General features: G+C 45.0%; 2 protein-coding genes across 5 annotated transcripts in view; both read right to left on the reverse strand.

Moving 5' to 3' along the window:
• The window catches only part of opa1 (OPA1 mitochondrial dynamin like GTPase), a 96,867-nt gene extending 59,708 nt beyond the window's left edge, over positions 1–37,159 (reverse strand). For 2 of the 4 annotated variants that reach the window (XM_083647760.1, XM_083647759.1), the window contains exons 1-17: positions 36,846–37,159; positions 32,274–32,370; positions 30,404–30,511; positions 28,665–28,718; positions 24,934–25,016; positions 16,655–16,708; positions 14,127–14,231; positions 13,908–13,994; positions 13,242–13,355; positions 11,200–11,280; positions 10,996–11,070; positions 10,795–10,866; positions 9,895–9,994; positions 9,344–9,474; positions 5,538–5,610; positions 1,481–1,553; positions 1,271–1,386 (exon numbers count right to left, since the gene is read on the reverse strand). In XM_083647760.1, the coding sequence (XP_083503886.1) occupies positions 1,271–1,386; positions 1,481–1,553; positions 5,538–5,610; positions 9,344–9,474; positions 9,895–9,994; positions 10,795–10,866; positions 10,996–11,070; positions 11,200–11,280; positions 13,242–13,355; positions 13,908–13,994; positions 14,127–14,231; positions 16,655–16,708; positions 24,934–25,016; positions 28,665–28,718; positions 30,404–30,511; positions 32,274–32,370; positions 36,846–37,139 (1,717 nt within the window). In that variant the 5' untranslated portion in view covers positions 37,140–37,159. Of the gene's footprint in view, positions 1–1,270; positions 1,387–1,480; positions 1,554–5,537; positions 5,611–9,343; positions 9,475–9,894; positions 9,995–10,794; positions 10,867–10,995; positions 11,071–11,199; positions 11,281–13,241; positions 13,356–13,907; positions 13,995–14,126; positions 14,232–16,654; positions 16,709–20,478; positions 20,662–24,933; positions 25,017–28,664; positions 28,719–30,403; positions 30,512–32,273; positions 32,371–36,845 lie in introns of all 4 variants that reach the window. The other 2 variants (XM_083647762.1, XM_083647761.1) reach the window with 2 other exon arrangements.
• A 16,347-nt stretch (positions 37,160–53,506) lies between these two features.
• On the reverse strand, positions 53,507–116,377 carry atp13a3 (ATPase 13A3). Its single transcript, XM_083647796.1, has 33 exons — positions 116,315–116,377; positions 108,577–108,663; positions 108,261–108,434; positions 102,909–103,109; positions 102,270–102,340; positions 99,979–100,062; positions 98,995–99,064; positions 98,462–98,596; positions 96,774–96,846; positions 94,667–94,798; positions 90,465–90,647; positions 89,253–89,410; positions 88,033–88,221; positions 86,383–86,444; positions 85,973–86,123; positions 78,601–78,720; positions 77,322–77,339; positions 76,086–76,239; positions 75,006–75,126; positions 74,130–74,254; positions 70,337–70,497; positions 68,684–68,812; positions 67,751–67,830; positions 67,487–67,529; positions 67,279–67,388; positions 65,839–65,935; positions 64,438–64,510; positions 62,800–62,977; positions 61,364–61,542; positions 60,299–60,387; positions 59,186–59,266; positions 57,465–57,557; positions 53,507–53,842 (listed from the first exon to the last, which is right to left on the reverse strand). Exons 2-33 carry the CDS (start codon positions 108,625–108,627, stop codon positions 53,645–53,647), a joined length of 3,783 nt encoding a protein of 1,260 aa, XP_083503922.1. The 5' UTR covers positions 108,628–108,663; positions 116,315–116,377; the 3' UTR covers positions 53,507–53,644.
• Positions 116,378–138,752: the final 22,375 nt, after the last annotated feature.

Raw genomic sequence — 138,752 nt, forward strand, 5'->3', positions numbered from 1 at the left:
GGGAGCGGCCCGTCGCAGGGCCATAAATCTCTGGTGGTGTCTGGTTGTCTGGGCTAATTGTGGATGGGAGGCAGCGTGGAGCGAGGGGAGAAGTGTGGCAGGGTGGGCTGCTGCTGACTGCAGCCGGAGGAGGAGGAGGAGGAGGAGGAGGAGGAGGAGGAGGAGGAGGAGGAGGGACAGTCGATCCTGTGTCGCACAAAGATGCTCACAAGTCCATTTTTTGCAAGTCCAAGTCAAGTCTCAAGTCTTTGAGGGGCAAGTCCAAGTCAAGTCTTAAGTCTTTGGTCACAAGTGCAAGTCAAGTCTTAAGTCCCTATCGATTGAGCGTTCTATCATCTGCTGTATGCCATCCGGTCTGCTTAGAACACTGCAGAGCTAAAACGACTAGCTACGGTATTATCCTCACTCCTGATCTATTAGAATACGGTAGCAGCAATGATTAGAGATGACATTAGTAGCCATTTCCTTCATGTTAATGCACCAAAACAATTTATAAAAAAATAAAGAAAAATAAAGATTGTTCCCAAAGTCCCAAACCTTCAAGTCCAAGTCAAGTCTCAAGTCTTTGAGGATGAGTCTCAAGTCAAGTCTCAAGTCACTGTGTGTGTGACTTAAGTGCGACTCAAGTCCAAGTCTCACGTCCAAGTCTCCATGTCCATTTCCTGTGTAGTCAAATGATCTCTAACACTGCCGGGAATAAAGGTTGAATTGCCAACCGGCCAGGAAGTGAAAATCGTCTGCGCTCATGGCCCAGGAAGCAGCACTAAACAGCACATGGAAAATGGCATGTGAGGCAGTCAAGCCTCCCTGGAGGCTTGTTGCAGGTGCAGAGTGGTACCTCCCTGGGTTTGTAAAAGCCCTGGAGGCTTGTTGCAGGTGCAGAGTGGTACCTCCCTGGGTTTGTAAAAGCCCTGGAGGCTTGTTGCAGGTGCAGAGTGGTAGCCTGGGTAAACCCATCCCCCACGTGACCTGCTCTCAGACCTGTTCTCAGTCGCTAGTGACTGGGAACTGAGAGAGCAGGTCACGTGGTGGCTGGGTTTACCTAGGCTAGCAGAGTGGTACCTCCCTGGGTTTGTAAAAGCCCTGGAGGCTTGTTGCAGGTGCAGAGTGGTACCTCCCTGGGTTTGTAAAAGCCCTGGAGGCTTGTTGCAGGTGCAGAGTGGTACCTCCCTGGGTTTGTAAAAGCCCTGGAGGCTTGTTGCAGGTGCAGAGTGGTACCTCCCTGGGTTTGAAAAAGCCCTGGAGGCTTGTTGCAGGTGCAGAGTGGTACCTTTGAAGACGTCAGCCTGCTGCTCAACAGACTCCCGAACCATCTTCCAGAAGCAGTCGGAGACGGCCAGGCTCAGGTTCTTTGTGGTCACTTGGTGGGCCTTCAACATGCCGTCCCTGATGAGATGCAGCACATACAGTGATTAGCTGCTTCCAAACATTAGCCTCACATTGAACAAAGGCATGTTTTGAGGAGTTTAGTGAAACCTGCCTCAGTAATCTGGAGTTCTGGAAGAAGTCCTCCTCGTAGTCTTTGATGGAGTCTATGCTTTCACTGCTGCTGCCTGGACAAGAGTGGACAACACAACAAACATCGTTTCAGGATTCAATGAACTGTAGGATTTAATGCTCATTTCATTCAATGATAACAACGTCAATAACGTAAATATACAAGAGTAACAAGAGACACTTGAGCTGGCGAATGCCTGTCATAATCACCATGACATATTAAGCATAATCAGTTATGCTAATGAGATCATTATTTAATCTAATTAATATGTTATATACTAATAAATATTAGCTTGTCTTCACACAACACATGGGTGGTAATATTATGAACTTCCTGCCTTCAAACATTACTCTTAATTAGGGGTGCCGCAAAATAATCGATTAATCGATTAGTCGTCGACACACTCACTAGTCGGAGTGAAAATTACTAATCGACAATTATTTTACTATTTTATTTTTATTTTTTGCGTCTTTCACCGTCAGTCATCCATGCGCTAGTAGAATTCCCAGGGTCACTGAAGGCAACTGCCCCTCCGCCCCCCTCCCCGCACACGGAGGACAGGAGTTGAGAAGTACACAAAGGAGGAGCAACAATGGCCACGCGACAGAAAACTAGCAAAGTTTGGCAATACTTTGATGAAGAAAGAGACAACAAGGTTGTGTGTCGGCTATGTTCTCTCAAGCTTGCATATAACCACTCTACCACTGCAATGAGGACCCACCTTCAGAACAAGCATCTCGACGTAAACTTGCGTGGAGGAGATGATGCGGATACTAGCAGGCAGACCAGTATCACAGCTTTTACTGCAGAACCCCGCAGACGATGTGACCCTCGCCGGTCCGAAACGATCACACAACTCCTCGCTGAGATGACTGCCCGCGATATGCTACCACTGTGCTTTGTCGAGGGCGAAGGCTTTCGCAAGTTGATGAACTTTGTCGAGCCCGCATACACCGTGCCGGGGCGCACCTTGATAACATCCAGAGTGGAGGTGAGCCATGGCAAAATGACTGAGTACATTAAACAGCAGTTAGAGGAGGCACAGTGTGTGGCAATAACGTCAGACATCTGGACGTCCATTGCAACAGAAGCATACGTGACAATAACCTGTCATTTCATCAACGAACGTGGACAGCTCTGTAGCTGTGTTCTACAAACCCGCCCCATGGAGGACAGGCATAGCGGTGAAAATCTGGCAGCACACCTGCGAGAAGCAGTCAGTGACTGGAAACTGGAAGAGAAAGTCGTTGCCTGTGTGCACGATAATGCAACGAACATGGTGAAGGCGAACGAGACCCTGCTGCAATGGGAATCAGTACCGTGTTTTGCTCACACGCTACAATTAGGGTTAGGGTTAGTCTGACCCTGTATTTTCTTTTTATATGTGTAGCAATGTTCATAATGCACAAGGCAGGGAAACATATTTTGTTTTAAATTGTGTTTTATTTTGTTTTAAATATTTTCTAAAACATGCTGTTCAATAAAACAGAGAGCCTCTGGGAAACCAAACACTGACTCCTGTCTCTCCTCATTTAACTGTTTAAAACACATCTGGTGGTGTGTTGGATTACAACAGCAGCATTTAAAGGAGGACTTACCCCCTAGATATGTATTAGAACAGTGATTTGAAAATACCTATTGAAAAAACCAAGAAATGACATATACTCTTGTCTATACTAGACTCTTTGGCTGTGTTAAGTCAAGATTTTTTTTCGGAAATCGACGCCATTACAGTTTGCATACTGCCTCAAAAATAATTTATTTGAGAGGGGCGATATCTTTATAAATATCATCAACTAGCCAACGCTGGTGGCCTGTATGGAAACAGAAAATCCTGAAATGGTTGATAGTTATATCAATTTGGCCATTCAGTGGCGAACTAGAAATTTAATTATTTTTGTCCCATTTTGTCCCATGTGTGTGTGCGTGGCTTGCATGTGGCTTGTCTAAACTTACGTTAAGAGCCTCGCTGCTCGCAGCACACAGTGAGGACAAACCTCTCGCTCTGGGGTAACACAATGCGAGATTTCTCCACGTAATTCCCTCGTCTAACTAGAGATAAACCGCGCAATGAAATCCGTTTTTAATTTGCGTTTTGGGGCTTTTTACCACCTTTTCGTTTTGGGGCACCTCTGATTTTTCCTCTCAGGACGCAGGAGGCAGCGCAGAGCTCTTCTCCTCCTCACACTGTTCCCATGCGAATCCCCCCGAGCAGCACACACACACAGACAGAGCCAGTCGCTCTGCTCTGCTGACTTGATTTCCATAAAAGTTGGCGTTGCTTGTACACAGTGATGATATTATATTAGCCGATATGTTTAGAGAAGCTTTGTCACATTGTCACGTCGTAGTATAGCGTTATATTTTACATGTCCGCTAAACTGCGACGAGATTTGTTTGCGGAAATATCAGACTGCTCTCTCTGCTGCTCTGAGCACAGAGAGCCCAGCTGCTGCTGGCCTGCTGCGCGCGCCCGTGGAGCTTGGGGCTCGTCCATGTAACAGTACGACTCTCGCCTGCCTGGGCTGGAAACAGTGCTTGCAACTCGGACTGATAATATAAACATCATCATTCGAGCTTATCCAGGTAAGATATCAATAAAGTAGTGACACATTCAGCGGGAAACTAACTATAATTAAGACATGTGCCAACTTTGACAACGTTTGGTTCAGTATTTTAAGAGCAAACTTCAATAAGAATAGGCTTGGAGTTCTGAGGAGCCGAAAGGGTACAGAGGGGGTAGGGGAGTAATTATCTTGAAATCCCATAGTCTTTGGGGGCACTGTGACGTCAGTGTGCCCCTAATCTCCCATTCATTTGAGAAAAAAAAAAAAAGCAGTCTTTGACCCTAAGAGGGCGCTTATGCCAGATATGCTGCTGAAAAATGATACAAATGGTAAAATGGCAACAGTTTGGTGTCAAATGTGGAAATTCTGACCAGAATTCTTCACACATCACCCCCAAAGTCATATATATTGGTTAAAAGCTGAAAAAAAGTGTTTTGGAGGTAAGTACTCCTTTAAGTTAATGGCTTGGGAATTGTCTTCAACTTTTGGCTAAATGGCTCCTAAATACATGTAATAATTGCATGTTGAATGTTTTGACATAGATTAAATTATGGTCAATTTAGATGGCGTCCTGATTATTATTATTATTAATTAATTTTTTTTTTTTTTGCTTATAGACTAATCGACTAATCGTCTTCAGAATTTAAGGGTAATCGACAGGAAAACTAATCGATAAAGGCATCCCTACTCTTAATACAGCAGTAGTTTTTCCTCATTAACATGCTAATTTACAATAGCAAGGTCCTCCAACATCTGGTCAGATCATCTACTCTATGGGTGGAACCTGTGATGATCAGATCATCTATTGTAGGTTTTTGGGGTGTCAGCCAGAGTTTAGTCTGACAGTGTTGTGCACGCAGCACACCGGATAGTTAGTTAAGTTAGTTAGGTTAAGTACATACATAAGTGCCTGGGTAGCGAGCAGACGGCAGTATTTGACAATTTAGCAGCTAAATCATAGATTATTGAAAGATATTCCCTATTCCAGACTGAAATGCTATAACAGAAGTGGAGTATTGGCAAGAATGGCATGAACATTTGGACACTTATTCAGCGGGTATCTTGCATGTTGCGTTCAGGTGCAATTCCATCGCGGCCACATGTTGGCCTGCGGCGCAAGTTGAGTATCACTGATCTACTCTATAGGTGGAACCTGTGATGTAACAATGACATTTCCATCATCTATTGTTCTTGAGTTATTGTGTTCACAATAATGTGTCTACACACAGACAGTGATGCCAAGTTACATTAATGACCTACATATCATTTGCAATAGAAAGCATGACAGAGCATGACATCCAACTGGCTCCCTGGTCAGCACAAAAGCTGGCATAACAACCAATACATCACAGCTAAGCTTTGTGGGACTTCTCAGTCCAGCTGACATGTGTTTGATCAGATTGGCTAAAAGGACTCTTTATATAAGGTAGGATTAGAAGCACGACGGTTGATGACACAGTGGGATGTGTTACCTTTCCCTGTCACCACTGCAAAGTAACCCAGGGCCTTCATGGGAAACAGCTTGCCTTCAACGATCTGCTGGATCTGAAAGAGAAGACAGGGGAGGAAAGTGTTTATTCCACTCTATGGTGCAAAACTGAGCTTCCTAAAGGCTGGCCCACTGAGGTATGAGCAGGTCAAAATAAAGATTTGAGCGCCCTCTTGTGGAGGAGCCACATATTGCTGTCTCTCACACCATAAGTTGGTATTTCCTCCACTGGTGTAAGGAAATATATGTAGACACAGCAGTTACTGAAGTGCAGCTTTTGACTCATTATATTCTAAAGCTGTGTTCACACAGAGATATTTATTTTTCTCTCTGTCGCTCGATTTAACCCTTTGGAATCGCTCTGTCGCTCTGTTTAAATCGCTCGTCAACAGGCACAATAATTGACGGACATCTGGGGGCTATAACGTTACGCAATGTCATGATATTTGTCCACTACGAGCCACCGTAGTTGTTTACAAGCTAAGCTTATCAGCGTGCTCCTAACGCGAGCTCCATACCGGTAGTACAGACTTCACTTCATGTCAGCTGTCGGCCCGTCAATGAGCTGTCAATGCGGTTTGTTGCCACACAATAAACCAGCGGTTTGTTCCGAGCCAGTGTGATCCTTGACTCGCTCTCACACGGCAGCCAATCAGCGTTGAACAGCGAGCGACTGATGCCAGCGTAATTCCGCTCGAGTTGGGATATTTCATCTCCGGCGACGAGCGTATTTTCTCCCTATCGCTCTGTCTCTGTCGCTCGGACGCCCAGCGATTTTTCTCCCGGGCGAATATACGCTCAATCGCTCATTTGCATTGACTTTGTATGTAAACGTCGATGCCAGCGAAAAACTTGAATAGTTCGGCGTGAACGCAGCTTAACACGTTCAGTGCCAGCGACGCCATATGGCGTCATTAGAAATTTACCGTACAGTGCCAGCGACGCCAAATGGCGTCATAACTCCAAATTGTTTTTTTGACGGGGGGGTGTCGATCTAAGCTTCTTACGTCGCCTCTAACAATATTGTAGCTATTGGAGGTCGATAACCTATTTTACAAACCCATTAGGTGGCGACAGCACTCTCCTGATCAGAGAAAAAGGAGCCAAACACACAGAAATAGTCACTGGGAAAAAGGAGGAAATCGCATCGCATCCGTCCGTATGCATCGACGTGCAGAAGCACAACGAGCACAACGCCAGCTGTGCCCAGAGCAGCAGCATCCGCTGTCACAACTGAGCACCTTCATGTACGCTGCAACAGCACATTCACATAATCAGCATTATTATTCCGAACTGGAAGCATGCCAGCCCGTGACAAACACACGCGGAACCAAAAAGCTGAATATCGCGCACCATTCACTGTGTGTGCGCAGCAAACTCAGCAGAGACTGAGAGCCACCAGACACATAAGACACACCCAGGAGGCGTGTGCAGTTGAGGGGGGGGGGGGGGGGAGCACGGAGAGCAGCAGAGCAGCATACACTTCACCCAGACAGACCCAGACATCAGAAAATTAGCTTCAGAGTCAGAGATGTGCTTGAAATGTTTAATTTCACAAAAGGCTCGTTATCTCAGCTCGTAGAAAAAAAGGTATGTTTTTCGTTCAATCAGGCTATCTTCTCCGGCTCATAACTAAAGAACGGAAAATGGGATCAATAAACTTTTTTTTGCAGGTGATAGAAGAGAGTCTCATCGTTATTTGTGCGTGTTCAGTGTTTACATAGTAATTATTAAAAAAATTATATGACTGTTTTAAAATGCATTGCGGCCTATGTGGCACAGCAAGCAACCTTTTGCCCAAGGGCCGTGGCACTGAAAGTGTTAAGGAACATGAAGTGGCAAGTTGGCAACACATTTTAAGCAGGACTTTGTATCATCACAATGTGGCTAGTATGTGCAAATGAACCATGTTGACCTTCCCTCCATCTAGCTCCATCTTGTATTGTGTCATATTTTATTTAGTACTTTGCACTCATCTGTTTATTTGTACCTGCCTATACCTGTGAAGCACTTTGGTTCCAGCTGCCGCTGTATGGAAATGTGCTATATAAATAAAGTTGACTTGACTTGACTTGACTAGCTTCTAGCACAGGGGTGGGCAACTGTTTTTCATGGGGGGCCACATGAGAAACCCAGATTGTTGCCGGGGGCCGAACAAATATTGTCACGCCGTAACCCATGGATGGGCAACTTTGATGATAGAGAGGGCCACAAAAAAATGTCCTCGCTACCAGTTTTTGCTGAGGGCTGAACGGGGCCAGCGCGAAACATTTTGGGCATTTGAAGCCAGGTTTAGAGGAATAACTCATTTTAAATTAACAGTTGTGATGTCATTATTCAGTCTTAACCACCAATATTTGATCCTTTTCTCACTCACTCCTATGTCACCACCCGCTCTCCCTCTTCAGTGCTTGAAATTAACTTTTTTGACCACCTGCCAATATGGCTGCTAGATTTTAAAGTTACCAGCCAATTCGAATTTCCACTAGCCGAAATGTTTTTCTTGAAATAAACCAGAATATGAGTGGGTTATTTTAAGCTTAAGTATCAGTAAGTGGCCCGGGATTCTCAAAGCCTGTGTTGAGGGTCACACAAGAACAAAAATGCACTCTTGAAGCTAAATAAATCCAAAACCAACAAGTTAATTATTAAAATTTCTACTTCAATGTAGAACAGTCATTTCTTACACATGAGATTACTTTTAGCCTTTTAGTCATAAATATTATTGAAATATATGCCATATTCCAGACTGAAATGCTATAACAGAAGAGTATTGGCCAGAATGACATGAACATTTGGACACTTATTCAGCGGGTATCTTGCATGTTGCGTTCAGGTGCACTGTAAAAAAAAAAAAAAAAAAAAAATTTTTTTTTTTTTTTTTTTTTTTTTTTGCAATTCCATCGCGGGCCACACAGGGGGCGCCCGCGGGCCGCATACGGCCCGCGGGCCGTATGTTGCCCATGTATGTTCTAGCAGCACCGAGAAGATCTCAGTTCATTCACAGGCACTTCCATCTCCAAATGACCTTAAAAACAACGTCATTGGGAGACAGAAGTGCACAGATGGCTGTTGGAACTACAGATTCTTGATTTTGTTGTTTTGGTTCTGTATGCACACATCCATGTTGTTGTTTTGGTACTGTACTGTATGCACACATCCATGGAGAATCACATCGAGAGCCTTAACAAGCGTTGATGACCCGTGCCAGCTGGCAGGGCGGAGTTTCTGCAAGCAGACGAACGGGGATTTCTCGGTGTAGGAAACATGGAAGGAAAGTAAACATTGTTCATCTGCATATATACTGTACTACCTGCATTATAATGATACAAAGCTGGCTGAAAAGTGCCAAAGTCCTCGTTTAACAACCAGTCAGACACCTAGAGACACGCCCCCCCAGACAGTTTCATACAGCCCTGAGATGTTTTGGGTGGAGGGGGGGAAATCCCTCAGTAGATTTGTAGGTTATTTGTTCTGCAGCCGGACATGCACTTTCTCATTCTCTCATCACCAGACACAATATGAATTATTGTTAATAGGTGTATGAATAGGAAACATGCTTTCTGTGGCACTTATGATCGGCTACTTCAAATAATAAATATATATGTGTTGACGAGTCAAATTGATTTTAGCCGACAATAATCCAGGCCCCAATGAGGTCTCGTTTTGACAAAATCCGGCCCACTACCTAATATGAGTTTGACACCCGTGAAAAAGAACATTGTGACTAAAGCAGGTACAAGTCTTTGGCTCTGCAGGTGAAACAAGTGGCCAGTTAAGGCGTCTTACTCGGTTGGGACTGGCCAGGTTCTTCTCAGCCAGGTCCACCTTGGTGAGGACAAAGATGGTCCTCTTGCCCAGCGGATCCATCTGGCTCACCAGATCTGTCACGATGCTTCTCTCTGCATCTACACTGCCATCTGACAGAGGAGGACACAGGAGAGGAGGTGATCAGGTCAACATGACAAGGATGAGGGGGACACAGGAGTATGAAAGCAATGAACAAGGAGGTGGGAGAGTTGGGTCTACCATCATCTCCCATCTCCCTACAACACGCGGCTGCCTGCACGCAAGACATTTGGTGGATGGATGGCGTACTGATAACTCAACAAAATTGAGAGCCTGATGAAGACCCTGTGTGGTTGAAACGCGCGTAGCGTTTTGTTTGCCCGTGTACCCCTTTGAAGATATATTCTGTTTGTAACACTGCTGTGTACACGAATATATTACTTCGGGATTAAATACTACTTTTGTAAAATTCAAGGAGCTCCCTTCTCAATTTTGTTTAGTACTTTGCCTGCTGAGCTGCCTTGGTCCACAACTCTGTACTGATAACTCACCCTGAATACAGAGGATGATTGCGTTGGGGTTCTGCATGTAGGCCTTGCTGATGCTGAAGATGGTTTCCTTAGTGTCTGCTGCCATGCCCGAAGTCACAGTCTGAGAAAAACAGACATGAACAGAAGATTTGAGAACTTGTGTGTGTGCTTGCCTTACTTTATTTGTAAAGACCGTTTTAGGTTAGGTTAGGTTAGGTTTAGTGTTTAAAGTTATGCTAAGTTTATGGTAAGGTTAGGGCATGTATTAACAATGGTTTTGGTTAGGTCCCTCATTCAATTCGATAGATCAAATCTTTATTGTCCTCTAAGGGCAACTTGGTTTTCATTTCACAAAAGTTCAAATCAGATAGAAATCCCCACATCATGTATCTTACAAACATGTATCTCTACTCACACTGATGACCCCTGAGTGTGCATGTCTCTACTCACACTGATGACCCGAGTGTGCATGTCTCTACTCACACTGATGACCCCTGAGTGTGCATGTCTCTACTCACACTGATGACCCCTGAGTGTGTGTATGTCTCTACTCACACTGATGACCCCTGAGTGTGTGTATGTCTCTACTCACACTGATGACCCCTGAGTGTGTGCATGTCTCTACTCACACTGATGACCCCTGAGTGTGCATGTCTCTACTCACACTGATGACCCCTGAGTGTGCATGTCTCTACTCACACTGATGACCCCTGAGTGTGTGTATGTCTCTACTCACACTGATGACCCCTGAGTGTGTGTATGTCTCTACTCACACTGATGACCCCTGAGTGTGTGCATGTCTCTACTCACACTGATGACCCCTGAGTGTGTGCATGTCTCTACTCACACTGATGACCCCTGAGTGTGTGCATGTCTCTACTCACACTGATGACCCCTGAGTGTGTGCATGTCTCTACTCACACTGATGACCCCTGGCAAGTCGACCAGCACCATCCTCTGGATGCCGGGCCCTTTGACACTCAGGGAGATTGTCTGTCAAAACACAGAAACCTCGTCAGTCATCATCCTACCACACACTACAGCAGGAAAACAGCAGACAGCAGTGTTAAACAAGCTGAACCTCAAAGAAAAAATTGAAAGACAAAGAAAAATGTGTCCCACCTCAGGACTGACTGTCTGCCCCTCTTTCACACTCTTCCTCATCCTCAGCTCTATCTCATACCTGAGGGCAGCCAGCTGCAGGAGGGAGGAGAGAGAGGAGAAAACTGTGTCAATAAGTAACCAGGTTTATGCTTGACTTTCATGATGGAGGGATGGTTGGATGGATGGGTGAGTGAGTGAGTGAGTGAGTGACTTGTGACTTACATCTTCCTCCTTGCCGAGATCAAACTCTCGGCCGCTGTCCTTGAACATGGCCACGTGATGGGGGCCCTCGCTCAGTGTAACCTGGGCAGAGGAGAGAGGGGAACAGTGTTGTTACACTTGACATTTTACAATTCCAACGTTCAAGAGCCGTCCATTCATTTGTGATAATGGACGCCTCAAAGGGCATTAAGCCGCTTGTACCATGGTCACTTGCCAAAGAAAAATCTAAGTTGCAAATCTCCTACAGCACCTGGCTGCACTAGATCTATGTCCACAGCTCCTCACCTAGCTATACAACAGGGAGAAGACAGAGAGTTGTGGCTATAATAGCATAATATAGCACATGGAAAGATATTACATCTGGGGTTCCACAAGGGGGCGTCATTTCACCTTACCTGTTCCTGTTATATATGTCCATCCGATCAGTCCTGTTCGATGAGACACTTGATATAGGGTATGCTGACGATATAGGGCTGTCCCGTGCCATTAGACTCTCTGACATAGGAACTGATACATCAATGGCAGGTGAAGCAAAGCGGCTTGAGGAATGGGCTGCAGCAAATAACATGCTTCTCAACGGCAACAAGTCATTGGAGCTGAGAGTATGCTTCGCTAAGGACCCTCCCCAGCCAGCCCCTCTAATCCTCAACGGCCAGGTTGTCCCTGTTGTCACAAGCACAAAATACCTGGGTTTGCATCTGGACAATCAGCTCAGTGGAGATGTTCACGTTGAGGAGGCTGTGAAAAAAGCCTCCAAGCGTCTGCATTTTCTCACTGTGATGGCAAGAAATGGGCTCCCTGTAGAACAGTGTTTCGGGCGCCCCCCTAGTGGTCCGCGAGTAGATATATATTTTTTCACCTCCCACTATCCAGTTTTCTGGGAAAGGGAATCTATAACACACTGATCAGATCATGTCTAGAATATGGGAGTACTGCTTGTGGGCTGTACGGCTAAACAACGAGCCACCATGGACAGGGTTCAGAAAAGGGCTGTCAAAATAATGATGAGGTTTAAGGACGTCTCTTTGCATCTACCTGATCTGCAGACAGGAAGAGAACAGGCCACTGTGAAGCTGATTCAGGACATGATGCACCAGTCTAACCACCCGCTCCACCACATCCTCCCTCCTAGTAAGAAAGAAAGGGCCGTGTTCTGCACAGAGGCAATCAGTTGTCTTTGCCAAAAACCAGAACAAATAAACTGAGAAACTCCACCATCTCTTGTGGCGTCAGGCTTTTTGATGGCCTGTAGTTAAGCGTTGATTGTATTTTTGATGTTGGGGTTTGTTTTAATAATGCATAATGTACGTGTATTTTTTATTGTTTTTTTCAAGTGTACATTCTGCATAATTCAATCATGTATTGCAAGTCAGAATGATTAAACTCAAACTCAAGTTATGTTTTCATACGTTTTGCAATCAAGTCATAACTAATTTCCTTGGTAACACCTGGGAAACCGACTAATACCTGGAACAACCATGATATCCTATCAGCATCTCATGCAATGGAAACGTTGTTTACTGCTCCAGTAAATAAGGAAGAACCTTAAATACAAACTGGCAACAGGAGATTAATCTAGTCCACTTAGCTCAGAGATACTAGAACCCTTCGGCTCAGAAAAGCTAAAGCTAACGTTATGCTAGCAACTCAATAACATTGCGTACGGTTGACAAACCGTAAATATAATTTACTCTCAGGCTCTGTTGGCCTGAAGTAGTGAGTTTAATAGTGAAAGGGATGTGAGATGAATAATAATAAATTCTGAGGGCTTCTCGCAGTTTGTGTGTTTGGCTACAACGCCATCCTGTGGTGCTCATGGGGCACTGAAGGACTACACTGTTGTAAATGAATTTTTTTTTATCCAGGCTGATAGTAGTAGCCAGCAGATTCATTTCGAACGGATGGAACTAGTAATTAGTTAGTAATTAATTAGTAGGTGTACATTATCAGAAAATAATGTACACCCTGCAGCCAATCAGAATCAAGTATTCACCCCCAGACCATGGTACAAGTGCACACATCAGCCAGTGTGCCCAGCCTACCTTGACAGGAGAGCGGGTCATCATCTCTCCAGAGCCCCGGGGGAAGATCCTGGCCTGGGCGATCATCTCCAGCACGCTGGTCTTCCCAGCACTCTGATCCCCGACCACAACCACCTTCACAGAGCAGGAGGGAGTGAGCAGGATGTTGGAGAGAGCAGAATGGACAGAAAAGAGGTTACAGGAGAACATGTAGCAGGACACTGAGGTAGTAAGGGGGAAGGGGGGGTAAAGAAATGATGGTCCAACTCATGAACATGCTTCAGAATTTATTCAGAAAAACAGACGGACAGAAAAACAAATGTGGTCGAAAACAACCTCCACCCAACTCTCTTAGTGATCATTTATAGTCAGCCAGACAGCACAACAGCTGAAGACCAAATAGAGGGATAAAGCCATTCTTTGATAGGACTCCATTTGCAATCAATCAGGTGTATATGCCTGCTCTTAGCCTGGGTAGGTGGTCCTGGGTGTTGTAGTTGCTTACCCTGGGTAGGTGGTCCTGGGTGTTGTAGTTAAGGTGTATATGTGCCTGCTCTTAGCCTGGGTAGGTGGTCCTGGGTGTTGTAGTTGCTTACCCTGGGTAGGTGGTCCTGGGTGTTGTAGTTAAGGTGTATATGTGCCTGCTCTTAGCCTGGGTAGGTGGTCCTGGGTGTTGTAGTTGCTTACCCTGGGTAGGTGGTCCTGGGTGTTGTAGTTGGAGTCATAGTCGGACAGGATGTCCAAGACCTCAGAGTACAGGTCAATAAGGGATTTCTACATGGGGGATACAAAAGGATTTGATTAAACAGTAACCTTTACATGAAAATGACACACATTTAGCTGCCACTCTTATCCAAATGGACTTCTGGAGTACAACAGAAAACTGTGTTTGTATGAGAGACCCACCTTGACTTTCCTCTGGTGAATCCCCTTATCGTCTTTCTGCAGCACCACTTTCCTCAACTCTTTGTTCTCCTTCTCCAGTCTCTCCAGCATGCGCTGATATTTCATCTGTGAGAGAGAGCAGCAAGCAGTCAGCAGCCAGCATAAGCCTGCACAGTGCACACCTAAGAGCATTTTGACACAAGATTGTCAATTTCAGAATCAGAATCAGAAAGACTTTAATGATCCCCGGGGGGAAATTGGGACAGGTTACAGTAGCTCGCACTCAGAACACGCATAGCATAAAATAAAAAAGTAGTAAAATGCGATAAAGTAAGCAGGTCTGCTGGCTTGGTCCAAGACGGCAACAAGGCAGTAGAAATCAGTGAATTATGGTCTGCTGCCTGATTTTGAACTATTACTACTACCGTACTAATAATATTAATAATAACATTTTTGGGGGTGGGGGGCTGCTGCTGAACCTCATTGCTTACTTTGACATTATTAATGTCAAAGGGTATTGCATCTGTTACTACAAAGTGAGAGATCAAGAAAGGAAGTGAACATCATATCAACTTCTCAGCCCCATACTACTAATCATGTAACATTATGTACCTGAAACATACAATCAAATATATAAACTCATCAAAAAAAGTTCAGAAACGTGATTTCGGTCGATTATTCACAAGAGTACCAACAGAAGAATATTGCAGGGGATTTTGGTACATCTTTTTGGGCAGCTACCCACACGTTTAGCTGTGTTGCTCATTCCACGAATGCCCGATCCTTACAAGTTGTACCTCGTTGTAAAGGTGACTAATCAGGCTTTCCAACAATATAAAATACAGGTCCCAGGTCCTTTCTGTGTGGAGTTTGCATGTTCTCCCCGTGTCCGTGTGGGTTTTCTCCGGGTGCTTCTGGTTTCCTCCCACCATCAAGAAAGACATGTATGTTAGGGTTAATACTCCTGTCACTGCCCCTGACCAAGGTACTGGCAAAAGAACTGGAGTTGGTCCCCGGGCGCTGCACAGTGGCTGCCCACTGCTCCTAGTTCTAGGAAGGTTCCTAGTAGAGGATGGGTCAAATGCAGAGGATGAATTTCCCCAAGGGGATAAATAAAGGATAACTTAACTTAACTTAATTGGTATTATTAAAGGGGGAAAATAATCGACCGAAATAACGTTTTGAGGAGTTTATGTAAAAAAAAAAAAAGTATCCTGTATCACGATGTTAGAATTTTTTATATCGCCCAAATCTACTCACCAATTCACACTTAGACCAGTATTAGATTTGAGTTGAGTCTGTGTTGATTTGGGCAACAATTCCAATATTTCTCTCGTCCATTAAGATTTAAAAAACATCCTGGCGCCAGTTAGTCTCTTAAAACAGACGTGTTGGCTCACGCAATTTTCAGAGGCTTCCGCCTACCCGTCTGTACCTCATGCAGGGGGAAGTTGGTCAAAACGGAAAAGGAAACTTCGGGAAATGAGCAATGATAGGGTGGATGTCCCGCTTAAGGCAGGTGATTGGAGAAATACGAGCGGTATTTCGTATTTCTCCAATCACCTGCATCGGTTTGTTTACATGCGGCGTGATTAGTCGAATACCACCAAACTTCCTCCGCTCTGAAGTGTCCCCCACAACTTCCTCTGACCTTTGACCAGGCTCTGTGGGCTTGAAGTACAGACTGTACAGTATATGTTGCATTCAAAGAATGTAGAAGAGACAGTCTCGCTTATGAAACTAGGCCCCAGTGATTTCAGCCAGACTCAGGATGATCTGAGGAAAATCATAGTCACAGATCTGGGTCAAAGGAGCGTCGTGGAAAATTCTAGGGCTGGGTAAAAAAAAAATCGATTATTATTTTAATCCTTTGATATCGATTCATATGTCCAAAGATAGATTTTTTTTTATAAAAAAAATATATACCGGTATATATAATAATAATAATAATAATAATAATAATAATAAACATAGGCTATAATATTATAGGCTGTGTGGTAGTTGAAACATAGTTTCAAGTTGACGTTTATTTATGTTTGTAGTTGAAACAAAAACATAAATACTGTAGGCTACATAAATGGAAATGTTTGATCATTATTACTTTTAGAAATTATATAGGCTGAAAAAAAATCACTGTGCATAATTGTGAAAGTGTCTTTATTGACAGATGAAAAGGCTGTTATTTACCCTTTTTCACCACCTGGTGGGTAAATATATGTGTAACTAAAACAGGAAACCCTGTGTTACATAACTGGACAATCATGTAATTCAAGTTACAGCTAAAGAAACATGTCTATGGTATCACTAACCAAATCGATATTGAAATTAATCGAATCGGGATTAATCGATTCAGAACCTTGTGAATCGGAATCGAATCGATTCTTGAAATTTGAACCAATACCCAGCCCTAGCGAATACCACGGCTAATTGTGTTCAAAGTAACATACACCCCACCCGGGTAACGTCTAGATAAGTCCAGGGCATGTGTGAAAGGTGCTTAATGTACTGTACCTGTGTTAATGTACTGTACCTGTGTTAATGTACTGTACCTGTGTACGGAGCAGTTCCTCTTGAAGCTGGTCTACCTTTTCTCTGTCTGACGACTGGAGGTGGAAGAACAACAGGAACAAATGGGGTTAATGCTCCCTCTCTGATGTTGAACATCAGGCCTTCCCCTCACCCTCAATGTACAACTTCACACGCATGGGATCCCACCAGCATCAGGAGCTACATGACATACATGCACATTACATTACAGAAAGCACCAGAGGTGGGAGAAGTCAAGTTAATGCATACAAGAGAGGGGATTCCAAGCAGACCATGTTCATTCTGCTCTTTTTCAGCTTCAATCAAGAGGCTATGAATCACACACAAGCACAAATCACAAAGTGAGCCCTGGAAAAGACAGCTGAATTAAGCATCGTCAAAGTCATGACAGAGTTTTGATGATTTGGCAAAAAGCCATTTGATTGTATCTTTGAGATGCTCAGAGAAGAGGAGGGACAGAGAGCAGGAGACAGAGCGTAGTCAATGGGATTGGCAGCAGATGACAAGGAATTAAACACACATGTACACAAACACACACACACACACACACACACACACAACAAGATGCTTTATCTGAAACTACTGAATATCTACTAGGGCTGTGAATCTTCACTGGCCTCACGATTCGATTACGATTCAGAGGGCTACGATTCGATTACGATTATCGATGCATCACTTTTTTTCCCAATACATGATTTATTTTTTCTCACTTTCTTTTTTCTCACTGTGTGGCCACTTTTAAAATAAAAGTGCATTTGGAATTGCATTGTATTATGATCCAAATAAACAACTGCATGTACTTCCATTATATTTTATTCGATTATAAAAAATAAAAAAATAATTACGCATGTCCGCATCGCGATGCATCTTATAATCGATTATTTTTGACGCCCCTAATATCTACACTATGGAGTAGCGCAGGGATGATGTATTTTTGTAGTCGGAAGTCCCGGACATGTTGGTGCTTCAGGGGAAAAGTGAATGGGCTTTTAGAATGTGGATTTCACTTAACACATTGACTGCCAGCCCTTTTTTCAATGCTGTAGGTAGGTTGTGCCAGTTTTTTTTTTTAGGATTCTGGCTCATTTTACAAGAGCCGAGGATTCTTTTCTGTTAAGACTTCGTGAACACCAATCATCTAAAAAGAACTAATAGAATGTGTGCTTTCTCTGTCTAAAAGAGTTAGTTTGTAGAGTTAGTAGTTATGTAAGCATTAGCAGTTGAATACAGCATGGTTTCAGCGTCAGAAAAAATATTCAGAGATAAACGGCTTTTTGTGAAATTCGATAGAACAGTCACTTTAACCATTCATTTTTGGCATCAGTAAGAGTCAGACATCTAAACAATAGTTTTGAACAGTAATTTCCTCCATAACAGCAGGAAACCCCCCTCTGCTTCCAACTCCTCCCTCCGTGTGTGTTCTCCTCCTGCCTCCCTGGCTCTCCAGCGGGCGTGTCACAACGAAGTTGCTGCTGCCTGGCTGCTGCCTGTTTGAGCGGCCGCTGTTTGAGGAAGTCTGGGTGGACTCGCTCGTTTCGTGGAGTTTTGGTTGAGAGCTTTGATGCGATTCTGGTCATATTTATGCTGCGTGTTTCAAAGTGTGCATCCAATCTATTCTTGGAACCCCCCACCGTTGCCACCGCTGTGCATCAGCGCGAAAGTGAAAGCGTTTTCGCCATCAATTTTACAGTATGAGAACGGCTTGCTCGCGCTTTTCCGTCCAGTTTTGGGTCGCCTCTTTCTACTGTGGAGAGACATGTCGACACTCAGTGGGTCGGTAAAATAGATTATACACATTCAATACCTCCAATTCTGGTGTAGGAGACGTAAAAGAGGTTGATCGATGTCCCACCGTCAAAAAAAAAAAATGTTTATGTAAGCCGAGATATCTCGTCCTTGGCACTCAACGGTTGGATTATGTAAGCCGAGATATCTCGTCCTTGGCACTCAACGTGTTAAATGCATAAAATAAGGTATGTGGTTAACACAAGTTTATGGGAGCGGTAATTTGTGTTCAGCAGGATAATCTTCACAAACGTGAATCACTTTTATGATTTTTGAAGCGTTTTCTGAAAATCAAGTACAAAAAAACACATTTATGTTTCAAAAGTCATAAAAGTGATTCACGTTTGTGAAGATTATCCTGCTGAACACAAATTACCGCTCCCATCAACTTTTGTTAACCACAGACCTTATTTTATGCATTTAAGGGTGCTTTCACACTGGCGCCCCGGTACCGTTCCAGAGCACACTTGTCCCCAAATTGACGCCAGTTTCGGAACGTTTGATGAGTGTGAACATACCGTTTCGTTCCACGCCCGGGCGCGCAACGGGGAACCATGACAGGATCCACTTGAAAAGGTGGCTTGGGGAATGCTTTGACGTATGTGAAAGCGAACCGTTCCTAACCGCATAAGACAACACACGGGCGAGGATACACTGCAGGCATAGTTGATGACGCGCAAGTGCACTCCGTTTCGTTTCCGAGCACGGAAGAAATGTTGTAATGTGAAAGCTGACCAGCGGGGGAGAGGGGAGGGGGGTAATTGTGCGTGGGCGTGGAACGAAACGAAAGCAATCGTTCCCAGTGAGAACGCGCCCTAAGTGAAATCGCCATTCTAAAACCCCATTGACTTTTCCCCGGAAGCTCCAACATGCTACTTCCGAACTCATTCCCGAGGTGCTCTATGAAGTTTCATACCATACTATATCTACACTATACAGCAGACAGGAAGTGTGCAGTAACTTACAGTACATTCTAGTGATATGCGGGAAACGGTCACGTGCTTAATGGTGTTTTGGATTTGCTTTGTTAAATATTATTGAGGCAATATGAAACCTCTCTAGCAGGGCTGACAGTAGGTCTTATTCCTTAAATATTATATATATATATATATTATTGAGGCAATATGAAACCTCTCTAGCAGGGCTGACAGTAGGTCTTATTCCTTGCTGCTGTTCATCTAGCAATCTCAAGTGCTGCTCAGTCATGGTGGTTCCAGAAAGTGCAGTTCACACCATGCAGCGAGCGGTGTGCCACTCCACTCCATGCAGTGTTTCCAATACATCAGTGGAGCGCTGTTGTTGATGATCCAGATGGAGGCGGGGCTACTGGAAATAGGCTAAGCTAACTCTCCATGCATGCCATTCCTTAGCCCACCCGTGAAACAATCTTAGCATAGCCTAACAGACTACTGAGTGATACATGGAGGGTCCATTTCCAAGCGGACGGATTGGGGTGTTTTTAGGTATCGACATAATGTGTTTGATGTTTAACCTGACGCTGCCAGACGGATGTAAGTTGGTTCACATTTGTTTCACAACCTAACATTTGTGAATTTGTGGAACAATGCCGCCCCCATCTGGCAGAGTCAGGCTATTTGATGTTAGCCAGCACTACCAAGTCTCAGATACATTGATACTGAAGCAAAGATTAAATCATGAGTTTCAAGGTGGAGGAAATGGCCTCTCCAACTCGGCTCAAAGTATATCAAGTTAAGTTAATGGCCAATAATGAAGATAACGGATAAGATAATAGACAATAACGCATTAGCAGTAACATAAAACACTATAAGCTGAATCTGAATCTTAGCTCATTTGAAAACAAGACACTTGTTGGAATAGGGATTCCATTATTCCAAGTCTATTCCTTATAGATCAAATGAGTTAATTTTGGTGGGTAGCTGGAGACCTTCGAGGGGGTCGGGGGGGTTCTGGGTGGTCCTACTATACACAGGATGTTCTGCTCATCTTCTACAGCTGTCATCTGGTGGTGGGGGGGGGGGTGATTGGGTGGGTGCGGTCTAAGTTGGGTGGGGACCGTCACCTTGCGTTTCTGCTGAGGGGGGCTGGGGTTCGGAGGCGGACTGGGGGCGGGCTTCGGAGGCGGACTGGGGGCGGGCTCTGGCGGTGGGGGACGCGCGCTATTGGCCGCCGCAGCAGCCCGCCGGACTTCCTCCTCGTGCTGCTGGATCTGCTGCTGAATGAGAATGAGCTCGCCGAGCAGACCCTGCTGGGGGACGGCACAGTGAGAGAGAGGCAGAGGCAACAACCACAAAAACAACCACCCCCCACTGGACCAGTCTGCCCACCGGGCCCGGGCAGCACCTGGACCAGTCTGCCCACCAGGCCCGGGCAGCACCTGGACACAGGTAACCAAACCTATGCCCACAGCCACTGGCATAGGCGCTCTACAGGCCGGCCGGAGTATTACCGGTCAGTCAAGGATCAAGATTCAGTGTAACCTCTGGCTTTGGGAATCTTGCCACCATCATCAGCGCTACCCAACAAAGTCAGTTCATCTCGGCCACAAGGGGGAGATGACACACTTTGCCAGACTGAAAGCAGAAGAGGCGACTGATACCGCAACCAGCGCCTCTCAGCCAGTGGCACACCGTTCTCTTTTCCCGCCATCATGCATCGTTACGGCTTAAAGGCAGGCTTTTCCGTGGGGGATATGAATATATATTAAATCTCACGCCCCTAAGGTTTTCGAATCCGTTGAAATTTTTGAAATTGGAGGTTTACTCACAGAGATATCAACCGAAATCCACTCTGTGTGGGGGGGGGGGGGGGGGGAGGTGCGGGGACTCGAAATACTACATTTCCCACAATGCACTGGGCTCGCGTGGCCTTCGTTTTCATGCCCACCCCTCAGGCATTTGGCTGATATCAAACTCCAGTAGGTGGCGGTAATGCACATATATGCTTGCCAACCGCCATAAAAGTCAAAGAAGAAGAAGAAGGCTTCGACATAAAAACATTTACCGGTAGTAGAACAAGAAAAAATAAAAAATAAAATTGCCTCCAAATTGCACCAAATTCAAACCGTAGTATATATGTCGGGAGATGTCTTCATAAAAAAAAATCATGCATTTTAAGGCATTTTCGTAGGAGTTACGCGCATCTGATGTAACTATTTTCTGTAAAAATGTGTAAAAACGGGTACATTGCTCAGCGTTGATTTCGTTACTTCAACCCACCTACTACTAGATGTAAAATTTGACGAGCTTTCCAATGCCGCCAGTCCCGTGTCTATTAGTGCTTCCGTTCCCGAGATATGGTCTCTTTGCAAGGAACTATGGGAAGCTAATATTAGCTACAGCAGGCTAGGCGTTTGAAAAAGATGGCTGCCTTTTCGTTTTTGTTGAAGACCTCTGAAGGGGCGTGGAGGACCTCTAGAGGCGGGACCATGGCTCACAACAGTTGTAGTTCATAGGTGCACGACTTCCGCAAGGCGGACTTGGGCCAGATGACGCGAAACGCGTCGGCTGGCCCAAAAAATATGTGAGAGATGCTTGATATCTCTGGGAGTGAAGCTCCAATTTCAAAAATTTCAACGGATTCGAAAACCTTAGGGGCGTGAGATTTAATATATATTCATATCCCCCACGGTAAAGCCGTCCTTTAATGGTTGTAGCCTCGCCACGAGTCGAGCGATACTATCCATCTTATTACCATGCTCCAAGACTATCCATCATATTACCATGCTCCAAGGGAAGGGGGCTAAAAATACATGAACAGAGCGGACTGATTCTGCACATGAGCACGAACAGTCAAGTTTGACTGTAAGAGATTCTCATGTATTGTGATGTTCTGTGTCAACTGCAGCCTGTCCAGACGTAGCAATAGCGAGCACACTCAATCCAATGAGCAAACGTAGGTGCAGGGCCAACAAGGACTGATTAACCCATTGATACCTGATGCAGCATTTGTGTGTGTGATACACACACAAATGAGGGATATACACGCAAATGCTGCATCAGGTATCAATGGATTAACAAAGAGAACAGGCCAGCACACTAAAATGCCCTTTCAAAAGTGTCATGAATCATCTGAGACAGACAGACGGCAGCAACGGACGTTTCAGCCAGACGGCTTCTTCAGCGTTGTAACTGTAGCAGCCTGCACATGAGGACTGATGTCTCCATGTGTTTCAACACACTGGCAGTTCCGCTCATCATAATCAGTCTGTTGATGTGGATGAAATGAGCAAAGCAAACGCTGGGATGTTGCTGTATTAGGGGGTGGAGTGCAAAGCTTACAGGAGGTGAAACAGGTCAGCTTAGCTTTAGTCCACTGGTCCCCAACCTGTCTAAATGTCATCGGAATAGATGAATTGATACTCAATTCTTAATTCATAAAGAAAAGGGTTAATAAACTTGGGGACTATGACTTTGGACTAAAGGCTGAGGAGGAAAGCATCTATATCAGTGTATGCAGCTCCCCTTATATTTTCAAACCTTTGTATCTTTTCTATTTTTAAACCTCCAACTCTGAAAACAACAGTAAAAAAAATAAAAGTAATAAAAACAGACATTTCCATAGAACGACAACAAACAAAATGAACATGAAAGAGGGCGGACACTAGGACAGCAGGGATGACAGAGATGTGCATAGAAAGTGCTTTGCCAGAAGCAGCTGTACAAAACGAGGCTAAAAGGAGGTGTGGCCTCTAAAAGGAGGCGTGGCCTCTGTGATGTTGCTCTCGAGAGGCTTCTGGAAGAACACAAGAACAGGCAGCAGAGGGGATAAAGGCAATGGGAAATAACAGCAAGCATGAACATCATCATCTCAGGTTACACTCTGTCAGAAGGACATGATCTGTTAGCAGTGCTACCTGTGTGTGCAATATTGTGCTAAAGCGTAAGTCTCACTTTAATGCGTCACTTCAACATAGACAGTATAACTCTAAACTCTCTATTGTCATAGTGCAACATTAAAGGGACACGCCAACATTTTGGGAGATACGCCTATTTGCCATATTCCCAATAGTAGGATAAAAAGATGCCCTCCTCTCCTTTGTACTGTAGTCGGAAAAAATGAGGACATTTGGTACTCATTGGTACTGGCAAGCCTAATGTAACGTAACAGGGGCAGGCAGGCGAGTACCAATTCCTACCATTCATTGTGCTAAGCTAACTAGCGGGAGGGGGCGGTTCGATATTTTTCTACTACATGCACAGAGAAAAGAAAGGGCATCGCTCTGCTCGTCTTACTATCGGGAAGATGGCAAATAGGCAAATCTCCTAAAATATTGTCAGGTTCCTTCAACAGCTTATCTTGATATGAAGCTAGCAGCCAGAGTGTAGCTCACAGTCCACATTCAGTGGAATGAATCAAAACTGATAAAAACTGAACATTGCCCTATATTACACGACACGTGCCATTTGGTGGACACGCTTATCCAAAGTGGGACTTAAATGCTTCACTCTGACAGTGTTCCAGCCATGTTTATATTTTTCCATACGTCATACCTGAGTATGAGCAGCTGCAGCATTACTCAATTTCCCCTCAGGCATCAATAAAGTATTTCTGATTCTGATGTTCCATCCTTTGAACCATAGCTGACCACACTTAGTCTTCAGATTCCGTGAGTGAATTCTGATTAATTCCACTGAAATGATGGACACTAAAGTGTAGGGCATTCACGACTAGTGAATTTTACTAGTCGTCCCTAAAGGTAGTCGACTAGTCGACTATTTTTTTTTTTTAATCTTTAAGAAAGAACATGAGGTATTTACACGACATACATGGACTATCATATCCCATATCCCCCACAAAGAACATCAAAACACAACAAAACAAAACAAGAAAACTGCATAAGATACACAATAATCCAAGAACAAACAAGACTATTGGACAAACAACCAAACAAAAACAATGCATTCAGCTCCTATCCTGATAAGCCTAATGACACTGGGGTAAAAAGTTCTTAAAGTCAAACTCTATGTGGTTGCCATATTTTGGGGATGTCAAAGAATCTGCCTTTGCTCTTGTAGTAAATGTTATCCAACGTATGGTAGCTTGAGAGTTCATTCCACCAGTGAACTACAGCTGGGGGATTGGATGCTTTCCAATTTAAAGCTATGCATTTCCTAGCTGCCAACAGGGCAAGATCTATGTATTTACTTTGAATGCATTGTTTTTGTTTGGTTGTTTGTCTTGTTTGTTCTTGGATTATTGTGTATCTTATGCAGTTTTCTTGTTTTGTTTTGTTGTGTTTTGATGTTCTTTGTGGGGGATATGGGATATGATAGTCCATGTATGTCGTGTAAATACCTCATGTTCTTTCTTAAAGATAAAAAAAAAAAAAAAAAACACTAGTCGACTACTAAGCACAGTGTCGACTAGTGGTTTTACTAGTCGACTAGTCTGTGAATGGCCTACCAAAGTGAGCGTGGGCCAAGCTGCAGAGGGGAGTGGAGTGAGACCAAGCCGAGGCTGGGGAGAGTCAAGAGGGTGTGTGTGTGTGTGTGGGGGGGGGGGGGGGCAGACTTGCCTTCTTGTACTGCTTGTCGCTGCCCTCTTGTGGGGCTGCAGCAGAAGTGTCTGTGGCGCTCAGCGGAGGCTCGCCTGGGGTTTCTACCAGAGGAGACACAACCAAACACAAACCAGGTGACTACAGATGATAATGGTGCGATGACTACTGTGTAGTACAACACCATAGACTTAGTGAGACAATTATTCCCATGGACAGGAAATCATCTAGTAGAAGCAAGAAATGTGTGATTACAAATCAAAATGTTTGGAAAATCTGATGAAAACAAGCCTGAAATGTAAAACAGGGGAAAAGGGAGGAGGGGGGGGGGGCATCTTAATTGCCTTGCTGTAGTTTTCATTGATGCAGTGTAAAACACCTGCTGTAGTTTTCATTGATGCAGTGTAAAAACACCTGATGTAGTTTTCATTGATGCAGTGTAAAACACGTGCTGTAGTTTTCATTGATGCAGTGTAAAACACCTGCTGTAGTTTTCATTGATGCAGTGTAAAAACACCTGTAGTTTTCATTGATGCAGTGTAAAACACCTGCTGTAGTTTTCATTGATGCAATGTAAAACACCTGCTGTAGTTTTCATTGATGCAGTGTAAAAACACCTGCTGTAGTTTTCATTGATGCAGTGTAAAAACACCTGCTGTAGTTTTCATTGATGCAGTGTAAAAACACCTGGAACTGCTGGTAAAAAAAGGAAAGAAAAAAGACCACATTTAGGAAGTTGAAATGTTTACTTTTCCCCAAAGTCCATGGACACCTCGTCAACATTATGCCTTACTTGGGTTTGAGATATGTGAACATGTGAAGCTATATCTTAGTATAGAGAGGCAAAGTGACCGCCTACTTCCTTCCTAAAAAAATGAGGATTTAAAGAAAATATTTTTTCAATGCTGTTTTTTAAAGTTTTGGTCTGAGTGAAATGTTCTATGGTCTCTCCCGATTCTAAATATAGCTGAACTGTTTGGTTTGACGAAGTAAAACTATTTTTATAAACGTTTTACGAAATGTCTATGGGAAAATAAATGCAGGAAGTAGGAAGTAGGCGGTCACTTGGCCTCTATAGTAGTTAAAATTGGCTACGTGTGGGCTCTGTCTGTCTGCGCTCTGTCTATCCGAGCGGTGCCAGTCACGATTTGTGATGGAAGTGATGTCATCAGTGATGTCACTTGAGCAATTGTGATGTCATCAGTGATGCCACTCTTTTCAACTGTGTTGTTCTTCTTCGAATGGCTTTCCGGCAGACTGGATGCCTTGCGGCATTGCTGCCTGTCACAGAATATTACACAAATTCCAGACTCGGGGGTGCGCTCGGACTCTGTCTCCTCGAGCAACTGCGATTGCTCAACTGTGATGTCACTCAGGAAGTTGTGATGTCATCAGTGATGTCACTCAAGCAACTGTGTTGTAGTATGAGCCGATGGCGCACAGTTGCACGATGGCTAGGTGGGTGGGCGGTGTCTGTCTGTCTGTCACGATTTTGGGAGAACGCGGAGCAGGCGATTTCCGATTTCCATAACTGCAGCCATGGCGCATCATCTCCAGAGTCTCCGCCCCAGGAATCGAGCGGGCAAGTTTGTGTCAAGTCTGCTCACCCATATACTGTAAATGTGGCAGGTGTTTGTGGAGGCATGGCATTGACATCTGCTGTACACAGCCAGCTGTCTCTTCCATAGGTACATGACCTCTACATGTATAAATAGACTCACCTTGAAAGCGTCAAGGAAAAAGCAGCTTTCATTGAGCCACTGAGCGACTTGAAGCTGACAAGTTCACAGAACGAGGAACACACCTCTTCTGTTTCCATGACTCACAGCTGAGGTGTGCTCTGCTCTGGTCTGACAAGCTGCTATGCAAATGACCTTTGAAAGCCTGAACTCTTTCACAGTATCATTCATTCAATATAATATAACCCTGGTGTGATTATGTCTGAATGGACATTGCTGATTGTTTTTCTCGATAGTCTGATCATGTTGATTAATCTTTCTTCGTTTGAGGAACAAACTGATCTACTGCACATTTGCATCTACTTGCATCTGCTGCAATGATTAGTTGATTAAACGATCGACAGGAAATGTATCACAATTCTTTTTATATAATCGATTGACTAGACTAATTTATAAGAAAAATAAAATAATATAATTCCAGCTTTAAATGTGAATATTTCCTGGTTTAGGGTTGTGGACGGTTGGTCAGGACAAAAGAAGCCATTTGAGGATGTCATCTTGGGGTTTGGGGGAAAAGTGATTCACATTTTTCACCATTTTGTAACATTTTATAGACCAAACGACTAATCGATTAGTCAAGAAATTAATTGACAGATTAATCTGTAACGAAAATAATCGTTAGTTGCAGCCCTATTTGCATCATATGTCATCATCTTGACTTCAACTACACAGTGGATGTTCTAAGTGAAATGAAACCTATTTTCTATCTATTTTCCAAACATCTGATTGGCACTTGCTACAGGCAGGTGAAAACAGCCCACAGAGTCAAAGATTAGCAAATGCAAATGTGAGTATAATTAAGGAAAGCAGCCAAAACAGGCCAGTAAGGGGGGGGGGGGGGGTGAGAGAGAGGAGAGAGAGAGAGGGGAGGGTGGAAGTCAAAGGAGGTAAAAGCCCACACACAGAACAGCCAGAGAGTCAGGTCAGAGGTCAGAGGAAGTGAAAAGGGGAGAGGACATATTAAAGGGGAACACACTGGATCTACTTTGGAGAGTACTCTGTTCAGACCAGGATTACAAAGTGAACATTGGTCTCACAAAATCACACTTCTGCACTTGTGTTGATATTAAGAAATATTATCAATCAAATTCTTTTTAACTTTCAAATGAATTCAGTAAGAAGAAGATAAAACTAAGGTAGTACTCTTTTTGTTTCCGTTCCAGTCGACCGCCACCAGGTGCAACTGGATCTCGGAAGCATACTCATCTGAAAACCCTCAGTCCAAGACGAGACCTTTTCACCATCTGAGTGACTGAATAATACAGAACAAACGTTCATACTGGACACTAGCAAACGTTGGCATCGCTGACAGCAAAGCTGGTCTGAACGCCGCCTGTTTGGGAGTACGCCTTTCTGGGAAGATCGCCTTTAGCGTGGAACCATGGCAACCACTCAGCAGGTCCACCAGCACAAAGAGACCAGTTCCGGAGGTGGGTGTGGGGGGGTGGGGGTGGTAAATGGTGAACCCACATTCTGTTTCATTCTATGGATCAGTCTGGGCTCTTGCTCGCCCTCAACAATTTCCAGAAATTAGAATGTACCCGGGCCAATCAGGGAGCTGCCTCGTAGTTGACAACGTAAACAGCCAATCAATGGCGAAACGACGACGCAACGGACACAAACGTTAACATTAGTAGAGTAAACATAGCTGAAAGTGCAGTTATTGCAGAAGACTCGATAACAACAATTAAACAAGAGCAAGAGCATGGACCTATTTCTCTGCGGAAAAGACATTTTTGACATTCTTCCGAGTGGATTTGGATTGGAGTCGGCGAAGCTGATTGGCTGAAGGAGTTGTCTGTCAGGGCAAATACTCCCACCCCCGGAAACGACTGTGGACGGCTTGGATTCCAGACTGATGCGTAGAGTGAAACAGGGTGTGATGTTATCAAGCAGTGCGAGGGTTCAAACAGCACCGGGGAGACAAGAGAGGGAGGCGGGGAAGGGAGGGAGGCAGCGCTACTGAGTGTGGTGGGGGGGTTGAAGGGGGGGGGGGGGGGGGGGGTTACACACCTAACAACAGATGCAGACCAGAAGCTCCTTTGACTTCACTACCCAAACTCAAACCTGTGAAGAGTGTGGAGGAGGGGGAGGAGGGGAGGAGGAGGGGGAGGAGAAAGGAAGAGCACAACATATCAAATGATAAAAGAACAGCAGCAGAGGGTGTGATGATCAGAGCAAGGTCACGGCTGGATGAGATGTGTGCGTCAAATAAAGCCACCATGCTGCGCTCTGCAAGTCACTTCATCAGAGACTGTTCAAACAGCTACAGCAGGCACACCCCAAACTGGACCTGGTCTTAAAGGGACAGTTCATCACAAAATGTCAAATTCTGTCGTTATAGTCTTAGACCAGTCCCTCCAGGATTTCGGGTATTATTATTTTTTTCGTCTGTGTGATTTTTGCGATCAAAAATGCAAAGTATGATTTATGTGATTTTCTTGCAGTAAAATTGCTGGCAAAAATTGGAAGTTGAGGAAAGTGTTTTCACCCTTTTTGCAGAGAAAAAAATCACAGGAATTTTGAAAAATTGCAAGCCCTCGTAAATATTGCGAGATTGGTTGAATTTGCATAAATTATCTAGGCAATTTCCTGGAGGGACTGACTGATCCTGTTTACAAATCAACAGTCAATGGAGAGCATCATATTTGGCTACACAAAACGTGGGATTATTATATATATATATTATATATGCTGCACGAGTTGTTTGGAAAACTGTGATGGTCATTTCATGCCCTTTTTGTAACTCTAGTGCTTTGGAGAAAGCTGAGATTCGCTAACTCGCTGTGTGTACGTACGGTGGTCATGCAAACTTCACTGGGGTTTCAACTGATATTCATATTTTATATTCCAGTGTTTAATCCTTTACTGTTTTGTTACTCTATAAAGCACTTTGAACTGCATTTGTACGAAAAGGTGATACAAAAATAAACGTTATGTGTCAGGAGTAAATAATGATAGACTTTTCATTTAGGGGGAAGCTGTTGCTATGAGACATATCCTGTAATTATAAAAGTGAAATATTAATGAAATTAATTATGAATTATATTTGGCTATTTTTTAGGTCTATTTGCAAAGATTATTGCAACTGAAGAGGGAGAGGAAAAATAAACATTTAGACAGGTGAGTAAAGAGAAATAATGGGCTCATTATACAGGTATCCCCCAAACTGAAGATATTCAAACTATGGTGGGAGGTGGAGTTCTGACCTAATGAGAGGCTCTTCACCATGCAGACTTGTACTGTGGCCTGCTGCAGCAAAGTGCTAGAACAGCTGAGCTGATGCCATCTGCATAAGTGCAATATCATGGGGTGAGATGGTGCTCCGAACACAACCAAAGGCAGAAAGGCTGCAGTAGAGAATTGGTAAAGCAGAGTATGTAGCTATATAGTATGTAGTATGTATGCTTCCTCTTGCCTCGTTCGCAACACTCTGAGTGTACAGTACGTTATCTCATTCAGCTAAGGTCACTTTGAGGCAGGTACAAACACAGCTGAGCCGCCATATGTTTAGCATAGGACAGGGCAACCTAAGCGTAGCGTTAGCTAGACGAGACAAGACAGTCACGGGCCCAATGTAAAACGTGACATGGATCTGCTTGGGTTAATACAATGAATGTTATCTGCACATGAGCCCCGAGATCAGAATAGACATTTTGCCGCCTGGTACGGATATGCAAATGATGCTATAACCAATGTGAAAAGGGCCTTATTAAAAAGGGCTAGTTGATGTTCCGTCAGTGCTCACTCACCAGACGAGAGGATGCTTTTGAGGAAGGTGAAGTTCTCTCCGATCTTGTTCAGGTCAGGTAGCAGTTTGGCTATTTCCTCCATCTCTGGGAGGGCTTTGGCTAGTTTCTCTGTGGCCAAAAGGCAAGAGGGGCCAGGGTGAGAAGGGGAAGGGAAGAGAAGGCAAGGCAAGTCGTCTCATCTCATGACGCACCAAACGCACGATTCACCTGCTAAGAATTTGTCTGTAAGCAGACTAACATAATTCCTGCACAATTAACACAATTTGAGAGCCACTTGTCTGGCAACCTTAAACATAATGGTCAAAGTTGATCAGGTATCAGAACATCCGTGAACCTATCCACCTTATTTTTGAATGCCCCACTGTAAAAAATAATTGTGCGTACAAGGTCCGGTTTAACGTGACTCATTGTTGCAGCTTGCCATTTCCTAATGTATTCTACTTGATTTGAAAAGATGGCCACCTACACTCAGTCTCTTGTACCCTGGCTGAATTGAACATAACTTGGTCAATAAGTATGTACGGTAACATACAAAATAAAACAACCCGTAATATCTTAATTTTATGTAGAATGCAGAGGACATGTAACTGTTTAGTTAAACTCGCATTCCAGGAATATTGTGCTCTTAAGATGACGTTAGTGGCTCGAGTCTGTTTCGTCCTGAAACCCACATAGGTTGCGCCAGGCGTATATCAACAGCAACATTAAGTGTTCTAAATGAAATGAAATGTTTAAATATTTCCAAATTCACTGATAATTGTAGGAATTAACACGTTCACTGCCGTTGACGAGTCAACTCGTCAAGCAGAAACCAACGGTTGACTGCCAATGACGAGTCAACTCGTCAAAAAAAAAAAAAAAAAAAATTGACGGTGGGACGTGGATCAAACCCTTTTACGTCTCCTATAAAAATATGGGAGCCACCGAACGTGTACAACCCATTCCACCGACCCACTAAGTGGCGACAGTGCTCTCCTGACTAGAGAAAGCGAGCCAAAACTGCAGGGAAAAGCGTGAGGAAACCATTCTCATACTGTAGAATGGTTTGGCGAAAACGCTTTTGCGCTGGCGCACAACGGTGGCGCACAACGGTGGGGGGTTCCACAAATAGACTGGGTGGAACACACTTTGAAACACGCAGCATAAAGCCCAGAATCGCAAAAGCTTCATCAAAGCTCTCAACCGAAACCCCAAGAAACGAGCGAGCCCCATCCAGGCTCGCCCGACGAGGGGCCGCCAGGCAGCAGACAGGCAGCAGAAACTCGCTTGTGACACACCCGCTGCAGAGCCAAGGAGGGAGGAGGAGAACGCCCACGGAGGGAGGAGTTTGAAGGAGAGGGGGGTGCGGGTGCTGTTATGGAGGAAAATACTGTTCAGAACAAATTGTTTACATGTCTGATGTCTTTGATGCCAAAAATAAATGGTTAAAGTGACTGTTCTATCGAATTTCACAAAAAGGCATTTTTCCTCACCTTTCATTTTCAGATGCTGAAACCATGCTGTATTCAACTGCTAATATCTACATAACTACTAACTCTACAAACTAACTCTTTTAGACAGAGAAAGCACACATTCTATTCTATTCTATTCTTTTGAGATATTTTGTGTTCACAAAATCCTAACAGAAAAGAATCCTCGGCTCTTGAAAGATGAGCCAGAATCCTAAAAAAAAAACCTTGGCAGAAGCTACCTACAGTAAAAAAAAAACTGTTGGCAGTGAATGTGTTAAAATGTTCTGATATACAAATTTACACAATTCATTGTGAAGCCCTATTTCAAGTAGGTCTATACCAGGCAGCAGAAAATTAAGTTACAGTCAAGACGTGAATTATCTTTCTTTTCATTTAAGACACTAAAGGAAAACGCTTACCAAAATCGATTTGTTCACTCAGTTCCCAGACAAAATCAGGAATGACCCAGTTGTATTCACTGAGATCAGGCAGCATGTCCTTCCACTCCTCATAGGTCTGCAGGTCAAATGACAGACATGTGTCATTCACACACATACACAACTAGATATGAATTATATTGCAGTAGAGATATGCTTGGCAGCTTGGGTATAAAGCACTATGAATTAGGGATGCACCGATCGATCGGCACGTGACCGGAAATGGCCTATTTTCACGTGATCGGCCTCGATCGGTGATCTGCGCCGGTCACTCTAAATAGCCGATTCTGTGAGCCGATTTTCACGTGACGTGCGCGCACCCCAAAGCACCGAGACAGGCACCCAGCCACCACGCCACACATGCCAGCATACCTTCCTCGTTGTGGAATTTTTTCACCGTCAGTGAAGTAGACAAAGCTCGCAGTTTGTCACACATGCAAGACGAAAATAAGCCGTGGAGACAGAGGTGCGGCCGAGTCCCGCTCGGCTGGAGTCCAGTCTGAGCGGCTCGTTTCACCTCACTGGCCCCTCTCTCTCTGCTCTCTCTCCCTGGGAAGCAGTGCTGCTGCACCCGGCCACAGCGCACAGCTGGCTTGGCGAGGTGAACGCGAGCATTGTGTCCAGTATAACCATTTCCCGACCTGCCTTCTCCATTCCACATCAGCGCTGCTGCCTCAGCCTGTCAGTCATGTTGTAACGTGGATACAGGAGAGACTATTTGTTTTGTATTGCAAATAGAACGACGGACATAATAATAAAAATGCATCGGACTCACAAGTGTGCAACGTTTTCTGTGCGTGACAATCTTTTTTCGGATGGCAGATATAAAAAAAAAACGCATACGAAATTTCGGACTGTGTGTAAACTCCGCCTGATATTCAGACTGAAGATCATTACTGTAACTCATAAACTCATTTCCCCTCTACTCAAGAGGACTGGTCTGGAGCCAGGCTATAAACTCCTTGTCGATGGATCATTTTGATGTTCTGTTGCACCTGTTTTCTTTTGGAAAAGTAAATGCATGATAGCTGTGGGATATAGGCTATTATTGGATTTTATTTAATTTTTGTATTCATTGTATTTCCACAAAAAAGCTCTGTCCAGTAACCTGGAACACTTTTATTTTGAGATGTGTTTGAGTGAGATGGTCCTACTTCATGCAAATGATAAGAATTGTTATATTAATCTTAATTTTCAAACAAAGTTACAAAAACGTTTGTGTTAGCTGTCAATTGTTGTTTTTAGAAAGAAAATCGGAAACGGCAAAAATCGGTATCGGCAAGTCAGACTATTCAAAAATCGGAAATCGGAATCGGCCAAGAAAATGGCAATCGGTGCACCTCTACTATGAATGAGTGTTTCTTATGCTGTATTCATTAATGTGTCAGCACAGAAATACAATTACCACCACTGCTACAGAAATGGGAAATTAAGCTAACAACATTGCCATTCAAAACACAAAGACATGTTGTTCTAAACAAGTGTAGAATTAATGTTGTCATTATTTGATCGCTTGATTGATTTTTATTCAATGTGTCATGCACTTGACAGTGCCCAGCCCTCGTGGGCTTACAAGACACACAAAGTATACATTATACAGTACAACATACGCCAACGCCGCAGTAATAAAACTAAATCACAGCATAACATAACTAGGGCTGGGTATCGAGTTTCGATACTTACTTGGCACCGAAATGAAAACATCGATACTAAGGGGTATCGAAGCCTCCCTTGTCAATCGATACCAATTTTCGATACCAAAACAAAACAGTGTCATTGAGCCTATAAGCATGCGACATGCTTGCACACCACGCTCTAATACGGCTGGTGATTGGCTGTCATGTAGAAGCATGCAGGGAAAGTTACGCCCACTTTAGCCGGTGTGTGTTTGTTGTGAGGCAGGCAGCGTGCGGTGCGGAGACAAGTGGAGCTGGGACTGGTTTCCACAGACAAGAGAAATAATCGAGAGGTGGGTCCGCTTACCGCAAGTTGTTGTTGATTAGCGGTTATCAGATCCCTCAGTCTGACAGTCTGGCTGTGAGTTGTATCTAGCATTAGATCGTTTAATTAATTGGCGCGGTAACGTTATGCGCAAGCGGGCATTGTGTATTTTTAGCAACTCGTTAACAAACGCTGATGTCATGATAGTTTGTTGAATGTAAATGCGATTCACTTTGTGCCATTAAGGCTATATTGATAGGCTAGTCAATGCTCAACTATTGTCTTCCATGCATGAAGTGGAGCTGTCTCATCAGTTTTGACAAGAATGACGTTCTGTTGCAGCAGTGAGCATTAAACACTGATCTGCAATGCTAGCGTTAGATGTTCAATTAATTAGTGTTAACGTTATATGCAAGCGGGCAGTTATCGCCCATTATGTATTTTTAGCAACTCGTTAACAAACGCTGATGTCATGATAGTTTGTTGAATATAAATGGGATTCACTTTGTGCCATTATTGATAGGCTAGTCAATGCTCAACTATTGTCTTCCATGCATGAAGTGGAGCCATCTCATCAGTTTGGACAAGAATAGCGTTCTGTTGCATCAGTGAATATTAAACACTCATTTGCAACTCTCCGTTTTGCACTGAAAACTATTGCACTGATTTATTTGTTTTACATTTATTTCCTTTGTAGTACTCCAATATTTTTTTGTAAGGACAGCAATAAGTTTAGACAACTTAAAGTTATGTTAAATACAGTAGTTTTTTTTTTCTGCTGTAAAACTTGAAAAAAACTAAAGATTTGTATCATAATTCTCAATGTGTAATGCAGTTTTATTTTTGTTAAAATGGATTTTTCTAAAAATTGGTATCGAAAAAAGTATCGTTCAGGAACCGGTATCGAAATCAAAGTATCGAAACGGTATCGATATCGAAAAATTTTGAACGATACCCAGCCCTAAACATAACATACACCACAGCAGCAAAAAAATCATTACATCACTTTCTGAACAGAACATTCTGCCTTAGCTCCCATGCCTGGGAAATAAAGTTTCCAATAAAGAAAGTGCCTTTCTTAAAACACAACTCAGGTTTTTCATAATCGTCCATCTAAAAAAGAATGATCATAAATAGAGGACATTGTACTGAACAGTATCTCCCTTACCTCATCATAGACAGTACAATAGAACAGAAAATGAATCTCATTCTCAATTTCACCCAGGTCACAGAGCAAACAAAGTCTGTCTTCTTCAGGGGTAGCATTAAACCTACCAGTCTCCAGTGCCAAGGGCAGCGTTCCAGATCGTAACTGTGCACACAAGGACCTTTTTCTTCTGTCCAGATAGAACTTGACATAAGGCTCTACAGAATAACTGTCTTTTATAAGACGGTAGGTTCTTAACTTAGGCTTAGACCATAAGTCAACGGACCATTTATCTTTATACAAAAGGAACATATTACTCATGGTCTCCCGGATGTCACAAACTAATCTATTATGGAAAATAAATGATAAATAATTTGCATAGAATAAAGACTTCAGTTCAGTTGTCCAGGGATGTCTATGGGCAATGTCCCAGTTAAATATCTGTTTGGTCAGTCTCTGATCAGACATCCTCACAAGTCTGTTCCATAATCGCAGCATTTGACCGTGATGTCTGATGTTTGGAGATTCCCATCCCATATCCCCAATCCCATTATCATCCAGTTTTCTTGAAATGCAACTGCACTGGATGCAAATCTGGACTTACCCAAGCACATGCAACCCTGAATCATAGGCTGTATCTTTCATTATAAGTTCATGAATAATTCATGGTAAAATGAACAATTTCTGTCTTTTTCTTTCAGGATTTCTGGTTTTTGGCTCAAACAACTCCACTGATTAAAAAAATAAATTGCATCTCTCATCACGTCCCCACACGTTTAAAACCCTGGCCAATGGATTCCCGAGATGTCCCTTTATCATCTTGGAAAGTCTAAATTAACAATAAGCTTACTACTGACATGTGTCTGGACACAGCTGCAAGCACAACTGTGGCTGCTTGCAAGCAAGGGACTATTTTGTGCAATGCCACTGTGTGGGGTGCAGCCATAAGTCAATAACACTCATGAATGCAGAGAGTAACCTGTGTGGGTGTCAGCCAATGCCAACCAGAAAATCTGGCATATTATAGGCTGGTTCACACAGCACATTTACAATGATCCTTGTGTAAACATCTTCTAGAGACAGAGAGTACATTTACAAAAGTTTATCTGTGAACTTGCCCAACTATAGTAGATAAACTCGCCACCCTCACTCTTTGTTTTGCTGACACAATATCCAGAGCAACTTTCAGTGAGTGCAACAGTAGAATTAGCTTCAATTCCTTGAAAACAACTCAGAACAGAAGCAGCCAATAGATTATGCGGGTTACAGCTACAGCTCCTAAAAAACATATTCCTGTGACCATATAAAGAATGGCAAAAAAAATCAAGCTCCAGTAAGAGCAAATGAGAGTGAGTGAGCAGCGGAGGATATGGAACAGGGGGTAGCAGGGTGGCCTAGTGCTTATTGAGAGAGCCCATTCAGGGCGTGAGGGAGAAGAATCCACACATCTACTAACTCGGACGTACCTTTTTAGCCGTGTAGCCTCCTCCCACCGCCGAGCCCAGCACAATGTACCGGAGCCTCAGCAGCCTGGCAGCGAGGCGGGCGACCCAGAAGTTGCGCTGCTGCTGGTAGCCATGGCCCCCTGATCCCGGGGGAGGCTTGGGCGGCCGCATGGGCAACCGGGACATGGAGGTGAAATGACGGGCCGCCGTGCGGTGAGGGGGCTGCTGGGGGTTGGCGTTAGCCGAGTAGCGGTGGTGGATGGCACGGGACAGAGGGTGCAGCTTCTGCAGCGGTACCCGGAACCTCACCCCCATGTTGGTGGAGACCAGGTTCCTGCAGGCCATGCTGGGAAGACAGGGGGATGATTAAGACAGTGGACAATAAAACACACCAGTGCACCTTCCTCCACCTATGAATAATTGAATAGAAGCACATAGTACAAGTAGCACCACACAAAAACAAGTCATTAAGATGTTATGCAAATTAGCAAGTTAGCCATCACGTGTGGCCATTATGTAAATACTGTTAGGATCTGTGACCAATCAGTCACTACCGTTAGCTATCAAGACAGTAACGTTAAAAACAAATGAAAGGCAAGTCATGTCTGGCCCATCTATAGACTGTATAAAAATAGATCTGACCACAACCTGGAAATGAAATATTTGCTTTCAAACGACGTGTGCCCAGACCGTTGCAAGCTAGTTTTACACCAATTTGACCACAGGGTTAGCTAGCAACAGGCTGACAGAAAACATCCACAAACACGGGCTGCTCCTCTATTGAACACGGATGCCAGTGGTAACGGGTGGAGAAAGGTGGTGCAGCTAGCCGCCATAGTGTTCCCGAACATGGCGCAATTTGACTTTAGAACGCAGGTATTTAGATAGTAGGTAACCTCGATCTAACCTGTCCTCCACTGTCAACATGACAGCTACCGTCAGCTAGACGTGCTTTCAGCCTGCAGCTACACAGCTAATAATGTTAGCATTGTAAAAACAGAACTTACCAGGCAGCTTTGCTCCCGACACGCAACATAGCGCTATTACCAACAACGGGTAAACACAAATATCTTGCTAATTGACCCTTCAGGCACAGTTTAATCCATCTTTCCAAATCGTACACATTTGCATGCCTGCTACGGCAGCTAACTAGCTCTTTAGCTACAAGGACACGGCAAGAATGAGAATTCCGAATGACAGCTCCACTTCCTCTGAACCGGTACAACCCCCAAATCAGCATGGTCAAACAAACACCAGTCAATCAGTTCCTATGCAGTAGGACTTTTCAATCTGTTGTTGGTAAATTTACTACTCGACCACTTAATTTTAAACAAAACCACACACATCATTCAGGGTGCATGAAACAATGTTTAATTTTTTAGGTGGACAGAGATCAGTTTAAAGACCCCCTAAAGTCATGTTTCAAGATGTAGCCTATATAAAATACTCTACTTTGAATAATAATTTGAGTCTGATGGTTTTTTGCACAAACAAGGTTACATTATCTTCTTAAACTCCTTAAATGACTTCCCCTCCTCCCTCATTTAAAAATCCAAAGCAACCAATCAGTTACCTAAAACATAAGTAGCAAATCACGTACAGCACAGCATACAACACAGGCTTTCAACACATTCACACTTGTGACAAGTGACGACAAGGGTTGCTGACCAATTCGCAGTATAGACAGTTTTAACTTAACAAGAAGATAACAACCGTCACAACCCACCTGAATATCCGGTTTACTTCCTGCTGAGCGCAGGCTGATATTCGGCTCATATTAAATGTTAACGTTAGGCCGTTTCTCCGACAGACACATTAACAAGGTAGCCTATTTCGGTCTTTATGTCTTGTAGTAGTTAGTAGTAGTTGTTGTTGATAGTTGCCATAACCACCCCTGTCGGAAAGACATGCACACGCTGGGTAGGAAGCGTTGTTGTCCCGGAGGCGATATTTTTTTTCGGATGATGGCGAAGGCTATGCGAAGGCATAACCCGCCCCTCTCTGCCTCTGATTGGTCTAGCGTCACACTTCCATCCAAACACATTCGCTTGGCTATCCTGCATTACATCTCTTTCTACAGTCTGTGGTCAGACCGTCAGACTCAGTGGGTCAGACAGACATACAGCAGTTACGCTTGCTAGCCTGCATGAAAGACGCCAGTGTGTTTATGTTTTTAATATAGTCATATCGGTTTATAACGCTGCCACTAATCAGAGGCAGAGAGGGCCAGGGGTGGGTTATGCCTTCGCCATCATCCGAAAAAAATATCGCTTCCGGTAAGCTAGCTAATGTTAGCTGCTGGTTGGTTGGCTAACTAGCGAATGTTAGCCGTTAGCTAACATTAACTAGACAAACACAGACATGCAGAGCTCCAAAAACAGAGCAATTCGTGATTTTGTTACTGTAGTTTCTGCAGAGTAACGTCCATGTACCTTTATAGATTGCACGGGGTTGGTATTTGCAAAGGGATCTGACGGATAGTGCAGTAACAGTCAGCAGCAGCACGAACCAGTCGGGGGGAGGAAGTCCATATATGGTCCATCCGGTCATGGGGCGCAGGACATTACGTCATCACAGGATAACGCGATTGGCTGGCTCAGATCTGTTCAAATCTGAGCCAGCCAATCACGTTGTCCTGCGCCGTTAGGGACCGTGTATAAAAGGCGACCGGGGTGGGTGGGGGGAACCAGAGGAGAGGAGAAGGGGAGAGGGAGAGGGGGAGAGAAGAGGAGAAGGGGAGAGGAGGAGAGAAGAGAGGGGGAGAGGAGAGGAGGGGAGAGGGGGAGAAGAGGAGAGGAGAGGAGGGGGAGAGGGGAGGAGAGAGGAGGGTGGGGAACCAGAGGAGAGGGGGAGAGGAGAGGAGAAGGGGAGAGGGGGAGAGGAGAGGAGAAGAGGAGGGGAGAGGGGGGAGAAGAGGAGGGGAGGGGAGGGGAGAGGGGAGGAGAGGAGAGGAGGAGAGTGCCGCCAGCGGCACCACCCCGCTGGGCACAGACACCCAGGCCAGCCACCCCAACCTCCAGGCTGCCACCACCCAGGCTAAGTGCCCCTCTGCTGCAAACTCATGTTTCCCTCGTCACCAGTCATGCTGGACATCAGTACAAGTGTGAGATCCCTCTCATTCCCGCAAATATGTAACGTAGCCTATGTAAATACAGTGTTGTGTAGTGCAGAGGTTCTCAAATGTTTTTCAGCCAAGGACCCCTTACAAGATAGAAAATATACCGGGGACCCCCTCATTCTGATTTGTGATTTTGGGCTAAGCTTAATTGTTTCCACGGTAACGTGCTTGACTTTTATTTTTGATAGGTTTGTTATTAGAATGTAATCCATGAACCATTTTAGATTTAAAGCATAAACTATTTTCGTTGAACTATGAAGATTTTGCAAAAAAAAAAATTTTTTTTTATTACATTACATTTACATTACGTCATTTAGCAGACACTTTTGTTTTGTCCAAAGCGACTTACAATATCACAATTTGTCAACAGTATAGAAAACCACTATGCAACACAATCAATGACAGCCAAGATATTTTGATAGACTAGCACCATGTAGGAAGTAGTTTGAGAAGGAATAATTAACATGTAGCATTTTATTTTTTAATTAAAAAAAAAAAAAACGTTTTTTTTTTTTTTTACTTGAAAACTTTTCGCGGACCCCCTGGCAAAGTGCCACGGACCCCTGGGGGTCCGCGGACCCCCATTTGAGAACCACTGGTGTAGTGGACAGGTCCGCCCATAAGGGGGGGGGGGGGGGGGGTAAAGGGGTAAGCTTCGAGGGGCATCGCCACTATTACACCAACATTTAAGGATGCCAACCGCCATAAAACACAGAAGAAGCTGAGAAAAAGGAAGTGCTGTGGGGTTGCAGCTGGTGAAAACCGTCTATATGACGAGTTGGGAGTGAGAATGTGGTATTGGGCAGTGGTGGTCCAACGGTTAGAGAAGCGAGCTTGTGACCGGAAGGTCGTCAGTTCAATCCCCGGAACCCGGCAGGATAAATCTCCCTGGGGAAAGCGAAAAGGTACCACCACTGAGGTGCCCTTGAGCAAGACCCTTAACCCCAACTGCGCCAGTGGAGCTGATCAGTGGCCAGCAGATCAGACTGTGGTTGTACCGGTCAGCTTCCAGGTATGAATGTATGTGTGAATGTGAACAGGGCACTCCTGAAAAAGAGAGCATTGCTCTCAGTGAGACTCCCCCTGTATAAATAAAAGGTTAAAAAAAATGTGTTGGGGCTTTAACTGCTTTAACTGGACAGGGATTGGCTCCAAGATTCGTGATGTCAAGAATCTTGCTTGTTGAAAACGGCCTTTTCAGTGAGCTCTGAGAAACTTTCCACTTTCAGCAGACGATTGTGTAAACAGTCTTCTAGTGTCGAACTCTGCACAGACATCATTCAGCACAGTGAAGCTCAAACATCCAACTGTAGGAACACGAAGAAAAACTGATTTTTGATTTTAGGGGGTCTTTAATATATAATCGGCTTGCCCACTAAGTGCCTTCTAGGTGAGGAGAAGGTGAGCATGTGCAGAGAAGCTAGTATGGGAGAAATATGATCTTTCTTGTCAGAACATGTGCAGCAGCATTCAGGATCAGCTGGAGTATTTTGGAGCAACCAGAGAATACAGAATTGCACTAATACAGCCTAGAAGTAACAAATGCATGAACTGGTTTTTCTGCGTCTTTCTGAGACAGGTTGTTTCAGATTTTTGCAATGTTACCTTGAAAGGAGGCACTGCTTGAAGTTTGTTCTATGTGGGCATAAAGGACAAATACTGATCAAACATAACTCCCAGATTCCTTATGGTGGTGGTGGAGGCCAGGATAATGCCATCCAGAATACCTATATCATTAGATAATGTTTTTCTAAAGTGCTTATGGACAAGCACAGTACCTTCAGTTTTGGCCTGAATTTAGAAACAGAAAATTGCAGGTAATCCAGGTAATTGTCTTTAAGACACATTTGAAGTTTAGTTAATTGATTAATTTAATCTGGCTTCACTGATAGTTCTAATTGGGTACCATCTGCATAACAATGGACATTTATTGTTACCTGATATCACCCAAGGAAAGCTCGGCCCAAGCACGGAACCTTGTGGAACTCCATGTCTAACTCCAACGGTAAATCTAGCATCCTGGAACCACACTTCCCTCCATTCAGTTTGTGCATTTATAGTGGTAACTCAAGAATTATAGTAGACGGCTTGGTCTCCTTGCCATTTTCTGACACATTATCTATCTCATTCTTTGAAAGTTTTCCACTATTATGTGTATCTTATTCTCATACATTATAAATGGAAACAAATGACTTGTTTACTTGCAGCAAACTTTGTTTTGAGCACATTTATTGAAAGAAAGAATTAAGAGAAACCAGAAATACAATCCTCGGGGGAGGAAAGAAAAGAGAAATAAATAAAAAAATAAATTACAAAGTACAAAAATTGGAGAGAAAATGTACATCTCTGCAAAGAAAAAAGAAAAGACAAAAAGCCCAGATCAGCCTCTTGCTGAGGTGGGAGATGTGAATTTAAAGCACGCCAAAACTCTACTCAAACAGCTGACATACATGTGCACTGTCATACAAAAAAGTTTAGCAACAGTATATTTTCATTTAGTTTAGGTATCAACTTTTATTAGATTTCTCTATTCATTACAATTTCCCTGAGGAAACAACTTCCACTGTAGGTTCCACAGACTCAGTGGCTGACCCATTTCCAAATGCCTTTCAATGCTTTGTTTCAAACTCGTGAATAAAAGACCGGACCAGCCCAGTCGGCAGATTAAAATGTCAGCTTTGTACGTTTGTAGAATCCAAAGAAATGGAAAATATGGAAAATTTCTGAACGGAAATATGAATTTCATTTCACGCGTCTAGATACGTGAATACAGTAATTAACATTGTACACGTCAGAACTGACAGAAACATACAATGCGGACATTTTATTCTGGTGATTACTGTAGCTGCATCAGAATAACAGGCAGAATTACAGTGTAGGAGGAAAAGGTCAAATGATGAAGTGAGTTTGTTAAGGTGCACCAGTATGACAGACAGCTGAGACTGAAACATTTTGGCCCCGAGCAGCAGGAGAATCCCGTCTAGAGGAAACTGACGGCATCTAAGAGTAATGCATTCTTCTTTCCAATTACATTTTGAGTTTACACGATTATAAGAATAATTTAAAAGTTCAAAACAAAAATGGTGAAATGAAATAGAATGAAGAAAAATACATACTTTGGTTGATAGGTGGTGGACAGAAAATAAAAAAAAATCAAGATTGTCAGACGTTGCTCAGAATCTGAATTTGCTAAGTTGAGGTGCCAAATAAACTAAACTAGGCTAGAATTCCCTTCTTTGTTGTGTCAGATCTTCGGTTTAACTCAGAGCACTAAGACAAAGACGAGCTCAAAACTAGATCAACTTGCAGACAGATCATCTTGCCACCCGAGAGATGCTACAACTTTAACTACACTACATTTGCTGTATTATGTTGATCAAATATTGATCCAATGCCCCAGTCACGCTTCAGCATAATTGGTTCAAATTTTGAAAGAAATGATCAGGGTTCATGCCCAAACAAGGAAGGCCCAAACTTATTGCAACTCCGTAACAAAAGTGACAGTACACAAATAAATCCAGACAGTACAAATAGCAAGATGACAGATGTGATTATGACGAACAGTACCAAAAAAGTAGAAAAAAGACACACTTCAGCCCTTTGATATAACAAAAACCATAGCTTTTCATATCTAAAATCTTTTTATGCTAAATCTTTACACAGACACTGTAAATGTACATCTCAAATATACAGATAGAATCCAACTTCTAATATTATTATCAACATTACAAGTCCACTACCATCCAGTCAGATCTTGTGCTGGGAGACAGAACTGAACGCGTAGATATGACTTTTTCTTTTTAATAACTGGAATAGTAAATGCTCTTAAATCTTTGGGAAAATATCACTTATCAATCCTTGTCTAGAATCAATAACTGAAATATTGCATTGCTTCCAAAACCAAAATTGATGACACTTGTAAAGTGGCGCACACTAGAATTAACAGCAACATTTCGCCACATTTAGCTCCAAACTGTTTAAAAAAGTGGTGTGATTTTTTTAAAGTAACTTACAGCAAAATACATGGTGTTACATGATGATGTTAAATCAAAATGTTAAATCTAAATCTAAATGTTAAATATAGATATAAAGGTTAAATTTGAAATCAAAATTTTAAAATCTAAATCTGAAATCTAAATGCTAAATGTGTGCTTCGGCTGCTTGATTATGGCAAAAATCATAATCATGATTCTTTTGACTGATATTAAGATCACAATTATTCAACGCAATTACTCATTGACTTTGGCAACATCATGCATTTATTTAACTTGAAAAAACTTGTATTTTTAATACTTGATTTCAATATATATATATATATATATATATATATATATATATATATATATATACAGTATATATATATATATATATATATGCTAAATATATATATATATATGTATATACACATATATATACTATATATATATAGTGAGGTCTCCAGACCAAATTTCAAGCAGAAGGCCACTCATGCATAATCCGATCACCCCCTGACGTCAGTCAAGTTCTAGTATGACGTGGTCAGTCAAAGTCCTAGTATGACGTCTGCAATGACGACGTCAAATATGACGTCAGTTAATTCTCATATATATAGCAAGGGTTCTGGGGTCAGCTCACCATTCCGAAGTGTCGGCATTCCGATCATTGACTTCTATGCTTTCGGAGAGGCGGCCCTTTTTATCTCCAAAAAATGTTTCGACGAGAGGTTAGGTTCTGGGGGAGGTTAGGCTTAGGCGTGGGGGGTGGGAGAGGTTAGGTTTAGGGTTAGGGTCTGGGGGAGGGTCTTTCGCAATGGCGAGACAGATCTCAATTTTGTCGGAATGCCGGTATTTCGGAGTGCCGACATTTCGGAATGCCGAGGTGTCCCCAAGGGTTCTACGTCACCTCTCTCTCTCTGGCCGATCATAGCAGCAGCTAGCTTCACGGCAGTCCATCTCCCCTGAAGCCGTCCTCTGAAGCGTTGTTTTGCACCATATCTGCAGACCGAATCAGCACCCCCAAGTCTTCTTTACCCGTGGATAATCCCCGCGGATCTCTCAACGCTCCCCACTCCACTCCCGGTATGTCGGATTCCGAGCCAGAGCAGTCCATGGACAGTGACGACAGCTTAAACAACGAGACCCTGTTCCGGATCGGCCATGGAGCGTATTCGCCTTCCGAGACGTCTGACGACACCGGCGAAGCGGCCGTGCCACAGGCTGCCAACGTAGCCACGATGAGAAGGCCCGGCGCGCGTTCCCGTGGCACGGGGCGCGCCACTGCGATGGCCCGTGGGAGGAGAGCAGAAGACGAAGCGCCGCACGCGCGTGGACGCCCAAGTACGCATGCGAGCGAGCTGGAGGGAGAGGCCGCTCGGCGCGGACGCGCGAGAGGCCGCGGACGAAGACCAGAAGAGGAAGCTGCCCCGAGAGCTGGGAGTCGCCGGGGAAATGCAGGCCGCAGGGCCGCCGCGAGATGCCATGTTCTTCCTGGTCGCACTGACCTCCAGGCTGCCGCCCCGGAAGCGGAAACGGCCCTATTCTCTTTTTCAAGAGCCATTCTGTTGTCCCTGCTAGATGCTAGGAGATCAGTGGAGGCTCGTCTGAGGGCTCTGGAAACCCCCCCCCCCCCCCCCCCCATGTTCGCCTCAGCCCAGCTGGCGCAGCAGCCGATCCTGCCACCGCCCATGCAGCAAGCTGACGTGCTCCCCACCACCACCCAACCCGCCCAGATGAATACGCTGGCGTCTGCCACGCCCGCCATCCCATTAGCTATGCCTTTTGTTTCTCCCTGTGCCAATGTTTCTCCCAGGCTGAGGTCCCAGATTTTGCAGGGCAGAGACATTAATTTAGTTAGCATACTCCTGCCATCCCCCGAGTGTAAAAGGAAGGTTACGGGTGACCCAGATGCCCCCGTCTATTTAAAGTCGTCCGACCCCCGCCTGCCCAGACTTTTCCTTAGGCGATTTCCTGAACACGTTCGGCGTCTACCGCGACGTGATTTGCGACGTGTACCCAGAGCGCCGCCATGAGCTAGACAAATATCTGGCGCTAATAGAGGACCTCCACACCAACCACGGCAGACTATTCTACCAATATCATAAAGCATTTTCCGCTAAAGCCGCCCTGATGATCACTCAGGCTAATACGCGGCTTAACTGGTCCATCATGGACATGCAGATCTTCACATCGTTGGTTAGCGGGCGGCCGGCGAACACCTGCTACCCGTGCGGCAAACCGGGCCACTCTGCACAATTCTGCCCAAAGGCGGCCTTTCAGTCCAGCGCCGCCCCAACCCCCGCCCCCTCCCGGGCGCCCGGCACCAGCAGGTCCTCCCAGGCAGGCAACCAGGTGCGTAGCTATGGCCCCAACACGGTCTGCAAATATTTCAATGAGAACGTGTGCACGTACCCTAACTGTTCCTTCCTGCACGTATGTAGCACCTGCGGGGACGCCCACGCCCGTTCCACCTGCGAAGGAACCGCCCCCCAAAGCTGCCCCCCAAGAAGGAGAGATCGGGCTTCCGGGGATACTAAAACTCCACCCCTCCACCCCCATCGACATCCCAGCTCTAACACAGGAGCTGTCCCATCACCCCAACCGCCTATTCGTCGACTACTTATTGTCCGGCCTCTCCCAGGGGTTCAGGATAGGCGTAGTCTCCCCCCCTGGCCCCCCACATATCAAAAAATTTGCAATCCGCCCTCAAGGAACCCGAAGTAGTCTCCCAACTTCTCGCAAAAGGATTATCTAAGGGATTCCTAATCGGCCCCTTCAAGCCCCCCCCCTTCCCGGTGTTCCGGACAAGCCCAATAGGCGTCGCCACGCGCAAATATTCCGGCAAGAAAAGAATGATAATCGACCTCTCGTCACCCCGGCACGGCCCCACCCCCAGCATAAATAGTCTAATGCCCCCCGAACCCTTCTCCCTCCACTACGCCACAGTAGACCACGCCATCCTCCTTATTAAGTTTGCGGGGAGAGGTGCCCAGCTCTCTAAGGCCGACATCTCGGACGCTTTCAAAGTCATGCCCATCCTCCCCTCCCAATGGCCGCTGTTCGGAATCAAATGGGAGTCGAGGTTCTACTTTGCGGTCAGGCTCACGTTCGGCTGCAGGAGCAGCCCCACCATCTTTAACTCCCTATCAGAAGCACTATGCTGGATCCTGCATAATAACGAGCGTCTCCCAGCCGTGCTACACATGCTGGACGATTTTCTGCTGGTGGACCCCCCGTCGGTCCCCTCGGTCTCCCTAATCAAACTGAAGGGGGTGTTCTGAAAGCTAGGCGTGCCTCTAGCAGAGGAGAAAACCGCCGGCGCCGAGTCATCAATTGAATTCCTGGGCATCAATCTCGACTCCGAGCTCATGCAAGCCTCTCTCCCCCTCGAGAAGCTCACCCAAATCCGCGAAATCGCCCAGGCTTATACGTCCGCTACCCAGGTCACCAAACGGGAGCTCCTGTCCCTTCTCGGCCATTTACATTTCGCCATGCGCATAATTCCCCAGGGCCGCTCATTCATTTCTAGGCTGCATTTCGGGCTCCTCGACCCGGTCACCCTCGACGGGGGCTGCCGGTCCGACCTCCGGTTCTGGTCTCACTTGCTATCGGACTGGAACGGGGTTTCCTTCTTTTACGAGGACGTCGTCTCGTCGGCTGACGACCAGAATTTTTTTTACAGACGCGGCCCCGTCCGTGGGCTTCGGGGGGCTTTTCGGAGCTCGGTGGTTCACCGGCCCATGGCCGCGGCAGTTCACCGGGCTGGACCAGTCCTCCGCACTGTACGAAATCTACCCAATAGTGGTCGCATGTCACCTGTGGGGGCGTCTATGGGCAAGGAAACGGACAGCCGTAAAATGCGACCACGCAGCGGTGGTTGCCATAGTCAATAAGGGGCGTTCAGCATCCCCGGATATCATGCCTTTCGTGCGGTGCCTGACTTGGCTCTCAGTCACCCATAATTTCATTATAGTAACCCAGCACCTCCCCGGTCACTCTAATATTCTTGCTGATCATCTCTCCCGTTTCAATTTTCAGGCGTTCCGCAGACTCTGCCCCGAGGCCGACCCATCTCCAACGTCGATCCCTCCATTCTCCGCCCTCACCCTCTCGTAAGCCAGCTCCCCCCCATCCTGCCCCCCTATCACCACAATCCCCGTCTCACCAATCTACTCCACACGCATCCAGTTCCACGCAAGGCAATATGACCCCGCGTTCCCCAGCCTGTTCTCTTTCGCCATAATCAAGTCCCTGCTAAAAGGGATCGCTAAGGCTTTCCCGTCCGCCCCAGATGCTAGGCGTCTCATCACCCTCCCCGTGCTGCGGCAGCTGCTGACCCGCTCGAGAGAGTCCAGCCCCTCACCACTGATAAATGCCCTCCTAGAATGTGTATTTTCCCTAGCCTTTTATGGGTTCCTCAGAGTCAGCGAGTTCACTTCCCCCACAACGTTCGACCCCGCACGGGACGTGACCCTGGCGACCTAAAGTTTTACCCCGACCACTATAGCATCGCCCTCAAACACGCCAAAGCAGGCGGGGCATGCTCCATAGTCATCGCCCGGACTAATTCCCCCTTCTGCCCCTTCTCGTCCATGGCTCGCTACGTCAGGCTCAGGCCTCAGACCGCCCCCTCGGCTCCCCTGTTCCTCATCGCACCTCGTCACCACATGACAAGATCCTGGTTCATCCTGCACCTCAAGCGGACGCTCCAGCAATGCAACCTACGAACTACTCCAGCCACTCCTTTAGGATCGGAGCGGCCACCTCGGCCGCCGTGCAAGGTGTGTCCTCCGCCTCCCTCCAGCAAATGGGCCGCTGGTCTTCATCAGCATTCTCCAGCTACATCCACCCGGAGCAGGCGGCCATACTGGCGGCCCAAAGAACCCTCCTCCCTTAATCGGTGAGCATGGCAACGAACAGTGTCCCGGACTTCCGTGCCAAAATGTCTCGTTGGTGGTGGCTCCCCGAAAGCACGGCACCCAGTAAGGCGCAGTGAATCCCCCGGTTCATTTTTGGGGGGGAAAGAGAGAGAGTCAGAGAGAGTCAGGGTCAGTCAGAAGGCCAAGTTGCGCCAAGTCGGGGGCCAAGAAGGCCAAGTTAAATGGTGATAAATGGTGAGACGGCCAAGCTGGGAAGCGCCAAGTTAGGTAAAGGTGAGGTGCCAAGGCGGCCAAGTAGGCCAAGCTGGGAAGCGCCAAGTTAGGTAAAGGTGAGGCGCCAAGGCGGGGCCAAGTAGGCCAAGCTGGGAAGCGCCAGGTTAAATCGCGAGGTGCCAAGGCGGCCAAGCTGGGAAGCGCCATTGTGAGGTGCCAAGACGGCCAAGTAGGCCAAGCTGGGAAGCGCCAAGTTAAACGTTAATGTATCAAGATCGAAGGCCCGACCGAGTTGGGAAGCGCCAGCCGCAAATAGCTGTAAGTCGCTAAAGGTCGAAGGCCAGAAAAGTACAATCAACTACCGGTGCCCGCAGATCTCAATTAACCTCCGGTAATCAGATCTTCCTTTTGGGGAATCTCCTAGCCTATGCAGATGCCCTCCTCTTGCCTCAAGAGCAGCGCCACTGGCCAATGGAGTCATGCGCCAAAGTATTTGCCATGCATGCCGATTGCTAAATAAAGTTTGTTAAATCCTACCAACTGGCCTCTCATGATTGAAGTGACGTCTCCAGACCAAATTTCAAGCAGAAGGCCACTCATGCATAATCCGATCACCCCCTGAAGTCAGTTTAAGTTTTTTCATATATATAATGTACATTTTTTATTTCAATTCCATATATATATATGGAATTGAAATAAAAAATGTATCTATTGCATTTAGCATTTAGATTTAAGGTTTAACATTTATATTTAAGATTTGACATTTATATTTAAGATTTAAGTTTAACATTTCATATTTAGATTTATACTTAATAAAAAAAAATTTACAAGAAAAGGAAATATGCCAAAGTTCTCAAATATTGCTGTAAATCTAGTAAAAAAAGTGACTTTAAAAATTCACACCACTTCTTTTAAATGTTATTTGGAGCAAAATGTGGTGAAATGATGATTTCAGTGTGCAGCACTTTACAATCGCCGCCCCAGTTTTTGTTCTTGACACAACATTCAACTTTAGCTTCAGCAGATAGTCTACTTTAGCTTCAGCAGATACAGTGTCTATGTCTTTAGCTTCAGCAGATACAGTGTCTATGTGTCTATGTCTTTAGCTTCAGCATAGTGTCTATGAAATAAAATGAAACGCTGAAGGGGGAAGAAACACCACCAATCTGAACATGTAGAACATCTTGAGCCCATGTTGGAACACATCAACAGGTTCTTCTCTGACAACCATTTAGTCCAAATGTTGGAGCCTTACTGCACTTAGCCACATGTTCTCATGTCCTATCAGTATTGTCCAGTATCCTTGTGGACAGCCTGGAGTATTTCATCACAGAGAACATTCCATCTAAAAAAATATAACTTTTCTTGTCAATTAAAACATGTTAATCTACGGGAAAATATGGGCAAATACAATGTTGCTTTAGTCTTCAAAATAACATGGATCTTAACTCATAACTGCAATTGTGTCATGTCTCTCAGACAATGGCTTATATCGAGGAACTTCATTTTTTGAAATCATGTTTCTGACATTTTGGAAATCAATTTTTTGGACATTTTGTATAGAGCAACTTTTCTATAAGAATACAACAATCAAAAAATCAACAGGCAAGTCAAACTAGTATGATATGTGATCCGTTGTGAAGACGAAAGAGGCCTGTTCACATGTTAGGACCGGGTTACAAGGGATACGCCCTCATGTTGGAGGAGGATTGCCTCTCCCTCATTCACCCAGAGAGGAAGAGGACAACATTACAATCATTAGTGTACTGTCACTTTTTTGACATGGAATCTCATAACTGTGGAAACATTATGGGACAGGGTCTCTATTTGAGATCATCGATACTTTATGATCAAATTGCTTGAAAGCCGACCACATTGTGCTGTTATGTGCTCTTATTATGAAAATGTGAACTTGTATATTGGAGTCTCTTTTAAATGTCACACTGGGAACAGGGAAATGAAACACAGCCCTTTGGTCTCATCTTGTCGATGCAGGTTTGTGTAATACAGGTATATGGGCAAATTCGGCACTGCACTCCATCAGGTCCCCCTACGCGGATTCCCCAAGTTTGAAGTCAATCGGGCGAACGGCTCTCGGGATAAACCGCTTTTCATGTTTGCCAGTAGGTGGCGCTATGCCGAGTCTGTGTGTGGGGGGTGGGGTGGCGTGGCGTGGTATCGGTCTGGTACACTATACGGTTAGCAGTGCCCAGCTAACGTGGCCATACTGGTACACTATATGGTTAGCAGTGGCCAGCTAACGTGGGGTCTGCTGCTGTGTGGTTGCTTTGACTGTGGAGATCCACGATGCCTACAGTAGCCTTACCCTAGCAACAATTTAAAACGGGTCTTCCATAGGAAGAAATGTATTACAGAGGATCACAAGTGTTTCAACAGAAGACAGTGCTGGCCCTCTGAAGCCAATGTGACAGGATGTTGAAAATGTTGGCTCGACACACATGGTCACTACATGCACGGGGACGACTGTCTGTGATCCCGAGCCGGATGCATGCTGCCCCTCATCCGTACATCATTATTTGTAGTTTTTCTTTTTCTTAACACAGGTAGTTGTTTGTAAATGTTCAGTAATACGACAGTAACTGAATTCATAGAAGTATTTTAACCAACATCCGACCAAAACATGGTCACATGGCGCTGGTTTCATGCAAGTCCATGCTTTCAGTGTCCTGTCTGTTAAGCTTGGAGGCTGACAGCACATGGCTCATATGAGATGGACCGGAGGGTCAACAGCAACGAGATGAACGAGATGGACCTGAGGGTCAACAGCAATAGGCAACATCATTCCTGTATGGAAACTAGATCAGTTATTTTCTTCTTCTTTTCTGCAGTAAAAAGCCCCGGCTTGTAAGCAAATGTGCCTCAGGCTGTGACAAACACACACAGTAATGAAGGGGCTGCCACAGGTCCCAGCCTGTGGTCCAGATAAGCCACTTCTAAACATCAAGTCTGGACCATGGCCGCTTTGTCAGGACAGGAGATTTGCCGGTTTTACCCTTCTAGACATGAGGGATCGGTTTCTAAACATGGGTAAATGTTCTGTTTTTTTCTGGCCGATAGTGACTCCGTGTGTGTGTGTGTGTGTGTGTGTCAGTGTCCCTACACATTCTCAATTTAAGTAAGTTCCTTACTTTTTCCAAGCCATACATTCTTCAATGGATTTGAACATTTTGGTGAGCATGTAAAAAGAAAAATCTACCCTCTGATAATCTCAGATAGTTATTTGTGATGAACTGCTGTGATTTGCTTTTTTTGGTGTACCCCCTTTCCCTCAACCTGCATACCTACATATTTAGTAAATGATTTCCTACATTTCCCAGAAGGCCTTTGGATAACCCGCAGAGAACTTGCCAGAACCTGTTGCATTTAGGTGGACAGAGCCTTAGCGATAGTAAGAGCAAATTGTGCAGCACAACCAAGTACATTGCCAATACAGTATATATAAATATATTTTGAAGGTGGATTTTCCCTGTGATTTGATGTGTGCTGATAGGACAGTTTGACTGTCAATATCACAGTATGGCTCAAGATTCTTCATCCCAACAAATATGTTGAATGACAGTGGATCCACAACTACATCAAATGTGTCATGCATGTCAGGACTGAACAATGCTTCCGCTGACGTTTTTACACATTTATTGTGTCATTTCCAAAGCTCTCGAGATCCCAAAAATAAGATCTCCAATCAAATCAAATTTAATTTCTGATACTTTTCCAGACCGGTGTAGGGCCTCAGGTGTGTGTGTGTGTGTGTGCATGTTAGATAAATGACTGTGCATTCAGACTGCGAGTAACACGATCAACAGGTCACTGGAAGTCAATTCATTTGTAATAGAGCTGAGCGACCAGGTAAACTGGCCATGAATTTACATTTTGCACTCATCGGCCGTCAACAGCCAATCAGACTTGTGTGCTTTCTTCAGGCCCGACTCTTGTGATTTTGTTCCATGAACAATAGCTCCTGCCTGGCAAGTGCAAAATGGGCAAGTTGATTACAGCCATTCAAAGCTTCCCAGTTCTCCTCCAACTTTGACTTGAAAGACGTCTCAATGATTGATGCACGATCCATCATAGGGGATGACGGTAATGCAAAGTTAACTCGTTGAAAAGACCTAACAATATGAACAGGCAAAGTCAGAGCAGTAAAAGCATGAAATGCCTGTTCAAAACGTGTAGCTGTACTGTACACCACTAGCTGTATACCTCTTGTACCGGGCTGCAATCAATCAGAATTGTGTGACCTGTTAACCGAGTCGCTTGCAGTGCGAGTCGCATTTCGAGTGCGGTGCGTTGAGGGCGAGGCGGGGCGCTGGACATGTTTGCTGGGGCCATGGGAGGAGACACTAGGAGGGGAATCTGAAATATCACAAAAACGCCATGATCAAACCATACAGCGTTGGCCTGGACAACCACCCAGCAACCCCTGGACTCCTTTCACCTTCAAACCCATCAAACCTTCCTGTGTCTGGGTCAGCAGTCTCATTCTCTCCCACCATCTTCCAAGTGGAAGCCCTCTCTTCCTTCCAGAGTCATTCTTTATCAACTGGCACGTCCCACCGGTCATTTCAGTCTGAGTGGGTCGTACTGTCGACGTGCGGGAAAGGGGGCGGGGGGTTGCTAGGAGTTGATCATGATCTGGTAGGCGGAGCAGTTGTCTGGGTGGGGCTTGGCTTCGGTGGTGGTGGTGGGCTTGGGCGGCCAGTCAGGATCCACGCTGAGCTCCTGGGCCAGGTGCATGTAGCGAGCTTTGGGGGCCGTCTTGCGCCGGCAGCACAGCCAGGACAGACACTTGCACGCCCACAGGTCGACGCCCCCCTGGAGATACCATGGTCACACACACACACACACACAGAAAATTAGCAGAAAAGGGGGGAAAAGGCCCATTAGCCTTTTTCACCTCAGCCATTTTGTGTCTAAAAGACAAGGAAGTAACACAGGTGAAGCAAAACAAAAGGGCCACGGCATTGGAACACCTAAATGGATTGGAAGTTGGAAACCCTCATTAATGGTTGCTTGCACCTGTGTTACTTCCTGCCTTTTAGGTACAAAATGGCTGCTGGTGAAATAGGCCCATGAACCACTGTTGCCTTGCTATGTTTTGTTTTCCCGAGCATTCCATGATGTTTGATTTGTTCATGCGTTTCAACTGTCAACTGCAAATCATGCTAACAGCGACATGCAGAATGCAATCCAGGGAGGAGGTATTTGTGTGATAGCATTTTGACAAGGTTGGCACTAAAAAGTTTGAACATATTCCTCAAAAACAAAGGTCATGGAGTCGAACATCAAACAAAGTAGACCTTTACCGACTTCACAGAAAATGAGACAAATGGTGGGTCGCAGGACACCACTGGGTGGGTCGCGAGAGGATTTCCAGAATGTGTGAAGTTCGCCTAAAGAATATGTTAATTACAAAATGTGTGAAATACAGTATGTATTTATCATATATTATATTGTATTAGTATGATTAAAAAGAGCACATTTTAACCATAATTGTTACATTTTGTTTGTGTTTTGTTTACAAAGTTCTCATGTGCACATAAACGTTTGCATGCTTCAACCACCTCCGGGGATAGTGGGAAGCCTTGCTCTAGAGCTACTGTAGCCTGCCTGCTCTGCAGATACATACCTGATGCTCTAGAGCTACTGTAGCCTGCCTGCTCTGCAGCTACATACCTGATGCTCTAGAGCTACTGTAGCCTGCCTGCTCTGCAGATACATACCTGATGCTCTAGAGCTACTGTAGCCTGCCTGCTCTGCAGCTACACACCTGATGCTCTAGAGCTACTGTAGCCTGCCTGCTCTGCAGCTACATACCTGATGATCTAAAGCTAATGTAGCCTGCTCTGCAGATACATACATGATGCTCTAGAGCTACTGTAGCCTGCCTGCTCTGCAGCTACATACCTGATGCTCTAGAGCTACTGTAGCCTGCCTGCTCTGCAGATACATACCTGATGCTCTAGAGCTACTGTAGCCTGCCTGCTCTGCAGATACATACAGTACCTGATGGGAAACCAGATGGTTTCCACTGACAGTTAGCTAGGGGGATAATAAGGAAGCTATGACACACATGCAGCAGGTAGAGCACTAAGCTGGGGCTGGAGGGGCAGTAGGCAGCAGGTAGAGCACTAAGCTGGGGCTGGAGGGGCAGTAGGCAGCAGGTAGAGCACTAAGCTGGGGCTGGAGGGGCAGTAGGCAGCAGGTAGAGCACTAAGCTGGGGCTGGAGGGGCAGTAGGCAGCAGGTAGATCACTAAGCTGGGGCTGGAGGGGCAGTAGGCAGCAGGTAGAGCACTAAGCTGGGGCTGGAGGGGCAGTAGACAGCAGGTAGAGCACTAAGCTGGGGCTGGAGTGGCAGTAGACAGCAGGTAGAGCACTAAGCTGGGGCTGGAGGGGCAGTAGACAGCAGGTAGAGCACTAAGCTGGGGCTGGAGGGGCAGTAGGCAGCAGGTAGAGCACTAAGCTGGGGCTGGAGGGGCAGTAGGCAGCAGGTAGAGCACTAAGCTGGGGCTGGAGGGGCAGTAGGCAGCAGGTAGAGCACTAAGCTGGGCTGGAGGGGCAGTATACAGCAGGTAGAGCACTAAGCTGGGGCTGGAGGGGCAGTATAGGCAGCAGGTAGAGCACTAAGCTGGGGCTGGAGTAGCAGTAGACAGCAGGTAGAGCACTAAGCTGGGGCTGGAGGGGCAGTAGACAGCAGGTAGAGCACTAAGCTGGGGCTGGAGGGGCAGTAGACAGCAGGTAGAGCACTAAGCTGGGGCTGGAGGGGCAGTAGACAGCAGGTAGAGCGCTAAGCTGGGGCTGGAGGGGCAGTAGACAGCAGGTAGAGCACTAAGCTGGGGCTGGAGGGGCAGTAGACAGCAGGTAGAGCACTAAGCTGGGGCTGGAGGGGCAGTAGGCAGCAGGTAGAGCACTAAGCTGGGGCTGGAGGGGCAGTAGGCAGCAGGTAGAGCACTAAGCTGGGGCTGGAGGGGCAGTAGGCAGCAGGTAGAGCACTAAGCTGGGGCTGGAGGGGCAGTGGATGGTGATCAGAAGAAAGGAGAAGGTGTGGGAAGCAATCTTGCTTCCAGAAGAATGCAATGACAGATATCCAAGGCTTGGAAACGGTTTGAGGAATGAGAACGAAAAGAACAAAATATTTACATGAACAAAAGCAAGAATGTAATAACTAGCCATGTTTACAAATGAAAATAAAGCTGGAATTACGGTTAATAATATTTCTCTGATTGGCCGAATAAACTCAGTTAAGATGGTTTCAATTGTGGTTGATGGACATGATCTCTGTTATACGGATGGAGAGGCTCAGGTTCCTGAGAACCAACTCACTTAGAACATTTCCAACGATCTGGGACCCGTTTCTAGCCTACCTCGATGAGGTTAGGGGCGACCCCTCACGCGGGATCCCATGTACATTTCTTTTAAGCACATATGCACCTTATGTGACTGGTAGCACCATGTTGTAATATTGAATGCTGCTGATGTTTGTGTGTTTGTAAAAAATCGGATTGGATCCACGCCAAAATCTAATGGCCTAAATATAGTTCCGCGTCGAATGCGCAGAGGGGTGCGCCGTGGCCGGCGAGCCTGCCTGCGCAGCCTGCGTGCAGCTCCTCGGAAATGTGACTTGACGCACAGTGAACAGCACGAGTACAATACAATGTAGATGGGATTAACAGGAGAGAGTGAAAGCTATTACCCAGTATCTGCACTACATTCTCTCCTGGGACTAACTTCTAGTCATTGAAATCCTAGAGAAATCATACAATTTTACTCATTTTGCTGGGGACTCCCCTGTAACCGCTCTCAAGCTGACATTCGAGTGTACAGGACCAGCTGCTGCCGGCAAGGCTCCAAGTCGAGGCTGGCGCAGAAGTATACCGCGGCCTTAATGTGTTCTTCCTTGGCCATGCGACACCCTTTCTTCCACCCAGATTCAGGAAATGTTTATATCCGAATACTGCTAACAGACGCCACCGAAAACAATGACACTGACAGTTGGGAGATGGCAGTTTCTGTGGGAGCGGAGAGGATTTCTCACTCACTCGCCCCACCCAAATTCTCCCCAGTCAGTTTCCGATTTCCAATTTTGTAACTGATCATCAATATCTCTGTCTGGAAATCGCGTTCAGCTTCAGCATAAGCCTTAGGAAAAGGACGTTAGTAACCTAAATTTTCCCTTCAAATGCAGTTCGGGAAGACTATCCTGGGGACGGAGCCTGAGAACAGGAACGTTTTGGAGAAACACCTGTTTTCAAGCCCTGGATAGAGTGGCCACCGGGGAGGAGAGGACAGAGCAGAGAGTCTGGCACATGCAAGGTGTTGGTAGGTGACATTAATGTAGGTGACATTAGAGACAGAAGGGGGCAGCAGAGAGAGGGAAGAGACGAGACGAGAGGAAAATGAGAAGCTAAGAAGAAGGTGGTGTCAGATTTGGCCCACCTGTGGTGCTGGGGTGGCAGGAGTGGCGCCAAAGCTTCCCTGCTTGTCTCGGCTGAACACAAGCGTCCATAAGACGATGTCAAGGACGAAGGTCTATGGAACAGCACAGCGCAGTGGGCAGGGAAAGAATTACAGAGAGGCTACGTTGATTTCACATAGCTTCTCCTCTGTTGCTTCTTGTGCAAAGGAGAGCCAACACTTTTTTGGTGATACTACAAAGTATGAAAAATTTGAGGAATTATATATGTGGTGGACCCCCCCCCCCCCCCCCGCTTTAATTTGTGTGTTAGTCATAAAAGGTGAAGGGTTAATCTAAACACACACACACACACACACACAAACAAACAAATAAACAAATAAAATGGGAGTGAACAGAGATTATTGTCTCCACAAAAGAATGGCAAATTCTACTGTAAATGTGTACAGCGTACACATTTATTTGGATTGTTTTAATTCATTGGAGAGGTGAAGGGGGAGTCGGCACTGGCAGCATTGGATATAGCGCCATCTAGAGTGTCTGGTAAGCAGTGCATGTATGCTAGTGAGACCTTCAAAGAGGAAGGTGGAGGCATAGTGAGTGGAAAGCCAGCCTTCTGAATCACAGATGAACTCTCCTCTGTCATTGGGTTGTTTTTCTGCAAAGAACCTCCAATCTGTCCCACAGGTTAGATTAGACAAACATTCAAAAGTCCCACAGACAGACTTTCTACCAGCAACACGTGTCAAAACAGTCACATGCTTGGTTAACGTCACACTCCAGTATCCACCTCATGTAGCCATGCCCATTTGACCCGGTTGTGTGGTCGTGTGACGACTTCCGGCTAAAAAATAAATAAATAAAATGGCCGGCGGCTCCAATATCATCTAACTCTGAATTAACTAATAATTTAGCCAATTGTATGTAACATACCAAATAAAAGCAAACGGCAATGTCTAAGAATGCAACGCCATGTAACTGGCTCGTTAAGTCTCCTATTCCAGGGAATTACGTTAACGTCTGCAGGTCTTATAAGACGTCAATGGCGCGAGCGCTTGGAGGAGAGAAAACTATCTGAAGCTTTCTTTGTTGGAGTCCAGGTATGTTTTACAAGAAAGTGCTCGTCATTGTCGACGATAACGTAACCTGACCTGGCTAACAGTGGATACTCGCTTGCTTGCTGTGTACCGAGCTCAAAGTAGTAGGCTACGTTCTTTGTTTTACCCCCTGCACTGTCCGCTACAAAAACAACTCTCTTCTTCATGACGTTCTTTCATATTTGACACCGTGACCGCTGGAAGTGTTAACACGACCCGGAAGAATTTGGCCCACCCCCGCGTCTGAACATAAGGTGAAGACACCATAGTCTGTTTGAGAAATAGGGACTTTGTTACTTTACAATATATTTTTTGGTTTGACTTTTGCATGTTTTTTGTGTGTTCCTATCTGGAGGAAACCCCAGGGGAGCACAGGAACAACATGCACACTCTGCACAGAAAGGCCCTTTTTGACGACCCCCACCTGGGCTGTAGGCACTGAGGACATGGGGATGGGGACACAACCTCAGTGCCCACAGGCGTCCCAGGCAGGAATCGAACCCAGGACCTTCTTGCTGTGAGGCGACAGCGCTCTACCACCACACCACCTGTTGCTTTACAACATATAATCACGTCTCACAATACAAGACTGATCCCTGTTATTCAGACTGGCTGCGTGCGTGCGTGTGTGTGTGTGTGTGTCTTACCTCCACTAAAACAGATGCAGCAGTATTGATTACGATGAGCACTAAGAGTTGAAGCCTCCATTCCATGGGGACACAAACGATCTGGACAGAGAGGGAGATGCAGTCCAATACACAGTCAGACCTCACCATCTGATCATTCACACCTTCTGACACTTCTGTGACCATTTTAAGGCTTCGTTTAGGAACCGTTGGTTCCGTGTGGACTTCCTCGAGGTGCGTTCACACCGACCTATTAAAGTTTTTCGCTGGCATCGAGTTTACATACAAAGTCAATGCAAACGAGCGATTGAGCGTCTATTCGCCCGGGAGAAAAATCGCTGGGCGTCCGAGCGACAGAGACAGAGCGATAGGGCGAAAATTCGCTCACTGTTCAACGCTGATTGGCTGCCGTGTGAGAGCGAGTCAAGGATCACACTGGCTTGGAACAAACCGCTGGTTTATTGTGTGGCAACAAACCGCATTGACAGCTGATTGACAGCCTGACAGCTGACATGAAGTGAAGTCTGTACTACTGGTATAGAGCTCGCGTTAGGAGCACGCTGATAGGCTTAGCTCGTAGTGGACAAACATCATGACATTGCGTAACGTTATAGCCCCCAGATGTCAGTCAATTATTGTGCCTGTCAGACAGAGAGAAAAATAAATATCTCGGTGGAAGGAATAATAATAAGAGGAACTTCCCTGTCTAAGCTGTCCCGGCCGTTGCTCCACCAGCTCTGCCGATTTGGGGAGAGTTGTCGACTAAGCACATGCTTCCTCTGATACATGTGCAGTCGCCAGCCGCTTCTTTTCACCCGATAGCGAGGGGTTTTCACCGGCAGGACATAGTGCATGGGAGGACCACGCTATTCCCAGTTCCCCTCCCCCCTGAAAAGGCGCCCTCGACCGACCAGACACGGCCAAGTGTGCCTGTATGGACGGACGGCCGACCAAGCCGGAGGTTTGCTGGTCGTGTTGGTAGGCAGGGAGTAGAACAGACCGCTACAGCGCGCGGTCGCCCCTCATGGACTACTAGACCTTTAACAACAATGTTAAAATGGCATCGAGAGAGCCGAGCAGTAAAGTCAACTTGTGTCTGAGGCTGAACTGAGTAGAGAGAGAGAACTGTCTTACCTCCAGAAACTCATCGATGGTTCTGACCGGGTAGAACATGATGAACAACAGGAATACATACAGGCCCAGGGTACACAGCACAAAGGGCCCTGGGGGGGAGAGAGCGCACGCGCACACACACACACACAGTCACAATGACAGACTACTACACTACTGCAAGTTTCTTGAAAGCCAAGCCCAAGCAAATATCTGCTCCCAACCATCAAATATTGACAGCAGTCACTTTTTGACTTGACCTACATGACATTATATTACATGACACTACCTACATTACAGGGTTCCCACACAGTCATTTCAATCGTTCATTGATACGATTTCAAAACTTTTCAAGGATCTGAGGGAGGGCCACCGCTCGACCCAGCCAAGTCTCGGCCAAGGTGCTGGAAAAATAACTAGAGTTACAAATATAAAAGGAATTTCCGCACACTTGAATCTGTACAGATTTCACTAACCCTAACCCTAACCCTAAAACTTTTCAAGGACCCATAATAGAATGTCCATGTAACGTGAGACGGGGAGATTATTACTACACTGGACAAATAGGACACACCTCTTTATATTGGATTTCAGTGCTTTCGAGTGACTGCATCATATTACATGGTAGCTACAGTATTGAAAAAAAAAAGAAAAAAAATCCATGAAAATGTTAATATCAAATACAAGAAGCACTCAAATCCAATAAGAGGCGTGTCCTTTTTGTCCAGTGTGGTAATATTATCTGGTATTGATTTGGAGTCACTGGCTCACATTACATGAAAGGTATTAAATAAAATAATGCATTTTCCATAAAAATATTTATTAAAAAAAATCACTAAATTCAGCGCCAGAAAATGAATTTGCAGTTACATTACATGGAAGGTTATCCACAGAAGATTACTGTAACAATGTATTTCATTACACACAATACAATTCCACAACCTTTAAAAAGCTTTCAAGGATTGTACTAATTCCATGACTTTTCAAGGCCTGGAAAAAGAAAATGTTAAATTCCATGACTTTTCCAGGTTTTCCATGACTGTGGGAACCCTGGACAATTTTCTTCCTGTCAAGCAGCAAGTGTCTTACAGTTCTTGTAGCTGGGCTGGCGGAAAGGCTTGCCCTTGGAGAAGACGATGGCAACGATGAGGTATTGGAAGCAGGAGACGTAGAAGAGGCTGGTGTTCTCATAGTTCTGGATGTTGTGGTCGTCCAGCTCAGTGCCGTTGAGGTCGGAGACGTTTTCGTGGGATGACTGGTTGCAGGCACTGGGCGAGAATTCACCAACATCGAGATGCATTTACGAATGTGGTCAATATACAGTACAAGCATAAAAAGGGTGCAGGTTAAGATCAGTTACCAGTGGATTCTAAATAATTACTTTGTCGGATAAGCAACTAATCCTGGTCCTTGGGCTCCAAATAGTAAAGTTTAAAACTTGGATGGTCCACATATTATTCTCTTAGTCTGGCTAAAATCATCTGTCACCTTGATTTTTTTGCTGTCACTTTGATTTTTGCATTGTCATTTATTTAGCGGTGAGATGTCTATAAGCCCTTTGATCTTTTTTATTTTACCTGCACAGATTTTTGATTACTTGCTTCAATAAGTATTTTATAACTTTGCTTCTAAATCTCTCTGCTATCATATTCCATGTTTTTTGTTTGGCAGCTGTGCATGACTAACCTGGTAAAAACCATCCTGATAACAGCCTCCTTCGGCCAATCAGCATTGCTAAATCCAATCCAAATCCACACGGAAGAACAACGAAAATGTATTTTCCGCAGAGAAACTCCACTGGTGCACACTCACACGCCACCAAGTACTGGTACTGCATGGTGTCCACTAAGATACCATCACCTCGGAATGAGATGTTTGGAGCGGGGGAGTCTGGTGCAGCGCACAGGTCATAGACCTGGTTAGACGAGGGAGGAACCCGGCCGGGTGGCAACCCACAGAGCCCGGTCCCTCTACGTACCAGAGCCCTCCCCCTCCCCCGGCCCCGGCAGAGTAGTTCCGGAGCAGCGGATTGAGTGGCCCTGACTGCGTGACCACCTTCGACCCTCCCTATAGGGCTGACCGTGGGTAGTTACTGGGACGTAAGTTGGGGCTTGGCCAGCCCCGGCTGGGTCACCTGGGCGAGGGTGTATGATGTTGCGAGACCCGAAACATCCTATGACCCCAGGGTACATCACTGAGGATACGTCCCAGTTATGCATCCATGCGATGTTTTTTTTTTCTTCTTCTTGTTTAATTGTTGTTATTGAGTCTATTTCTGCAATAACTGCACTTAGGGCTGTGTTTACTCTACGAACGTTAACGTTTCCGCTTGTTGCTTCGGGAGCCGCCATACTGTTTTGCCAGCGACGTCACCGATTGGCCGGTTACGTTCTCAACTATGAGGCCGGTCACTGATTGGCCCGTGAACTCACTGTGGGCAGGGCTGGAGGCCAGAGTGATCCATCCGCAGTGATCGGGATGGTTTAGCAGGCTAGTGCGTTAGTATGGGCGTGGGGGTCACTCACTCGGAGAGCGGCGTCCAGACCTGGTACCAGGGCTGCTGTCGGACCCAGAGGAAGGTCATGGTCTGGAAGCCCAGGCAGAGGAGGATCTGGGTCAGCACAGAGAACAGCAGAGGCCCTGAGATCAGACCTGAGGGGGGGCGACGAGACACCAGATCCTTCCAGGCCGGGTTCAGACTCACTGCAGACAGAGAGAGAGAGGAGGGGCCAGACCGAGAGAGAGAGGAGGGGCCAGACAGAGAGAGAGAGAGAGAGGAGGGGCCAGACAGAGAGAGAGAGAGAGAGGAGGGGCCAGACAGAGAGAGAGAGAGAGAGGAGGGGCCAGACAGAGAGAGAGAGGAGGGGCCAGACAGAGAGAGAGAGGAGGGGCCAGACGGAGAGAGAGAGGAGGGGCCAGACGGAGAGAGAGAGGAGGGGCCAGACAGAGAGAGAGAGAGGAGGGGCCAGACAGAGAGAGAGGAGAGGCACGGAGACAGAGTGAAGGATGGGAAACATGGAGAAGGGGGATCAGGAGAAAGGGCAATAAACTGTGACACGCATTTAAACATTTTACACCAACCTGGCAAGAGACAGACAGAAATGTGCCAGATGGTGACATCTGGCTTAAATGTTCATTAATATGCACTGTCCCTATAGAGCTGAACAGTCACGTGACATATTTTGCGCCGGAAGTGAGTTTCCCATTCATTTTCTCCATAGACATTTAGAAAAATCCGTATATAGTGAATCGTGAGTGACCATAAAACTTTTTGGGGAGAGTTCGGGTGGACCGAAAATTTGCCTTAAAACTTGTTATATTTTTATTTAACCTTTATTTAACCAGGTAGGTCAATTGAGAACCAGTTCTCATTTACAATGACGACCTGGCCAAGAGGCAGCATAAAAGGCAAATAGAAAACAAACGGACATAAAGAAAAACCTAGAAACAAATAATACAATTATACACGTCACACCAATCCTAAAAGAGTAATATTTACAATATCTACGGTGACATATTAAAAAGTAAATGGCTAAAAACAATAAGGACATACATGAAGAAGCAGATGGCTAAAAGCAAGTGCAATGATCTTGTATTGATTGTAGTGAGTTTTTGAAAGAGGAGAGCGGAATGAGTGAGTTCAGTTTTAAGGTCCGTTGCAGAAGATTCCAGTCATCTGCAGCAGAAAACTGAAAAGAGAAACGACCAAAGGAGGTGCGGGCTTTGGGTATGAGGAGATTGATGGAGCTACTGGAATGCACACTGCCATTTGTGTTGTGGATTCTGGATATGTTCTGGATATATAAGGATTTTTAAAAATGTCTATGGAGAAAATGAATGGGGAACTCACTTCCGGGGCTGTAAACGTCATGGAAAGTCTGTTGAGCTCTATTAAAAAAAAAAAAAAAATCATAAATCACTACCATGGTGACCAAGTAAATATCATCTAAAATCTTCGCTGCACGAATCACGAAAATCACATTATTCGCTCGAGTTTGACCGTGTAAATTCTCCGTTCAAGTTGAAAAATCTCAACTCTTCACTTCATTTGTCTCATTCGCACTGCCCAGGGTGATATGCCATCTGCTCACGTTGCATTGTCTTTGTACGTCATCTCGCCGTGTGTGAAATCGCGTTTGGTCTGAACGCAACATTATACTTACTGGTGAAGACGATGATGAGGATGATGGCAATGTCGATAAAGAGGAACTGGAAGTCTCCAAGGTTACTAAGGATCTAACAACAAAAACAATAGAGAGGTTGATCAGAGAGACCTTTCTCTACCAAGGGAAGTCAAATTTGAGAATGTGATGAGCGAAGCCATTGGCTCTCTCATGAATCCCATCGCTGCTAGCAGTAGAAGCAGGATAACATACATAGCTGCTAGCAGTAGAAACAGGATAACATACATAGCAGCTAGCAGTAGAAGCAGGATAACATACATAGCTGCTAGCAGTAGAAGCAGGATAACATACATAGCTGCTAGCAGTAGAAGCAGGATAACTTACAGAGTAGCTAGTAGTAGAAGCAGGATAACATACATAGCAGCTAGTAGTAGAAGCAGGATAACATACATAGCAGCTAGTAGTAGAAGCAGGATAACATACATAGCTGCTAGTAGTAGAAGCAGGATAACATACATAGCAGCTAGTAGTAGAAGCAGGATAACATACATAGCAGCTAGTAGTAGAAGCAGGATAACATACATAGCTGCTAGTAGTAGAAGCAGGATAACATACATAGCAGCTAGTAGTAGAAGCAGGATAACATACATAGCAGCTAGTAGTAGAAGCAGGATAACATACATAGCAGCTAGCAATAGAAGCAGGATAACATACATAGCTGCTAGCAGTAGAAGCAGGATAACATACATAGCTGCTAGCAGTAGAAGCAGGATAACTTACAGAGTAGCTAGCAGTAGAAGCAGGATAACATACATAGCAGCTAGCAGTAGAAGCAGGATAACATACATAGCAGCTAGCAGTAGAAGCAGGATAAGATACATAGCAGCTAGCAGTAGAAGCAGGATAACTTACATAGCAGCTAGTAGTAGAAGCAGGATAACTTACAGAGTAGCTAGCAGTAGAAGCAGGATAAGATACATAGCAGCTAGCAGTAGAAGCAGGATAACTTACATAGCAGCTAGCAGTAGAAGCAGGATAACTTACATAGCAGCTAGCAGTAGAAGCAGGATAACTTACATAGCAGCTAGCAGTAGAAGCAGGATAACATACATAGCAGCTAGCAGTAGAAGCAGGATAACTTACATAGCAGCTAGCAGTAGAAGCAGGATAACTTACATAGCAGCTAGCAGTAGAAGCAGGATAACTTACATAGCAGCTAGCAGTAGAAGCAGGATAACTTACATAGCAGCTAGCAGTAGAAGCAGGATAACTTACATAGCAGCTAGCAGTAGAAGCAGGATAACATATATAGCAGCTAGCAGTAGAAGCAGGATAACTTACATAGCAGCTAGCAGTAGAAGCAGGATAACTTACATAGCAGCTAGCAGTAGAAGCAGGATAACATACATAGCAGCTAGCAGTAGAAGCAGGATAACTTACAGAGTAGAGGAGCGTCACACTGATGTACTGGATGATGCTGTAGAGGGCCATGAATTTGAAGACACAGAAGGAGGTGATGAGAGCAGCGCGGCCTTCCCTGCAGAGGTAAGCAACATGCAGTTATTCACATCATGTCGTTTCAAACAAACAAACCTGAAATTATTCATAAATAATGATCATAAATAATCAGTGTTGGGAATGTTACTTTAAAAAAGTAATTAGTTATAGTTACTCACTACTTGTTCCAAAAAGTAACTGAGTTAGTAACTGAATTACTCTATAATAAAACTAACTAGTTACCAGGGAAAGTAACTATTTGCGTTATATAACCACCTTGAAAATGCCAACTTTTCATCGGATTGCTCCGGACTCGTCATTTCTGCTGCTTCCTCGAATCTGTTTGGTGTGTGTGTGTGTGTGTCGCGCGTGTGATGTGTCCTGGCTCGTGTGTGAAAACACTGGCTCCGATTGGCTACCATGAAACACATGACTGCCTTAGCCAATAATCGCTTATCTCGTTGTTAATGTCCTGGCTCGTGTGTGAAAACACTGGCTCCGATTGGCTACCATGAAACACATGACTCTGCCTTAGCCAATCATAATGGTTTATCTCGTTATGTTAACCCAGAGCCGTATAATAGAAGAGTTCCGACATCTCCATTCACTCCAATGGACCAGTTTTTTTTCCAGGAAGTAGAAAGTGGAACTCTTCAGTAAAAAAAGCAGCACTGTCGAGTTGCATCAAAATAGACAGTGTTGTACTTTGAAAGGGTTTTTCATCCCTTGAAATGAATCAAATTGTACATTATCGGCTTTATTTTAGCATGCAAAAGTAGCGCGAGACCCATTCCTGGCTGTTCATTGGCTAATGATTCTTGCATTTTGGTCCTCCGCTGACGCCACTCTCTCTCTAGAGGACACTATGTTAACCCACCTGGTCTCCTCACAGTCACTTGACAACACTAGTGTAGGCTACGGGTAGTTTACTCAATCATTTCATAGTAACGCACCGCATTTAGCGTTCAGTAACGATAACGGCGTTGTAACGACGCAAACAGTAATTAGTTAGATTACCCCGTTACTGAAAAAATAACGGCGTTACCTAACGCCGTTCTTTTAAACGGCGTTATTCCAAACACTGTAAATAATCAATATCCCTAAAATGATTTGTGTCCCCTGATCCAACAACTTGTCCTAATAGCCTGCCATAATTAGTTTGAATTTTGGTGCCATCAATCACTTTGCAAGATTAGATGTCACATTTTTGGATATCCTCTCTTTGATACATTTTTGGATATATCATCATGGAAATTTGACAAATTTGCTAAGTCAATACGGTATTCCAATCTCTATATCAACAGTTTCCAGTACCCATTGGGTTTTCATCATCTCTCCTGAGCCATTTGGGGGAGTGACAAGCTACATTTAACCCCATTGTACCTGATGAGGCTGGGGACGCAGGAGATGTTGGGGGTCTTGGAGGTGAAGGGAGAGGCAACTGAGGCTTCCAGCTCTGACAGAGATATTCCACCATGAGCTCTCTTCAGAGCCTGAGGGAGGAGAAGAGGGCAACAGATGTACAAACTGGCATGAAAATATAACCGATTATTGTCACACCAAAATGTATATTTAAAGTGGCAGTACATACCCCACAGTCATTCGCTCCATCACCACACATCCCCACAAAGTAGCTGTTGGAGAATGAGAAGGAGTAATGACTGTATGCTCAAGATTCCTACAGGTTTCCCTTTTTTCTATAGATTTTCTTATTTTTTTACATTTTTCACGATAGGCAAATATCATAAACAGACTTGCTCAGTGGCAAGCAGCTTATAGTGTGTGGGTGTAAAGGTTTTATAAATGTTTAAAGCCTTTTTGCTACAATAGTAACGCTTTGGAGATGAATACTCACTCTACGCCCTGCAGTGCTTCAATGAGCTGGGTCTTCTGGTCCGGGGCCATTCTGGCAAACACAGTCCCATGCAGCACCAGCTACAAGACAGACAGCAGGAGCGTCAGGTAGCATGGAAACAACCGCCCCAACAGTAGGTGCTACTTTAAAGCCCCAACGAGTAACTTTCTGCTGAGCAACAGCAGCCTCTGCTGCCATAAGTGGTCATTACAGCTGAAAACTATGCTACTTACTTTCCTGTTTGTACGTTGACATATCAGCCTTATTTTACAGCTTATACTTGTAGTCTCTCCTTTGCCAAGGCCTCTGCAGTTAATAACTGATTTGCTTGAAAAAAAATAGCTCCAAAATTGTTGTCGACTTGTTTTTTTTTCAAGAATAGCACCGCTAATCAATCTCGATAACACCGAGCGATGCTCTCAGAGCAAACACATTTCACTTCCTATACATTCTTCACAATAAAAGCGTCCCTTAGTCTGTCAGAGGAAAGCTTTTAATATGAATGAGCTGCAGCAGGAAATGGCGTTACAACCAAGTCACTCCGATGCTCCGTCCCGGAGCACCTAGTCTCGCTTGGACAGACTATCTGCACACTTGGTTGAGTGCTGTTGAGAGTCAAGAGTAAACGACACATGGAACAGTGAAACACATATGTCGAGCATGTAAACTTGCCATTATCAGCGTGTACGTTGCTACTGTAGCTCAGAGGTTGTCGTTGTTTCACATAGCAACGTGGACTTTGAAAACACGCAGATAAGAGGCGCCATTCTCCATATTAGAAGTCACCGTACCATCACAATGATTTAGAAGCGGTTATTATTTAAGGTAAAATAGTTACATTTTGGGGCGGGGCTTTAACATTTCTAATTACAGACTGTGTTGTAGTGATTTTCATCCTCATACATCAGCGGCTGGAAGCGGTCTTCCTTGTACCTTTTGCAGCATGTCGGGGAAGTGCTCGTCGATGACGGCAAAAGACTTGCCGCTCATGGCAAAGTGGTAGCGCTCCTGAGTCTTGGGTTCGTCTACATGACACACATCCTCCAGGCTGATGGCTACTTCCTGTATGGAGCAGATGAAAGTAGGGAGGGGTTAGTGTATAGTAGGGGTGTCACGGTACACAAAAGTCACGGTTCGGTACGTACCTCGGTTTTGGGGTCACGGTTCGGTACGAATGCGGCACGGTACGAAAACGGGGAAAAAAAGCAACAAATCCCAAATTCTGTTTTTTTCCCTTTGAATATGTCTGAATTCTGCTTTTTACGCTATTTATACCATCAGAAATAGTGTCTAATATGTGGGAATGAATAAATGTCCACTATTTAATAAGATCTAGGCAATCCACACAAAAAGGTTTTACTCTAGAGCAGTGATTTTCAAAGTGTGGGGTGCGCCTCCCTCTCAGATGTCTGTATTCCAGCTGTTTGACAGGGCAAAGGCATTTCCCCCCACTTTAAATCTTTATTGTACACAAGTTTGTAAACAGAGCGCATGTGTGGAGTAGCCTAATACTCCCACCAACCCCTCCCCCTGTTGTATTTGTTTTATGTAGCATTTGCGTTTGATGTAAGCACTAATTTGGAATCCTATCTAAAAGCGGCCACTAGGCGGCAGTATTTCTTTAGTCAACGTCAAAATACCTACATGTTAAGTAGAAGAAGAATAAAACGGCAGAAGAAGAAAAACTTCTAAACCCTGTTGAAAGATACCCCCACTGTCTGACAGACAACGGGGTGGGTTTCACTTTCCCAGTAAGTACGGGAAAGAACCCTGTCAGCGCCTTAACGTTATTGGATGTGAGTTTTGTTTAGCATAATATGATTACGTTCGGTCATCTAATGGATTATTGGAACATGACAAGGAGTCATCCCCTCTTCCTTGCTTGTCTGCATCCGCAGATGTCTGGTTGAGTCTGCTTGACCGCATCACTCATACCACGCGATGTAAGTTGCTTGTTTACAAGTTAACAGCTTTGTCAGTGTTATGTAACGTTTAGCCGCAACGCGCAACTATAAAGGACTTTGTCGCGGCTACGTAGCGTTACATTGGCAAGCTTACCTCGTTGGCTTGATGTTGACAGAATTTGCAAAACAGCTTATCGCCACAAAACGTCCCATTCTGTGAACGCGGATTTCTATGGCCCTTGTGTTGTTTTGGTGTGTCTTCTTCTGTGGCGTTTAATTCAATTCAATTCAATGCCGTTCAAACAGCGTTTAGGTGCTTCTGGATTTGACGTATTCGTCGTATCGTGAAACGAGGTACCGTGAGGGTCGTACCGTAAATTCACGGGACGAATACATGTACCGTGACACCCCTAGTGTATAGTGACTGTATTGACATGTGCCATTTAGAGCAGTGCTTCTCAAACTTGTTTGGCTTCAGTACCTCCTTTCCCCGATTTCTGAATCCAAGTACCCCCTTTTACCCGACTAGTACATTTTGCTTAGAAAACTGCAATAGAAAACTACAGCATATTAATCAGAACCAGAATCTGATGCAATAAATTGGCTCAATGGTTGAGCCAATTTAATGGCACATCACGATGACAATGTTGAAATTATATACCGTGCACCACCCCCCTCTCACCTCCAGGCGAGGCTTCTTGCTGGGCGTGTCTGCATATCTCCAGGTGATCTTGGCAGACTGTCCGTCACGGGGAGGCAGGGCGTCGGCGATAATCACGGTGTCCTGAGGAGGGATCATGCCACAGTCCCTGGCCACTGAGATGGCTGTCAGCATGTTGTCGCCTGGACGGAGACACAGAGTAAAGTACATCAGCATGTTGTCGCCTGGACGGAGACACAGAGTAAAGTACATCAGCCCACCAGAGGAGGCACTAGTGCAGCGACCAGGACACAAACACTTAATCTGGCTTCCCACCCGCAGACACAGCCAATTGTGCCTGTATGGACGCCAGACAAAGCTGGCGCTAACACGGAGGCTCGAACCTGCGACCCTCGTGTTGGTAGGCAGGGGATCTATCGCTGCACTACCCGGATGCCCCATCATGTCAAAATGATTTATCCAGGAAAAGCACCAGGCTGAGCACCAGGCTCTTTCCCAGCAACCACCTGCTTCATCTTCATAAAGTAACACTAATTCACACCTGGGATCTGCCCAGTACAACCACAGTCTTCTACTGTCCACCATGACGGGGTCCATTCAGGGGTGAAGCACCTTGCTCAACAGCAGCTCAATGCTAGTTGTTGATGGAGGGGAGAGTGTCATTTTCATCACACAGATGTTGTGTGTGGAACCAACAGTCTTCTTCAATGTAACTTGTTAGTATATAAGAGGGGCTGATAGAGAACATCAGCTAATTAAATTCAGTGGAATGTTAAAATTCATTCTAGAGCCACAGAGGGAAAAGCTGAATTAAGGTTAGGAGATACTGATGTGGCATCCTCTTCACAGATTTATTCTTTGTCTCAAACATTCTACATGTAAATGTGTCTTCTCTTGCTGTCGCTCTCTCTCTCACACAGACAGACAGACAGACAGACACAGACACACTCCAGACAGACACACTACAGACAGACAGACAGACACACTCCAGACAGACACACTACAGACAGACAGACAGACACACTCCAGACAGACAGACAGACAGACAGACAGACAGACACACTCCAGACAGACAGACAGAGAGAAAGACACACTCCAGACAGACAGACACACTCCAGACCAACAGACAGACAGACGCACTCCAGACAGACAGACAGACAGACACACTCCAGACAGACAGACAGACAGACAGACAGACGCACTCCAGACAGACAGACAGACAGACAGACAGACACACTCCAGACAGACAGACACACTCCAGACAGACAGACACACTCCAGACAGACAGACAGACAGACACACTCCAGACAGACAGACACACTCCAGACCAACAGACAGACAGACACACTCCAGACCAACAGACAGACAGACACACTCCAGACAGACAGACAGACAGACAGACACAAACACTCCAGACCGACAGACACACTCCAGACAGACAGACACACTCCAGACAGACAGACACACTCCAGCATTACGACCTTGACAATCTCTCCAGTCCATCCCCTGCCAAGCCATATCAGCAGAGAGCTGGGCTGCCTGTGGTTGTGGGTAAGTCGATTGCCAGGCTGGGATGAGACACGAGAGCCTATTGTCCTGGAGCCCTCCATCGCCCCAGAGTGACACTCTAAACCACAGGAGGCGAGCAGCCTGGCTACAGACCAAGGCTCTGCATGATGGCCCCCCAGAGAGAGAGAGAGAGAGAGAGACAGTACATGTCCACCGCCAAGCGATAAGGGCGATGTACTCGCCTTCGCCCTGTCAGCCCTGCCCCGCTGCTGCAGCGTGGTTGGCTGCCTTGCTGTATTTCCGTCTTCAATTGGTCGATTTTAAAATAAAAAAAATGGCCCCTCCTCTCGCCGCTCATCACCTTGCAAAGCATGCTGGGATACCTGCCGTCAGGACATCGCGGACAAGACAAGAGGAGGGGCCAAAATCAAAATAGACCAATTGAAGATGGAAATACAGCAAGGCAGCCAACCAAGCTGCAGCAGCGAGGCAGGGCTGACAGGGCGAAGGCAAAGATCATCGCCCTGTATCGCGTCTGGTGGACATTAACGAGAGAGAGAGAGAGAGAGAGAGAGAGAGAGGAAGAGAGAGAGAGAGGAAGAGAGAGAGAGAGAGAAGGCCTGGCTCTGAGACCACGTCTAATTGTGTTGATTACGTTCAGGAAGAGACAGCAAAAGACGTTCCCATCCAACTGTCAAGTGAATTTCAGGCAAACGTTTGAAATGCTGCAAAAAATACAATGATACAGTGGCGGCCGGCCACTAGAGGGCGCCAGGGCGCCGCCCCACCTACAGGAGGGGAAAATAAAACATATATATATATATATATTTTTTTTTTTTATGAGCGAGGTGAATATTAGATAGTGAGTAGCCTATATAATCTGCAATAAATATGTAGATTCATAATGATCTACATGTGTACTGTTTTGGGTCAACTACTTTCTGCCACGGACGCCGTCCGGGGACTTCCGGCTTCCACCAATGCTAAGCCTGGATCTGTATAAATTGCACATGCACTGTTCACTCTCAAAACAAAGGGATTCGGAGCGCTGGTATCTAGCGACCAGGTGGAGGTGGGGCCAGGTAGAGCGCCGGCAATGCATTCTTGACGGACTCTCTATTTGCATGCACGAACGTGCTTTCCTCATAGGTAATGTAATGTAACTTATTCACATGCTGTGGGAAGTCCTTCTTCCAAAGTGTTTATGCCATGTGCTTTTCAAGTAAATATGGATGCTAAAGGGAAGTTTGATGTAGAGATCAGAGGGCTGCTGACCAGGTTACTGTGTATGTAATCTGCTCCGTGATTGATATGCCTACTAATCTGTTGCCCATATGATTCAGAAGGTAGGCTACTAGTAGGCTAACGTCCGTTACTACTTGCTTAATTTAGGGCTGGAGTGGATGATAATTCAATAGCCTATTATTGTTTGTTGTCTTTCAGTAGAATCATCATGATGATATGAAGTTATTTTAATAGTGACATTTCTGCTGTCTAAATTGATGATGACAAGCAAATGTTACTTAAAAACTGATCAAATGAGGTATGGCAGGAATATTATTTGAAAATGTAAGGTTTGTTTGACATCACCATTCAGTTCAATGAGATGAACACTGATTTTGCATACGTGAAACATACGATATTGATATTGAGAATAATCCTTATGATTATCATATTGATTTCAACCCCATTGTCCAGGCCTATATTTGGTATAGCCCTCCCTGGACAAAAATGCACCAGCCGCTACTGCAATGATAATATAGTGCATTTCCATCAGGTGGGTTGAAGTGAATGAATAGGTTTCCTGAGGTCTTGGGCAAATTGTCATTATCAGCTGGGTTAGCCATATTTAATTGTTTCATTTGACAACAAATACACTTGGCACTACAGTAAATCCATCGACGAATGAGCACATAACCTCACTGGAGACTTCTTCACATGTGTACAGTATATACAGAGAAATCAGGTATGACATTCTGCCAGGTTGTGGTGGACAGATATCTTTTGAACGGCTTTGAACATCGCAATTTACTGCATCACTTCTTTCTCCGCAAAACACTCTGATTGCCAACACGTTGCAGATTTTGCCTGAGTGGAGGTGAGTGTGTGTGTGTGTGTGGTCTCACCAGTAACCATGACGGTGCAGATTTTGGCTCAGTGGAGTTGTGTGTGTGGTCTCACCAGTAACCATGACGGTGCAGATTTTGGCTGAGTGGAGGTGAGTGTGTGTGGTCTCACCAGTAACGATGACGGTGCAGATTTTGGCTGAGTGGAGGTGTGGGTGTGTGTGTGTGTGTGGTCTCACCAGTAACCATGACGGTGCGAATGTTGGCTTGGCGCAGGTCGTGGAGCACAGCGGGGGTTTCTGCCTTAAGCTTGTTCTGCATGATGATCAGACCCAGGAACTCCATGTTGGTCTCGATGTGATCCCTGACAGCAACACACAACACAGACATTCACTCTGACACTGTAGCCATTTAGCCCACACACTTATTACTTTATTATTACAAAGCTTTATTAAACGCTCTTGTGAGGCCAAAATACCCCAGATTTAGTGAACTGGATTCTGCGCTGTAGCTCCGTTGGGTTGGAACCTGTGTGAGGTCCCTGCCCCTCTGAACTTTTTAACATACAGTAGCTGCTGGTGCTAGCTTTAAGTTCTAATATTTTTAGTATTGCAGACAGTTGAAAACTGCCTTTGTAAACCAAGTTCTTAATCACATTTCTTTTTACTTTGTGTGCATTCATCTGCATAACTCTTGTTCTTGTTGTCTAAAGGAACTTTTCCCTTATCAGACCTCACTAGCCCTTGCAGACGCACCTAACGTTCTTATTGCCCGGTCAAAGGCTTCACTAGTCTTACAGTATTGTCACGTAAATGTTGGTTCAATTTCATGAATAGTACATAATTTATTTTAATCGAGCCCACTGCCAAAGTGTTAGTGAACGGGAGACTCGTCGCAGGCGAAGCCAATAAGCCCCCCCCCCCCCCCCCCCCCCCCGGTCTGCCGGGGGTGGGTCAGAAAAAGTGAAGCATCACTGAAGCACGGCGCTGCTGAAACACGTCCCTGGATCAGTTTGAAATGAGAGCAACAGCAGGGGATGTGATGCAGCATGCAGGTGTATGTGCACGGTACCTGCTGAGGTTCTGATGCAGCATGCAGGTGTATGTGCACGGTACCTGCTGATGTTCTGGACTTTGTGCCAGCTGAGTTTGGATTCGAGGCGGCGGTGGGCCAGAGCGATGACCCGGAAACCCTGCTTGGTGTAATCCTCCAGCACCTCCCCAAAGTCCTCTGGCACTGGAGAGAGACGCGATGGAGGTGATCAGCAACATGCAGGAAAAAGCAGGAAAACAAAACCAAAATGTTGGCTGAGACAGTCAACCTGGATTTATTTCTAGAACAATTGTCTACAGTGCTGAGACTCACCTGCACGCTACTAGAGCGGCCAGCAGGGGGCAGATGACCCTTCCCCTTCCAAGGTCAAACAGCTTAAAAAGAGCTTTAAATTATAGAGCTGTGAAGATGTGGAATAATCTTCCAGGAAACATTTCTTTAATCAGTGGACTGGCTTGCTTTAAGAGAAGCCTACGATCACACCTGCAGGACCAACCAAATATGTGGTAGCAATTGTTTCCAGTGTTTTGATTACCAGTGTTTTGATTATGAATGTTTTGACATGACCGTAGGACTGCTATATTTTAATGTAATTTTAATGTTATGAAAGTATTGATGTTTCTAATGTAGGCTATGTTTCTAATGTATGTTTCTAATGTTTCTAATGTATTGATATGATTTTACTAATGATTTGAATGTTTTAATGTTCTATGTTTGTCTGTCATGGACCCCAGGAAGACTAGCTCGACGCCAAGGCGTCCAGCTAATGGGGATCCTTTTAATAAACAATAAACAATAAACAGCAAATATGCAGACCTAGCAATACAGTTACTATTTGGTGACTTAACGGGGTAGGGTAGCCCGTTGCGCTGACTACCAGTCATTGTGCTAAGCTAACTAGCAGGAGCGGCAGGTTACTACTTTCTACTGCAGCCAGGCACAGGGAAGAGAAGGACATCCTATCTTCTCGTCTTACTATCGGAAATATGGCAAATAGGCGAATCTCCCAAAATATCGGCTGGCTGTGTTCCTTTAATATGGTAAAGCCCACAGATCTGACAGGTCAGTGTGCTAAACCAAGCCATCAAAAGCACTATACCACAATACTGTTCAGCACAGTAGTAGTTGTTTGGACACCTCACCTGTGTCCTTCTTGCAGAGGCTGGCCACCACCTCTGGTGCCCCCTTCAGGTAGGCGTCCATACGTTTCTCCCCCAGCAGACGAGCCACCACACACATCCTCTGGAGTGCTGAGGAGAAGGGGAACTGCCGCACAATACCAATCTCATAGGCCGACTGGGAAGGGGGGGGGGGGGGGGGCAGCGCGCGCACACACACACACACACACACACACACACACACACACACACACACACACACACACACACACACACACACACACACACATTTATCATTTATCTCATGGAGAAGATTCACATTGGGTTGTTTCATCCCAAAATGAAGAGACACTGACAATCATTATTGATAGCATAAAATTCAAACAAACGACAGTACTTTCTGGTTGATATTAGGTGGACAAACTGTAAGTGTCTAGTTGGCAAAGTGATGATGGTTTGACAGACTGGATCCTTTAGCACTTTAAAGCCCCTCCAGTCAATACCTGTTTCAAATGTTTTATGAGCCTGCTGCCTGCAGGACGACCGCTTCAGAAGATGGATCAATGAAGCTGAGGTTGGTGAGGTGGGAGAGGTTCTTCTTTCAGAGAAGCCCCTCTGGGGCTCACAGCCAGGCAGGCTCACGCTGCCTGTGTGGCCTAGCTGATCACTCAGTTTGTAATCCATATAACGTTAGTCCGACTCAAATAAATACGGGCGGCCATCGAATTCAAATGCATCGTCCTCTAAATCAGGTAAATATCCAGCCATCCTACGCTTACGTTACTGTACTCCAAGCGAAACATGGACACTCGCAAGAATTCAGGTCCCACACAGAGTCCTGATCTGGGATCATCAAGCAGATGGAGGCACTTCCAGTTCTGTCTCTATGATATAATAATGATATGAGCCCGGTGCGCGTGGCACAAAATAAGCTTTTTGCAGGACATACATGCATGGTTGGTTGACACATGCCCTATCGGCCTCTGTTCCAGGCCATGGCGCGGTGCCTTCTAGCTCATTACTGCATCAATCTGAGAAACTTCTATTCTGGATGACTTGTTGTTTAACATAAACCAAGATGAAAATAAGGTACAGGTTGTAAAAGAAAAAAAGAAAATTCTCCTTTAAGTGAAATCTCCATCTACGGACCAACATGAATTGAAAAGGATGCTGGTTTATGGTAAATGCTAGTTGAATAGTTCACCTCGACAGAAAGGAGAGACAATGTGAGGACAGTGACAGAGGAGGCGGGCCACTTACCGACAGCTCATACAGTTCCTACAATGGCAAAAGGAGAGAGAGTGAGATGAGTCAATGAGAAAACACAATGTCAAAACAAATAAGCCATTTCTTTACAGATTAATTATGTTGCTAATTATGTTGCTGTTGTTCTGCCACAATGAGGTTTTCCCTTTATGTGCGATGAAAGCCCACGAGTATGCAGGTTTACACTGTAGCAAAGCACTGAACGAGTATGCAGGTTTACACTGTAGCAAAGCACTGAAGGAGTATGCAGGTTTACACTGTAGCAAAGCACTGAAGGAGTATGCAGGTTTACACTGTAGCAAAGCACTGAAGGAGTATGCAGGTTTACACTGTAGCAAAGCACAGAACGAGTATGCAGGTTTACACTGTAGCAAAGCACTGAAGGAGTATGCAGGTTTACACTGTAGCAAAGCACTGAACGAGTATGCAGGTTTACACTGTAGCAAAGCACTGAAGGAGTATGCAGGTTTACACTGTAGCAAAGCACTGAACGAGTATGCAGGTTTACACTGTAGCAAAGCACTGAAGGAGTATGCAGGTTTACACTGTAGCAAAGCACTAAACGAGTATGCAGGTTTACACTGTAGCAAAGCACTAAACGAGTATGCAGGTTTACACTGTAGCAAAGCACTGAACGAGTATGCAGGTTTACACTGTAGCAAAGCACTGAACGAGTATGCAGGTTTACACTGTAGCAAAGCACTGAAGGAGTATGCAGGTTTACACTGTAGCAAAGCACTGAAGGAGTATGCAGGTTTACACTGTAGCAAAGCACTGAAGGAGTATGCAGGTTTACACTGTAGCAAAGCACTGAAGGAGTATGCAGGTTTACACTGTAGCAAAGCACTGAAGGAGTATGCAGGTTTACACTGTAGCAAAGCACTGAACGAGTATGCAGGTTTACACTGTAGCAAAGCACTGAACGAGTATGCAGGTTTACACTGTAGCAAAGCACTAAACGAGTATGCAGGTTTACACTGTAGCAAAGCACTGAACGAGCTGAATATAGTTACCCCTATTAAACATAATATGAAACTAATGAAAGTTATGAGAGCATAAAATAGGGCAGAAGGAAAATTAACAGTCTTCTTGCATATTGATTTAACCCGGTTCTGTATCAATCCAAGAATGAACATGCAGGACAAAAAGAAACATGCCATTGCTTGGTGAAGAAAATTGCATTTAAGACATTTTCCTATTTTTAAGGCCTTACGTTTCGATACTTATACACTTATGAGCTGTGGACATAAGTGGGCTAGTGCGCTGTACATACCATGTCCTGATCTGGTGATACGAGGGGCTCTGGGGGCAACAGCTGCTTGGGGGGGCGGACCACGGTGGGCATGATGCGGTTGTGGAGAGACGTCTCTTCCTCAGTGGCTTCCTCCAGGATCTGCACAGACAGAACGATTGTTGTTGTCGATTTAGTGTTGAACTATGTAACTATTTACACTATACAATAAATATGGTTGTATCCAAAAAGGTTTCTAAGGTTCTAGAAAACTATTATCTCTACACCATAAGAGAGGCAAAGTGGAACGTCACTTCCTGCTTCAGCACTGTACCAGAGATTTTCATCCGCCATTTATTTTCCCATAAACATTTCGGAAAATGCTTATAAAATAGTTGTACTTCGTCGAACCAAACGGTTCAGCTAACGCTATAATCGGGAGAGACCATAGTTCAATCATGAGAGGCCAGTTGGTAGGATTTAACAAACTTTATTTAGCAATTGGCATGCATGGCAAATACTTTGGCGCATGACTCCATTAGCCAGTGGCGCTGCTCTTGAGGCAAGAGGAGGGCATCTGCATAGGCTAGGAGATCCCCCGGCGCATGACTCCATTAGCCAGTGGCGCTGCTCTTAAGGCAAGAGGAGGGCATCTGCATAGGCTAGGAGATCCCCCCCCAGTGGGGGATCAGGAGTCACGACTGGTTGGTGGCGGACTGGGGAGGTGGGTGGGGCAAAACAACGCTTCGGAGGGCGGCTTCAGGGGAGATGGACTGCCGTGAAGCTAGCTGCTGCTATGATCGGCCAGAGAGAGAGGTGACGTAGAACCCTTGCTATATATATGAGAATCAACTGACGTCATATCTGACCCATTACAGACGTCATACTAAGACTTTGACTGACCACGTCATACTAGAACTTGACTGACGTCAGGGGGTGATCGGATTAGATTATGCACGAATGGCCTTCTGCTTGAAATATGGTCTAGAGACCTCACTTCAATCATGAGAGGACAGTTGGTAGGATTTAACAAACTTTATTTAGCAATCGGCATGCATGGCAAATACTTTGGCGCATGACTCCATTAGCCAGTGGCGCCGCTCTTGAGGCAAGAGGAGGGCATCTGCATAGGCTAGGAGATCCCCCAAAAGGAAGATCTGATTACCGGAGGTTAATTGAGATCTGCGGGCACCGGTAGTTGATTGTACTTTTCTGGCCTTCGACCTTTTAGCGACTTACAGCTATTTGCGGCTGGCGCTCCCAACTCGGTCGGGCCTTCGATCTCGGTACATTAGTAGTTGATTGTACTTTTGTGGCCTTCGACCTTTTTAACGACTTACAGCTACTTGCGGCTGGCGCTTCCCAACTCGGTCGGGCCTTGCGCGCCGCACGACTTGGCCTTCTGACTGACCCTGACTCTCTCTCTCTCTCTTCCCCCAAAAATGATCCGGGAGATTTACTGCGCCTTACTGGGCGCTGTGCTTTTCGGGGAGCCACCACCAACGAGACATTTTGGCACGGAAGCCCGGGACACTGTTCGTTGCCATGCTCGCCGATTAAGGGAGGAGGGTTCTTTGGGCCACGGTATGGCTGCCTGCTCCGGGCGGGTGTAGCTGGAGAGCTGATGAAGACCAGCGGGAGCGTCCGCTTGAGGTGCCGGATGAACCAGGATCTTGTCATGTGGTGACGAGGTGCGATGAGGAACAGGGGAGCCGGGGGCCAGTCTGAGGCCTGAGCCTGATGTCGCGAGCCATGGGGAGTAGATTGTTTCCAGAAGTTAGGATGACTTAGGGGTTGGTGACTTAGTGACTTGGGGGTAGGTGACCTAGTGACTTACGGCTGGCGCTTCCCAACTTGGCGCTGGACTTGGATGCCTTAGGGGTTGGTGACTTAGTGACTTAGGGGTTCCCGACTTGGCTTGGGTGACTTAGTGACTTGACTTGGCGCTGGACTTGGATGACTTAGGGGTTTGTATGGCGAACCAAATGTACAACGAGGAGTCCGGAATCCGAGTCCGGATCCGGATCTTCCCCCTGACTTAGGGGTTGGTGACTTAGTGACTTAGGGGTTCCCGGCTTGGCCTGGGTGACTTGACTTGGCGTTGGACTTGGGTGACTTCGGGGTTTGTATGGTGAACCGAATTGTACGATGAGGGGTCCAGAATCCGAATCCGGATCTGGGTTGGTGACTTAGTGGCTTAGGGGTTCCCAACTTGGCCTCGGTGACTTAGTGACTTCCCGACTTGGCGCTGGACTTGGATGACTTAGGGTTGGTGACTTAGTGGCTTAGGGGATGACTTAGGGGTTGGTGACTTAGTGGCTTAGGGGATGACTTAGGGGTTGGTGACTTGGTGGCTTAGGGGATGACTTAGGGGTTGGTGACGTAGTGGCTTAGGGGTTCCCAGCTTGGCCTCGGTGACTTAGTGACTTCCCGACTTGGCGCTGGACTTGGATGACTTAGGGGTTGGTGACTTAGTGACTTAGGGGTCCCCGACTTGGCCTGGGTGACTTAATGACTTGACTTGGTGCTGGACTTGGATTACTTAGTGGTTTGTCTGGTGAACCGAATTGTGCGATGAGGAGTCCAGAATCCGAATCCGGAGCAGTCATCACATGATGAGATTGATGAGCTGAAAATAAATATGACACATGGACAGGATCGCTAGGTGGAGAGGCAGACATGATTCACCTGATGCGAAATTCTTATAATAATAGCTTCAACACTTTTTAGCCCTTTCAAGGACAAATTATTTCAAGATTACATGCCAATAATTCATGGGAATGCAAGCATTATTAGTACTGTAGCTATTTGCATGAAAATGATACGGTGACGGCCGGTGATGATGTCATCAGATAGTAGGGGTGTCACGATACACTCAGTTCACGATACGATACGTATCACGATACTGGGTTCACGATAACGATACGATACGATACGATTTTAACAATATTTTTTTTAAATTGAATAATGACAATATATGACTGGAAAAGTAGTATTTTATTTGAAATGCACAAATACAAAACATGCTGTTGTGGGAAATTGTTATTACAATAACAACTAGAAAAAACATGAGATTGGAGATAAGGCTTATCTTGAAATAGAATGAAAGGTTTCTCAGCAGTATAAATTCTCATTATGCATCTTCAGTTTTTCTTCAAACTCAAACAACAAGACTTTTCTTAGTCTATTTTTTATGCATCTTCAGTTTTTCCTGTCAAGTAAACAGTTTTGCCAGAAACTCAATTGAATGGTTTCTCTCCTGTATAACTTCTCGTGTCTCTTCAGAGACTTGTTCAACTGAACTACTTTCCACACATTGAACTTCAACAAACAAAGACGTTTCTTTGTCTATTTTTGAGGAAAAAAAAAAAAAAAAAAAAAAAATTTTTTTTTTTTCACGATATGAGATTTCATCTCAACGATACATATCGTGACGTTTTACTATCGCGAAATTTCGTGGGACGATATATTGTGACACCCCTATCAGATAGTGAGCATCTTTTCCCCCAACAAACACCTGTTTGCTACGGACTGCTCATAGCCTTGCTGGCGCAGCTGAGGCCAGACCATGGGGAAGTCTGGGCAGATTCACGGTGATTGACGGGACCCGGCCTGCAGCACTGATGCGGGAGTGCCATATCATCTCGGACGCTCTGGGCAGACCAAGAGATCCATGGGGCAAACTGTTCATTCTGGCGCAACCCTAGAGCTGAAATGAAATGCTTAATGCATGAGATATAAAGAAACTGGTTAACAAACGAATAAAATAGTTTCACGCCCTTGCAAATGCACCATATACTGCTAGTTGCAACTCGCAGTGATATGTTATGGTTGGTTATATGGTTATATAACGGTGGGTTTCGCAGCCTCTTGTTACATGACTAGCATGTCACTGTATTAACTGTTTTAGCTTTGGTATTATTTATGGTCAACAGGAACGCCAAAGGCGTTTTACCTTGAAATTCGTTAACAGGAAGTGGTGAGTTAGGACTGGGTAGCTTGACGCGAAAAAACGTGAAATAAGACAGCCAGCGTGAATGTAAACGAAGACGCTGTTACTGTCAGAGTGGTGATAAACAACATGGCCTCAATGCAAACGTTTCAAGCTTTGCTGTTAAGAAAAATGATGATGATCTGTCAACATCCCCTGGGCCGTCTGACTTCGGTCTTAAGGTTATGACACTCAAACTGATGCCCAGACGTGCTCCATGAGCCAAGTTTTTTTTTTTTTTTTTTTGATGAGCTCAACAACATGCTGACAGAATTATGGATGAAATATACAATGTGCGGTGATAACGTCACCGTCATCAGGCAGCGACGTGACATATTTTACTCACGCAACCTCCCGTTTATTTACGGTTAAAGTAAAGACTTAACTGCCCGGTGATAGCAGAGGGATCCGCGCCTGCCGTGCAACTGACCACAAGCGACGTGGAATGGAACGGCCTGTGATGCCTGCTTGGAGAAGCCTGGGTGCGGACGCAGCTGGACGCCTGAACACCCGGGACAGGATCGGCTGCTGAGCTGTGGCGCGGCCCGTCGCAGTGGCGCGCCCCGTGCCTTCTCGTCGTGGCTACGTCGGCGGCCTGTGGCACGGCCGCTTCGCCGGTGTCGTCAGGCGTCTCGGAGGGCGAATACGCTCCGTGGCTGATCCGGAACAGGGTATCGTTGTTTAAGCTGTCGTCACTGTCCATGGACTGCTCTGGCTCGGGATCCGACATGCCAGGAGTGGGGTGGGGAGCGTTGAGAGATCCGCGGGGATTATCCACGGGTAAAGAGGACTTGGGGGTGCTGATTCGGTCTGCAGATGTGCTGCAAAACAGCCGCAAAACAACGCTTCAGAGGACGGCTTCAGGGGAGATGGACTGCCGTGAAGCTGCTGCTGCTATGATCGGCCAGAGAGAGAGAGGTGACGTAGAACCCTTGCTATATATATGAGAATCAACTGACGTCATATCTGACGTCATTACAGACGTCATACTAAGACTTTGACTGACCACGTCATACTAGAACTTGACTGACGTCAGGGGGTGATCGGATTAGATTATGCACGAATGGCCTTCTGCTTGAAATATGGTCTAGAGACCTCACAACATTTCACTCTGACCAAAACTTAAAAACATTGAAAAAATATGTTCTTTAAACACGCATTTTTTTTAACGTTTTGGTCCCAGTGAAATGTTATGCGATCTCTCCTGTTTCTAAATATATCTGTACCATTTGGTTTGAACCAGTAAAACTAGTTTTACGAAATGTGTCTGGGAAAATAAATGGCACATCTCTGGTACATTGCTGAAGCAGGAAGTAGGCGGTTACTTTGCCTATTGGTGAAACAAGGGGGTGGGCAAAGGGGCGTGGCCCCTGCGCCTGGCATGGGTGCACAATTCTCCCATTGCCAGTGCATTTCTGGCCAAGGCGGCGCTACTAATCAAAGGCATTATTGTCATATTGTCATCATCATAATAAAAAAAATATTGATATATATTATATATAAAATATCTAGATAGACTGTATTCATATTATTGTTACTGCTGTTATTGTTATTATTATTGCTGTTATTTTGTTTTTTTTAGACTATCATACTAATTCGCTAAATGGCATAGTTAAAAGAATGAAAATTGTAAATTGAGATAACTCATGATTTGGTGCGATATAAATATAAAATTGAATGATTGATAACACACAGCTCAACCATAGCCAGATGTAGCCTGTACCCAAACAACAAGCCTTGGCCAGTTGTTGAGGGAGGCAGCTTTTTCTCCTCCTCCAAACTCCAGGAGGTAAGACTCTCCTTCAGTACCACTACCTGCTCCTCCTCCAAACTCCAGGAGGTAAGACTCTCCTTCAGTACCACTACCTGCTCCTCCTCCAAAGTCCAGGAGGTAAGACTCTCCTTCAGTACCACTACCTGGGCTAAAGCTTTGCCTGTGTGATCATCAGGGAGAAACTCAGTCTGTAGGCACAGAGTTTTCATGCTGAAGTCACCATCAATCAAATGTACCGTCAGGCTCATAGGTTCCATAGTTCGACTGGACCATAAATCTGCCGTCGCAGAATTATCTACTTCCCGCAATCCTGTCTCGACTTTTGTTCCCTGCTGATTGCATAGACAAGGTAATGCAATGTTTGAAAAGTAGTTGCGAGACGGCAGTGAGCAGCGCTCGTCAAGCGTGTTAATCATTTTCCTAAATCCCTTGTTTTGCAGTGTTGATGGGAGTCATATCTTGCACCGCTTGCAAAGTAGCCTATGTGACGACTCGTCATCTTGTTTGAACCACAAGAAAGCTTCCACACAGCGGAATGTGAACCATTTGTCACTACAAGCACAGGGCGGTGGACAGGGTCTGCTGGATTCATTTTTTCCTTTTTATTTGCCATAGCCTACTATTACTTACACAACTTTTCCTCTCTGTCTGTCTCTTGCTGCGTTTATTTTCTCTCTTTTTCTTCTCACACGCCGGTCGGTCTCCTCTCTGCCGTGTCCTCGCTTCGTCACGTGGTGCAACGCTGCGTTGTTATTTGTTGATGTAACTTGAGGAGAACGTAGGAGCGCTTATTTTGTTGCAGCTGAGTGCTGCAGAATCGACGTCATTTAGAAATGAGATCGGCAGTATGTATGAATCGCAATTTTATTTCAATTAATCGTGCCCTAGTGACTGAGAACCTTACTTAGAAAACGTTTTGGATGAAACTCAAGGTTATGACTATAACCCCGGTTTATTAAAAAAAAAAGCTGTGAAAGGTTCTCACCAGACTACCCTTCTTGACCAGGGTGGCTCGAGAAGAGGTCTTATCAAATCTGAAGTGGCAGCAGCGTCCCCCCATCCCCACCCCCCGGCAGATATAGGGGCACCACCCCATGCCAGGCACGCCCCTTTACCCACCCCATTGTTTCACCAATGGTGTAGATATAATAGTCTTCTCGGTCATCTCAAGATATCCAATAGTGAGGACCTTCTCACTTTTTTTTTATAAAACCGGGGTTATAGCCATAACCTTGAGCGTGTGTAGACAACGCAAAGTGGTTTTAGGAGTGATATCTCTTTAAAGGTTAGTAGGCATTTTACTTAATTGGGAGGTTATGAAAAAAATCTTTTGCACTAATGTCAAGTTTCTATTGTTTTCTCACTGTTAACTAGCATGTTTTATTGTGTCTTGTTTTGTTATGATTTTGTACGATGTTGGAGACAAGTCTGTTGAAGCAAGTCTCATTCTCGGGTTGTATTGTTTATTACGCAATCAATCAATCAATCAATCAATCAATCAGCAAGATCCCAAAGATGGGCATGAAACCCAACATATGATTACTATAAATGCGCATTATGTAATTGGGGTTAATTTTACTGAATTGAATGAGAAAACAGCTTGGTTATGTTATGTTGGTTATGCTTTAGGTGGATATGGAGACACCCACCCAGCCTGTAGCCTCAAACATCTTGAGGTCCAGAGGGTCTCCAGACAGCTGACCCTCGATCTTGGTGAGGGAGTGGCAGGTAGCCATGCAGGCCACAAACTGGGACTTGACAAGACTCTCCTTGTAGGCGTTCTCCTCCGACAGGTGGAAGCTGGGAAGAGGGCAGGAGGACAAAACGTCAACAAAAACTTTGCTAGATATCATGACCACAATTATTAATCATAATTGGGAGAAATATTACAATAAATACATTACAAAGTAGAACCTAATTAAATTATTGCAAAACAAGCCCCCTATTAACCAATTAATTATCAAACCATTCCACGTGCATTCTGGCAAATACAGACCAAAATAGACTTGCTTAAGCAAGCATGCAGCACTTGGCTACATTAGAGTATAAACCATCTTACCTGCCATGCTCAACTCTCTGGACTCCCCACAGGTCTAACCCATCCTCTGTCAGAGTTCCAGTCTGGACACAGAGAGATCATGTGTATCAACAGTTACGTAATTCCCAAACCACAATGGCACCTAGCCAACCCAAAATACCCTCAACTCATCCAAACAGATTGAAGATCTCATTGATCCCACATGCTGTTGATTAGGGCTGGGTTCAAAAAATCGATTCTCCGATTTTTAATCGATTTTCATTTTAATCCTCGATTATCGATTCATATGTCCAGAGATCTATTTTTTTTTTATTAAAAACAAAACAAAAAAACAAAACAAAAAACAAAAAATTAAATAAACAGGCTAAAATATTATGCTGTGTGTGGTAGTTGAAACATAGTTTCAAGTTGACGTTTAATTATGTTTGTAGTTGAAACAAAACCATAAATACTGTAGGCTACATGAATGGAAATGTTTGATCATTATTAATATCTACTTTTAGAAATTATATAGGCTGAAATCAAATCACTGTGCATAATTGTGAAAGTGTCTTTATTGACAGATGAAAAGGCTGTTATTTACCCTTTGTCACCACCTGGTGAGTAAATATATGTGTAACTAAAACCATTAAAATTGACAACAGGTCTGCAACTTTTTTCCCCATGTATCTACTTGGCTGGTTGGGAACCCCTGTGTTACATAACTGGACAGTCATGTAATTCAGGGTACAGCTCAAAAACCACGTTTTGGTATCACTAACCAAATCAATATTGAAAATTGATCGAATCGGAATCGAATCGAATCGAAATTAATCGATTCGCAACCTTGTGAATCGGAATCGAGTCGATTCTTGAAATTTGAACCAATACCCAGCTCTACTGTTGATACAACCTGCCCATAGACAACAGCAAGGGCCATTATCATACAGTGCAAGGGTTAAAATATGACATCTTGTACTTTTCATTTTATCACACCTTGCACTGCCATTGCTAGTGTTCTTCATTGTTGTTTTTCCTCTTCTCATATTCATATTATTACTGCTTATTATTGCTTATTCTTCTTTTTCTCTTTTCAATTTATATTCTTGATTCCCCCCCTCTGATTTTCTTTATCCCATTTCTTTATCCCCCATTAGTGCTAATTTTAATTTATTTATCCTGGTTGCTGCTCCACCATCTGCCGATCTGGGGAGAGCCAAAACTGGCTCCATGCTTCCTCCGAGACATGGGCAGTAGCCAGCCGCTTCTTTTCACCTGACAGGGGAAGCTTCACCGGTAGGACATAGCACGTGGGAGGATCACGCTATTCCAATGAGTTCCCCTCCCTCCGGAACAGGCGGCCCTAACGACCAGAGGAGGCACCACATCAGCGACCAGGATATTGCCTGTTTTTGTGAGAGATTCCTATATGAAGGAAGCCCCCAGGGGACACGGGGAGAACATGCAAACTCCACACTTTTTGACAACCCCACCCAGGCGATGGGCACTCGAGGACATGCGGACGGGCACGCACTCCTTCAGTGCTCACAGCATCCCAGGTGGGAATCGAACCCAGGACCTTCTAGCTGTGAGGCGACAGCGCTTACAGCTGCGCAACCGTGCCCCCCTCAATTTATATTCTTATTGCTTGCTCCCGGACTGAATCTTGAATCTTGAACCCCCAGTGCCCACCTTGTCGAAGCAGACGAGGTTGAGCTGGCCACAGATGTTGATCCTCTGGGGGCTGATACAGAAGATGCCAATGCGTTTGAGGCGTCTCTGAGCGTACACGATGCCGGCCGTCATGGCGGCAGGCAGCGCCGGTGGCACAGTGATGGTGATGATGTCCAGTGACTCGATGATGATGGTCTTAGCTGGCACCTGGGGCAGACAGAGGGGACATAGTTGACTTAGCATTCTTGGCATTGATAATCACCTTCTCCCCCCCTCCTATTACAGAACATTCAGGATTCAGTGAGTTGCTCAAGGGCACTTCAGTGGGGTAGACGCCAGAGATGCTCACAAGTCCTTTTTTGCAAGTGCAAGTCAAGTCTCAAGTCTCTTATGGATCTGCTGCATGCCAAATGATGTCATGCTTAGAACAATGCATAGCTAAAAGTAAGGAATTCAAAGCATGTACTGTATTATCATCACGTCTTTATTCACCACGCCCACTTTTTCCCTCTTCCGCGTTACACGCAATTGTATTTGTTCTTCTGGTTCAGCGCTAGTTGGCGGCCAATTTCAAAACAAAACGTCACTATAATAATGAATGAAGTTTGGCAACATTCAGAATTAAGCTACACTGCGGCCAACTTCAGTTACATGCTCATAGCGTTACTGCTGCGAGGAGCCGATGGCTGTACCCGGTCGGCATTTAACGTTAGTTACAAAAGCACGTCGACAGTGTTTTCTCACTGCCAGTAGCCTACAGTAGGGTTTGACAGATAGTCCGACAGGTCAGCACAGCCAGTCCTCGCTGCTCGTTAAATATTTCCAAATAGGCGTTATTCTGATAAACTGGTCACGTACTGTATATGTTACGTTCTCACCCGAAAAATATTAAAACTTTAAAACATTTTTTTTTTTTTGCATGAAAACAGCTTTTTGGCAAGTCTAAAAATGACTACGGTAGGCGTAATCTACGTCCGTGTCTAAAACCGGAAAGACGATTACAAAATGACGTCATGCAGAAGTGTCCTTGTATGGGCAAAGAATAAGGTGAATAGCTCTACAGCTTCTGCACTTCTTCCATCAATCTTACAAAATATCCTGAAAACAGAAAATCAAAACAGTGTTGTTTCAGCGAGCACTGCCCCATTCTTTTTTTTGTACTGTACTATATGAACTCTGAACCCATCTTGCTCAAAATCAGGACATATGTTTGGTCTGTTGTGGGTCTCCTGTATTACCTCGTTCATGATGCTGAGGACGATGGAGTAGACGAAGCCGATTCCGGCCACAGCCACCAGACACAACAGGAAGAGGTAGGCATCGCGGTACAGCTTGAAGTCGGTGGGCTTTGGGTAAAGGATGGAGCGAACCAGCTGGCCTTTGGCTGTGCTGAAACCTGGGGGGGGGGGGGGGGTTATTTAAAGGTTCTCTCATTCAAGTCTGAAAGGGGCACTGCTCGACTTAGCGGGTAGTAACAGCAGTGTTTGTCTATGAGATTAATTGTTGAAACTTGTGTTAATCTGAAGGTAGGTAAAGCAAGTTGAGTTTCGCCTCCCTTTAGTATTATTCAAACTAGAAACAGAGCAAACTGGCAGTGGGCATTTCTACCGTGCCTCATTGGTTTGCCCTCGAGGTCGCAGATGCAACTCGGCCTTGCCTGCTTGTGTGCGCCATGCCGGAATCCAATGCCAATTATATTAGTAAAATGTGTGTTGATAAGATTGGCCTGATTGTCTAATGTTTGATATCATTATGTGTATTTGTCATGTGCTTTTATTTTAAACCATGTCTGCAAAACTCAAAGTTATGGATATATCCCCGGTTTTATAGAAAAGGCGAGAAGGACCTCCATATGGGATACCTTGGCCCGCAATATGCCAAAGAGCCCCCCCCCCCCCCCTCAAGGGTTTGTGATGTCACCACCTAGTGTACTCTATTCACCACGCCCACTTTTCTCTCTTCCGTGTTACACGCAATTGTATTTGCACAGCCAGCGCTCCCAGTCCTCGCTGCTCGTTAAATATTTCCAAATAGGCGTTATTCTGATAAAGTGGTCACATGTATGTTACGTTCTCACCCGAAAAATATTAAAACTTTAAAACAGTGGGGGGGTTTTTTTGCTTGAAAACAGCTTTTTGGCAAGTCTAAAAATGAGTACAGTAGGCGTAATCTACTTCCGTGTCTAAAACCAGAAAGACGATTACAAAATGACGTCATGCAAAGAATAAGGTGAATAGGGTGACATCACAAACCACCACACCACTCTTCATGGTGTGAAATGTCTGGCTCTCTACCTGAGGGGCTGTGCTGTCTCAGCCTGTTGATTCTCTCTGTAATGTTGGTACAGACTGATGGTATTGTGGTGCTGAGAGGCTGGTCATAATATAATATGATATAGCCCAATTAAATAATAGGATACATGATACACTAGGATTTGATGTTCTACACACCTGTGCGGACCACCACAGCCTTGACCAGCTCTCCGGTGTAGAAGCGGGTCTGGATGACGTTGGTGCCACAGAAGAGCGTGTGTCTCTTGTGCTCCTCTGTGTTGTAGACACTGTCCGCCTCCTCCTCCTTCTCCCCCAGCAGCGGGTTGGGCAGGTTGGTCTTGGTCACCGGAACACTCTCACCTGGTGGAGGGATGGAGAGCCATGTGAGGAGCAGAGAGGGGTCGCATGTGAATCTGATCACAGACCTGTTAGGGGCCTGTTGTTGACTGTGTGCAGGGGGGGGGGGAATTACCAGCAGCCACATCGTGCAGCTGGCTTGTTTCTCTAAGCTACCAGTACTGTATCAGCCATCATGGAGAGGGAACATGGGAGTTCATTTCCTGCCCTGAGTCTGTTTGGACTCGGTAGAACCCATAGCCTTCCTGCCCTGAGTCTGTTTGGATTTGGTAGAACCCGTAGCCTTCCTGCCCTGAGTCTGTTTGGATTTGGTAGAACCTGTAGCCTTCCTGCCCTGAGTCTGTTTGGACTTGGTAGAACCCGTAGACTTCCTGCCCTGGGTCTGTTTGGACTTGGTAGAACCCATAGACTGTAAAAGAGATGTGTGTCACAACTGTGTCGCTTTTTTTCTTTTTTCACCCCATGTTTTTAGGGAGGGGTTCCTATCTGGAAGAAACCCCAGGGGAGCACGGGGAGAACATGCAAACTCCCCACAGAAAGGCCCTTTTTGACGAGCCCACCTGGGCCGTAGCTGTGCGATCACTGGACAGGTGACCCGTCAATCACGCCCAAAATATCCTCTTTTTTACACTTATATAAATATACAGTTGTCATGAAAGGTGAAATTAGCTACGGAGACCAAAACCGTGTTTTCCTGGTGTAAAGTCGGGCATTTTAACATGGGGGATGAATGGGGATCGACTCCCTTTTGTAACCAGCCTCAAGTGGCCATTCGAGGAACTGCAGTTGTTGATACTTCCGCATCAATCTGGGAACCCAGAGTCCATCAGTCTGACAACGAATACGACTCTGGGACAGACGGCCGACATTCCAGGGTTTCTGCTGTAGAGTGGACATCCCGCTTCTGTCATTGTTTACAGCCCGACCACGTCTCATATGCAGCTATTTATTATTATTATTATTATTATTATTATTATTATTATTATTATTATTATTAGCCTAAATGTCGGCTGGACCTACAATCGATCAGTTCCAACTCCATTCTCGCCTCAATTGGACTGTAAAACAATAACGGTGGCGCACGGAGGCGGAGGTCTTGATGAGGACATTCACTACTACACAATAAATACACATACAGCGGAAACTCTGAAATATCGTCCGTCTGTCCCAGAGTCATATATTAGTGGTCAGACTGATAGACTCTGGGTGCCCAGTTTGCTTCCTGCATTTGCCTTTAATGCGACCAAACATAACTGCCCCCTCAGTAGAACCACAGAGTGAAAACGATGCCAACTTTATGTTGGGTAACGCTGATCCAAGTACATAAACTGTACTGCAGCGATCAAACAGATTGTGAAATTGATTCTAGTGATTCATAAATCACTACAATCAATCTCACAAACACTTTTATCGGCCAAGTAAGTTTGCACATGCAAGGAATTCGACATCATGTTTTGCGCAAAGTAATACACACAAACGTTACACAAAGTAATACACACAAACGTTACACACATTCTTAACATCCCCAATGCTGCTTAAGATTGTCTGAGGTCGATGAGATGGTCTGTCTACTCCACCAGGTGATGGTGCAGATAGCTTTTCTTTCTATTCCCCAAAGCATTTTCAAACGGCAAAATGGTGAAAGCAGCGGTTGGACAGGGCACCAATGTAAACAGCGGATAAAAAAGCTAATTTCCTGTCCTCGCGCGCGCGCGCACACACACACACGCACGCACACACACACACACACACACACACACACAGTATCACATTCTCTGTCATCCAGCCCTGCAGTGTGCCATCACAGCGGGCAGGTGGAAGGCAGCCAGACGAGTGGGTAAATGTAAGTGAGTCTGGCCAGCAGCACAGAAGCAGACAGTGTTCTGCCTCGTTGTGTTCAGGGACCAGTGTCCAAACAGAAACCACCCTCCTGTGAGCCGCACGCAGACCTGGGATCAGTTGTAAGCAGGGTGTTTACAACATTTGGTAGGGTAGGTTTCCACTTTCGTCCTGAGGACTGCTCTGTGTGTCCCGGTGTGCTCATATCCACTGACTGGTGCACGCACATGCAGACACACACACACACACACACACACAAGAGCTGGCTCGCAAATGTCTTGGAATTTGTGATGCGTTTGTAGTAAATTTGTTAAAAGCAGCTTAAATAAACAACTTTGCCTTGCCTAGAAAGTGCCGGGGGAAATTTAAACATCAAGCACTTCTCAAGTGCTTGTGAAATGAAAGCATTTAGTCATGCTTCCATTTTTTATTTTTTTTATCTGAATCCTTTCAGGTCTCAATGCTTTCTTCCTGGACCCCATCAATGCCAGTGTTTCCCCTAGAAAAATGTGCAGGCCTGGAGGGATTTCGAAACATACACCGACGGTGGGGGCCCTCGCTAGCGACGCTAAACTTTGAGCTAACCTGTTCGCATCTATGTTCGCAATGGCATCCCAAGTATCATCATACTATTATGGGATGCGATGCGAACAGTTGTATTATAGGATGCGCGTTTCCCAGGCAACGACACACGTTGACACGTTTTGGGGAGGTAGGGGAAACACTGAAAGCCTTCCTCAATGTGAGAATGGACCACTTTTTTGGTGTTCAATGAAAGAATCCATTTAAGTTCTACCCACAAATCGATTAAGTCAAAAACGTCATTTTTAAATGTGTACCGTATGTTGTTTCCATGCATGTCTGCTTATGATGACAAAACAAAATGTCTATTTTTATGTCTATACAGCTAATACAGCTACCCCAAAACTTCCAATTTATTCCCATTAATTCCTATAGAGGGTATGCACACCCACTTGAACACGCCCCCTCAATCGGGAACGAGTGTCAAAATGAGTGTCAAGTTCCTCCCTGAGCAGCAGGTGTCAGTTATCTAGGCTGATTACTGCATTCAAGCTCAGTCTTGCTGTGACTCAGTGGGCGTGACCCCACAGTGACTTCTGCCTTGCTTCTGCCTCTTTGACATCACATGCATACCCTCTATTCATTTCCATATATTCTCGTTAATGTCCATGGAAAGTTTCCAAATTTGAATATATATATATATACCGTAAATTCCGGACTATAAGGCGCACCGGTGTATAAGCCGCACCTTCAAAGTTGACTATTTTTTTCTTATATAAGCCGCACCGGACTATAAGCCGCGGGTGTTTTAATGGTATTTTTTTTTTTTTTTTTTTTGTGTTTTAATGTTTAATTACCATATGTAATGCTCCCATTTATTAACATTTCAACAAAACAACATAACACAACACCACCTGTGTTGTTATTTACAGTGCACACAGTGTCATACAGTGTCATACAGTGTCATACAGTGTGGTGAAAAGAGGGCAAGAGAGGAAATTAAAACAGAAGTGGCTTTATAGTTAGAAAGAGTGCTAAAAAAGAGAGATTTTTTTTTTTTTTTTTGAAAAAATCCATAGATAAGCCGCACCGTTATATAAGCCGCAGGGGCCAAAAAAGGCCAAAAAACGGGAAAAAAGGTGCGGCTTATAGTCCGGAATTTACGGTATATATATATATATATATATATATATATATATATACAGTATATATATATTGGGTATGTCCTCTGGGGTGTATTTTAGTGACTTTCTGTAGTGACTTTCTAGTCAATACATTTGTATGTATAGCTTTACTCTTGTGGTTTTTGATATTTGATTATGTTTCTTTTTGGGTATGTCTTTCTGGGTTGTGTTTTGGTGTAGGAGTCGCCTGTGGACAGGTGTTGAAAATTAGCATTCCACTATAAACACTTAACACTGTATCTGGTTGTTGTGCCTACATGTATGTTACATCTCCAATGCTCTGTGATGTCCATATCAAATAAACTTAACCTAACCTAATTTTGCACCCCTACTGGGGAATAGAGAGGCAAAGTGGAACGTCACTTCCTGCTTCAGCACTGTACCAGAGATTTTCATCCGCCATTTATTTTCCCATAGACATTTTGGGGAATAAGTATACATGCAGCAGACAGGAAGCAGAGTGTGATGCTCTCTGACCTGTGAGCATGCTCTCGTTGACGATACAGGTGCCGCTGACCAGCACGGCGTCGCACGGCATGATGGTCCCATTGCTGGGGATGACCATGACGTCACCAGGCACCAAGTCAGTCGATAGGATGGCATCCAGCTCTGCCAGGGGAGGGAGGGAGAGAGGGAGAGAGGGAGGGAGAGAGGGGGTCAAATGGAGGTGAGGACACAGAAAAGGAGTGCATAAAACACATGACAGGCGGAGAGAGGTGGGGAGAGGTGGCCAGGGTGGGGGGAGTGAAGGGAGGAGAAAGGGGGTGAGCGGGTGATGGGGGGGAGTGAAGGGAGGGGAGGAGAAAGGGGGTGAGGGGGTGGGGTGGGGGGGGAGTGAAGGGAGGAGAAAGGGGGTGAGCGGGTGGGGGGGCAGTGAAGGGAGGAGAAAGGGGGTGAGCGGGTGGGGTGGGGAGGGAGTGAAGGGAGGAGAAAGGGGGTGAGCGGGTGGGGTGGGGGGAGTGAAGGGAAGAGAAAGGGGGTGAGCGGGTGGGGGGGCAGTGAAGGGAGGAGAAAGGGGGTGAGCGGGTGGGGTGGGGGGGAGTGAAGGGAGGAGAAAGGGGGTGAGCGGGTGGGGTGGGGGGGGAGTGAAGGGAGGAGAAAGGGGGTGAGCGGGTGGGGTGGGGGGGAGTGAAGGGAGGAGAAAGGGGGTGAGGGGGTGGGGTGGGGGGGGAGTGAAGGGAGGAGAAAGGGGGTGAGCGGGTGGGGTGGGGGGGAGTGAAGGGAGGAGAAAGGGGGTGAGGGGGTGGGGTGGGGGGGGAGTGAAGGGAGGAGAAAGGGGGTGAGCGGGTGGGGTGGGGGGGAGTGAAGGGAGGAGAAAGGGGGTGAGGGGGTGGGGTGGGGGGGGAGTGAAGGGAGGAGAAAGGGGGTGAGCGGGTGGGGTGAGCGGGTGGGGTGGGGGTATGTTGTGCGTCAGAGCCCCAGAGTCTTGTTCAGCACATCTCTCATTATTCACGGCCCTCTGGGCAGCAGAGAGACAAAGAGCTGAGGCATCATATTCACAGGCCAGTGCAGGAAATGGATGTGTGAACTGAACACTGACAAACGGACTATAGAGAGGCAAAGTGACCGCCTACTTCCTGCTTCAGCACTGTACCAGAGATTTTCATCCGCCATTTATTTTCCCATAGACATTTCGTAAAATGCTTATAGAAATAGTTTTACTTGTTCAAATCAAACGGTTCAGATATTTTTAGAAACAGGAGAGATCGCATAACAATTCACTCGGACCAAAATGTAAAAAAAAAAAAAAAGCAGATTTAAAGACAATATTTTTTCAATGTACCGTAGTTTTTTTTAGTTTTGGTCCGAGTGAAATGTTCTATGGTCTCTCCCGATTCTAAATATAGCTGAACCGTTTAGTTTGACGAAGTAAAACTATTTTTATACGCATTTTACGAAATGTCTATGGGAAAATAAATGGCGGATGAAAATCTGTGGTACAGTGCTGAAGCAGGAAGTGACGTTCCACTTTGGCTCTCTATATGACCAGTGCAATGCCTGTGCACCAGTTGTGCAGACTGAAACGCCCACTTAGAAAAAAGAGGCATACAGTATATATACAGACACATTACACAGGCGTGCACAGAGTGACGCAACAGTGCATCAAACATACACACATACTAGCATCCACATGCACTCACTAATTCCCTCTCTGTCTCAAACCCTGCAGTGTCGCGTCATAGCAGTCATCTGGAAGGCGGCCAAATCAAGTGCGTGACTCTGTAATAGACCCTTCTCACGGGGGCCATTTTGTGCCGAAAAGGCAGGGTAAACACAGGTGCGAGCAAAACACTAATGAGGGTTTCCAACTTCCATGATTGGAATTTGGAAACCCTCATTAGTGTTTTGCTTTGCACCTGTGTGTGTTTACCCTGCCTTTTTGGCACAAAATGGCCCCCGTGAAAACTAAGGGTCTATTGAGTCTGGCCCGGAGCACAGAAGCAGTTTGGGTTTGGAAAGCGCTGATCAGAAAAGCAGGAAACCGGCTATTGTCAAAAATAAAAGACTAAAAGACTGCACAAAAAGGCAATGAGCAAAGAGAGAACAGTGTGGGACACAAAGAGTCAATAAAGAAAAGACAAACCGTTGTTGGCTCGGCATATGGACACGCCGACAATACTGTGAGTTGCCACCATGTCGTGAAGCATGACATATTGCTGGAGAGAGAAGAACGACAGCAAACATTATAGACATGATGAGTCGTTTCAAATCAACAGTGTGAGGCGGGAAACATGCTAGCACATCAAAGCACCGAGGCCTGGTGACGCAGCTCCCTCAAAACCAGAGCCGTGTAGATAGATGAGTTCCGACATCTCCATTCACTCCAATGGACCAGTGAAGTGAGGTCCAGGATTAAGCAGCACTGTCGAGTTGCAGCAAAATAGACAGTTTGTGTTGTACTCTGAAAGGGTTTTTTCCCCCTTGAATCAAATTGTACATTATCAGCTTTATTTTAGCATGCAAAAGTAGCGCGAGACCCATTCCTGGCTGTTCATTGGCTAATGAGTCTCGCATTTTGGTCCTCCGCTGACGCCACTCTCTCTCTAGAGGACACTACTCAAAACGTGACTCGATGCAGCTGACGCAAACAGCGCAGAGTATACATTAATATAATGTAGATGGGGGGATAACAGGAGAGAGTGAAAGCTATGACCAATATGTACTACATTCTCTCCTTGGGCTAACTTCTAACTTCTTCTTAGTGATTTTGCTGGGGACTCCCCTCTGAGCCCCCCCCACACACACACACACACACACACACACACACACACACCACCTATGTGAGTGTAAGGGCTTCTTCGTGTGTGTGTGTGTGTGTGTGTGTGTGTGTGTGTGTGTGTGTGTGTGTGTGTGGTTGTGAACTAGTGAACCCAGGGGCAGCAGACCATGTGTAGATTAGCCTTTATGCTAGCCTGAATGGGCCAGGATTAGACTTAGCGCGGGGCGGGGTTTATGTCTGACACTGGCCTAGACCCGCCTGGCCCGGCCTGGACAGGCGCCGGCCCTTTAAACAGGTAACTGTTTTTAACACAGCATGTCTCTGTGTTGCTTTGATCCTGCAGGGGGGAGGGGCTTACCACACCACAACACAGTAAGTGTGTAGTAGGGATGCAGGTGGTGACTCATTTGCCTGACCGGTCACGACTAGTCTACTTTTTTGGCCAGCGCAAGCGGGCCCTTTATCTGGGTTTGTCGTGCCGATCCTGTCACACATTTACAAGCCAAAGTGAAAGCAAGGAGATGCGCTGCTGCCCAGAGATGAATGATGCTTAATGTTTACAGTGTAATTCGAGTAGTATTTGTTAAGCCAGTTGCTGGGCTTTTGGCTTTCAGAGCCATGTGCATCCAAGCAACAGGTAAGTTGTTTAATGTGTTGTTGTTTGCCTCGGAGTGAAGTTTGTATTGTGTTCTGCCATGCGTGAACTTGTCCACCATGTGCCTCCTCGTCAATGCTAAATTGCAGTGCCCGTTCGTTTACTGACAGTGCCTTCATTTGACATTTATTGGTGTTTTAGCATAAATATACCATGAATATGTAACACATGTTAACGAATGTGATTAAACAGCCAAGTGAACCCAAATATGAAAAAAGAAAAAATCAAGAAAACGGAACAACTGCTTAACTATCTTCAAAACTGTATACGATACAATAACAGAACCCCCAAAAACGGGGGACATTCTGTCATTTCCGGGACAAAATGTGGGTCCGTTAGATATGGATATGAGGCCGGATAATCATGCCTGGTTTAATAATGTGGCCACGCCCCTCACCTTTTTGATGGTGTACAGAGAGGTAGCTATGGATATGACTGACATGAAGACGATGGCCACGGCGTAGTAGTAATACTCATCGGCACTCCACAGGATCACACTGAAAAGCTGGAAGATGTAGAAAGGGTTGAGGACCTGCAGGAGACCAGAGGAGAAAGATGGATGTGAGCCATACGCAGAGGTGTAGTGACTAACACAAAACATTTAAAAACACATTACAAAATGACCTCATTGTAAAAATCAGTCGTTTTGAAGTACAGTAATTCATTTAGTTATTGAGAGTTGATCCGAGTTAAAGTTGTGGGACCAGTGATGTCATTTGTGGATGGATGACATCACTGGTCCACAACTTAGCTCAAATCAACTCTCGATAACTGCCAAACTAAATGAATGACTGCAAAACTATTGACAGTTTTCTGATATTATACTACTGATTTTGTAATGATCCAAAGCTGGTTGAAAATGGTGTGTTCCTCTAAGTCTCAGTGTCAATTCCAAAAGAAGCAGCTATGTTGTTCCAGTCTGGGCCGCACCTCTTTGATAAGCAGCTTGAAAACAGAAGGCACTTTCACTGCAATTTCATTCACTCCGAAGAACAGTCTCCTGTCAAGAAATAAAAGAGACGAGAGCAACATTTATATCAGTCTGATGTCCACAGTGCTCTGAAGCAGCTCTGTGAAGAGAATGGTAATTTACTGTCACACACACACACACACACACAGAGTTGATCAGTAATAGGTAACAATGTGTCATGGAGGTCCGACAGTATGCAGGTTTTCAGTTCAACCATCAACTACGGTGGTAGAACTTGTGCTAATTAGTGAGATCACTGACTTCCTCTGGGGGAAATCCCCCCTGACGCTCCTCGTGAAAGAGGCCTCTGCTGTGCTCTTTGGGTGGGATGACAACATGTAGTTGTACCGTATTCATACCAAACCGTGACCCCGAAACCCGAGGTACGTACGGAACCGTGACTTTTGTGTACCGTGACACCCCTACTACCTTTACCCACTTAGTCACTGTATCCACATCACTGATGACTATTTATCAAACATCTGATTGTGTCAATATTCTGTGAAAGCACCAATAGTCAGGGAAGTAAACCCTGTCTTTGCATTTTATTTTAATCAGTCTTGTTTTAATAAATGCCTGTGACATCTCACATGATGTGGCTTTGACTGATTTAATAATAATAATAATAATAACTTGGATTTCTATAGCACCTTTCAAGGAACCCAATGACGCTTTACAATAAAGTGACATATAATGACAAACAAATAAAACAGAACAGAGAATACAGTGATGATTCCCCCCCCCCCCCCACTCTTATCACTCAGCCTGAGATGTACTGTTCAGTAACTTGCAAAATAGTCTTAAAACCAACATGACAATTCATTGTGATAAGATCATAGATCGGGATGCTGATATGATATTTTTGTCATATTGCCCACCCATACTCTCAATCCCTTTTCACATCTAGTGTGACCTTCTCAGCCTTCAAACGGCGGAGATGTTACCTGTACTCCTGCTGGTTCCTGCTCAGGCCTGCAGTGTGCTCAGAGTGGAGGGTGGAGCAGCTGACGTTCAGATCTTCCAGGCCTCTGTAGGGGTAGCATACAGCAGGTCAAGGCGGGACACAAGGTTGACACATTTAATCACACTTAAGTCTAACCTTTACTACAGCTGATTACCCACATGCTTCTTTTGCTCCTTTTATTTTACAGCACTTTCTAAGTTCAAGAATAGCACCACACAAATGTAGTTCTTGTTATTTGAACCGTAGTGAACCCTCACCACTTTAGTTCACTCTAGGACAGGGATGGGCAACTTTGATGATAGAGAGGGCCACACAAAAAATCCCTCGCTACCAGAGGGCCAGATTGTGACCATGCACTTCCACCTGTAGCCTACTGTAACACCATCACTCCCAATTATAGCTACTAATTTGATGAAAAGGACTGGTAATCAAAGTTTATTATTACCAACATTTATATTTTTCATATTCAAATTTAGTCATTCTTCGATTCAGATGACACCAGAAACTTTGCTCTAGCTTTAAAACAGCCCGCTAAAGCAATTTGATGGGGTACATCACCCAAATATGTCATATTAATCAGATTAGTAATGTTACATGTGCAATGTGCATCCTGGATATAGTTTGTTACAATAGTGTTAGCTCAAATGCTAACATTAAACAGTATGTGGATTGACAATGCTAATGCCATTAGCACCATGTTCTGGGTTGTACAGTAAACTAAAAACAGATTTTGGTTCTCAAATGGGGGTCCAGGGACCCCCAGGGGTCCGTGGCACTTTGCCAGGGGGTCCGTGAAAAGGAAAATAAAATATTATTAATTCTTCTTTTTGCAAAAGCTTCCACAAACATATTGTATGCTTTAAATCTAAAATGGTTCATGGATTACATTGTAATCTAAGAAACCTATCAATTTAAAAGTCAAGCACGTTACCGTGGAAACAATTAAAGGACGGCTTTACCGTGGGGAATATGAATATATATTAAATCTCACGCCCCTAAGGTTTTAGAATCCGTTGAAATTTTTGAAATTGGAGCCTCACTGCCTGACCTATCAGGCATCTCTCACATATTTTTCGGGCCGGATGACGCGTTACGCGTCACCCGGCTTCCCTCCCCGCTTGCGGAACTTGAGCGCCTATGAACTACAAGTATTGTGAGCCATGGTCACCGCCTCTAGAGGTCCTCCACGCCCCTTCAGAGCTCTCGACGAAAAGCAAAAGGCAGCCATCTTGTTCAACCGCATAGCATACTGTAGCTAGGTTAGCTTTCCATAGCTCCTTGCCAAGAGACCATATCTCTGGAACGGAAGCACCAAAAGACACGGGACTGGCGGCATTGGAAAGCTCGTCAAATTTTACATCTAGTAGTAGGTGAGTTGAAGTAAGGAAATCAACGCTGAGCAATGTACCCATTTTTACACATTTTTACAGAAAATAGTTACAACATCAGATGCGCGTAACTCCTACGAAAATGCCTTAAAATGCATGAATTTTCTTTTATGAAGACATCTCCCGACATATATACATCGGTTTAAATTTGGTGCAATTTGGTGCAATTTTATTTTCGATTTATTTTCGTTTTTTTCTTCTTCTCTTGTTTTATTGTCGAAGCCTTCTTCTTCTTCTTTGAGTTTTATGGCGGTTGGCAAACATATATGTGCATTACCGCCACCTACTGGAGTTTGATATCAGCCAAATGCCTGAGGGGTGGGCATGTAAACGAAGGCCACGCGAGCCCAGCGCATTGTGGGAAATGTAGTATTCCGGGTCCCCGCACCCGCCCCTCCCCTCCACCACCCCCCTCCACCACCCCCCCCCCCCCTCCACACAGAGTGGATTTCTGGTGATATCTCTGGCGGGAAACAACCAATTTCAAAAATTTCAACGGATTCGAAAACCTTAGGGGCGTGAGATTTAATATATATTCATATTCCCCACGGTAAAGCCGGCCTTTAAGCTTAGCCCAAAATCACAAATCAGAATGAGGGGGTCCCCGGCATATTTTCTATCTTGTAAGGGGTCCTTGGCTGAAAAACATTTGAGAACCTCTGCTCTATCATAACCTAACCAAAAACGTCCGCCTTGTAATTTATAGATATTTGTTTTTTTGACCCAGGGGCCACACTGAGTAAGGTCGGGGGGCCACATGCGGCCCGCGGGCCGTCAGTTGCCCACCCCTGCTCTAGGAAGACATTTTCTCCAGTGAAAGTGCTTATAAAGAGGTGGTAAAAGTGAGCAGTAAAATATCTGTAGATAATCACAAAGTGCTTACGTCAAAACTTCAAAGTTCTGAAGCTCCTCGTTCCAGTAGTACTTTGTGCTGTGGAGTGTAAAATAGCGAATCTGGGAGGAGACAAGCAAAGCTGTTATCAAAGCTATCCCAGGGACAAACTTAACACGTTTTTTTTTTGTGGGTGTGTGTTCATATGGATACATGGAAATGACAGTAATTTCAATACACAAAGGAATTTACCCTCTGGGATTAATAAAAGTACCTACCTACTCTACCTGCCTACCACACACACACACACACACACACACACACACACACTTATCATTTCCTGTCATTTCCAAATGCAATTTGCATGTTTGTATCAGTGGATGAAATTACAATTTAGTGTTTGCACTGTAGTGTGCGTGTGTGTGTAGCTGCAATTAGTGTGTTCTCATGTAGCTGTGCTGCCGTGTGTGTGTGTGTGTGTGTGTGTGTGTGTGTGTGTGTGCGTGCGTGTGTGTGTGTTGGATGCAATTTGTGTGTGCTTGTATCAATGTATGACATTGAAATGTGCTGTGTGTGTGTGTGTGTGTGTGTGTGTGTGTGTGTGTGTGTGTGTGTGTGTGTGTGTGTGTGTGTTGCTGCATGTGCAGTACAGTACAGTACAGTATGATGTGTGAAGAGCGTCTAGACGACCTGTGTGGGCTGGTAGTCAGCGTATCTCCTGATGAACTCCTGAGCAGGGGAGGGGTGGGGGGTGTGTCCGTTGGCCAGAGGGGGGGAGGTGGAGGTGGGGGAGGAGGGGGAGGTGGTCTGGGTCTCCAGGCTGTGGAAGGGGTTTCTCCCCGGGGCCAGCATCACACGCACCTTGGCCAAGAACCAGCGCCGGAACTCGTCCTGGTCAACACACACCCACACACACACACACACACAGCATACCGTTACAACAGATCTAGTTCACACACTCAAATTACAATTTTTATTTTTGGTTATTCTCCCATTTTCTCCCCAATTGTACTTGGCCAATTCCCTCTGCTGTCTTGTCATTACTCCACCCCCCTCTGCCAATCTGGGGAGAGCCGTAGCACATGCTTCCTCCTATACATGTGCAGTCTTCAACCACTTCTCTTCACCTGACAGTGAGGAGTTTCACCAGCAGGACACAGTGCGTGTGAGGATCACGCCTTGGTGGTGTTCATTTTGGACCCTTACTTACCTTGACCTGATCCCAAAATGTTAAATCAAATCTTCATCCTAAACTAGCCTTATTAAAGTGAGGAGCAGCTCTTTGGATGTTTGATCCTTGTAAAGACTGATATGGACACAGTCACAAACCCACACATGTTACGGACATACGATGTTACGGACATACAGTGAGTATTACTAAACACACAGTGATGTTACGGACATACAGTGAGTATTACTGAACACACAGTGAGTATTACTGAACACACAGTGATGTTATGGACACACAGTGGACATACAGTGATGTTACGGACACACAGTGATGTTATGGACACACAGTGATGTTACGGACATACAGTGATGTTACGGACATACAGTGATGTTATGGACATACAGTGATGTTATGGACATACAGTGATGTTATGGACACACAGTGATGTTACGGACACACAGTGATGTTACGGACATACAGTGATGTTACGGACACACAGTGATGTTACGGACACACAGTGATGTTATGGACATACAGTGATGTTACGGACATACAGTGATGTTACGGACACACAGTGATGTTACGGACACACAGTGATGTTACGGACATACAGTGATGTTATGGACACACAGTGATGTTATGGACACACAGTGATGTTACGGACACACAGTGATGTTATGGACACACAGTGATGTTATGGACACACAGTGATGTTATGGACACACAGTGATGTTACGGACACACAGTGATGTTACGGACATACAGTGATGTTACGGACACACAGTGATGTTATGGACATACAGTGATGTTACGGACATACAGTGATGTTACGGACACACAGTGATGTTATGGACATACAGTGATGTTACGGACATACAGTGATGTTACGGACACACAGTGATGTTATGGACATACAGTGATGTTATGGACACACAGTGATGTTACGGACACACAGTGATGTTATGGACACACAGTGATGTTATGGACACACAGTGATGTTATGGACACACAGTGATGTTATGGACATACAGTGATGTTATGGACATACAGTGATGTTACGGACACACAGTGATGTTACGGACATACAGTGATGTTACGGACACACAGTGATGTTATGGACATACAGTGATGTTACGGACATACAGTGATGTTATGGACATACAGTGATGTTACGGACATACAGTGATGTTACGGACATACAGTGATGTTATGGACATACAGTGATGTTATGGACACACAGTGATGTTACGGACACACAGTGATGTTATGGACATACAGTGATGTTATGGACACAGTGATGTTATGGACACACAGTGATGTTATGGACACACAGTGATGTTATGGACATACAGTGATGTTATGGACACACAGTGATGTTACGGACACACAGTGATGTTACGGACATACAGTGATGTTACGGACATACAGTGATGTTACGGACACACAGTGATGTTACGGACACACAGTGATGTTACGGACATACAGTGATGTTATGGACACACAGTGATGTTACGGACATACAGTGATGTTACGGACACACAGTGATGTTACGGACACACAGTGATGTTATGGACATACAGTGATGTTACGGACACACAGTGATGTTACGGACACACAGTGATGTTACGGACACACAGTGATGTTATGGACATACAGTGATGTTACGGACACACAGTGATGTTACGGACACACAGTGATGTTACGGACACACAGTGATGTTACGGACACACAGTGATGTTATGGACATACAGTGATGTTACGGACATACAGTGATGTTACGGACACACAGTGATGTTACGGACACACAGTGATGTTACGGACATACAGTGATGTTACGGACACACAGTGATGTTACGGACACACAGTGATGTTACGGACATACAGTGATGTTATGGACACACAGTGATGTTATGGACATACAGTGATGTTATGGACATACAGTGATGTTACGGACACACAGTGATGTTACGGACACACAGTGATGTTACGGACATACAGTGATGTTACGGACACACAGTGATGTTACGGACACACAGTGATGTTACGGACACACAGTGATGTTATGGACATACAGTGATGTTACGGACATACAGTGATGTTACGGACACACAGTGATGTTACGGACACACAGTGATGTTACGGACATACAGTGATGTTATGGACACACAGTGATGTTATGGACACACAGTGATGTTACGGACACACAGTGATGTTATGGACACACAGTGATGTTATGGACACACAGTGATGTTACAGACACACAGTGATGTTATGGACACACAGTGATGTTATGGACACACAGTGATGTTACGGACACACAGTGATGTTACGGACATACAGTGATGTTACGGACACACAGTGATGTTATGGACACACAGTGATGTTACGGACATACAGTGATGTTACGGACACACAGTGATGTTATGGACATACAGTGACGTTATGGACACACAGTGATGTTACGGACACACAGTGATGTTACGGACATACAGTGATGTTACGGACACACAGTGATGTTATGGACACACAGTGATGTTACGGACATACAGTGATGTTACGGACACACAGTGATGTTATGGACATACAGTGATGTTATGGACATACAGTGATGTTACAGACACACAGTGATGTTACGGACACAGTGAGTTTTACTGAACAAACAGCTCATTCTTTGTGCATGCATGTTTGTGTCTGAGGCAAGCAGCCAGTTTCAATGGATTTAGTATTTAGCTGCTACAATAGATCACTTGTATTTGCTCATGTTTTTAAAAGCACGTGAGAGTTAAATCATCTCCACATCTCCATGCCTCAATGAGTGTCCAGGAACCTCCTGCACAAAGCAACAAACTACCTATTTGTCTCTTACACAAATCTAAATGTACCAGCCATGTTCACTATAGTACCAGTCAACTAAATGAGAATAGAACAGGACCTATTAAAGTGGCTGGTTGAGGGGACAAACTTACTGATGACAGTCACAATTTGAGTGGTAGCAAATTCCTACCCCACTCTTAGAAATAAATCCATGTGACCCAGAGAATTATATATATATATATATATATATATATATATATATATATATATATATATATATATATATATATATATATATATATACTGTATACACACAGTATATGCCCTATTCATTGACCTCTCCAAAGCCTTTGACACAGTGAACCATGGAATTTTATTAAATAAACTGTCCTCCATCGGCCTGGACGATCTCTCCATCAGGTGGTTCTCCAGCTACCTCTCTGGGAGAAAGCAGGCTGTTGTTGTCGGTAACAACAAATCCAGTCCTCTCTTAATTGACAATGGTGTCCCGCAAGGATCTATCTCTGGCCCAATCCTTTTTACCCTATACATAAATAGTATTTACTCCCCCTCCGGTCATAGTTTTGTCCATTATTACGCCGACGATACAATTCTATATTGCTTCGGGCCCACTCCTGCACAGGCCGCTGCAAGTCTACAGACTGCTTTTGACACCTTCCAACGGTCTCTGCTTGACCTCAAACTAGTCCTAAATTCAAAGAAAACAAAATGGATGTCATTCACAAGATCCCCCATTCCCAGCAACAACATTTACATCCGTACACTTCAGGGCGAACAGATAGATCACGTTAATTCCTATAAATACCTCGGCATCTGGCTGGACTCAAAACTCTCCTTTCACACTCACATAGAATACCTTACAAAAAAGCTAAGAATAAAAATTGGTTTTCTGTATAGGAACAAATCCTGTTTCTCACTTTCTACTAGGAAATCTTTAGTACAGTCACTAATAATGTCGGTTTTCGATTATGGAGACATCTTATATATGCACGCCTCCCCCTCCATTTTGAAGCCGCTAGACGCAGTATATCACAGTGCGCTGCGTTTCATCACAGGTGACGGCTTTCGTACTCATCACTGCACTTTATATAATAAGGTGGGCTGGCCCTCCCTGACGATTCGAAGAGAGCAACACTGCTTATTGTTCATTTATAAAGCTCTAACCGGAAAGCTCCCCTTGTACCTGTCCTCACTCCTCACCCATATCAACATAAGTCATCAAACACGCTCACGTTCTCACATCAGACTGTTTACTCCGCGTGTGAGGTCGGAGCAAGGCAAGACTGCCTTTTCTTATTATGCCCCAGACAAATGGAACAGTCTTCAGAACACATTGAAATTGGACCACTTTGTCTCCTTTGAAGCCTTCAAAGCGCTCTCACAGAGCACTCTGCAGGAGGAATGCTCGTGTTTTTGAGTGTGAATATTGTAATCTTGTCTGTCTGTAACTTCTGTATATGTTCTTTTGTAACAGGGCGCTCTTGGAAATGAGAGCTCGCTCTCAAGTGCTTCCCTGTATAAATAAAGGCTAAATAAATAAATAAAATAAAAATATATCAGCACATTTAATAGGGCTGTCAATCTTCTTCTATAATCCAATTCGATTTTCAGTGCTTTATTATTTTAATTTTCGATTTTTTCTTAGAAATTTTAATGCTAAAATTTAGCCTATTTCTCTGTACCTGATATAGAGCTCAACAGGCACGTGACTTTTCGTGACGTATCTTCTCGCCCCAGAAGTAAGTTCCCCATTCATTTTAGAAAAATCCTTATATAACGAGTTTTAAGGCTGGTACAAAAGCCGACCCGTGATCTACTGAATCATGAGTGACCATAAAAAATTTGGTTTGAGCAAGAACCAAAACTACCAACGGGGCGAATTTTCGATTTCACCCCCCCCCCCCCATTGTTATTACACAGACAGACACACACAGACACTGACAGAGAGACAGACACACAGACACAGACACAGACACACACACACACACACACACACACAGACAGACACACACATCCAAGCTCAGGGTGCTACCCACCGTGGAGCGCAGCAGCACCACCTGGGCCTCGCGGACCATGCAGCGGGTGCAGGTGGACTTGACGCACCACTCTGGCATCCAGTAGAGCAGCAGCAGGAGGAAGCCCCCTGTACACAGCACCCCGAGGCCCACCAGGGCCAGCCGCCACCGGCACAGACGGTAGCCCTGCAGCTCCTGGACAGTAGGAAGGAAAGGGACGAACCGTTAGAGTTATCCTTTTATGAAATCATATTATGAAATTAAATGTTTCTAAATGTACTACTGTAACTGCGGAAGCTAAAACTGTAACATACGAATACACACAATAAAGACGTACCATCTCATCCTCTTCCCCTTTGTTGAGGACCTTCAGGTCTTCCTTCTCCATGCTGCAGAACAGTTCGCCAAGTCCCCTGTCCGGTTACTGCAACCAGGACACACCGAATGTCAGGGTAAAAGGCACAGCAACCAGGACACACCGAATGTCAGGGTAAGAAGGCACAGCAACCAGGACACACTGAATGTCAGGGTAAAAGGCACAGCAACCAGGACACACTGAATGTCAGGGTAAGAAGGCACAGCAACCAGGACACACTGAATGTCAGGGTAAGAAGGCACAGCAACCAGGACACACTGAATGTCAGGGTAAAAGGCACAGCAACCAGGACACACTGAATGTCAGGGTAAGAAGGCACAGCAACCAGGACACACTGAATGTCAGGGTAAAAGGCACAGCAACCAGGACACACCGAATGTCAGGGTAAGAAGGCACAGCAACCAGGACACACTGAATGTCAGGGTAAGAAGGCACAGCAACCAGGACACACTGAATGTCAGGGTAAGAAGGCACAGCAACCAGGACACACTGAATGTCAGGGTAAAAGGCACAGCAACCAGGACACACTGAATGTCAGGGTAAAAGGCACAGCAACCAGGACACACTGAATGTCAGGGTAAAAGGCACAGCAACCAGGACACACTGAATGTCAGGGTAAAAGGCACAGCAACCAGGACACACTGAATGTCAGGGTAAGAAGGCACAGCAACCAGGACACACTGAATGTCAGGGTAAGAAGGCACAGCAACCAGGACACACTGAATGTCAGGGTAAGAAGGCACAGCAACCAGGACACACTGAATGTCAGGGTAAGAAGGCACAGCAACCAGGACACACTGAATGTCAGGGTAAAAGGCACAGCAACCAGGACACACTGAATGTCAGGGTAAGAAGGCACAGCAACCAGGACACACTGAATGTCAGGGTAAAAGGCACAGCAACCAGGACACACTGAATGTCAGGGTAAGAAGGCACAGCAACCAGGACACACTGAATGTCAGGGTAAGAAGGCACAGCAACCAGGACACACTGAATGCCAGGGTAAGAAGGCACAGCAACCAGGACACACTGAATGTCAGGGTAAAAGGCACAGCAACCAGGACACACTGAATGTCAGGGTAAGAAGGCACAGCAACCAGGACACACTGAATGTCAGGGTAAGAAGGCACAGCAACCAGGACACACTGAATGTCAGGGTAAAAGGCACAGCAACCAGGACACACTGAATGTCAGGGTAAAAGGCACAGCAACCAGGACACACTGAATGTCAGGGTAAGAAGGCACAGCAACCAGGACACACTGAATGTCAGGGTAAAAGGCACAGCAACCAGGACACACTGAATGTCAGGGTAAAAGGCACAGCAACCAGGACACACTGAATGTCAGGGTAAGAAGGCACAGCAACCAGGACACACTGAATGTCAGGGTAAAAGGCACAGCAACCAGGACACACTGAATGTCAGGGTAAAAGGCACAGCAACCAGGACACACTGAATGTCAGGGTAAAAGGCACAGCAACCAGGACACACTGAATGTCAGGGTAAAAGGCACAGCAACCAGGACACACTGAATGTCAGGGTAAGAAGGCACAGCAACCAGGACACACTGAATGTCAGGGTAAAAGGCACAGCAACCAGGACACACTGAATGTCAGGGTAAGAAGGCACAGCAACCAGGACACACTGAATGTCAGGGTAAGAAGGCACAGCAACCAGGACACACTGAATGTCAGGGTAAAAGGCACAGCAACCAGGACACACTGAATGTCAGGGTAAAAGGCACAGCAACCAGGACACACTGAATGTCAGGGTAAAAGGCACAGCAACCAGGACACACTGAATGTCAGGGTAAGAAGGCACAGCGGGGGCTCAACCACTTCCAACAGGCAAAATGCTTTTTGGGGATAGGCCAGAAGACAAACATGTAGAAAAACATATTTATTACAAGAATTCATCCTGGTTTCCATGCTTGTTGTAATAAGTTGTGACATAATGGATAATGGCAATAGCTAGGCTTCTTCCAATTCACCTTGCCACTTCACAAAGCAGCTGGATTCTTGTCACGCTCCAAGGAGGAGGCGGTTCTAAGTGGTTAAGGGTGGTCTAAGTTAGCCCGTGATAGACGGCGTCGGTGATAGACGGATGGTTCATCCAATCACCTGCCAGGCATTTTTGAAAGTGCCCGCCCTTTTTAAGATCGAGTTCCCAGGTGGTTCTGTGAAACAAACCCTCTGGCCACCATCTGGGTTATCGTCCAACAATTAACCCATTGATACCTGATGCAGCATTTGCGTGTATATCCCTCATTTGTGTGTGTATCCCTTTAAGACCGCGATACACACACAAAATGCTGCATCAGGTATCAATGGGTTAATCAAGTAAAAAAGCCAGAAAATGGAAGAATCAAAAGCATCGTTTGGTGTGAAGAATCACTCTGCATGTCTGTGGTGGCAACAGTGGCATGCAGAGATTGAGAAGCATTACACATGCACAGTTAAAAATAGCACCTGGTATGAACACAGTGGTAGTGTATATACAGTATGAACTCAGGCATGTCATGTCCTCAACACAGCATGTGGGTGACACCACTGGTCTAGTGGTTAGAGCAGAAGGCGTTGGGTCCCCACAATGTCCTGTTGACATGTCCCGGTAACAAAACACAGAATCCTGTGCTCGCTCACTCAGTCAGAGTTGCTCTAGATCAGTGGTTCTCAAAGTGGGTTTCCGGAGACCCCCAGGGGTCCTTGAGGGGTTCCAGGGGGTCCTCAGCAAAAATCGGAATAATTTATTTTCACTACAATTTCAATCGATAAGTCAGACAAATTCAATGACAGAATGCATGACTATTTTGATCACGGGTTTCATACATTTTCATACATTAGGGACCCTCACCCTAATTCATCTCAAGTCTCAAGGAAAATATGTGTGAGATTATGTGCAAAACAAATCAGCGTTGTTTTTCGGTGGAGTGTCTCTTTAAGTGCAGTCAGGGTCCCGAAATTAACACGCATTAGTGTTAAGTTAGTTAAGTAGCCTATTAGTATTAATTCATGATTAGTGACGGTATATTTACATATATTTAATTATACGTGACCCTAAAAGGTAATTTATTATTTTGGCGGGTAAAAAAAAATAGGCTTGGCTGGTGCTGGTGGATTTTCTTTGTCTACCGGCCATTTGGCCGGTGAGTCAAAAAGTTTATTTTGGACCCTGAGTGCAGTCATAGCGCAAATCCAGTATGGGTCGGGCCCTAGTGCGTACACACACACACACACACACACACACATACACACACACACACCGAACAACTGAGTCATCACATGTGTGTGTTACCCAATATGCTGTGCGTCCCCTCTCCCCTTCTCTCAGCTGTCCCCCAGGACCAGCCAGCTGCCAGAGAGGCAGGCTGTCCCTGTGTGTGTGTGTGTGTGTGTGTGTGTGTGTGTGTGTGTGTGTGTGTGTGTGTGTGTGTGTGTGTGTGTCGTATGTGTCGTGTGTGTGTGTGTGTGTGTGTGCGCCCGTGTGCGTGTGTGTGTGTGTGTGCGCCCGTGTGTGTGTGCGTGTTGTGTAGACTGCTGTGATCTTGACCAAGATCAGTGTCTGGGTCAGAAGGTCAACAGCCACTTGGTACTTCACACAAGTGTTGTCTGGAACCTACAGTAACCTACAGTGAGTCTCTTGTGTTAGCTCCGCCCACCCTGTGAACCTACAGTAACCTACAGAGTGAGTCTCTTGTGTTAGCTCCGCCCACCCTGTGAACCTACAGTAACCTACAGAGTGAGTCTCTTGTGTTAGCTCCGCCCACCCTGTGAACCTACAGTAACCTACAGAGTGAGTCTCTTGTGTTAGCTCCGCCCACCCTGTGAACCTACAGTAACCTACAGAGTGAGTCTATTGTGTTAGCTCCGCCCACCCTGTGAACCTACAGTAACCTACAGAGTCTCTTGTGTTAGCTCCGCCCACCCTGTGAACCTACAGTAACCTACAGAGTGAGTCTATTGTGTTAGCTCCGCCCACCTTGTGAACCTACAGTAACCTACAGAGTGAGTCTATTGTGTTAGCTCCGCCCACCCTGTGAACCTACAGTAACCTACAGAGTGAGTCTCTTGTGTTAGCTCCACCCACCCTGTGAACCTACAGTAACCTACAGAGTGAGTCTATTGTGTTAGCTCCGCCCACCCTGTGAACCTCCAGTAACCTACAGAGTGAGTCTATTGCGTTAGCTCCGCCCACCCTGTGAACCTACAGTAACCTACAGAGTGAGTCTCTTGCGTCAGCTCTGCCCACCTTGTGAACCTACAGTAACCTACAGAGTGAGTCTATTGTGTTAGCTCCACCCACCCTGTTAACCTACAGAGTGAGTCTATTGTGTTAGCTCCACCCACCCTGTGAACCTACAGTAACCTACAGAGTGAGTCTATTGTGTTAGCTCCGCCCACCCTGTGAACCTACAGTAACCTACAGAGTGAGTCTCTTGCGTCAGCTCTGCCCACCCTGTGAACCTACAGTAACCTACAGAGTGAGTCTATTGCGTTAGCTCCGCCCACCCTGTGAACCTACAGTAACCTAAAGAGTGAGTCTCTTGCGTCAGCTCTGCCCACCTTGTGAACCTACAGTAACCTACAGAGTGAGTCTATTGTGTTAGCTCCACCCACCCTGTTAACCTACAGAGTGAGTCTCTTGCGTTAGCTCCGCCCACCCTGTGAACCTACAGTAACCTACAGAGTGAGTCTCTTGCGTTAGCTCCGCCCACCCTGTGAACCTACAGTAACCTACAGAGTGAGTCTATTGTGTTAGCTCCACCCACCCTGTTAACCTACAGAGTGAGTCTATTGCGTTAGCTCCGCCCACCTTGTGAACCTACAGTAACCTACAGAGTGAGTCTCTTGCATCAGCTCCGCCCACCTTGTGAACCTACAGTAACCTACAGAGTGAGTCTGTTGTGTTAGCTCCGCCCACCCTCTCGGGTGTGTCACCAGTGACACCCAGTTCATAAATGCTGCAATAGTGAAAATGCAAAGGCTTGCATCAGTGGGCCATAGGCTCACTCACCATCGTGTTAAGTCACTATCAGATAGATAGTGACGTAACAGACGTGTATTTATATGAACATCTTTGAGATTAAATCTGCATTCAGTGATGTTGTTTGTGTTCAAATAAGTGTTAAATGGCTCTATATTCTGACAGCAATCACTGAAATAGAGTGTTTGGTCAGTGACTTGAAACCCCCCGCTGTCCTCTATCTCTCTCCTGTAGTCCTGCAGGCAGGGCCGACGTATCTCCACAGCCGTAACTCGTACAGACTCAGGGATGCATTGGATTCGGGGTGGAAAAAATACATGCAGTCCTTTAAAAAGGGATCGCGATCTGACTTTCCGTTTCCAAGGAAATGTCAACTTTTCTCTGATTGGATGGTTTGAGGTCGGCGCCAATTTTTGATCCAATCAGAGAAAAGTTTGACATTTTCTGAGAAACTGATAAGACACCGCAACATGTGAAAGGGATCCCAGGTAAAACTTTGCTTTATTGTAAGGGGTCGCTCACAGGAACCACTGGATGGTGTATGAGGACACTGTCACCCTGCTACTGACCCACCCACCCCGCGCGCGCACACAATCACACAATCACACAATCACTCTCACACACACACACACACACACACACACACACACACACACACACACACAGATCTTATCTCCCAGCTGCACCCGGGCGCACTCTTTCCCTGGCATACAGCGGGATATTTTGCTTGGGACCAAGCCCTTCCTAGTATTTGACAGTGGGAGCCCCCCGGCCCCCCGGCCGGCACGAGGCACCAGGCGCAGGCCAGCCACAGCCCTCCAGCCTCCATCCTCATTCTCTGCTGAGTGCATCATGCAGACAAACAGCCAGGTCTTCATGAGAGCTTTGTCCTGCTGTACTGACGCCAGGACAACAAGAAGTCCTGCTGTACTGACGCCAGGACAACAAGAAGGCAACGTGTGCTCTCTAAACACCACCTCAAAGATTCAAGCTTGTGTGGTCGCTGCAACCACAGCATGTTAGGCAGTCTGTTAAGTCTGTTCAGATAACATGTTAGGCAGTCTGTTAAGTCTGTTCAGATAACAGATAACATGTTAGGCAGTCTGTTAAGTAGGGATGTTCATTTTGAAAATTTTCCAAAATCGATAATCGATGAAAATGAACGATCAATTATCGATTATCGATCATATTAATACTTAGAAATTTTTTTTTTTTTTTTTTTTTTAACAAAATGAATGCCTATGGCAGAAAATACGAAAGACAACGTGTTCTCCTCAATTAACTCTTTATTTCAATGTGTCTCCTCTCCAACACTGCTATCCCCGGCGCATGCCGGTGTGAATTCCCCATGTTTAAAACAGTTTTGTTGGCACAAAGGCCCGTGCCCAGCCAGAAAAGTAGAGACTATATGAAGCTCCACCTCACGTTAGTCGGCTGTGCAATGGAGTGGGGCGAGGAGGAACGAATTCCACCCAAACCTAGTCAAAAAATAAAAAATAAAATAAAAATAATAATAATAATAATTAAAAAATCGATCCAAATGCCACAGGATCGATTCCAATCCTTAACGATCAATTATCGATTTTCGATAATTGATGAACATCCCTACTGTTAAGTCTGTTCAGATAGCAGATAACATGTTAGGCAGTCTGTTATGTCTGTTCAGATAACAGATAACATGTTAGGCAGTCTGTTATGTCTGTTCAGATAACAGATAACATGTTAGGCAGTCTGTTCAGATAACAGATAACATGTTAGGCAGTCTGTTCAGATAACAGATAACATGTTAGACAGTCTGTTATGTCTGTTCAGATAACAGATAACATGTTAGGCAGTCTGTTATGTTTGTTCAGATAACAGATAACATGTTAGGCAGTCTGTTATGTCTGTTCAGATAACAGATAACATGTTAGGCAGTCTGTTGTCTGTTCAGATAACAGGACGCTTTTAACACCTCTGGGGTTGCATAATTACAGGCTTCAAACCAGAGAGAGGCTAAAGTTGAAGCTTGGCTGCTAACCAGGCAGACATGTTTGGCTCTTTGTGACTCAAACAGGGCCTCAGAATGGGCCTTTGGGAATTGACTAGGCTGATCATAGCCTATATTTGACTTTTGAGTTAGTGTAGTCAGAGTTATCCTGAACTAGGGATGTTCATCAATAATCGAAAATCGATAATTGATCGTTAAGGAATCAATTTGATCATGTGGACTTTTGATCAATTATTGTTTTGTTTTTTTTGCGGACTAGGTTTGGGTGGAATTCTCTCCTCCTCTCCCCACTCCCCAACACAATTCAAACAACGGATATCAAAAAAAGGCTGTCTCCGTTCACCACCATTCATATTTTTTCAGACGCTGGTACACAGAGAAAGGCGGGAAGTGACGTTCAATTTGGCTCCCTATGAAGTAAATACTTTCAAGCTGGGTGGGGAAATGAACACAAACCACCAGCTAAACATTTGTGATTATTAGTCATGGTTGGTAGGTCTCAAACAGCCACTTTGGCAGGTAATCAACTATCATGTTTCACTTATTTTCTATATAAAAATAAAAAATAAAAGAAAAACTAGTTGGCTGATAAACTGGTGAAAGTAGGTGGTGAATCTGGGGATGCTCTGCTCACAAAGAAAGTTGGTTTTTGGTTTGCCCTGGAGACAGCCAAGTGAACCAATGAAAAGGTCACACACCTCCACTTAGCATTTCCAGGTGCTCCTACCTTGAGTTCCTGGGCCGCGGTGCCCCCAGGCGGTCCTCCTCCCCTCGGTTAGCTTGCTCTCTCACCACACCAACCTGGACCCCTGGGAAAAACACAAACAGCACACATTACAGACATCAGTGAAAGGCTTCAAGTCTCTCCACTAAAGTACAGCAGGGTGGACTGGAGGTCGATTGTCAAGGTAGAGGGACTTAAAGTTTAAAGTCGAGCTGAACGCAAGAATGACTTTTCTTTTCTTTTAGTTCAAATACCTGGGTATGCAGTGCACCTATTTAATAATGTATGCAAAACAAATCACAATAATCTAATTTCTTTAGTTTTTCACACTTTTTCACATCAAAAGTTCGTTTTCAAGATTTCATTGATAACAGTAATTTACAGTTTGCTGACGTCACCTAGTACTATCAAATTTCTACCCCATTTCAACCAATCATTTCACGACATGCAGCTGCCAATCAAATCTTCATTTCAGGATCATTTTCTAAATGGCACCTAGTGCCTGGCAGAGTTTCAAGCCCATAAACTAACTACTAACTTGAGCAATTATGCAAACTAAATCAAACAGTAATGTCTAAGAATGCAAAGAAATGTAACTGGCTCGTTAAAACACGCATTCCAGGAATATTATTTACATTTATATTTATAACGATAATGGCGCGCGCCTCCGAGCCTGACAGCCTCCCTCCGCACAAAGCAGCTGGCTCCCTGGTACTCTGCGGATCCCACTCGCGTAGCATGACAACAGGCTGAATCCCACTCGATTTGGGGGTGGAACACGCCAGAATTGGCCAATGCCAAAGCCAGTCCTCAGAATTGTCAAATCAAATCATCGACACGTATATGGTCCGCCTCTCAATTCGTTTTCAGTGTCCGACGCTCGCGCTGGCGCATTCCGTTCCGGTTCACTTCGACTTTAAGGGTGGTTTCTCGCTGGGGGGCCCCGGGACCCTTTCCGAGCACATTTGTCCTGATGGAATAGCGAAACGTGCCTTGGTCCACTTGAAAAGGTGGTCTGGGGAACGCTTCAAACGTGCTTGGGGACAGTACACTTGAATGTGAACACAAACGTACCCAAACACTGAAGTGGACTGCTATTTCTTCACTGTGTGGCAACCAGTATCCTATGGTTTGGACTTGTGTTAGCCTGGGAACCTGACGTTAGCTACCAGCTAGCTCATTTGCAAATGCAATGTAGTGCAGATGCCAGGCTAGTTCGTCACCGTATTCACCTTATTTCAGAAGAGACCGTCTGCAATGAGAGACTAACGGCAAGTGTAAATACAATCGGAAGTTCCGATTGTATTTAAACTTCCTGTGACTCATAAACCTAGTCTGACTCATAATGTGAGTCAAACTAGGTTTGACCAGGTGAGTCAGACTAGTTTGAGCAGGTAAAACAGCCGGCGTTTTGAACAGGAAGTCGTGACACAATGGGTCAAGTGGGCGTGGCTGCGTAAGGTGAATAGAAAACAAACAATACACAAACTTGTATTGAGGACAGCATCACCAGCAGCCTGTGCCACTGGAGTGGAAGCCAGCATGTCTGCTGCTGCTGTAGTCCATATCTGCATCAAGGTTTGATAAGGTGTGCTTTCTGTACGCTCTTCACTTGTACTAAGATGTCATTTGCATACTTGTGGCCAGTCTGTTAACTTGAAAGAGTCTCGTCATTCTCTTCTAACCCTTCATCCACAAGGCAGCTCTCTTGACTGCTGCTGACTTTTGCTTTTGTTTGTGTATATGGGTGTATTCACACCTATCTCGTTTGGAGCAGTTGTTCCGAAACAGAGGACGTTTTCCCCCTTGGTGCGGTTCGTTTGGGGCAGTGTGTGAACACAGCAAACAGTGCACATTTTTGGATAAAACAGCTGCCGTAGTCAGCTGCGCTGTGCGTAATGGCCTGAAGAATGAGCATTTTTATCGTTTAAAAACCGTGCATCATCACATAAGCGGTTTGAACTCGATCATCTTACCTCTGGTCTCCATTAAATAGCAAATCTTGGTAATCAGAGCTAGCCTTCTTTGTGATAAGATTGTCTGGTTCAATCAGACAATCAGACTGATTGCATGTCTTCCTTGAAATGTCCGTAGGCTATTATTAAATTATTTATTAATATTTTATTCCTGACAGGACAGGTGTTCATATAGCCTATGTGTCGGCTAATCCTCTGAAGTCTCTGTGATAGTAATAACAGAAGTTGCGAGGGTCTTTGATCTTCTATCTCCAAATTCTAGATAGCCTAAATAAATAAATAAATAACTTTCTCCCTCTCTCTCTCTCCCGATCCCTCCCTCTTTCTTCCTCTCTCTCTCCTCGCACACACACGCCCGACGTAGCCTACAAAGTAGGTCTAACAAAACACATTATTATAATCATATAAAATCTCTGGGAATAATTTTTTCCATCCCGGGAGGCTATTAGCCTACCGGAGTGTCTCCTGGCCAATCCAGGAGGCTTGGCAATACTATTTGGACTAGGGATGTCAATTTTCGGTTAATTTCACTTTCGATTAACCGACGCTAATAATCGATTAACCTATCGGTTAATTCATAATTTTTTAATATTAAAAAAAAAAAAAAAAAAAAAATGTTTTTTTTGTTTTTTGTTTTTTTTGTGTGTCTATTTACTCAATGAACTCATGCCCAAACAAGGCGTGTCTATTTAGATGCTGAAATGTTAATGCTTTTTGTGTTAGAATTTCTAACACAAAAAGCATTAACAAGCATTAACAAAAAGCATCAACATTTCAACACAAATTCTTTTTGTGTTAGAATTTCTAACACAAAAAGCATTAACATTTCAGCATCTAAATAGACACGCCTTGTTTGGGCATGAGCTCATTGAGTAAATAGACCAAAAAAAAACAAAAAAAAAATTTTTTTTTTTTTATATTAACTGATAGACCGACAGCAATAACCGAACAACGACGTTAGCGACGGTTAATCGATTAACGGTTAACCGTTGACATCCCTAATTTGGACTGTTTGATTTGTGACTGAACACAAACGAACCAAGGCACAAATGCAACAATTGTATCAATTAAAGGGATACACCACTTCTTTGGAAGTTTAGCTCATTTGCCACATCCCCCCAACATAACCAAGATACACCATGCCTTAAGGAGCGTTCACACCGAGATATTTATTTTTCGCTCTGTCGCTCAAGTCAACCCTTTGGAATCGCTCTGTCGCTCTGTTTAAATCGCTCATCAACAGGCACACGAAATGACGGACATGTGGGGGATATAACGTTACGCAATGTCATGCTGTTTGTCCACTACGAGCCACCGTCATTGTTTACAAGCTAAGCCTATCAGCGTGCTCCTAATGGGAGCTGCATACCGGTAGTACAGACTTCACTTCATGTCAGCTGTCAATGCAGTTTGTTGCCACACAATAAACCAGCGGTTTGTTCCAAGCCAGAGTGATCCTTGACTCGCTCTCACACCGCAGCCAATCAGCATTGAACAGCGAGCGACTGATGCCAGCGTATTTTCGCTCGAGTTGGAATATTTCATCTTGAGCGACGAGCGTATTTTCTCCCTATCGCTCTGTCTCTGCCGCTCGGACGCCCAGCGATTATTCTCCCAGGCGAATATACGCTCAATCGCTCGTTTGCATTGACTTTGTATGTAAACTCGACGCCAGCGACAAACTTTAATAGGTCGGTGTGAACGCACCTTTACCGGCACTGTCCCCTCAGTTTACAGTGAGCTACAGTCGTGAAGTTAGTAATTATCGCCATAGAATGGAGGCTAATGGTACAGCTGTTAAAAATCTGCCAAAACACACATCTCACTGTGCCAAAATACATGTTCTGCTTCGGGTACTCACCACACGATGAAATATTAATCCAAAATGCACATAATTGGTCTTTTTGGAAGGAAAAGAGGTAGCCGGCACTACTTTCCAAACATGGCCGCCAACCTGGACGCTCAACCTTTAAGCCCCGGAATCGGAACAAGGCAAACGACCCACAGGTGTGAATACACGCTAATATATATGCATCTTTCTTAGTAAACTAACTATAATGACTGCATTGCATTTGCACACACAAAAACGAAAGGTGGCCCATTTTCGACCACTTTGGTAAACGACCAACCATCATGCAAGTCAATTCTAACAAGTCACGTAAGCATGTCTCAACTTTAGAACAACAACAACGAATCAACAATCAATCACAAAATAAAATGATGCAACACAGTATGCAACAATAAAGTGTAGCTCAGGGTAAATAGTAGGGGTGTCACGATACACTAATTTCACGATACACGATATTGGGTTCACGATAACGATACGATGCGATATTTTAACAATATTTTTTTTAACAAAAGTAAATAATTTTTATGTATTTATTTATCATTTATTTAACCATGTGAGTCCCGTTGAAATCGAAACCTCTTTTCAAGGGAGCCCTGGGAAAATACTGGAAAAATAGTCTTTCATTTGAAATACACAAAATACAAAACAAATGCTGTTTTTGGAAATTGTTATTATAATAACTAGAAAACAACATGGAAGATAATGCTTCTCTTGCAATAGAATGTGTCACACTGTCACAAACTAAATGTTTGTTGCATGGTGAAAGAAAAATAAAGTATACAATCTATTTCTTAAATAACTCATGCTCAATGGTCCCTAAACTTATGTACGGTAATCTTATGTACCCCTTGAGCTGTTTTGCCATGCCAGTAGTAGTCTACCCCCTCACTCATGCGTGTTGATTCTGCTAAATTTGTTCTATTATTATTCAGGAGCAAAAAAAAAAAAAAAAAAATGTACGATATAATTTTTTTCTGACGATACGCATATCGTGACGTTTCGATATCGCGATATATCGTGCGACGAAATATCGTGACACCCCTAGTAAATAGTGAATCTGGGCTCCAGCAGCCACTGTGAGCGCTGGGACATTGGGTTAAGAGGGTGACAGGAGGACCAGTGGGAAGTGGGCCCTGTGTGGGGGCGGGGCCTCTGACTGGGAGTCAGCATGACCTCAGAGGTATTTATAGACTCCTCCATCCCAGCCTAAAGCCTAATTTTGATTGGTCTGCTATTGTGTCCGTTCAACCCTGGTTACTCTCTGTCGGCCCAAACATGAGGCAGCTGGTTGGACCACAGAATTAGAGCCCACCGTCATCTGTGTTGTGGGACATCATCTGTAAGCAGATTTCAGAAGAAACAAATCTTCCTGGGTGCACCATGCAAAATGTTCTTTAATGTCAATCTCTCAACAAATGTGTCAAATTGGCATCACATTGTAGAGAGCTTCCAAGGTGACGTCACCTACCCGCGGATTTTCTCTGCCTAAGGCTGTTCTAGTAGCCTGGGTGAAGCCAGCCTTCAATGTGACACCACAGACTATGCCTGTAATGTAAGTTTGTGACCGATAGTATGTGGAGGTCACGTGGAGGCTGGGTTTACCCAGGCTACTGTTCTGCCAGACACAGACAGATGAGCTTGAACCTGAACTTCTCCTTTGCCTCTGTCCTGTTCCACCAGACACACAGACACACCGACAGAGGAAACAGGTGAACAATGAGCCATGACCTAATGACACAAGTCCATAATTCATGGAAGCGATTGGGAGGACAAAGTGTTTTGTTGGCATGGTGATGGTGCTCTCAGCTCAATGTGCTTTCTTTATCACTTCCCCTGCTAATCATGGGTGATTATAGCTGGTCTTTGTTCTCCACCCTGGTCCCATCTAGCACTTTATCACTGTGACCATCACTCTGGTCTCATCTAACACTTTATCACTGTGACCATCACTCTGGTCCCATCTAGCACTTTATCACTGTGACCATCACTCTGGTCTCATCTAACACTTTATCACTGTGACCATCACCCTGGTCTCATCTAACACTTTATCACTGTGACCATCACTCTGGTCCCATCTAGCACTTTATCACTGTGACCATCACTCTGGTCTCATCTAACACTTTATCACTGTGACCATCACCCTGGTCTCATCTAACACTTTATCACTGTGACCATCACCCTGGTCCCATCTAACACTTTATTTATCACTGTGACCATCACTCTGGTCTCATCTAACACTTTATCACTGTGACGATCACCCTGGTCCCATCTAACACTTTATTTATCACTGTGACCATCACTCTGGTCCCATCTAACACTTTATTTATCACTGTGACCATCACTCTGGTCTCATCTAACACTTTATTTATCACTGTGACCATCACCCTGGTCTCATCTAGCACTTTATCACTGTGACCATCACCCTGGTCTCATCTAGCACTTTATCACTGTGACCATCACCCTGGTCTCATCTAACACTTTATCACTGTGACCATCACCCTGGTCTCATCTAACACTTTATCACTGTGACCATCACCCTGGTCCCATCTAACACTTTATCACTGTGACCATCACCCTGGTCTCATCTAGCACTTTATTTATCACTGTGACCATCACCCTGGTCTCATCTAGCACTTTATCACTGTGACCATCACCCTGGTCTCATCTAACACTTTATCACTGTGACCATCACCCTGGTCCCATCTAGCACTTTATTTATCACTGTGACCATCACCCTGGTCTCATCTAGCACTTTATTTATCACTGTGACCATCACTCTGGTCTCATCTAGCACTTTATCACTGTGACCATCACCCTGGTCTCATCTAGCACTTTATCACTGTGACCATCACCCTGGTCTCATCTAGCACTTTATCACTGTGACCATCAGGCCTAAAAAAAAAATAAGTTTGGTTCCTGTTGGTTGTCATTTCGGTGATGGGTCGGTAGGGAATTTATTTTATTTTATTTTTTTATTTTATTTTCAGTGGCAGCAAGGGATAGATAGTAAATATATAGATATATTTTTTTTCCTTAAAATTACAGCAGCGATGGATACTTTTTTCATAACATAGCCTACATGTACTGTACCACTGTGCTCTACACACGTTTTTATATGAACAAAATATTTAAGTCAATATGAATGCTTCAATGTTATTAAAACGTGCTGATTTTAAATTTGTTCTTTTTTCTACTCCTAAAAACCAGTTCTGGACCATTGGCATTGAAGACATCTCAAACAATATTTCATCTCATACCTTTAATGGTATTAACTCCAGACTCTTACAAACATTCTCAAAACCTTCAAAACATGGAGGTGCCACACATATTCAAAACACATGCAGTACAAGCACAGTCAGCTCACTGAATCTGTCAACGATGTCTTCTGCTACATACACACAAACACCTTCTGTCTAGCCTGAACCACCTGCTACAGCCTGTTGTGCTCGAGACATTCTGACTCCTTTAGCTGTCTCACATGACAGTCAGTTGTACAATGAAGGGAAAAAAGTGCTGGTTTCCAACAGGAAATAAAATGTAACAGTTCAAAGAAAGTGCTATGGTTTCGAACAGGAAAAATAAATTAACAGTTCAAAATGTAGAACATAAACTGTAAAATGCTATGATTTCCAACAGGAAATAAAATTGAACAGTTCAAAAGGTAGAACTTAGAAAAATAATAGACACCTGCACACTTGAAAAAGGTCTTGTACCGAAACGTTGTGTATTACATTTTCCAATTTTGAGCAAGTTAAGACAGTGTGTGGGTGTCTATTATTTTTCTAAGTGATTCTACTCCACCTACGCACCTGCCACAAGACTTCTCAGGTGTGCAAGAGACTTTGGTTGATCAAAACGTAGAACTTAAAATGTACCACTGAGGCATGAAAGGAAACTTATGGCACTTTGACACTGCTCACTTTTGCTTCCCGTATGGTCTGGCCACAATGTGCTGCTTGCCAGCTCTAACACAAACTTGGCAGCAGGGTAAGACAGTTTTGAATTTGTTCAACAGCGATGGCAAGGTGTTGCCTTGAGGCCCAGCACAGTGTGCGCATAGATCTTGCCTCCCAAAAGGTGCACGGTAGTAGGCCAGCTCTATTGGATCCCCACATGAGAGAGCCAGCCTGACCTGGACAGTTGATGCAAGAACATGTCTTGGCTCCAGGATGGGACTCCCACAGGTGTAGTCCATGCTGTCATCTGACAGTGCCTCTGCTAGTGTGGCCTGGTGGCGAGAGGAGAGGAGCCGCATTGAGTAGATAACTCGTGGTTTGGAACATTCCATGCAGCCGACTACTGCCCGTGCATGTTGGGCAGTAAACAGTCCGCATTCTTTCTGCTGCTTCTCCAGTGCGTCCGACATGAAGAAGTCGACACATGCAGCTTGCTTGTTTTTGTGGGACTGTTGGGCAGAAGGTCGATGCGCGTCATCTGTGTCTTTGCCCATAACCTCAGCCAGAGTCAAGTAATGGTCACCTATTTCAATAAAGCACAACACAAACATGTATTCAGGTATTTTGCTTTCAGCTGTGGGCGTAATATGAATATGTGAACATGTGTAATATTAGGCTAAAGCATGTTGAAAGTGGATAATCCACAAAGTTTGCTTACTTTAACAAAGTATTGAATGTTAAAGTAAAATTCTTACCAGAGGCATCAGGCATTGGGTCTGGAAGCCAGATCATCCTTTCAGGCGGGAGGACTGGTACGGAACAGCATTCAGCGGCATCACATTTGCGTATCTGAAGAAAGAAAGAAAGAAAGAAAGAAAGAAATACTTATTAGCTATATAGCATCTTTCATACATAGAATGCAGCTCAAAGTACTTTACAGCCAATATATAATAAAATAATCATTACAAGTTATACAGAAAAACACAGGGAAAATAAGATTACCTGAAACAGATACTGGCGTTGCCGGCAGTGTTTCTGCACCCACTCAGTGAATGCTGGATCCTTGTCTGCTTGTTGCTTGGTCACTGTTGCAGGATTGATTGCTGGGAAGAGTGTGGTGATAACCTGCATGACAGCATCTTCCTCTGCATCTGTGACTGCATCCATGATCGTGAGTGGCTCTCCCTTCAACTTCAGCCGACGATAGCGTGCTGCCACTGTGTCCAGCACTGGCGCAACTGAGGTGCTCCAAGCCTCAGCAAGCTGTGGGTTTTTCTCGCCAGCTTTGCGGATCTCTGCCATAGAACCGCACCTCTTCAGCAGGGTTTCCATGTCCTCTGCTGTCTTGTCTCTCTCCAATGCACAGTTCTGCAGGCCAATGTTGAGTATAGCCATCACCCTCTCAACTGGATTCTGCCAGCTCTGGCCTGGAGCTGTTCTGCAGGCAATGACCATGTCCAGTCCTAGCATCTTAAATATTGCGATCAGACTGAGCTGAACTTTGACCAGTAGGGTGCGATGTTCTGTTCCACCATCACTGTACTTGACATGGATTGGTTTCCATACTGAAGGGTCTTCCTGTGCAAGCCTTACTGTTGCTGCTGCATTTCTGTATGCTGTAGACTTTTGGAAGACGGAGTCCTGCACCACGATCTTTACCTTGCCACTGTACCATGAACCCTCTGGCTGACTGGGGACATTGGGTTGCATTAATACTGTGGATGTGATGGATCCCTTGCCCGTCATGTCATGGTCCAGTGCTGCCAGTTGGCTGGTTGAAGGCGCGATAGAGTGTCGACCTCGGACACCGGTGGACACAGGCCCCCCTGGTTCTCCAAGCGGGATCTTGGCCTTATCGTCCATGAATAAGACAAATATGTCAGAACGCAGCTGATACATGCGTAGACGCAAGAACTTGAAGAGTGCAGCACAGAAGTGTGCATCAGGGTGAGATGCTCGGAGCTGTCTTCGCTGGATCTTGTACTTGAGTTCAAAGCGTGAAGTGAAGTTCAAGGCTCTCCGGGTGTAGGGATTTTGTGGTGCAAATTGCAATCTCACAAGGGCTTTGCTGGGCACCCTGGTTCCTTCAGGGCATTTGGACTTCACCTGTTCAATGAGATCCTCTAGCGACAACCACTGTGACAGGTGGGCAGTGCCATGTCTCCGATCATCTGCTGCAGTGACTTCATTGACTGCTTCTTCCATCTTAGAGAAGAATTCCTCAAAGTTGTCACCAGGACGACCACTGTTAAGTGTACGTAAGTCGACAATAATGCCAGGCTCTCCCTGGAGAGCCACTTGGATGCGCTGGTTCATGAGAGGATTCGATGGGGCTGAAGAATCATGGGAGATTTCCTGATAGATAGCCTCTATGATGCTTGGTGTCGTCCTTGCCACGTTCGCTACCTTCTTCTTGAATTCTTTCTTCATGTACCTGGTGTGGTACTGTGGGAGAAATGGCTGCAGAGAACTGACAACTCGAGTGGTCTGGGTCAGCTGCTCGTCCTGTGTTCTGGTCCTTTCCACTTTCCACAGAAAGGTGATGCCAGTCTTGCTCCCCCCAGGTTGGTATTTCAGCACATCGACAGGTACAGACAGCTGGATTCTGTTGATGAAGTCAAATCTGTGCCATGCACTTGCAAACGGTTCCTCCAGGTGTACCATCTCATCCAGGAGCACAAACGTTAGAGTATCTGTTTGACACATAACATTGTCCAGCAACTCGTACCTTGCATCCACCTCGCGGGGGGTGTTTATGTGGTGTGTCACGACAATGTTCTCAGATATAACTCTGACAGGTTTACTTGAGCTATGATTTGCAGATGTAGCATCACTCTTCCTCTTCAGATACTGCACATACTTGCGAAGGCAGGTGGCAAGACTGAGAATGTCCTCCTTCAGTGCTTTCCAAACATCAGTTGAGGACATGTATGGTCGGTCACACAAACACAACAGGGCTTGGGAGTGACTGTCCAGAATGGCAGCAGACAGGGGTTGCTCCTTCAGTTTCTTTCTCTTCACTTCATTGTATCCTTCAAAGCTCCAGCATGATGGAACAGGAATCAGATCTCTGTCTGAGTAAGACGCATCACGTATCACAGTCTGCTGGTTTGTGATGTACCAAAGGCAATTTGTTAGAGTCTGAAAATACAAAAAACAAACAAAATGGTGTCAGGTATGTAATATTAAAGTTGTTTAATATTTTAATTAGGGCTGTCAAAATAACTGAGTTAATCTGGGTTAATTCATTGGTGGAATTAACTGATTTAAATTTTTAATCTGATTAATTTTTTTTCCTATTTATGCAACAAATTCTCTAAAATTACAAAAAAAATCAATTGGCCACTGGACCTCTGAGTAACAATAACTAACTGGGTGAAACTGTACATCATATCAAAACATGGGAGCTGGAGTAATTTGTGTTGTAAAACACTCCACTAATATCCTTAAAAATTCTCTCAAAAAACAACAACATTATATCCCCCTCTTGTCATTTATCTTTCTGTTCTAACAACAATATACAAAGAAAATTTGAATTTTTCACTCATATTTAGGAATGTGGGTTAATCATGATTAATTCACAGCTACCCTGTGATTAATTAGATTAAACATTTTAATCGTTTGACAGCCCTAATTTTAATATAACCACAACCCACTCCAGACACATCCAGGTTAGATTGAGTGGCCATGTAGGGCATTTGAGCACAAGACAGCCTGTTAGCTGTGACTACACATCCCACAGGCCCTTGTGACGTCACACACAGCATCTGATTCATGGTCTGTGTTTTCACGTCCTTGGCAGTGAAAGGGTTAACCATGATAGCAACAAGAATGACCGCTTTCAACACGGAAAAATGGATAAATACACACAGGACATGGCCGGTTTGGGATTTACGATTATGGATTTATTTTACGCACTCGCCCAAAATACACTGCAGTTCATTGGATGGATTACAGCGCTTCTGAACGGGTTACAAACACGTCCGACCCCAGGTTAGAAAGCTACAATGGAGCACCTCCCGGAACTTATTAAAGTGAGTTATTCTAAACATATAATTTAAATATTATCGTTCACTTACCGTCAGTAAAATTGAGCCCTGGTTTGTGCTCTCTGGAAGAGAAAAGCCCACTCCCCGGGTCCGCAGGCTCTCCAGAATGTCATTTTTTAGCTCCTCTTTTTTCGTCTGTGCAATCTTCGGCGGGGGCAAATGAGTACGTTGCTGTGCACGAAACAGTATCTCGAAGGCGGACGGAGCGGTACTTTGAGCTGTCGAGGGCTGAGGTTCTGCCGTGCACTTCAGTGCTAAATACCTGAATTGAAACGTAGCCATGACGACACTGACGAGCGAACCAAGCTGCTGAGTGGGGATCGACACCACATCGCTGGCAATATCCGTCCATTTGTCAGCTCTGTCCACTTTGCCGGCTGCTGATACGAATATACAAGGGCAGTTTTTAACTTCCTGAAGCACGTTTTGAAACGATTTGAACCCCAATCTCACAATTCTGGTTGGCACGCTGCTGCATGGGCAGAGAAGCGACACAAAGCACATGTCCGTCATGCTCCCTCCATGCCATTTTCGTTTTAAAGTAGGCTATCCGTAGCGAAAAGCACCTTCGCGCAGTGTGGCAAACCCCGCCCCTTAGCGCCACCGTCAAATCAACAAGCTCATAAAATAAATTGGGTCGCACGTAAATTGACAGGGTCGGTCGGAAACCGGAACCAAACTTTATTTTTTTTTAGGCCTCACTCTGGTCTCATCTAACACTTTATCACTGTGACCATCACCCTGGTCTCATCTAACACTTTATCACTGTGACCATCACTCTGGTCTCATCTAACACTTTATCACTGTGACCATCACTCTGGTCTCATCTAACACTTTATCACTGTGACCATCACTCTGGTCTCATCTAACACTTTATCACTGTGACCATCACCCTGGTCTCATCTAACACTTTATCACTGTGACCATCACCCTGGTCTCATCTAACACTTTATCACTGTGACCATCACCCTGGTATCATCTAGCACTTTATCACTGTGACCATCACCCTGGTCTCATCTAACACTTTATCACTGTGACCATCACCCTGGTCTCATCTAACACTTTATCACTGTGACCATCACCCTGGTCTCATCTAACACTTTATCACTGTGACCATCACCCTGGTATCATCTAGCACTTTATCACTGTGACCATCACCCTGGTATCATCTAGCACTTTATGACTGTGACCATCACCCTGGTATCATCTAGCACTTTATCACTGTGACCATCACCCTGGTATCATCTAGCACTTTATCACTGTGACCATCACCCTGGTATCATGATGATACCAGGGTGATGGTCACAGTGATAAAGTGCTAGATGATACTATCATCTAGCACTTTATCACTGTGACCATCACCCTGGTATCATCTAGCACTTTATGACTGTGACCATCACCCTGGTATCATCTAGCACTTTATCACTGTGACCATCACCCTGGTATCATCGAACACTTTATCACTGTGACCATCACCCTGGTATCATCTAGCACTTTATCACTGTGACCATCACCCTGGTCCCATCTAACACTTTATCACTGTGACCATCACCCTGGTATCATCTAGCACTTTATCACTGTGACCATCACCCTGGTATCATCTAGCACTTTATCACTGTGACCATCACCCTGGTCTCATCTAACACTTTATGACTGTGACCATCACCCTGGTCCCATCTAGCACTTTATCACTGTGACCATCACCCTGGTATCATCTAGCACTTTATCACTGTGACCATCACCCTGGTCTCATCTAGCACTTTATCACTGTGACCATCACCCTGGTCTCATCTAGCACTTTATCACTGTGACCATCACCCTGGTCCCATCTAGCACTTTATCACTGTGACCATCACCCTGGTCCCATCTAGCACTTTATCACTGTGACCATCACCCTGGTCTCATCTAGCACTTTATCACTGTGACCATCACCCTGGTCTCATCTAGCACTTTATCACTGTGACCATCACCCTGGTCTCATCTAACACTTTATCACTGTGACCATCACCCTGGTCTCATCTAACACTTTATCACTGTGACCATCACCCTGGTCTCATCTAGCACTTTATCACTGTGACCATCACCCTGGTCCCATCTAGCACTTTATCACTGTGACCATCACCCTGGTCCCATCTAGCACTTTATCACTGTGACCATCACCCTGGTCCCATCTAGCACTTTATCACTGTGACCATCACCCTGGTCCCATCTAGCACTTTATCACTGTGACCATCACCCTGGTCTCATCTAGCACTTTATCACTGTGACCATCACCCTGGTCTCATCTAGCACTTTATCACTGTGACCATCACCCTGGTCCCACCTAGCACTTTATCACTGTGACCATCACTCTGGTCTCATCTAACACTTTATCACTGTGACCATCACTCTGGTCCCATCTAGCACTTTATTTATCACTGTGACCATCACCCTGGTATCATCTAGCACTTTATCACTGTGACCATCACCCTAGTCTCATCTAGCACTTTATCACTGTGACCATCACCCTGGTATCATCTAGCACTTTATCACTGTGACCATCACCCTAGTCTCATCTAGCACTTTATCACTGTGACCATCACCCTAGTCTCATCTAACACTTTATCACTGTGACCATCACCCTAGTCTCATCTAACACTTTATCACTGTGACCATCACCCTGGTCTCATCTAGCACTTTATCACTGTGACCATCACCCTGGTCTCATCTAACACTTTATCACTGTGACCATCACCCTAGTCTCATCTAACACTTTATCACTGTGACCATCACTCTGGTCCCATCTAGCACTTTATTTATCACTGTGACCATCACCCTGGTATCATCTAGCACTTTATCACTGTGACCATCACCCTGGTCTCATCTAGCACTTTATCACTGTGACCATCACCCTAGTCTCATCTAACACTTTATCACTGTGACCATCACCCTAGTCTCATCTAGCACTTTATCACTGTGACCATCACCCTAGTCTCATCTAGCACTTTATCACTGTGACCATCACCCTAGTCTCATCTAGCACTTTATTACTGTGACCATCACTCTGGTCTCATCTAGCACTTTATCACTGTGACCATCACTCTGGTCTCATCTAACACTTTATCACTGTGACCATCACTCTGGTCTCATCTAGCACTTTATCACTGTGACCATCACCCTGGTCTCATCTAACACTTTATCACTGTGACCATCACCCTGGTCTCATCTAACACTTTATCACTGTGACCATCACCCTGGTCTCATCTAACACTTTATCACTGTGACCATCACCCTGGTCTCATCTAGCACTTTATCACTGTGACCATCACCCTAGTCTCATCTAACACTTTATCACTGTGACCATCACCCTGGTCCCATCTAACACTTTATCACTGTGACCATCACCCTAGTCTCATCTAACACTTTATCACTGTGACCATCACTCTGGTCTCATCTAACACTTTATCACTGTGACCATCACCCTGGTCTCATCTAACACTTTATCACTGTGACCATCACCCTGGTCTCATCTAACACTTTATCACTGTGACCATCACCCTGGTCTCATCTAACACTTTATCACTGTGACCATCACCCTGGTCTCATCTAGCACTTTATTACTGTGACCATCACCCTGGTCTCATCTAACACTTTATCACTGTGACCATCACACTGGTCCCATCTAACACTTTATCACTGTGACCATCACTCTGGTATCATCTAACACTTTATCACTGTGACCATCACCCTGGTCCCATCTAACACTTTATCACTGTGACCATCACTCTGGTATCATCTAACACTTTATCACTGTGACCATCACTCTGGTCTCATCTAACACTTTATCACTGTGACCATCACCCTGGTCTCATCTAACACTTTATCACTGTGACCATCACCCTGGTCTCATCTAACACTTTATCACTGTGACCATCACTCTGGTATCATCTAACACTTTATCACTGTGACCATCACTCTGGTCTCATCTAACACTTTATCACTGTGACCATCACTCTGGTCTCATCTAACACTTTATTACTGTGACCATCACTCTGGTCTCATCTAGCACTTTATCACTGTGACCATCACTCTGGTCCCATCTAACACTTTATCACTGTGACCATCACCCTGGTCTCATCTAACACTTTATCACTGTGACCATCACTCTGGTCCCACCTAGCACGTCTTTATCACTGTGACCATCACCCTGGTCCCACCTAGCACGTCTTTATCACTGTGACCATCACCCTGGTCCCACCTAGCACGTCTTTATCACTGTGACCATCACCCTGGTCCCACCTAGCACGTCTTTATCACTGTGACCATCACCCTAGTCTCATCTAGCACTTTATCACTGTGACCATCACCCTAGTCCCATCTAGCACTTTATGACTGTGACCATCACCCTGGTCTCATCTAGCACTTTATCACTGTGACCATCACCCTGGTCTCATCTAGCACTTTATTACTGTGACCATCACTCTGGTCTCATCTAGCACTTTATTACTGTGACCATCACCCTGGTCTCATCTAGCACTTTATTACTGTGACCATCACCCTGGTCTCATCTAACACTTTATCACTGTGACCATCACCCTGGTCTCATCTAACACTTTATCACTGTGACCATCACCCTGGTCCCACCTAGCACTTTATCACTGTGACCATCACCCTGGTCTCATCTAGCACTTTATCACTGTGACCATCACCCTGGTCCCACCTAGCACTTTATCACTGTGACCATCACTCTGGTATCATCTAGCACTTTATCACTGTGACCATCACCCTAGTCTCATCTAACACTTTATCACTGTGACCATCACCCTGGTCTCATCTAACACTTTATCACTGTGACCATCACCCTGGTCCCATCTAACACTTTATCACTGTGACCATCACCCTGGTCTCATCTAACACTTTATTTATCACTGTGACCATCACCCTGGTCCCATCTAACACTTTATCACTGTGACCATCACCCTGGTCTCATCTAACACTTTATTTATCACTGTGACCATCACCCTGGTCCCATCTAACACTTTATCACTGTGACCATCACCCTGGTCTCATCTAGCACTTTATCACTGTGACCATCACCCTGGTCTCATCTAACACTTTATCACTGTGACCATCACCCTGGTCTCATCTAACACTTTATCACTGTGACCATCACCCTGGTCCCATCTAACACTTTATTTATCACTGTGACCATCACCCTAGTCTCATCTAACACTTTATTACTGTGACCATCACTCTGGTCTCATCTAGCACTTTATCACTGTGACCATCACCCTGGTCTCATCTAACACTTTATTACTGTGACCATCACCCTGGTCTCATCTAACACTTTATCACTGTGACCATCACCCTGGTCTCATCTAGCACTTTATCACTGTGACCATCACTCTGGTCTCATCTAACACTTTATCACTGTGACCATCACTCTGGTCCCATCTAACACTTTATCACTGTGACCATCACCCTAGTCTCATCTAACACTTTATTACTGTGACCATCACTCTGGTCTCATCTAGCACTTTATCACTGTGACCATCACCCTGGTCTCATCTAACACTTTATTACTGTGACCATCACCCTGGTCCCATCTAACACTTTATCACTGTGACCATCACTCTGGTCTCATCTAACACTTTATCACTGTGACCATCACCCTGGTCTCATCTAACACTTTATTACTGTGACCATCACCCTGGTCCCATCTAACACTTTATCACTGTGACCATCACCCTGGTCCCATCTAGCACTTTATCACTGTGACCATCACTCTGGTCTCATCTAGCACTTTATCACTGTGACCATCACCCTGGTCTCATCTAACACTTTATTACTGTGACCATCACCCTGGTCCCATCTAACACTTTATCACTGTGACCATCACCCTGGTCCCATCTAACACTTTATCACTGTGACCATCACTCTGGTCTCATCTAACACTTTATCACTGTGACCATCACCCTGGTCCCATCTAGCACTTTATCACTGTGACCATCACTCTGGTCTCATCTAACACTTTATCACTGTGACCATCACCCTGGTCCCATCTAGCACTTTATCACTGTGACCATCACTCTGGTCTCATCTAACACTTTATCACTGTGACCATCACCCTGGTCTCATCTAACACTTTATCACTGTGACCATCACTCTGGTCTCATCCAACACTTTATCACTGTGACCATCACCCTAGTCTCATCTAACACTTTATCACTGTGACCATCACCCTGGTCTCATCTAGCACTTTATCACTGTGACCATCACCCTGGTCCCATCTAACACTTTATCACTGTGACCATCACCCTGGTCCCATCTAACACTTTATCACTGTGACCATCACTCTGGTCTCATCTAACACTTTATCACTGTGACCATCACCCTGGTCTCATCTAACACTTTATCACTGTGACCATCACCCTGGTCCCATCTAACACTTTATCACTGTGACCATCACCCTGGTCCCATCTAACACTTTATCACTGTGACCATCACTCTGGTCTCATCTAACACTTTATCACTGTGACCATCACCCTGGTCCCATCTAACACTTTATCACTGTGACCATCACTCTGGTCTCATCTAACACTTTATCACTGTGACCATCACCCTGGTATCATCTAGCACGTCTTTATCACTGTGACCATCACCCTGGTCTCATCTAGCACTTTATCACTGTGACCATCACTCTGGTCTCATCTAACACTTTATCACTGTGACCATCACCCTGGTCCCATCTAGCACTTTATGACTGTGACCATCACCCTGGTATCATCTAGCACGTCTTTATCACTGTGACCATCACCCTGGTCTCATCTAGCACTTTATCACTGTGACCATCACTCTGGTCTCATCTAACACTTTATCACTGTGACCATCACCCTGGTCCCATCTAGCACTTTATGACTGTGACCATCACCCTGGTCCCATCTAGCACTTTATCACAAGCTGTGTTTCCATTAGTTTTTCGCAAAATAATTGCGATATTTCTACAACTTCGACAATGTACAATTGCGACTTGTAGGCGTTTCCATTGAAGTTGAGTTTGAGTGACGGCGCACACACCTGAACGCAATTCCCCGTTGCAGCAGCTGCCATGCGCACGGGGATCTGCCCCAAATCCCGTCCCCTGCATGCTCAAATCCAACCAATGGTCAATGCAAATCACCACATGAAGTTACAACGCATATAAACGAGCCTGATTATCAATTCAAAAGAAATGAGTGTCGTACCCTGCCCCAACATGTTGCTGGCTGCGGTGAATGCAGTGAGCGCGAGAGGCAGAGGAAAAAAGGTAGCCTATAACTGTGCGCACACAGACAGGCAGCCTGTCACCATGGACCGATTTCTGTCATTAAACATGATCTATTTTCCCCAGCTCCGCTTTTGCACAACACTCGTCTTTCTGCTAGGTTGCTGCGGAGGTTTTGCCACGGCTTATCGAACCCTTTCTCCCTCATTTTCCTTTCATTTTCCGCTCCTTTTCCAAAGGAGAAGATGGGTCACATGACATGCAAATGCGAAAAATGCGTTTCCATTACACTTTTGCGATAAACTGCTATATCGACACGTCTGAAAAACCACCTCATGAGAGCGCAAAAACTTTTTGCGATATTTGGGAGGTTTTTCGAAAATTACGTGTTTCCATTACCCACTTTCTATTGCGATATTTAGATTTTGCGCATTTCTGAGAGTAATGGAAACACGACTACTGTGACCATCACCCTGGTCTCATCTAGCACTTTATCACTGAGACCATTGGCCTGGTGCTGAAGTCTATGACCACCGCCCTTCCTTTGCTCTCACAACACAGTCCAGGCCAGAACCTCTACCTTCAGCCCCCCCAACCATTCTTACAGGGTTTCTGCACACATCACTCAGTCTATACATTTGTGATATATCTGGATTTTATTTTGCATTCATTCATGTTATGCAGGTGCAGAGAGACAGCGGGTGCAGAGAGACAGCGGGTGCAAACAACTATTTCTGCACAAGTTAAAGCATTTTGGGTGTATTCACACCCGTCTCGTTTGGAGCAGTTGTTCTGAAACAGGGAGCAGGTTTCCTCCTTGGGGCAGTTTGTTTGGGGGAGTGTGAACACAGCAATCACACTCAGATGCGGGACAAAACAAGCGGGCAGAGATCGCCAAAAGAACTCTGGAGCGGTTAGTTTGTGGTGAGAACGTGATCCGACCTAGATCCAACACAACTGCAGGAGACATTGCGCATTTTGGGATAAACCAGCCTCTGTAGCCACTAGCCAGCTGCACTGTGCATAAATTAATAGTCTGAAGAACGAGCATTTTTATCATTAAAAAACAACATCTTCATTCTTCACATCCTGTTTTGGCGACTACTCATCAAACTAGCGTTTGCATCAGCAGTTTGAACTCGACCACTTGTCTGGTTGAATCAGACTGATTGCATGGCTTCCTCAAAATGCCCATCGGCTATTTTTAAATTATTTATGAATATTTTATTCCTGACAGGACAGGTGTTCATAATATGCGTCATCATTTTAAGTCTCCATGATAGTAATGGCAGAAGTTGCGAGGGTCTTGTTTGATCTTCTTTTCTTTTTCTTTTTAATTTTCTTTTTATTTATTTATTTTGGGGGGGGAGGGTAGATCTAAATAAAATAAATAAATAAATAAATAAATAAATAAATAAATAAATAAATAAATAAATAAATAAATAAATAAATAAATACCAAACTCTCCCCCTCGCTCTCTCCCTCCCTCTTTCTCTCTCCTCGCGTGAGCATTGTGTCCAGTATAACCATTCCCCGACCTGCCTTCTCCATTCCACATCAGCGCTGCTGCCTCAGCCTGTCAGTCATGTTGTAACGTGACGTGGATACAGGAGAGACTATTTGTTTCGTATTGCAAATAGAACGACGGACATAATAATAAAAATGCATCGGACTCACAAGTGTGCAAGGTTTTCTGTGCGTGACAATCTTTTATAGGATGGCAGATTAAAAAAAAAACGCATACGAAATTTCGGACTGTGTGTAAACTCCGCCTGATATTCAGACTGAAGATCGTTACTGTAACTCATAAACTCATCTCCCCTCTACTCAAGAGGACTGGTCTGGAGCCAGGCTATAAACTCCTTGTCCATGGATCATTTTGATGTTCTGTTGCACCTGTTTTCTTTTGGAAAAGTAAATGCATGATAGCTGTGGGATATAGGCTAGCTCTGTCCAGTAACCTGGAACACTATTATTTTGAGATGTGTTTGAGTGAGATGGTCCTATTTCATGCAAATGATAAGAATTGTTATATGAATCTTAATTTTCAAACAAAGTTACAAAAACGTTTGTGTTAGCTGTCAATTGTTGTTCTTAGAAAGAAAATCGGAATCGGCAAAAATCGGTATCGGCAAGTCAGACTATTCAAAAATGGGAAATCGGAACCGGCCAACAAAATTGCAATCGGTGCACCCCTAGTCTGTACCAACACAGGTCTGTACTGACACAGGAGTGTGGAGGAAATATGCTTTTAATGTGAAATGTATCAACAGAGCAACGACACAACTCAACAAGTTCCCTCCTAACCTCAAACTCAATGTTGAGCTTGTTCCATGACTCGCCCAGCCAAACTCACCTGTCAAAAGATGTTCTTCTTACAGATCATGTATCAAACACGGAGATGTTTTGAGATGATGACGACGCATGTAAACGTTACATCTCAAACCGATGACGACTGCTGACATTGCAGGAGGCGACTACGAGCCACCCAGGAGAGAAAGTGTGATGACTCTGGATGAGACATCGAGGTGTGTGGGCTGTGGGCTGCAGTGCATCCTGGGAAAACCCCATGAGAAGCAAAACACGGAGGGGAAAGCGGGCGGAAGAAAACAAGAGTCGGAGTGATCAAACGTGTGCGGCGCTCTAAGTCAGACCACATGCTCTTGGATTAACAGCATGGCTGCTCCACAAGCTGGGAAAAACTGCTGATACCATCCAACAGATTACACCACTTTGTTTTTCAGTGGCATAAAATGACAGTTGGCAACTAGGTTTGGCAGATCTAGACGGCTACAACAGATACGTTTACTATTCAATAGCTTTCATTGCCCAAGCAAGCCACCTCCTTAAATATCAAAGTAAAGATGGAAACGCAACTGGCAACTGGCGCATGTGTCGGAGGAAGCATGGTGCTAGTCTACGACTCTCGGAGTAGTTAGCAACCGGGGCAGCGGGGGGGGGGGGGGGGGGGGGATTTGCCAAGTACAATTGAGGAAAAAATGGGGTAAAAATTGGGGGAAGGCGGGAGGGGGGGGGGGATATTGTCAGTTATTTCAGTTAATGAGTCTCGGTTGCCGGTCAGGGGGGGGAAAATCATTTTCGCCATCCCTATTCTAAAAGAACACTTTTCGCGGAGATGCGGTAAGACTGTCATGGTGGCATAACTGTTTAGCCTTTGGTTCTTTCTTGTCAATGTAAGTTTGCTGGCGGCGCAAATGGTGACGTGTTTATAGACAGCGCGCGCTCCTGTACGTTTTCATAGAACAACCAACCGTTATACAGGTAGAACAAGTGACTGGACTTTAATCACACCTCCACACTGGTTTGTCCTGGTCTTGTTGGAGGTAAACCTCCAGGCCGGCACTAGAAAGAGCCTGTCTCTCTGCAGCGCGGCTCAGGAGGCTGCTGAAGGGACTTTCACCATGTCA

This window comes from Poromitra crassiceps (genome assembly GCF_964638095.1).
Source record: "Poromitra crassiceps genome assembly, chromosome: 12".
NCBI lineage: Eukaryota > Metazoa > Chordata > Actinopteri > Beryciformes > Melamphaidae > Poromitra > Poromitra crassiceps.

Bases quoted from the DNA above. Each gene is read 5' to 3' on its own strand.
- atp13a3 (XM_083647796.1), bottom strand. From the start codon at position 108,627: ATGGAGAAGGAAGACCTGAAGGTCCTCAACAAAGGGGAAGAGGATGAG. The intron at 70,498-74,129 runs GTGAGACCACAC...GTCTCCGTCCAG, and splicing joins TCGCACCGTCATGGTTACTG to GCGACAACATGCTGACAGCC. The intron at 68,813-70,336 runs GTGAGAGGGGGG...TGCTCCATACAG, and splicing joins GCAAGAAGCCTCGCCTGGAG to GAAGTAGCCATCAGCCTGGA.